This window comes from Amia ocellicauda, chromosome 3 (assembly GCF_036373705.1).
Source record: "Amia ocellicauda isolate fAmiCal2 chromosome 3, fAmiCal2.hap1, whole genome shotgun sequence".
Taxonomy (NCBI): domain Eukaryota; kingdom Metazoa; phylum Chordata; class Actinopteri; order Amiiformes; family Amiidae; genus Amia; species Amia ocellicauda.
Genome location: NC_089852.1, coordinates 51,619,015 through 51,722,470, shown reverse-complemented (window position 1 = coordinate 51,722,470; position 103,456 = coordinate 51,619,015). Strand labels below are relative to the sequence as shown.

Here is a 103,456-nt window from a genome sequence, read left to right as displayed (position 1 = left end):
GGAGAAACAGCGCTGCACTTGGGGGGACTGCTGCCGATCATTAGCATAATGGCGACTGGTGCATGTCAGGAGTGGTCCATGCCCTCTTAGACAAATGGTGGATGTATGGGCAAAGGGGAGGGGAATGACCACCTGTACATAGTTTATGGTTTAATGGAGGGTCTGTGTCAAGGGAATAGGGGTAATCTAGTGTCCCCTATTCCCTTATGTGCTAACCCTTGTCTGTCCCCCCCAGGCTATGTCAGAAAGAGTCTGATACAGCCTTCCTGCCTTTACCCTCTGTCTGCGTTTTAGAATATAGCCCCCTTAGTTTGTGGAAGTGCAGTATCTGAATAAGAGACAATTCCTGATTCACACCAGAAAGTGGTAAGTGCCTTTTTCTGATAACCCCACAAAGTCAAACTGTTACAATATTGAACTACATATGACTTCTTTATGTATTTCATCAGGTTAGCATATCTGTACCCTTCTTCTTCTAGTGGTTACATATGGGACAGATAAGCCTCTTCTGAGAAGTAACAAAAGCAATTGTATGCGCTAAGAACAAAAAGGAGGTGTTCTCCACAGGATGAAGTGTCTTGTTTCTCATTTCCACCTACAGGAGGAAGTTTAAACTCAGCATCATGACATCATGTCCTACTCTTTCTCAAGGCAAAATGGTGACCAGCGTTCTCTCCCATAGTGAGGAATGGTCAGGAATGTGCTGCTTTTCCAATTTTTGGTCTGTGGTGTCCTTTGGTCACTGCATGGGATATGGATCTGTCACTCTCACACCAACTGAAAGAAATCTGAGTCCATCTTGATGGGGCCTTTGTGGTTGTCTATCATGTATACACTATATATATTTAATATTTAGTTTTTTTACTGTAAGGGCTTCAATCACTACTTAATTAAAACCAAAGTAAACTTTAAGTTTATGCAGTAAAAATATTAAGGTTAATATATTAATATTAACTGCTAAAGGGAAAAATAAATGGTTAAAGAGCAAAAAATATAGGGCCTGGTATTCAAACTTCACACAATTTCCAAGCAAAATGTCTTTTTTTTTCTACAAAAAAGGAGAGCTACACAAATCCTTGCGTGACAATGGAATATAGTATAGTATATAGCAAATCTGTTTGCACCTGGCAAATCCGCCAGCATACGCCACACTGCACTGTTCTTCCCACTTTTTGAACCAGCTTTGCGCAGTTATTGGATGAATGTGCCCCACAAATATTGCGCAAATATTTGTATATTCAATCGAATTAGGGCCTTCACACAATTCAAATTCGATTGTGCTATGTGCATGTTTAATTTCAGCCCCAGAGTACATTTGCATCTCATGTTTGTGTCACAGTGACAGCAGGTTTATTACATTTGTTAAATTTTGATTTTATTTTAATCTTATTTACAGGTTGATATTTTTATAGGCATATTTTGTTTCCTTATGTATTTATTTAATTAATCACTTTCCACATTATTGTTGTTTTTCAATAATTGCTTAATTGTTTTATTACCATGTGTTCTTTGCTTGTGGCAACACGTGCAGGAGATGGGCAGCCCCAGGGCTCAGGAATCCATGACCATCCGCTTGGGGAGCCAGGGCGGGCAGGGGAAGGAGTCATGGACCCTGGGGTCACACGTCCCTGCCCTCTGTGCCTATACATACCCCCAGCCGAGAGAGCGCCGCCTCCAGCGATAGTTAATATATTAATTAATATTAATATATATATGAGAGAATGGCTTTAGCAATTACATGTGTGCTTCCCATCACAGTCACACACACACACACACACACACACACACACACAGAGACACACACACATCAAGGGTTTGCCTCAAGGATTTAAGTCACCTCCACATACCTGTACTGTGTATCATTCACATCCCTCTGTGTTCTGAAATGAATAGATCTAATGGAATATCCATCTCCCTCCTCAACACTGCTCTCTGACAGGAGGCACAATATCAATGTCAAAATACAAACTCAGCTTTAACACTTGGAAGTACACACATTTTCTTGTACAGTATCCTTGTTTTACTGCATACATTTTTATTTTCATTTTTAACTTTAGTTTTTGTTTAGTTTTTTAAGGTTCAGTCACGGCCAGCAGAGAAAAGAGCAGTTGAGACCAAGATATCCGCCCAACTGAGATTTGAGCAGGGAACGATTACAGACTGAAAAAGTAATTTTCTATCATTTGCCTGATGCAATCTTATTAAAGATAATTATGCTTTGCAGCTAAACGATTGCCCTGATTCCAGAATGTGGCTCCTTCAAAGCCTCTCAGGGTTTATTTACTCAGTGTGCTGGAGGACTCGTCACTGGTTTCGGCAGATACACTTTCCTCTCTCTTCCAAAAGCTAGGCGGCATCCTTTAATTTCCTCTCTGCACAGACTATTTTTATTTTGAATGTACTTCTCGCCTTAGCTAAAATGGAACGATCTAAGTGAGGACTTGTTTTAAGTGAACATATTCACGTGAGTCGTCGTTCATATAAAGGCCTACGCAGCTGCACAGATGGAGAAATAAAAAAATAATTTGTTCTTTGGTCTGAAAGGGATATGTTAGGTGATACCCAAGGTCTATAGACGATACCCAAGTACAGAAGCATCAAGAATTTGGGATTAGCACTGCTGCCTCACAGCTCTGGAGTCCCGGGTTAGAGTCCCGGCTATGTGTGTAGTTTGTCTGTGTGGAGTTTGCGTGTTCTCCCTGTGTCCGCATGGGTTTTCTCTGGGCACTCTGGTTTCCTCCAGATCTACAAGTTGCCACAGAGAGAGACAGGAGAGTACAGGTGAGAGGTAGCCATCTTGTTGTTTGACTAGTTTCAGAATAGTCTTAGCATTGCTCATTTTGTTTTAAGTTTGCCTTAAATTGACGTTAGCATTGTCTGTAGTTTGCCTAAATTGAAGTCAATTCAGTTCAGCTGCTGAGTTGGTGAAAGTAAACAGGTTGTAGAAGGGAGTTTCTGTCTAGGACTAGCAGGAATTCTGTTGCAGGAGGAGTCAGGTGGGGCCAGTTAGGTGTGAATTGGGGGTAGGTAGACAAAAGCTACTTAAAGCAGCTGTTGAGAAAGAGCTGCGCTGTTTCTCGCTGACAAAAGTTAGGCAGTTGACTAGCAGCAGGAACCAAGAGAAGTATAAAGAAACAAAACAAAAAAAAGTAACATTTAGAAGCATGTGACCACTACAGTGTCAGGTTTGCAGAATGATTGCCTTCCTGGATGAACTCATCCAAGAAGGCTTCATTTGTGAACGTTGTCGGCAGGTTGAAATCCTAGAGATCAAGGTTCGTGATCTTGAGGCTCAGCTTATCGATCTGCGCTGTATTAGGGATATAGAAGAATTGGTCAATCAGCCCATGAGAGAGGTGGTGTGCACGCCAAAACCTAGGAGAGTTGAGACCTTAGAGCAGGACAGCGTAGAGAACTGCTGGGTTACAGTAGGTCGTAACCGCAGAAAACGGCATGCACAACCCCTAGAGACACTTCAAGAGCTTGACTTGCCCAACAGGTTCCAACTGCTGGACACCGAGTTGGACAGTGATAGCTCAGAGGGTGATGGGGGGGCAGTTGAGCACCAGAGCACCCACTCCCCCCCAGAAGAAGGAGGTAGTTATAGTAGGAGACTCAATTCTTAGAGGTGTAGATCACACAGTGTGTTCTATTGACAAGGAGACCCGCATGGTATCTTGCCTGCCTGGTGCTCAGGTTGCAGATCTCCCTAAACTAGTAGACGGGCTACTGGCCAAAGCTGGGGGGAATCCACTGGTCATGGTCCACATTGGAACCAATGACATAGGAAAAGGTAGGACAGAGGTTCTGCAAGACAAATTTAAAGAGTTAGGAACAAAACTAAAGAGCAGAACCTTCACGGTAGTTTTCTCTGAAATACTTCCGGTACCACGTGCCAGGCCAGGGAGACAGGCAGAGATTAAAAAGTTTAACACGTGGTTGAAGGCTTGGTGTAGGGAAGAGGGGTTTAGGTTTCTGGAGCATTGGTCTTTCTTCTGGGATAGATGGGACCTGTACAAACTGGACGGTCTACATCTAAACAGCAGGGGGGCTAATGCATTGGGAGAGCGTATGTGCAGTGAAATTGAGAATCATTTAAACTAGGAACCAGGGGGGCAGGGAGCTCTGACAATGGGAGATGTTCCACTAAAGAACGAAAACCAAGGGAAACTGCCAGTAGGAAAGTCCTGAAATGTTTGTACCTCAATGCCAGGAGTATAAGGAACAAGATGTTAGACTTGGAAGCCACAGTGCTGGCGTGTGACTATGATGTTGTAGAAGTGACAGAAACATGGCTTACAGAAAATGATGGGGATGAATACAAGTTGGAAGGATACACACAGTTTAGGAGAGACAGGCAAAATCGAAGAGGGGGTGGGGTAGCATTATATGTGAAAAATGACATTGAGGCAGAAGAACTTGTATTAGATCCCAGTAACGGAACAGAATCTTTGTTGGTGAAACTTTTGAACAAGAGATCTGGAGGATTAGCGGTAGGAGTGTGTTACAGGCCACCAAACTCAGATATTCAGAAAGATGCTGCATTGTACAGTGTAATCAGGACTCCATGTAGCAAGGATGTGGCTGTTATAATGGGGGATTTCAATTTCCCAAACTTAGACTGGGAAAGCCCAGAAATGGTTGAGATGGAAAATGACTGCTTTATAACTCAATTTGTCAGGGAACCAACCAGAGAGAGCGCATGTATTGACTTGATCCTTTCAAATGACCAAGATAGAGTCAGGGGGACGGTAGTTAGAGAACCAATGGCAAACTGTGATCACAATATGGTTAGCTTTGAGACATTCTTTCAAAAAACAAGGTCCAAGTCTAAAACAATGGTCTACAATTTTATAAAAGCTAACCTTGAAGGTATGAGACTTAGAAGAGGTAGACTGGAGCACACTGGATTCAGAGTTATTTGAAAATGGATGGGTATATTTTAAGAATATACTACTTGAGGCTCAGGAGCAATTTGTACCAAAACTTAGCAAATTGAGGAACAAAAAACACTGGCCAAAATGGTTTAATAGAGGTATGCAAAAAATATAAAGAGGAAGAAAATGTTGTATAGCGCATACAAAAGGGATGGTGATGAAACAAAATACATAGAATATGTTGAGCTGCAAAGAGATCTTAAGAAAGGGATCAGGAAAGCAAAGAGGGAAATAGAAAGAAACATAGCCCTTGGAGCTAAAACCAATGCAAAGAGCTTTTTTGAATATTACAACAGCAAGCGGTCAAAAAAGGAGGAGGTGAAACAGATAAAGGGCAAAAATGGAGGTATCTTGGAAAACGAACAAGATGTGGCAAATATTCTAAATGAGTATTTAACAGAGGTTTTTACAAAAGAAAAAACAGATGACATGCCACAGGTTGACAATCAGTCCAGTCAAACCCTAAGAGAGATCAGGATAAATGAGGAGGAGGTACTAAAGGGACTAGCAGAATTAAAAACAAACAAATCACCTGGGCCAGATGGAATATTTCCAACAGTACTTAAAGAAATGAGGGAAATTATTTATAGGCCGCTAACACGATAATTCCAAATGACACTTAGAACAGGGGATGTGCCAACTGACTGGAAGACAGCAAATGTCATACCAATCCACAAGAAAGGGGACAAAACTGAGCCAGGAAATTACAGACCAATCAGTCTCACCTGCATCACCTGTAAAATGTTGGAAAAAATGATTAGACAGAAAATAGAGGAGCATCTCAATGAAAACCATATTCTTGGAGATAGTCAACATGGGTTTAGACGGGGCAGATCATGTCTTACTAATTTATTAAAAAAATTTGAACATGCAACTGCAGCTGTAGATCACGTGAAAGCATATGATATGATATACTTAGATTTCCAAAAAGCTTTTGATAAGGTTCCACACCAAAGACTGATCCTCAAATTGGAAGATGTAGGCATTCAGGGTAATGTAAGTAGATGGATTATGAACTGGTTGATGTATAGGAAACAGAGAGTGTCGATTAAAGGAGTCACTTCTAACTGGAGTGAGGTTGTTAGTGGAGTTCCACATGGATCAGTACTAGGGCCTTTGCTATTTCTAATCTATATTAATGACCTGGACTCTGGGATAGTTAGCAAACTTGTCAAATTTGCAGATGATACTAAAATAGGTGGCTCAGCAGATACAATCTTGGCAGCACAAGCTATTCAGAGGGACTTAGATAATATTCAGTTGTGGGCTGACACCTGGCAAATGAAATTCAATGTGGACAAGTGCAAGGTAATACATGCAGGTAACAAAAATATCCACTATAATTACACTATGGGAGGTACAGATCTAGATGAAGTAACGCATGAGAAAGACCTAGGAGTCTATGTGGACTCCTCACTTTCTCCATCCAAGCAATGTGGGAAGCAATAAAAAAGGCAAATAGAATGCTAGGTTATATTGTCAAAAGTGTAGAATTTAAAACAAGGGAAGTAATGTTAAGACTGTACAATGCGCTAGTTAGACCTCATCTGGAATACTGTGTACAGTTCTGGGCTCCACACTTCAAGAAGGATATTGCTGCTTTAGAGGCAGTTCAGAGGAGAGCAACCAGACTTATTCCAGGTCTGAAGGGAAAGTCCTACTCGAAGAGACTGAGGGAACTGAACCTTTTCACCCTGGAACAGAGGAGACTATGTGGGGAATTGATCCAAGTCTTCAAAATCATGAAAGGCATCGACCACATCAAACCAGAGGAGCTTTTCCAGATCAGCAGGGACATACGCACCCGGGGAACAAATGGAAATTGGGCTTCAAGGCATTCAAAACGGAAAACAGGAGACACTTCTTTACACAGAGAGTAGTCACAATCTGGAATAAACTACCCAGCGATGTGGTTGAAGCTGAAAGTTTGGGAACATTTAAAAATAGTCTGGATAGGATCCTTGGATCACTTAGATATTAATGAACACCAAACGAGCATGGGTCGAATGGCTCGTTTGTAAACTTTCTTATGTTCTCCCACTGTCTAAAGACATGCGGGTTTAGGTTGATTGCTCATTCTAAATTGCCCTGTGTGTGTGTGTGTGTGTGTGTGTTGCCCAGCGATGGACTGGCGTCACCATCCTGGGTGTATTCCTGCGCCCTATGCCTGCCAGGATTGGCTCCAGCTTCTCCGTGACCCTCACCAGGATAAGCAGTTTCGAACATGGATGGATGGATGGATCATAAGTTTAATGCTATAATAGTCCAAGCACCCCAATCATGAACTTTGACCTCTCCTTCAAGGTCAATCAATTTTTTAAATTGTTTATATTGATGGTAGACAGGCTAATGATTGCTGTAGAACTCATATAGGAACTCCTATTTGGTCTGTTCAAAAATGTCCTCCACTGTGACCTTTGACCTTTCCTTAAGGTCACATTGAGCACTGACTCATAACTCCTTACATAGTGCAGTCAGGATTATACTTACTATAGAACACATATAGAAACCCATGTATGATCTATCTGAAAATGCCCTTTCTCATGACCTTTGACTGTCCTGTAAGGTCAAGTGCAATATGCTCTCATAAATCCTTCCATAGAAAAGCTATCAAGCTGCTTTCAAGCTACACTTCCTTAAAAGGTGTTTAACATGCTGAACTGCTTATATTCATCAGATACTCTTTTAAATGGTCTTAAAACATCCATTTTACAATGCAGATTAAGTTTCTAGAAACTTCTTAATCTGGTTTTAATTAACATTGTAAATGGTGTTAATTGCTAAAAAGTGTTAAATGCTTGTTCAACTGTGAGAACCCTGGTCACCGTCAGCTATAAAATAGCCTAGCAATATGCAATATGGAGCTCACATGCCACAGCCTAAAAAAATATATTTAAAAAATATATTGAAATATTATGATTTTTTCAATCTAGAAAAATACAACTATTTGTATTAAAATACGTTTTTTTTCCCCCTTTATATTTAAATATAATTCAGGCACAGAGCTATTGATATATATATATATATATATATATATATATATATACATACACTCACCTAAAGGATTATTAGGAACACCATAAGAACTGCCTTAATTCTACGTGGCATTGATTCAACCAGGTGCTGAAAGCATTCTTTAGAAATGTTGGCCCATTATGATAGGATGGCATCTTGCAGTTGATGGAGATTTGTGGGATGCACATCCAGGGCACGAAGCTCCCGTTCCACCACATCCCAAAGATGCTCTATTGGGTTGAGATCTGGTGACTGTGGGGGCCAGTTTAGTACAGTGAACTCATAGTCATGTTCAAGAAACCAATTTGAAATGATTCGACCTTTGTGACATGGTGCATTATCCTGCTGGAAGTAGCCATCAGAGGATGGGTACATGGTGGTCATAAAGGGATGGACATGGTCAGAAACAATGCTCAGGTAGGCCGTGACATTTAAACGATGCCCAATTGGCACTAAGGGGCCTAAAGTGTGCCAAGAAAACATCCCCCACACCATTACACCACCACCACCAGCCTGCACAGTGGTAACAAGGCATGATGGATCCATGTTCTCATTCTGTTTACGCCAAATTCTGACTCTACCATCTGAATGTCTCAACAGAAATCGAGACTCATCAGACCAGGCAACATTTTTCCAGTCTTCAACTGTCCAATTTTGGTGAGCTTGTGCAAATTGTAGCCTCTTTTTCCTATTTGTAGTGGAGATGAGTGGTACCCGGTGGGGTCTTCTGCTGTTGTTGCCCATCCGCCTCAAGGTTGTACGTGTTGTGGCTTCACAAATGCTTTGCTGCATACCTCGGTTGTAACGAGTGGTTATTTCAGTCAAAGTTGCTCTTCTATCAGCTTGAATCAGTCGGCTCATTCTCCTCTGACCTCTAGCATCAACAAGGCATTTTCGCCCACAGGACTGCTGCATACTGGATGTTTTTCCCTTTTCACACCATTCTTTGTAAACCCTAGAAATGGTTGTGCGTGAAAATCCCAGTAACTGAGCAGATTGTGAAATACTCAGACTGGCCCGTCTAGCACCAACAACCATGCCACGCTCAAAATTGCTTAAATCACCTTTCTTTCCCATTCAGACATTCAGTTTGGAGTTCAGGAGATTGTCTTGACCAGGACCACACCCCTAAATGCATTGAAGCAACTGCCATGTGATTGGTTGATTAGATAATTGCATTAATGAGAAATTGAACAGGTGTTCCTAATAATCCTTTAGGTGAGTGTATATATATACACACACACATTAACAAATCACTTATTACAATTTATTACAAAAAATAACATATATGTCTCAATGTATCTATCATCATTTCAGGCTACACTGATTAACTTGCCCAGTAGAAGAGGACTTATAGCAGTGATTCTCAAAGTGGGGGTTCTGATATGCAATTGGGATCGCGAGAGAATACCCGGAATTAACTTTAAAATATCTGCAAAAACAATTATGTAAAATATGTCCTGTAGCGCCCCCGAGCAGTCTGTTTATGGGTTTAATGCTACAAAGGGCAGCATTAAATTAAAAATGCAGAAGCATTAGCAGTGTTACATCAGCTCTCCACATTTCCCCAGTTCGCCTACAGCGGTCATCATCACCAGAATTGTAACCCTGTCTCTCTCTTTCCCCAGCACAGTGATCAATCACCCAATTAACATTCCTCAGCACCATGTGCACATTTCACCATCAACACTCAACTCCCATTGGATCAGCATCACACATCCGGTTACCTGCTTTCCCCTGTTCTGTATTTAAACCCTCAGTTAGTTTCATTCTATGCTAAGTCTGGTCAGTTCTCCTGCATTTCTAAGTGTCCCTCTCGTTTACCTGACCTTTGTTTACGCTCCGTGTTTGACTCCTGGATTGCCCTCTGACTGTTTGTATGCCTGATCGATCGACCTATTGCCTGTGACCTCTACCACTGCTTTGCCTTGCTCCTATTGCCTTGTTTGCCGGCCCTGGCCCTGACCTGGACTGTTACGCAATTGCTTCTTCCCGCACTTGAGTCCATCTCTACTTTGGCTGTGTGCAGACTGCCGTGACAAGCGGCATGTCTGCGAATGGATATCGCGCTGCTAAACTTTTGTGGTATTAAATCTATCCCAATTTGCGCTGCAATAAACGATCTTCTAGAACTGTTTTCTCCCTAGCGAAAAATTCCTATAGGATTTTTAAATTTTCCATTATAATTCTACAAGATTTTTAAAAATCATCATCACTGCTGGATGGCAGGCTTCAAATTTTAAAACATCATGAGAGCACTATGGTTAAATTTTTTTTTAACAATCAACACCCCTTCTCCACATCTAAAAATGGGTTTGGTCCAGGATCTACTGTCACTACATACACAGTAGCCAATCTGTGTTGTATTTTATTGCAAGTCCAAAGTAAAGAAACTATTTAAAAGTACATCCTGTAAAACTTGCACCACTAGCACTGAACTGTACTGACTTCAGTGGTAAATGACAAGTTGAAACAGTTGCTCAGATGTGTTGCAGGATGGTAATAGTATGGCTGTCACAGCGGGGGAGGGGGCTTTTACATGAAGACTTGCCTGAAGAAATGTATTCAACTCCTGTTTTTGCACCGCCTAATGCTGAGTTCGCTCCTGTGTGCAGAAACTGAAATAATGAGCCTGTCTTCAACTCCAGCATTGCTTCAAACTTGGCAAGAAGTAGCACGAACACAGTGATGGTGTTGTGGAGAGAACAGCTCTGATTTTTCTCATCAAATTGGCAATAAAACACTCATGAGAGGATGCTTCCCATACCAGATGTCATGATATTGTTTTTTGTGAAGTTAAAAAGCCTTGGCTGTTCTGGGTGAAGTTTGTAAACAACATTTACTACATTTTAAGAATCAATTTTCAAAATCTGTCTGTGAGTGCATTTGTACATTAGTGGCATTGGGGCTATTCAGGCTACTTTGGTGATTTGTGGTCTGTAATGCTGATGTTTGTGTGGCATATACAGAGCCAGTGCCATCGATAAGTACAACAAAGTCATATTTTAATTTTCTCTTCTACAGACAAAAAAAAAAATCTCAAATCATACCTTAGAATAACTTTATAGTCTTTTTTTTACTCAAGGTTATATATAGTTTCTTCAGATATTTTTGAAATCGGCTATTTACATAATTTAAGCCACTACAAGCTGCATGTGTAGCTTGTAGATGTAGGTGTTTGTTTGCCTCACAGAAATCACGTTGCTGAAGATAATGCTTAATGCCACTTCTAATATTTATGAGACTGCCCAGCTTGTTTTTCTCAAAACATTAATCTTTTTAAAATTTAACAGCCCTCGTTTGTTGAAATTTTGTCATTTATTATTGTTATCAGGCCCTCTAGTAATGCCATATTTTCTTCAGAAAAGCAGAATTTATGCTGGCTGTATTTGTATTCTGAAGGGAACAGGTCAATTGCTTTTTTTTTTAAGAAATGGAGGACATGGAGAGAAAATACAGAGAGAGAGTAAATACAAACAATGATGTGTGTGGTCGTGGATATAGGGTAAAGCTCCTAAAAGCACATATTTCACATGTAACAGAATCTGAAAATGAGGAGAATAAGGTAGGTTTAAAAAGTTATAATTGTACATTTTTATTGGTAATTGTTGTAGATACTTTCTTGGGCCTGAAGTCCATTTTGAACATTGACCTTTTCAAATGCACTGGACCTGTTGCTAGTATGTCATGGGCCAAGATGAGCACTGGCTTAGATGTAATAAGAATGGGTTGAAAGCAGATATGCTGTTAGTGTTTTCATGTGGGCATCATCCAATTTAATTATTTTGTGGATTTTATTACATAGAATATGTTGAAGACTCAACAGTGAATTCTGGCATACAAAAATCACCCCCTTTATTCTTTTCCTGCACGTTTATCATATTACTACAAATTGGTACAACATCTGTAATCACCCTCTATTAGGACAACTGTTTTGATGGCCTGCGTAACAGTTCACAGACCCTAAAGATTACACATCTCTGAGGTCACAGAATGTAACATTGTGACTTTTTGCACTTGTATAATTTGTCTCACAGGAGGAATTTATGCTAAAATTGAAGCCCCCAAAAATAACCAAATCACAAAAGATGCATTGAAGTCCATTCTGACTGAATACAAAATAAATTGTTTTTTTAAACATGAATTATATTATTTTCAACACAGATGGTAATCATCATAAAGCACTGCTTCTCATTATTGATTTAATGACAAGCATATAGAAATATATATTTTTTCTGTTACAGAATTCATCCCAGGTCCACACAGATGACGCTTTGTCTAAACAATTGGTGGAAATGAAAAAGAAAATGGACAACATCAAGAGAAAGGTGTCAGTAGGAAGAAGAGGGTAATGGTCCGTATTATAAAATAGTCAGTTAGTCAGTCTTGTTAAGTTTAGTGTACCAGTCTCATAATTATTTAACTATGACTTTGACATTTTAATTGGTAATCAAATTAATGAATATAATTGAAATTGACATGGTAGTTAGTCAAATACTACATTATGTCACAGATCCAGCACCAGTAACAGCAGAGCGTGTGGAAAGATCACCAGTGCAAGGGGTTGCAAAGGAGGCACAAAGCAACTCATCACCCACCCAGGTAACAAGCTATCAACTTACTCATTCAATCCAAATGTTTAATGTGTGTGCAGTTACATTTAAACCAATGCTCCACCATGAAGAAGAATTGTAGAAACCATTGTCCATATAGGAGAATATAGTGTTCAAATCTTTTTAATTAATATGAAAATAATAATAGAAAGAACGAGTTGTTGATGAGAATGAGTTGTTTATTTCAAACTAACGCATTTTGGTTTTGTGTGGAATGCTATTGTAAAGTGCATCTTTTAATGTGCATTAATGAAATGAAAGATGACAGTGTTTACTGATATCTAATACTAATTTGTTTGAGTTAATACTGTCCAAATACTTGCTTTGTATTTTGGATATTCACTGCATCTCATTGTGTGTTGTGATGACATTTTATAATACTGGGTAAAGTTGAGGGTACAGTGTAGGTAGGAGTGTCAAACAAAGGTGCATGGTCAAGCAGCATACCATAACTAATTTTTCCTTTACTGTATTAGGTGAAAATTGGACTTAACACCTCAGTCACAGCTGAGCAATATGCTCATGTCAAATGAACAGAGCCCACGAAGGCTACAAAAGATGTCCTCCTAGCAGTTTTTGGCAAAAGGACATTGGCATCACACGGCTACACTGGGAAATGTTCAAATGCTTTCAAGGGAAGAGAGGCCAACCCCAATTAGAGCCTGAGTGACTCTTTGGTAGGTTGCAGGTGATGTCATTGAGGGTGATGATGTATTGCATTGTAGATTCTGATGTTGGTGATGTTTCTGTTGCTCTGTGGTGCTTTTAATGTATAGGTTAATGTTGGTTGTTGCCTATATTGTTTTTGGATATGGAGAGGTGCTTCATCGTTGTGGGACTTAGTGCTGGTAGGGACATCATTCTTTTGTTAATGTCTGTTGGTAATCTATACTATGTATACTATGTTTATTATTCCTGCTGTGTGACAACCACATTTCCCCTTGGGGATTAATAAAGTGCATATCTATACAAGAATGACTGGGGGTGTTGTAGACACAAAGCAAAGCTATTTTACCACATTTCTTGATAACAAACAAATGTGTTAATGTTTGTTCTTCATTGTTTCTACATCTCACAGACTACATCAGAAATGAATTCAATGCAGACGCAAGCATAATCAGCCAAGCCATCTTCCAAAAGTGTTCTGATGAATGCAAAAATGGAGGTAAAGATTAGAATGTTCAACTCAAGTATCTACTGAATATATGTATGTGTGTGTATTTATTTGAACCAAAATTAATGTTTGTTTGTAATAAATTTTAGTGTATTTAATCACATTCTGGTCTGTTTTTTGCTGCAGCATGATTTTCTCAAGTAGTTAGAGCCTGGGCAAAGTATTGAAATACAGAAACAGTTGTTATATACACTCACCTAAAGGATTATTAGGAACACCATACTAATACTGTGTTTGACCCCCTTTCGCCTTCAGAACTGAATTAATTCTACGTGGCATTGATTCAACAAGGTGCTGAAAGCATTCTTTAGAAATGTTGGCCCATATTGATAGGATAGCATCTTGCAGTTGATGGAAATTTGTGGGATGCACATCCAGGGCACGAAGCTCCCGTTCCACCACATCCCAAAGATGCTCTATTGGGTTGAGATCTGGTGACTGTGGGGGCCAGTTTAGTACAGTGAACTCATTGTCATGTTCAAGAAACCAATTTGAAATGATTCGACCTTTGTGACATGGTGCATTATCCTGCTGGAAGTAGCCATCAGAGGATGGGTACATGGTGGTCATAAAGGGATGGACATGGTCAGAAACAATGCTCAGGTAGGCCGTGGCATTTAAACGATGCCCAATTGGCACTAAGGGGCCTAAAGTGTGCCAAGAAAACATCCCCCACACCATTACACCACCACCACCAGCCTGCACAGTGGTAACAAGGCATGATGGATCCATGTTCTCATTCTGTTTACGCCAAATTCTGACTCTACCATCTGAATGTCTCAACAGAAATCGAGACTCATCAGACCAGGCAACATTTTTCCAGTCTTCAACTGTCCAATTTTGGTGAGCTTGTACAAATTGTAGCCTCTTTTTCCTATTTGTAGTGGAGATGAGTGGTACCCGGTGGGGTCTTCTGCTGTTGTTGCCCATCCGCCTCAAGGTTGTACGTGTTGTGGCTTCACAAATGCTTTGCTGCATACCTCGGTTGTAACGAGTGGTTATTTCAGTCAAAGTTGCTCTTCTATCAGCTTGAATCAGTCGGCCCATTCTCCTCTGACCTCTAGCATCAACAAGGCATTTTCGCCCACAGGACTGCCGCATACTGGATGTTTTTCCCTTTTCACACCATTCTTTGTAAACCCTAGAAATGGTTGTGCGTGAAAATCCCAGTAACTGAGCAGATTGTGAAATACTCAGACCGGCCCGTCTGGCACCAACAACCATGCCACGCTCAAAATTGCTTAAATCACCTTTCTTTCCCATTCAGACATTCAGTTTGGAGTTCAGGAGATTGTCTTGACCAGGACCACACCCCTAAATGCATTGAAGCAACTGCCATGTGATTGGTTGATTAGATAATTGCATTAATGAGAAATTGAACAGGTGTTCCTAATAATCCTTTAGGTGAGTGTATGAAGTAGTTATATTATATACATATAGTTACATATTATATACAATGTATATAAATATTATATTTCGAAGTTGTCTAAAGACCCTCTCGGTTAATGCAAAGTGTAAAGAAAGCCCGTTCTCAGGTTTGCACAGGCACTGCCCAAGGGGAAGGGGTTTCTGCGCACTTCCATAGGAACCTGATTGAAAACGTCACTCTATCAAAGCTGCCATTGGCCCCTGCGCATGTCACTCAAAACAGGTCCCTTTCACTTCCTTTTCTATAAAACGTGACATCAGCGCAGGTTCGTCCTCTTTTGCCGGGAGCAGGACTCCTGTGCGACCTTGCAACCCTTGGGCAGTGCTTCCTTTTTCGGATAACCGGGGTTACATTCACAACCTATCATTATCTTTCAAGTCAGAAGCACTGCCCAAGGGGGAGGGGTTACTGTATAATAAAACCATCGCAAGGGAGGAGGCAGCGAGCTGATAAGGGAGCCTGCCCTGAGGCAACCGCTAGGGGGCCTCGGTAACACAACTCTAGACAGGAGCCACAGACATCCCTTGGGGTCAACCTGGGCTGCCTAGGAGCAAGGACCGCAGTCACGCTCTACCAGGAACTGTCTGCAATCAGCATATACAAAGCGGGGCTACAGAGGTAAACTCTTATGCCCTGCACTTATAATAGCAAGGCCGGCTGCATAACATAAGAACATAAAGATTTACAAACGAGAGGAGGCCATTCGACCCATCGTGCATTGTTTGCTGGGAGGTGTATGGGTGGGTCAGAGACTGCTGTAATGTCACAGGGCCGAAGCATAGGAGGGGAAAGGGACGAAGATCCACCAGCCGTCCTCCGATGCATGCCATGTCGGACTGCCAGGGGTCAGGATGTAATGCCTAGCTCCAGACTGCTGTGGGGTGGTGTCTGCCTGCCAGTTCGAAGATCGGCAGGGAAGCAAGACTGCTGCCAAGGAGCATCCAGTTGCCAATGCGCCATGACACATCACATTGACCAGTAGATTGGCTGCCACCACTTTCTCTCTGATAGGGGGTGGGGCCTGTGGTGTACTGTAGTGGCTGGGTCCGGGGCCTCAGCCATCCGAACCTGGGCGGGGGCCCTTGCCGGATGGTCCCAGGTGGCTCTCAGTTCATCCAGGAGGTCCGGCAGCAGCGGGAGGGCCCTTGTGGGCTGCTGCGGCTGGTGCGGCTGGTGCTCCCTGTTGAACCTGGAATGTGTGGAGGTGGGGTCAGAGGGCCAGGGGATCTGCAAGCAGTCCACGGCCCTCTGGATCACGTCCCAAAACCCCCAGTCCTGACTTACAGTTGCTCAATGGAGTGGGGGTGGGGGGTGATACCGGTTCCCCCTCCAATGAACTCTGACATCAAGCCTGCATGCAGGCTGAGTCAGGGCCAGCCCATGGCATAGGCGGAATAGGCCAATTCCAAGGGTACCGTCCACTCAAATGAGTGAAGATTTTTTTTTATTTTACTAATTTTTACTAATACTATTTTAATACTATTAATTCGAAATATTACAAAAAAGCGAAAGCCCCCACAACAAAATAACTACATAGATTATTAGGCCAGACTTAACTGATTAAGGGGGATGGGCGAGTTCAGTTATCTGAAGTAGTGAGTGATACAGAACACGAAACATAATAAATTAGCATCAGTAGCCTACTTCAAACGATGTCAAAAAGACTGAAGCCCTCTGGTGCTCAGGGAAGAAAAAAGAAGAAGAGGAGGGAAAATGGGCTAAGGACAGAGGTAATGTGATGTGATGAATGAATAGTTTATCTAATTGCATAGTTAGCATTGGAGCAGTGTTACTACTAGCCAGCTTACTTTGGGCAATACTAGTAATGATAGCTAATTTAAAGAGCTAGCTAGCTAGAGTCAATGTCAGTTAATGTCATTAGGGAATGTTGGAAAGACTATTCAGGTGTTTGGGGAATAACCTAACCTATAACATAATTTTGAGAAAAACACTTTTTCTTTCAAGTGTGCTGCATGAACCATATACTTATTTATAATTTATTTTATGTCACTTGTTTGCTGCAAGAAAGGCAAGGCGAGTAAGGCTGTAGAACAATGCTACATTATGCATATTGCACTAAGGTTACTGTAATATAGTTTTTTCGTGCAATACTCTTATTTATATTTTATTTATAATTCATATTATGTAACTTGTTTCTTTAATACTGTTTTTATTTTGTGGGGGGGTTTTGTTTCTAAAATAAAGAAAATCTTAAAGATCTGTGGTGGAATTGGCTGCAATGCAAGGGGCACCAGCTAAAATTTTGCCTAAGGCCGGCCCTGGGCTGAGTAATAGGCGGTCTTCCTCCCAGATTACCTGTCTGCTGCCCTTGTCCATAGACAGGGCAGCGAGGCTCCCCTCAGATTCCAGCGGCACATGGGTTGGCGGTCGAGACTTGAGATGTGGGAGGGTCAGGGCCTGGGCTGCTGTTGCGCTGCCTGCACAGACAGGAGGGCGCAGATGTGGTCCATCCTGCTATTCAAGGCAAGGCAAGGGTGGCCTCATCTCGCTTTCTGTCCGTGAAGCTGGACCTCCGTTGCCAACGGCGCGGTGGGGAGGGGGTAGCGATGACTCTGAAGAGGTGGGGGCCCATGGGTGTCACTCCACCACTCTTCCTTGTCGCTCATGTGCTTGCACGGGGACACGTGCTGCCGTAGCGGCGCGCACGGCAGGCAAGTCAGGCAGGGGGGCATGGCTGCTGCAGGGGGAACAGCTGGCGTGGCAGGTGCGGTCGCGGCAGCAGGTGTAGAGGTGGAGGTCCAGAGCCACCAAACCCCTACTGTCACTCACCAAAGTGGGAGAGCGCTGCAGCAGACAGGGAAGTCACGGCCAATTTGTACCCGCTGTGGGTACCCAGACAGACGGGGCAGAGGACCTCACCACTCCAGGCGGGCAAGGTGCGTCAGCCACAAGCGGGGCAATAGCGGGGGGGCGAGAGGAGCTCATCGCCAAGCATACACGCCAGGGAAACATGCAGCGGGGGCGCCGATCAGTGTTTGCACCAGGGGGCACACAACAACTGAAACGCTGCCGCAACAAGTTGAGCACCTAGCGGGCTCGCCGCTGTAAGTACGTCTCCGCTCAGCAATGTTTATGTACACAGGGGCACTGCAAACCAACCAGATGCAACCTTGTTGTTGCCGGACAGAACACTGTATATTCCAAACACCAGGTGCAGGATACAAGTGTCGCGTAGGCCCTTAGGCTTAACCACACCGTGTGTACCGGTGTTTCCGGGGACACCAGGTGACGCGGGGTCTGGGATCCGGGAGGCCGAGAGTAGTAGGCCACCAGCCAAAGCGGGGCCTAGAATTGAGGCCACACCTGTGGACAGTGGAGCGCAACAGAGCTCAATCCCAGCAAGCTGAGGAAGCAAGATCTCCTACAGCTGCAGTTGCGTGTTGTAGTGCGGGCGCAAGCCAGCGGAGGAGCAACTCTTGCGGGCGAGATCTCTTATGACAGACCGAGGCTTAGGGCGGCCGGGCCTCAGATTTTACTGCCGCTGTTAGCGCTCCTGCTGTGGCGGAAAAAACCCTGTGGACAAAAACCCAACACAGCAAGCAATCAGATAATATATGGCACTATATTAACACGATTATTATTTTTAAATGCTATATTTGTGAACCAAAACTGAAACCGAAAACACAGCCGGAGCTCCAGTGCGCGGATGGACAGGATCGAAATTAGCTAGAAATATTTATAATAAGACACACAATAGAGACAGAGATGTAGCGAAATAGTGGTGAATAACACTATTAGTGAAGCCAGCCAGCCGAAATACACAGTTTTTTAGGTCTAATGCAACACACAGACACAGGAAGCTCATGTTCTTGGGTCCAGCGAAATGGCAAAGGATGAACCTGCGCTGACGTCACGTTTTATAGAACAGGAAGTGGGAAGGGACCTGTTCTGAGTGACGAGCACAGGGGCCAATGGCAGCTTTGCTAGTGTGGGCACAAGCCGGCGAAGGAGCACCTCCACACCAAGGCTCAGGCCGGGCAGCTAGGCCTCGGATTTTATTGCTGCTGCTAGCGCTCCTTGCGTTCCAGTTTTGTTCCAACTGAGGTTTTAATTGCTTAATTGAATCCTTAATTGATCTAACAAAGCAATATTCCATTAAATTAAGTAATTAAGACCTAGGTTGGAACAAAAACCAGTAAGGCAGGGCATAACTAATCAATTTTAAAATGAGAAAATGCACTCACCAGTGAGAAACAGCTTATTCCAGACAGGTATATCCAAATTTCTGGACAGTATCTGTTTATATTAGGTTAGCGTACATATTCTAGTTTTTTGTAACTCGTTAATAAATAAATAAATAAAAATAATAGTTATAAATAGCTCTAGCTTTATCCCAGGCACATTATACAAAGTGGAACTGATAACTATGTTTTCCACTGTACTGTTGTGCACTGTTACATTTGACAAACACACAATACACGAAGCAGGCATGGGCTGTCGGATCGCCACCACCCCAACCCAGACATATTACAAGGGCACTGTAAAGTGTATTTATGTATGGATATGCAATTCAGACAATGGTACAAGTGTAAATATAGTTGTGTAACACAATCATATATTTAACATGTATGTTTAAACATTTAACACACTACCCAGCTAACACACAACATTGCAACAACATTGTAGCAACATAATTTACGTTGCCATAACGTTATATAACGTTGGGTCAACGTTGTATGATTTCTACATTACATCTTTTGTCAGTGTAGTAAGTACACACATTCTTTGCAGAAATATGATGAGTGTGCAGTGCTGCACCACAGGGCCTACTGTAAGGATATACTCTCCCTTGAGACAACGCGCAAAACGTTTATTGCTTTTACAGTACATGGCGAGTGATGTACATATCAATGTTCAATTACAAACGATGATAATAGAAAATCACACTACAATAAATGCGTTTATATCACAGCACCATGTCCACGGCCCGGACACTTCAGACTCAGACCTAATCAATACTTCCGACACGCAATAGAAAATTACACAATTCCCTGCTAAAACACAACGTTGACACACCATGGCAACGTTGTGTGTTAGCAGGGCACAGTTGCGGCTTCTGGATGTAACCACTATGATGTAGTTTTGTAGCCGGTGGATCAGTTTTTTATTTAATCTGCACCGCTACATATAAGTGGATACGGAATAAAATATTTACATTTATGTTATTCACCTAACACATCACATAAAACACATTTTATTATATCTACCCGCTAGATAACGCCTAGATAAGGGCGTCTGCCAATAAATAAATAAATGATATAAACAATAACAATAATAAGAATAACTACACAGCTGTCATCAATGGCGGCTTCGGTTCTTCTGTTACTCATATTTGTAACCGCTGCAAAGTACAAGCTTGTAGTTTTGTATAAGCGAAGAAATTAATGTTGTAGATTTACAGCACAGAGCGCCAGCTTGCTGTGTTTATGCTTTAAAAAACGATCGCTGGCTCTCCCAGGAGGGTGGTCATTTGCCGCTTCCGCTTCCGCCTCCGGTTTCTCTTTAGTTTCAGACACTGTGATTGGCTCCGGTGCCTCTTGCGCTGCCCGCCCATCCCGGAAGCCACGCAGGTACACACGTCTCCTCCCGCTCGCAGCTGCTCATATTTCAGATTTAATTCAGCGAGGAGCTGAGCTGCGAGATTTCCTCCAGCGACTCTTCCTCAATTTTTCGCGCTCGCACTTTGTGAACATTTTTTATTTAATCCTGCCCAAAGACTGAATCCAGATTCTGACCATAGATGCTGCACCGGCTGTACACACACCACTTGTTTTGAAGTGTGGGCATCCCCTCACACATGACCAGAGCATACTATTTTGACACAGCTAGTTAACTATCCCAAAATCCTCTGTGTTTTAAGAACCCCAGCATAACCTCATAGAAAGCAAAATCATCAGTCCTGACGAATTCCCCCCAGCCACCCCCACCCACCCCCACCCCTCCTGAAGTTGAGAATATTTCAGTGGTTTTACTTTGAAAAGGTATGAAAACACACAGTCCTCTAATGACCCTGGCAGTCCTCCATTCAGCTGGTGATTAAGGGGCAGCTTTCATTAATGCGCATTGTGGAGCGGCTTGCCCAACCCAATCATGCAGGCTCCCAAAACAAAGCTCTTAGTGTGTGCATTCCCTCAGCCAAGCCCGTTTACTGAGAAAACTGGAGGACTGGGAGCAAAGCTGATCTGCAGAACTGACCCCTGCACAATGCCGCACTGCTGCATGACTCAAAAGAGACAACCCCGAATCAGAGAAATAATCCCTTTTCATGGTGTCACTGGAGTATGTGAATGAGGTATGCGATCTCTGGCAACACTGCTCATCCTCACGGTGGATTATGGGGAACGAGGGGATCCTGATGCCAAAGGAGTCCATTGAGACATTGTTCTTTATTACTTTGCAGTCAACAGGCAATTGATAGTACTCCATTGATGCACTGTATTTATTCTCATCACATAAAACGATATTTATTTAAAATGTGTTTAGCCCTTTTTCAGTCTAATTTGGAATTGCCTCTTTTTGTCTTCAGAAGGGGAGAGGCAAAGCAAGCATCCTCCAACCTGCACATCATAAAAGCCATCTGCTAGATTATTTTTTTGGGGCACTGTAAACCCAAATTACTTCCGGTCTTCCCATGACATCCATTGTCGGAGAGCTTGATGGACATAGAACAGCTAACACTCTGAACCTGCAGGTGTGTGAGAAGCCACAGACAACCAAGTCATTCTGAGCAGCGGGTGTGGAGGGCTGTGGTGGAGTCCTCTGGACTCCTGGGGTTGTGCGTTCAACAAGGTACTTCATCTAGATTGCTCTAGTAAAAAAGAAAAAATCTCAGCTGTATAAATGGGTAATTTTATGCAAAAAATTATATAACAATTGTAAATCGCACTGGAAAAGGGCATCTGATAAGAAATAATAAAATAATAACCTTCTTCCTCACATTTTTACACTTTTTTTTTTACACTTGGATTTTATGGATGCTTTCCTGTCCTGTGATTGTACAGCAGTGAATCCATTAAACCATTTACATGCTGCTTTCAAATTCTGCATTGAAGCAAACTGCGGTAAAACACATCGTCCAATGTTCCCAGTGAGCCCTGAAAGTAATACCATACCAAGACCAATATTTAAACTATCCTGTTGTTTCTCTGGGCGTTAATTAAATGGGTTAATATGATACTTAATACATGCATATTCTTTGTGGAAAAATACAAAGCAAAATTGATTTGGCCGATATATATTTACTGTGCACGAGAAATTACTGACAAAAGGCCATGTAATTACATTATTAAGTGTGATTGATTATGCTCTGCTGAGCAATTTTCTGAAATAACACAGTGACATTCTGTTGCAAAAATACTTAAACAAAAAAAAAAACATTATTGGTGTTTGAATGGCTGGGCTCAACCACCAAAACATGTTGGCAAACCAATGCCCAGACTTGGTCAAGAACACTCTTAATTGTTTTCATGATTACACACACACACAGGATGTGTGAAATCACAGCTAACCAAAGGCACTAAAAAGAAAACACAGACACCAGACATTTTAACTGTAATATTATTTATGTACATGTATGGCTTCATTACAGCGACTGCCAAGAGTGTTCTTGTCCATATTCATGTTCATAGTACAACATCATCAGGCACTTGTTCTCTGAGAAGCATGCAAGAAAGCACTATGGTTCATGTATTTATTTACTAAATTGTTTGTGTGTGTGTCTGTGTTTGTGTGTGTGTGTGTGTGTGTATTTTCAGTCAATATAAAGCAGAGGCATTTTCTAATTATGCTTGATGCCAACCAGCCCACTGCAAGAAATATTTATTTATATTTAAGCCAATAATCCCTTAAACAAAGGGCACGCTCCTGCTTTCAAACATATAGATTTTATTTCTTTATATAAACCAACACATTGCAGTCTGTTTTTGTTTTTGATTGCAAATCACATAAAATTCATATCAATTACTGTTCATGAGTTCAGAAATGTAACAGATTTAAAATAATAAGTAACATGTTTTTGTTTGTTTTCTTTTGTTTTAATTCCATCAGTGAGGAGCACTGATTATAAAATGTTACAGAAGTGCAAAATTCTTTTTTTTCTGCCTTTATAAAAATTGGTCCAAATATCTCCTTTCCAGCAAACTGCTAAAACTTTTTATTTTGTTTTTATTTTTTCATTAACACAACTTTTTTTTCTACATTTTAAAGTTTTCTTATGAACTTCAACTAAGTACAAGAATAACAGTGTCAGTTTACCAAAAAAGCAGAGCAAATCATTTTGTCTAATAACTAAATATACTTCATATTGTTTTTCTCATATAACTATCTGAAACAAATACATCTGTGACATAAAATATCTCCAACAGCTCTATAATACAATATAACATTTTTTTTTCCATAAGTACAAATCACAAAAAACTAAAACAAAAATAAAGTACAAGTATGCATAGGTGAGATCATTAGCAAAGCATTTCACAAAGCAATTTTTTTTTTTTTTTAGTTTTTTTGTAATTATTTCTTAACCGTTTACATAAAGGACCCATAATGTTTATGTTAATGGAGATAATTAAACTGTAACTGATCAGAGTGTGTACAATAATTTACATGTACATAAGACATACAAGCAGAGCTCCATCTAATAATTACAATTCACAGGAATTCGCTGTACACCTCCCCGCATTGTAATATTTGGAAACTTGGATGAATGGAACTTGACCTCCTTTTCAGATTGTTACAGCAAATGGATTTCAAATCCAGTTTTATCAGCTAGCACAGGCACTGGCTCCTTCAGACATTCACCAGCATGTTCGGGTTTTCACTTTACCTGAGCTGCTACTAAGTAATCTGAACTCATTACCTGCTTTAACTGGTTCAATTTCAGTTCCCCCTTGCCTTTCAGTGATTTAAAAAGACCCATAATTGTCCTAGACCCCGGCCTAGTATACCGAACTTAACTTGGGAGTTCCATCAATCGGAGAAACGGAGACAGCACTAATGTAAATGGGCACTGTATCTGTATGAGGCGTGGGGTATCCTTTTTTGATTGTTTCCATCGGTGTTTCTGATACCTTTTGACGCAAAGACGATCATAGCTGTGAGAGGTGCTGATACCAGAAAAAATTAAATTAAATAAAAACACAAACACATATATACATTACAAATCAATATATAAGTAACACCTAAATATCTGACATACTTCCTTTTGAGATGTGGTATTGCTTGCATATAAAACATTTTACATCAGGGTTGGGCTTTGGCTGAGTGTGACTCACAGTCAGATTCCCCTCCTGAAGCAGGGTCCTTTATGATGTTGTTGAGCATTCATTGAGGTGTTTTAGTGGTTGCCTTCCAAAACTTTCCAAAAATGCTGCTTCCTTCTCCTCCAGGAAAGGCACGTGTTTCTTGCCAGCTGTGAAACCCGATTTCTAACATCTGTCCCCTCTCTCAATGGCAGTGTTGAGTATACTCGACTCTAGGGTGCTGACATGAAATGGGAGGAAAGGACTGTGCTCACTATGATCAGGTCTTTACAAAATGGAACAATGATCCAAAGTAAAAATGAGGTATACTTTCCAAAGCCCAAACAACTCATGTTACACCATGCCATTTTATTGCTGTTTCTTTTCTTTTTACTACAAACTGCAACTTTTCTGAGCAGTTTCTCTGGTCTGCTGCAGTTGGACTGTACAAAAAAAGTCCATGTATTTATCAGATTTTGCTGAGTTGATACGCTCAATCAAGATTACAGAGAAAGGAATGATAAAACAAAACGATTATTTTTTCACAATTCACTAATGGATACATTTTCTAGCTCTTCATATAAAACATTTGTTTTATATATATATATATATATATATATATATATATATATATATATATATATATATATATATATATATATATAAATGTGTGTGATTTCATCAATAAACATTATGAGTTCTTTAAAAAATAAAATAAACACAAACGCATTATACAAGCTTCTATAAGGATAAGTAACACTTTCTGGTACTTAACAAGGCTAGACAATAGGTGCTGCTTCTATTCAATGCAACAAGTCAAATCATAAAAAGTTCATTACTTCGGCATGACTGGCCATTGCCTAATGTACGGAGACCCCCTGATGCCCATGACGCAGTAGCAAGAAGTTGTGTAAACTGGAAAAGGAAAACAGCTAGTGCTAGCTAGAAAGACAGTGTGTGTGAGGTTGAGGTTGAGTGTGGTACTATGTTCCTTGCATGGCTTCAGTGACCTCAGTCTAAAGCTAAAGCCTAAGGGCCAGATTAAATCAAAAACTGCAAACCTGTTCATTACAGCGGTTACATCTCTGATTAGAAGAAAGTGGCATCTTACTAAAAATGAGTACAGTTCTGTAGTTTTCTATTAGCAGGTGGGTCAAAGTTTTGATTTAATCCGGCCCTAAGAAACTGCAGATCTAAACTGGATATGCTGGGATAAACTGGAATCTGTGTGGCATGACTGGTTGACAGACTCAGCAAGCCTTTTTTTTTAAAAAAACACATCCATACACTAAGAAAAGATACAAAAAAAAGATCCATTCTTTAGGCTGTCTTGTGTTGTAATAAATCGCAACTACGAAATCAGATCCTGAGGCCTAAAGCATCCGTAACTCAGTCATTGTGCTGATCGGGTCATTGGTGACATAATCAATAGCAGGGAGATAACATGACCCATAATTTTTCCACTGGAATCTGGCCTTCCAGACTAGAATCTGCTTCCAGACTCCTACCGCCCTCAGCACTGTAACTCATCTTTGAAGGGGGCTGGGTGGAGAGAGCCCTATGCTTTAAATTTTTACAAAGTACACTTAAGAATATAGGTGGTTGTGTAGAAAAAAGTACATAAAAAACAGCCGAGTAACTAAAATGTTTTTGTTTTTTAAAACCTTTCCTAAATATCATTGTAAACTCTGTGTGCATGTTAATGAGATCTAATCATGTCTTCCCCTGTTATTTTCAGACTTTCTTTGCAGAATTTAGAAGACCATTACAGTACAAAAGCTTAGAGAAACGATTAATAATGCATGCACTCCCCAACCTTCGGTGTCTGTAATGCAATAGGAACTTGAATGAAGCATGAAACTAAATAATAGGTGACAACATCTGCTATTTTCCACCATTCTTTTTGTTTTTGTTTGTTTCGTTTTCATTTCAAGGTATTTACAAAAAAAAGCCTTTTTGACAGCCTCGATATGAAGCACCCTCAAGTGTTCAAACCAATTTGCACACCAGTAAAACAAAACGTCGGATCAGATCCAGTTAAACGAGGTCCAAAACGTGACTGCTGCCCTGAATTATGATGTGATTCTGTAAACGTTCTGTACATGAGAGAAATTTCAAATAAGAAGAAAAACAAAACAAAACAATACCCTCTGTAATATAGTACACCTACATGATTTCAAGGAAAAAACCGAATGAAACATTCTGTCCAGGAGTCAGTATAGACTCACATGTACTTCAGGCCTTGCATCTACTGAGTTAGGCCTGCCTATTTACATACTATTTTCAAAGGCCAACAATAGATTCTGCTTGATTTCCAACCACTCGAATAACTCGTATTCTTATTGTACTGTATAAATAGATTAAGACATTTCCGTATCACCGTTAATGATACCTTCAGTGTTGACTCACCGAAGGGAAAAAAAATAAACCTTTACAAAAGAAATGGAAAAACACAGGGACCCCCAAAATGGTAGGCTGACAATGGTAAGCATTGTGAAAAACATTTTTCTGATGTGTGCGTGTGTGTACAATGTTGTCATAGCTTGAATCCAGAATTTTAATAGGCACATTTAAAAGTACGTATCGCTCATTGTGAACGGTGAAAAACAACATAATGTAAATAAACTCAGCTCTAACATTATGTAGTGAGTTTGGCACTTGGTTGCTATATAACTTCCAATGGCCGAGGCCTTATCTGGAGCAGCATATAACCTGCACACACTATGCAAACTTCCTGTATGGGAAAATGTCCACCGCTGCCAAGTCTGATGAGAAAAGAGCAAGAGAAAAAAAAATATATTTTTTTCTTTCGTTGTTTTTAAATTAATCAAGAAAATGAGGAATGACAGACTCTTTGGATTGCTTTTTCCATTTTCTTGTTGTGCTGTAGGTCCAGTCCATTCTTTTGTGATATAACCTACAGAAAAACAAACAAACAAACAAACAAACACATCAGTAACTGTTCCCAAGTTGTTTCCCATTAACAATATGGAGCTACAATGATAGGTAAAGGAAAACAACAACAGGCAAAAACAATTATTGTTAAAAATAGTGGTACAGTAGGCTGGACTTCTGCATTGAACTAACTGGTTGAGTTTAAACAGTTGTTCTTATGGCACAGTCAAATAGTAACAACACTGCTTGTAAATCTTGGTGAGAACAAATTTGTTTTTTTTTGTTTGCATAGCATATGATATGAATGAGTGCATATCCACTCATCACTGCATTGGGTTTCAGGAACTGTATGTAGTCAACTTTTATGACCATCTAAGATAATTTCCTTCTCTAATACAGGACACAGCACACATCAGTGAAGAGTGAGGAGTTTAGGTCACACTTACCTGGTTTTACCCTGACACCCAGCTGTGTGTGGTGGTCTTCACGCTGTGGGGAAAGCCCTGCGTGGTCACCATGGGGTCAAAGTTAAAGTCCAATGAGTCTCCATCCATCAGTGTGTCGTGGAGGATAGACTCCATGTCACACTCGAAGCGCTCAATGGACATGTCATCCAGGTCGCTGGGCAGTTTCTCGTGGTGGGCAGTGGGGTGGCCCATGCGGCTGTAACCATTACTGCTGTTGACCGCGCAGTAAGGGGGCAGGGTGTTCATGTGCAGGGGGTGGCCCAGAGGCACTTGGGGAGTCCTTACGGTGGAGAGGCGGCTGAGGCCCGCACTGTGGTTCATTGAGGTCATCGGGTGGGGCAACACACGACCATTGATAGAAGCCGTGGTCTGGCAGTGCACTGCATGTGGGTGTGTGTGCGTGTGGCCACTGCTGGGGCTCATTAACTTCCCATGGCTGGTCTGCCCACCACTATAGGAGGACAACACCGAGTTGGTGGGCATCACCGAGCTGGCGGGCATCATGACATTGGGAACCCTGGCGCTGGATTGTGACACCACAGTGTCCACCGAGGGCATGATTTCTGCATGAGGGTCTGAGTCCGAGGTGAGGAGCTCTTTGAGGAGTCCCGTGGGGCAGCCATACTGGGTCATTGACGACCCAAAACCTGGCTTGCTTTCTGGCAGGGTTTGCATAGGCATGGGGGACAGGGAGTTCATCCCGCCCTGTCCATACAGGCACTTGCGGTAGTCCTGCTGGGACTGGGAGCCCAAGGTGGCGGCACTGGGGGAGCTGTATGAAGGGTAACCTGGGCTGGGCTGCATCATGGAGGAGGGAGAGGATTGAGATGGGCTGCTGGCCACCACCTGGGGGTTCTTAGGGGAGAGAAGATTGAGGTTGTCCAGAAGATTCTCCATGACGTTCTCAGAGCTGTGGTGGCTGATGGAGCCTGTCATCTCTGAGAGGCTGGGCAAGGTTGCTGTCATTTTGCTGGAGGCACTGGAGTAGACCAGGTGCACATCAGGCTCGCTCAGGTCGTCCTGCTCAGGCATGAAGGGGGAGAGGCGACCGCTGACGGTACTGGCATTGGAACTGGTGCGTGGGCGGAAGGTCGTCCAGGCATCAAAATCATCGTTGCTGTGGGAGCTGGGGCTGCCGGGCCACTTGGAGTACTGGGAACCAGGACTGTCCGCACTGCCGTCCTGCCCACTCTGATGAGCCATCTGGAATCAAACAAGGTCCGCAAATAAGAGGATAGGACAGGAAGGGCTACCTACCAGAGGGGGCCATACAGCAATAGCAGAGCAACAACCACTTGCTATAAAAGCTTGGTCCTAACTTTTTCTTAAAGATGCATGCTTCAAGTGTGCCACCCCCCCTCCCCACAATAACACATAGCTCCTAACTCAGTCTGTGACCTGCAGACACAAATCCCGGTAATGGAGTAAATGTAAACATACTTTTTTCTTGGCTGCGCGACCGCGGCTCTTGGCAAACTTGCTGTTGTTGTCCATAGACGCGGCCCTGCGCCGGGGGGACTTGCCGCTCTTACCCCCCTCTGGGTTTAGCATCCACCATGAGCTCTTCCCGGTGCCCTCATTCTGCACACGCACAAAGCGGCTATGCAGGGAAAGGTTGTGTCTGATGGAGTTCTGAAAACACAGAGAGGAGAGAAAGAGATGAGAAGGTGGTTGAATCCAGGGATGAAGAGAAGATGCCATTCATTTCAGACTTTATGAGACACACACCCATTTAAAGTGACACTGATGAAACAAAAGTACATTTAAATGGTACTGTTTTAACTCAACATGTGCATAGGTGAAGTTTTTCTCCATGAAAGGTAACATATCCAGCACCATAAAGTGGAAGATATACAGAAGCTTCTATTTAATGTGAATCCATGTTCCAGTTCTGTGGCTGAATACCATGTCCTTTTAAAACACAGCGAGAAGAGTTGTTTTTGAATGGCCAATATTCATTCTCTCCCTCCATTGGGCGATGGTTGTTTTTAAAATACACTGACCATTACAAGGAGCCCTCTCCCCCCAGCATAGAGATCTGGTGATCAAATCCTGCTGTGTTTGTGTGAGCTCCCCTTAAAAGGTCAGTGGTGTGTCAGCACTGCAGGATTGTATATTGTTGTCAAGAAAGTGTAAAGTCAGTGGGAAGCATATAGTTAATTGTACTAAAAGTAAAAGTACCATGACTCCAGACCAGATAGAGCTTGTGTTTTTTCAAAGACATTTTAAATTCAGCACAGGAACAGAAATATCTACCCATTTCTCTGTCTATATAGACATATAGCAATTTATTTGAAATAAAAGTGTTCATCTTATGGTGTGCACATCTATTGGAAAATAGATGTGCACACCATAAGAGGAACACTTTTATTTCAAATAATAATAACAAATATATGTATATACACACACACACACACATATACATATATATATATATATATACATACACACACATATAATTGCACAAAAGCTGGCTTGACTCAGGTCTAACAAAAATCTTAAAAAAAATAATAATCCCAAAACCAGGGTCTGCACATTAAAGTACAATACTCTTTACAGCAGCTGGGTACTAATCCTGTATAACCACACATCATTATAGAACTAAATGCTAACAGTTGTGTATAATCCCACGAGTACACTGTGAAGGCCGGAGGCTCTTAACTGCCTGCTGAATGGCACTCTAGCACAGTGAGGTGTAAACGTGGCAGGGACCCTGCCTGGAAAACACCCAATCTAGTGACATTGCAGTGCTACCTGAATTTATACTCCGCTAAGTGCCTGTACTGTATTTAGAGTAGAAAACGTCACAGTAGTTGACGCTTTCCCTGTGCTTTTTGTAAACCATTGTACCTACACTTAAATGATGCCATCTTCCTATTGCAAGAAAGACACAAAAGCTGCAACTACAATTATCTTTGGGATATTTTTATTTTAAGGCCCATTTCAGAAATCTCAAAGATGGCTCTGTTTTGGCATCTTTAAACCGCACCAGCCACCTGGCCCATTCCATTTAGCTACCTGTATCTTTCACATGTCCCTTTCATTGTGGATTTGATGGATTTGTTGAAATGAAAAAGCTGCTGCTACCATTTTCTTATTTCTGCATTTACTGGGGGATAATAAATTGTGGTCCAATAACTGACACTTAAAGCTTTTGTAAATTATTCCAGATTCTGTTGGGACATAATTTAAGTGGAACCTTAAATTAAATATGTAACCTATATATTTCTACTTTGCCTGAGGAAACAAGTTCTTTAAAATCATTAAAACTCTTTGTGTACTTAAAAAATAATGTATTATTTTTCAATCGAATACTTCTCGAATACCTCTCAAATGTATCATATATCATAGGCTATATCATAAACAGAAAAAATTAAGAGACCACTCCAAGTTCAGAAATCAATGTTAAGTGGTCTCTTCATTTCTTCCAGAGCTGTATATACATACAAACACTAGACAACAGATTAGTGTTCATTCAAGCACACAGTTTCATTGTAGTTTTCTAATACAAGAACATCAAAAACCAAGTTCCCACATTAACTTTAAAAGGTAGTGATTCCATTCTACTCCTCCTCTACTTCTATTTTCAAAATGATCTGAATTTCCCCAAGAGGAGGGCGCTTAAGGTCATCCACATTGATCGAGTGCCGTCTCTGTATGCTGCCAACAATAAAACCCAATTTTCCCTAACAGGAAAAGGTCTGTGGAGCTTGTTACATAAATTCCTGTTTTTCACACACTGTGGGGGGAGGAAGGTGGGGGCGGTACACTCAAGCAAGTGGCATTTCAGGTTAATAACTTGGAAAAAATAATCTGTCTGGTTTACGAGTTCCAAAGTAAAATTACACAAAAACACACGTTGTATGTATACACACCTCCCCTGCTGCTTATTTTGTTTACAAAGCTTTTTTTTCAAACACACATTGGCAAACATTCTCTTGGCCGCAGAATGGGGAGGGGGGGTTGGTTTTTCAACTGGTCATAATAGTATTGTGGTTGTGAGGTGTTGTTTTTCCCTTTTTTGTTCTCTTTCTTTTTTTTGGTTTTTAAGCAATGCCTCTAATTGTCGCCCGCTCGGCCCTCTCTTGCTCATTCCACACAATGCTGCACACTTAGTCACATGTGTAAACATCTAATTTCCACTACAGTGCATCGGAGTGGTGCCAAGACAACAACAGCCCAGGCCAGCAGGCGGTCAGAGCTTGTCAGAGAAAATCGCTGGTTCAGAGAGAGGTTTTTCTGGCCTGGTACAGACAAGCGCTGCGTGGTAACAGACAGACACACGTTTTTTTTTTTTTTCTCCTGCAAGTTTCCTGCTGCCCAGTAGAAGGCCTGAGGAATGCCTTGGCAGGAGAAGCCCGCATCCACAGGATATTCCAGGACAGACAATGAACCTCCTGTTTACTCCAGTTCTCACAGGCCAGCTCAGAACTCGCCATGCCCTGATCTTGTGAACTCCAGAAGGGGGCATTGCCCACACCGAAAATCTACAGCAACAATCCGCCAGACACGACTAAAGCATTTGATCTGCAAAAACAGAAGTGCTGGCTTCTTATGTTTTTTGGGGGGTGGTGGGGTGGGTTCAATTATTGTTTTTGAATCTCCTTGATTTTTTTCTAGTTGGAAGCGACCTTGAGAAGTCTGGTATTTATGTATTTGGAATTTGTGTCCACACAAATGTAAGGAATAACATGGACTCTACATTTTCTTTGTTCGCTTTTTGGAACCGTAAGAATTAGTTTCTGCGTTAAGAGTGATAACTTTTGGTTACAAACAGATTTGAAAATATTGTTGTTTTTTCTTGGGGGGGGGGGGCTTTAACGGGGAATTTTACTTTTGCGAAAATACTTTAACTCTAGGCCTAGATACAGGTGTTTAGATTAAAGTATTTGGAATACGTTCAAATTTTGGATAACTGGCAGGTTGATGTGCTTTGGGAGTCTTTCTGACATGCTCCATTACAAAAGGGAGAAAGTTATTCCACCTGGGCCTTGTATTTTCAGAATATATTTAATTTGCAGGGGTCTTCACCTCATTAGAGCAGTACATTCCATTAGGGGAACAAAAACCAGTAAACTGTCAGTTCATAAGTTATGGACAGTTACTGGGTTTTGAATTACCAACTGAAGAGAAAAACTTTTTCTAAGTTTTACTACAGTAATTTGTGCGTAACTAAAAAGAAAATAATATAATCAGCTTGTAATTAATATAATAATTGTGATCTATTACTAGCTGGACCCTGTATAATTGGTAAGCACGAGGGGCACAATTCAAGATTGGTAAGTCATCATGGTCACACAGGCCTGTCTCTGGTTTGTCCGACATGATACGGAGGGGTTCTGCTGATCTGGAGATTTCAACAGTCCTTTGCTGACTCTTGCCACAAATGCTCTGCAAATGTCAGATTGAAATCTCAGAACTGAATTTCACAGCATTCTTGAGGAATCTGGATTCCTTCAATGGGCATTTCATTCACAACGTGATTGACGTCAGCCAATGCCTCGCTGTCTATGCATGTCTGAAAAACAGTGATTGAACTTCATCCCTAGTTTCGCCTGAACAACCAAGGGGGGGTGGTGGGAGCAGGCAAATTCTGCTGTCCTTCACTGCTACCAGATGTGAGCCGAAATAAAAGTGCAACTCAGCAAGACTGCATTCATTTCCGCTGCGCACACATCGTCACTGACTAGCACTTAAAACACTGCAATCTCTGCTGGCTCCAAGTATGAGGGATGTATTAGACAAATGTGCAGACTGTTTTTAACATACAGTATCTATGAATCAGTACAAAATGTGTCACCATGGAAAGATTTATCTTCAAATGATAAATTAAGAAAATGGGTGAGGGGGTGGGGGGTGGTGTACAAGACCTTTTTTCAAGCCAAACCCTTGTCACTATTACCATATTCACAGGTCTAATTTCTCTTCAAAGCACAAGGATGAGACTGCAGACAACTCAAAAATAGGTGGTAGTACCACACAGTCTGTGCCCGTATTACTGTAGTCAGGGTGGATGAGTTTGTGCTCACCCTTACATAACAGTTTGAACTCACACAAGCAGACTGCGGAACAAAAACAAGCAAGTTGTCGACAGGAAAGATTTTCTACTGGGCTTACTAGAAAGTCCCCCAGACAGTTACAGGGCAACACCCTCTTTTCTTTAAATCTGCTGTGGTAAGGTGTGGCTGTTTTTGTGTGTGTGTTTAGTTTTTTTTCTCTGATTTTCTTGGGTACAGCCATCAGTTACTATAATGCCTCTCTGAATAACATTCAATCACTCACTTCCTGTTGAACACCCTCTTTCACCTTTGCTACCCTTTCCACCCCAAGAGTGATCCACCCAAACCCTCAGCATCAAAAGACCCTGTCGAAGAGAAAGAAAAAAAGCACACCAACGCTACGTCGCTTGGAGGAGCTGCGGTGGAAATATTTTCCTCCTTCAATCAAACAGAAACAGAAGACAAAATATATATACACATTTCTATACCATTCTATACCATGTTTCCGTTCAGACCGTCATGGCAACATAACGCCTCAAGCCAGTAATTTCCCTCCAAAATACTTTAACAAAAACAACAATGATCACTAGACTCTGCCTCTCTGTCATGTGTAACTCCTCCACACAAGTTGTTGAAATCAAAAATGAAAAATACATGCTGTGGCTCCAGTATTTTTTCAATTTCCCCCAAAACAGAGAAACCTCAATAAGTTCCACAGAAGAGGGCTAGCAGGCTACACTCTGCAGTCTTTCTCTTAATCTTTACTACTGACTACTAAGTCACCAATCTGCATGTCTGAGTGTACTAAGACAATGTTTTCCTGTTGGGAGGGGATTTTACTGCACACCTACTTTGCCCTACTGTAGCCTAATATATCTTGACTAATTTCACATTTAATATTATCCTGGCTAATTCTGCTATTTGATTCTAAAAATGTTTTCATAAGGCCTATTATGAAGTCTATCAGTTAGCTTCCTAATTAATAAATGATCCTAATTGGATCATTACCATTAACTGCATAGCTACTGCAAAGAAACAGTTACAGCAGTTGATGGGCTAAAAACCCTCATCCACTCTAGCCTTTGCAGTTTCACTATTAATTACGTTATCTTTCTTAATAGTTTAACTGAATATGACATAGGCAGATAAGGACTTTTAGAGCCACTCAGTGCTAGATGAGTGAATAAAGGACTTTGAAATATGGTGTCTAGGTGTCTTCTAGTGTAAAACTGAGAACAGGCCCACTATACTCAAGGATAATTTACTCTACTTAACATCTATATGTAAAAGGGAACTCAACTATCCCCCAGGTACTACATATAATATGCCTTTGGGAGACTGACAAGCACTTACTGCAAATTAGCTTTCAGTATATAGAATTTATAGTATATTAAATCAATATTTTTTCTGATCAATTTCTCCAATTTTTGCCTCCTACCTCCTCTCTGTACATATCCTGTAGCTACAGCAACCACAACATTTGCAGCTAATGCCATCCCACCCATCATGCTTTCATTAAGAGGCTAATGCTGGCATTTTAGGGTCCAGATGTACATAAACAAGCAGATTGTGTTTGGCAGGCAGTGGGGTTGAAAAACACAGTGCATCGCAGAGCTGTCTGAGAGTCACAGACACTACGAAAGCTATGCCTTTTCATTAGAAGCTTGTTCTGTGTGGGAAATCTTTATCTAGCCTGTAGTCTCTGTACAGCCTGCAAGATGAAAATCCTGCTGTCTGTGTAACAATGGGTGCAGTCTCTGCACGCTTAATAAAGGCTAAGAAAATGGGCAATGCACAGATTTTATTCAGAAAATCGACACAAAACCTCACCTAATGTCTAATGTCTAAGTGCTACTCCAGTATAGAATTTTCTTCAGATTTTTAAAGGGCAGAATATTTGTCACTTGTTAGCAATGAACAAAAGCTGTAGAGCACAATACAAAAATGCACACTGAAAAAGCATGCATGATATCTAAGTACGTAATGAAAGATACAATCTGGCATGCAGCACAATATAAAAATATACTTTTTTATACTTACAAAACTCGTTAAGTAAGGCACTCATTATTGTTTTAGCGTTGTGTTTATTTGAAATAGTTTTAAATGAAATTCACAAAATACTATAATAGAAATAGATTTGTATTTGGTTTTCATTAAAATAGTATTCCAGCAAAGCATGTTACACGCGTTCAGTTTGTTACTTGATTAAAAATAAATATGATCTCAAAGCCTTTGAAAACTTCTAACCACCCCATGCCCAACACAAGGGATGCAAAACAAAATGAACAGTATAGACGGAAACAGACTACAGCCAGGGTACCATAAGAAGGGTTAGTTTGCTGTTTTATGAAAAAAATGCTTTCTGATCCATTATTTATAGGCACAGCATCAGTCCATGCTTGCAAATAAATTTTGCTCTAAACAATATTGATTAATTCACACCAAAATCAGAGGTGTGTTTTTAAAATTCCCTAAAAGAGGGGTAACAGTCCTCACCCCCCACCCTTCTCTTGAGAAAATCTCAATCCGACATCATATGTATGTGGCTTCAGGCATTTTCCCCTCTCCTTGTGAAAACTGAAACTTCGTAACATACCAATAAAACTGCTTACTGGCTTCTGGGATGACAGAATCTGCAAACAGAATAAATAGCAAATAGTTTGCTTGTTTTTGACATCTGCACCCAAAAGTGGATGTCCTCCTTTTATTACCATCTCACTCTGTCTCGCTCTCTTTCTCCTAGGAAGGAATCACTTTAAAAGTTTCCTTGCTCTTGCAGTATTGAAAAAAAGTTAGAGAGAGAGAGAGAAACAGTAAAACCGTCTCCAATTCGCACACCAAGGGGCTTCACTATTTCCTGCACAAACACAGGCCTAATTAGGGGCGGTCAGCTGGGCAGAGTGAGTAAGAGCCCCTAACTGTGACTCACTTCCCCACATCTGGTGTGCAAAGTCCCAGCAAGTCGAACACTCCCTTGGCCCGGGTGGCAGTGTGGTGTCATCCGCCCTGGAGCTGCCAGAGATAGAGCCACTACACCACATTGGCACAGAGCTAGGGTGTGTGTGTCTGTGTGTGTTTATGGGAGACTCCTGTCATCACACAGCGGACCTGCTCGTGCACATCAACCCCTTCAACCAGCTTCAATATCCTGCCCTTGTCTCACCTCTGGATCATTTGGGACAGGAGGCAGTCACATGTCACATGAAAGGGGAAAGCTATCCAGTCAATAATCCTCGGATGATACTCAGAACAGTTTTTCTTGGTTTTCTTCTATTTTGAACGGAATTCCAGTTAAGGGAAGTACAGGATTAATTGTAATGCACTTCTATTTCCCTCAATATAACTTTTTTTTTCTTTGTGAAGCTGTCATTATAGATTGTAATTATCTCATATATACTGCAATAGAAAACACAGCATAAATACACCTGAAGACCCCCATTTATCGGTAAAGGAGGAGGTTGGTTAAACTTTACACAAAGAGCACTGTTTATTTTGTTTGTTGTTGTATAGTCTTCATATTATTCATATTATTATTATTGTCATTTAGCTGACGCTCTTATCCAGGGCAACTTACATTTGTACCCATTTATACAGCTGGGCATTTTACTGGAGCAATCTAAGTGAAGTACCTTGCTCAGGGGTACAACAGCACTACTCCACCCGGGATTCAAACCCACAACCCTCCAGTTATGAGTCCAGAGTCCTAACCAATACTCCACAGTGCTGCCATTTCATATGTGTGAGAGATGCCAATAGATATTGAGAAAAATATCTGGCACTTCATAAAAAGGGAGAAAAACTAAAAGATTGGGATGAGAATGTAATTATTCATTATGAAATATTTGTAGATCTCTGCCACCTATAAACCCCAAACACTCACAGCTCTAAAACTGCATATGGTTTTGACCTGTTCAGCACTCACAATCCCTCCACACAGTCTCCATAATATAGAAAAAACACAGTTAGAAGTGGCCTATTTTTGGTTTTGTTCTGTATTTTCATGTATTTCACCCTTGCAGTCCTAAGAAATGAAGGATAACACCAACTGGGGAAATACTGAGTGTTAAATACTGTCTGTCCGCTTCTGTCAGTTGTCTGGGACACTTATTAAAGGTGGATGCAAACAAAATTGCAGTTCCAATCCCAATGCTTAAAAAAAGATTTATGATTACTCAATTCATTTATGTACAATTGGTCTGTAAATGACTAGACTGAAGGAGAAATGTGAAAGATAGTGCTGTCAAAATAAATTAAAAATATATGTACATACATCAAAGAAAAATACAAAGCCTTAAAAAAAAAAAAAAAAGGAAAAGTCATTAAGAGCTTCAAAGCTGCTATGGGAAGTGTGAATTCCTTCTTGTTGTCACCAACTGTTGCACATGGGGAGGTGGGGGCAAGAGAGGTTTAAATGTACAAAACAAAACAATACTGGAAAAAGTGTTCCTTAGATGAAGACAGCAAGAAAAAAAAGAGGAACGGAAAGAAAGTCTTTTGTTTCTGAAAAGCCTCTAATTAAAAAAGAAAAAGAACACATACACACAGACTTCCTTCAGGGTGAGGGCTCCGAGAGGCTTCCCAGAGGAAGCAACCAGGAGAGAGGGAGGAAGTGGCCCTCCTGCCAAAGGAAGGGCAAAACCCTGGATTGACAGGAGTCTTAGCAGTCTTGCACAATGCAAACAACTTCTCCCTTTACCATGCTAAGGGCTGGCTTTCTATAAACAGAGCACTGTACTTGGTAATACACTGATTGATATTGGTATGGAAAGCCCACAGGTAAGTTTGGTTTTGAGGCCTTCATGGGTTTTAAAGTAAGAGGGGTCTTCACCAATAGCAATCAATGTTATGAGACACAAAAACAACACCCACAGTTCAGCACCTTACAGACATAAAGAGGGTGGAGGATTGATGGGTATGCATTCTTTTCCAATATGGGTGGCTGGGGACAGCACAGACCAGATAAAGAGATGGATGCTTTGAGGATACTTACCAACCATGATAACAATTAATAAAATGGGAACTGTGAATGTAGACTTTTCCAAGTGGTTCTGACCCTTGCTGAACTAAAAGGTAGGCTCTCTTGGGTAGAAACAGAAATCAAAGCAAAATGTACATTGGTGCAAATCAGGGAATTTCCCAGCACAGGAGAAGAGGTTAAAGCTTAAACTTCCCCTGCTTGTGCTCATCCAGTAAATATAAACCACACATATAATTCCTGAAGACAAAGTTGTTATTTCCAGTTAAATATGGATTGCATTTAAGTTAAGCTCCAAATAGGCTAGCTTACAATTAATTAAAGTCTAGGGCCAGTCTTAGAGAGATTATGTATTCTATAAAGCTTGCAAACTGAAGATCAATAAAATGAGAAATGAAAAAGAAATGAATAGATAAACACTTCCATAAAAAATAATAGGCCTAATCTTAGAATACAATTTTAAAAGTACAAAAGAAATACTATGGCAGGACTCCTCATGCTGTGTGGAAAGACTCTGGCACAGACTTCCCTGGCTGCCCGGGCACACTGACAGGCCTTCGTTGTTGTTAAGGACTCAAATAAAATATAATAAAAAAACAACAACATATGCCTCATCCATACATTAAAAACCTAGTCACTGTATCAGAAACCAACAGTACACAGAGCTGGTAATGGAGTCAAAAAGTTTACCAATTTATTTTGCTTTTATTTGGATTTTTTTTACATTCTCTTGAAAAGCTAATGCCTTCAGCAGAATATGATACCATGGAAGAGCGGGGAATGTGGTTTCCTCATGAAATAGGGGAGTGAGAACCCAGGCATGAGTGACACTACTGTTTTGGGCAGATCTCATTTTAAAATGAAGGATCTGTTTGTTTGTTTTTTAACTAGTCAAAACAGGTTTGGTCCAAAATGATCTAATTTGTGGATTGTAGCAGATCACTACGAGATAATAAAGGAGCAGTTGGAATAACAAAATGCCCAAAGGTCAGTATGCTCACAACTATTTCCAACATTTCTACACATAACAGGTTGAAAGAAAAAATGGGTAAAGGAGAACAACATCTGGTACTGGGAACAAGATGACAGCAACACTAAAGTGATGGGAAATTGCTCTGTGGTCAGGTCCAGACAGGAAAAAAAATCAAATTATTATTTGAGGGAGGAGGCGTGTTAAAAAGTAATGGCCAGTTTGAGGAAAACAAAACACGATTCTGAGCTCTTGAGGTTGTAGCTGCATCTACAAATTTCACATTAGCTTAAAACTTGCTTTTGGTGCACTGATGCACTTTAGTTATTCCTTTGTTTTTCAAAAAGAAACCAAACATCTATATTGTTAGAATCTGTGTACTATGCCCAACAGTAAGTAAAAAACAACCACACAAACAAAAAATCTTGCTTACGACTCACTAGAAAATGTCAAAGCCATCATTTTTTTATCATGAGAAAATGCCACAACCAAAAAAAAGGTGGTAAATAATGAATGAGTCGGTCTTATGGAGAAATTTATTTCCATCTTTGTTTAATAAATATAAATCCTTTTTTCTTAAGACCAATATATATATATATATATATATATATATATATATATATATATATATATATATATATATATATATATATATATATATAATTATATATTATTATTATTATATAATTGTTGTTGTTATTATTAATAAAGTAAAATATATTTTGGAGGTAATGGCATACTGAATCCCACTCGTTGGTTTGTAAGCTCCATGGATAGTGAGATTCCTAGTGCTTATAGGACAGAGGTGGCAATGATGCTAACTCAACAGCCACAAAGTCTACAGCATGTATATAATATGAGTTGCTGGCCACATGAAAGTGGATACCTCACAAAATAGTACCTTGTTCCTGTAAGGCAGGAAAGTCATGAAGGGAAAAATGTCTACCAAGGCATGAAGCAGCTGCAGCGTTTACAGTAGGGCCAAAATTGAACCCGTGCCGGACTTAGTACTAGCCACCTCGGACCTGTTAATAAGCAGAGGGGGGCCCGTTTTCAACAGCTCACTTCACAGCACAGAAGAGACCGCTCTAGGTAGAATAAAAATGTCAACAGACCATTAAATATTCTGAGTGTGGGAATCACTACAGCAGGACTGCCAGCAGAGAAAACCCGTTTCTTTATTTTTTTAAATCAAGGTAGTGATTCACCTCCACACAAACTGAAAGAAAGAACCTGAATTACACTTGAATGCACATGTAAAAAAGGTGCTGTAGCTTTATACAGTGTGTAATGAAATAATCAATAAAATAAATTAAAAATAAATACATAAACACTACATTGAAATCTAAACAGGCACTTGTAATTTTGAAAACACAGCATATTTAAATGTTGTATATATTTTTTCTTTTTGTAATATATACTAATTTGAAATGACAGCTAATGCACAGGTTAGGAGTCTAGTGAACAGGCTGCAGTGTCTCACTAGGCCAGGGCTGAGGCCCCCTGGGTGTCAAACAAAGAGACAGTCTACACACCACAGCCCATCTGCTCCACACACTGACTGCGTGTGATTCCAGCGAGACTGGGTCAACGGGTTTGTGTGACGAACCCCCTAGATTCCACACAAACAGCGGCAGCAGATCACTCTCAGACATGACGTGTTCATAGTCTGGTATCTGCCTTTGCCTGCAGCGGAGATCTCACTATTCCCTTTCAGCTGACAGCATTAATAAAAGTCTTGCACTGCAAGTGAGGACTTGTTTAGCGGAGCTGGCTGTAATGAAACAGGCCTAGCCCACAAACAGCCTAACCCACTGAGACACTCTCTCCACCACCACCACCTGACACTCCTCTCTCCCCTATCTCACACTGCACCCCCCCAGTGTTATTATGATACCTAGTGCAGAAATTCACTCTTGGACAGATGCATGTAAAATCTTTTTTTTTGGGGGGACAGAGCAGAGCAACCGCATGAAAAACTCTTTTCCAATGTACATTCCAGCTTGAAAACCTGAAAGTCGATACAAATAAAATACAATAAATAAAGTTTTTGGTTTCAATGCAAGGGGTTTTCTAACAAGCTGATGTAATTCCCAATCCACCTTGCTTCTACCTGGCTCATTGCAGCTATTGCTGTATTTTACTCTACTATTTTACAGACTCAGTGCAGTGCATAAATTTGAGCGTGCACCTCCAGCTACTGCGATTTCCCCATTTCTCCAACAGCTCCATCAAGTGAGTGACAGGCCCAAGTGTGTGTGACCTGGGCAGGCAGCCGTCATGCGATCAGGCGACAAGCCCACAGCCAAGAACACACTGTGCCGTTTCATACCTGCTTCCTTTCTGGGCGCTCAAAGGCTGTACTGTTCGCTATTTTCACTCGCTGCTGGGCTGTGGTGCCTAAGAGCAGTCGGACTGAAAGGAGCAAAGGGAAAGGAGGGACAGAGAGAGGAGCGGGTGTAACTCAAGATCTGGTCAGTTTTGTCTCACTATAGAGCACTCGCTCTTAAATTATTATTCTTTATATGCTTTTAATTGGCTGAGGGCTGCATCCAACGAGACTCATTATTCAACTAAAGAATTGCATTCTACAGAAAGTTCCATCGTGTACAGTGGTTTAACCACACATGTAAGATGAAGCACAATGATGAGGCCTGCAACCTTGACCCTAGGGAGCCTCACTCAGGTTCCCAAAAGCAAGGTTTGATAGGCCTCCATTAAAACACTGATTTATAAAGACAAGGAAACTTTTCATTCTGAATGATGAAAACAATGTAGTTTGCTAAATTAATTTATACATAATTTGGAACAAACATGACTACGCATTAGCCCTCAATGACTGAATGAATGAACTGCCTAAAAGATACAAAATTGAGACGTGTCCCCAGTCTTTAGAAATGAGGGATTCAGGGGTTTACCTATAAGAATGACTAGATTGGGGTGCTCCAGGTCAAAGTAGAAGCCCACTGGCACAAAGAAGAAAATTATATAAGAAGTAGGCTAAGCAATATATGTGTTCATACAAGTTGCTTCTGATGCTCTCTCCCTTTTTTCGTTAACAATTTATGAAAGAGAAATACATCATTTTCCGGCCAAGGCCTCATGTGTGAAACTGAAGGCAAGCTATAAGGAGAGGAGTGTTCAAAAAGAACAATGGAGTCACAGTTCTTATCTACAGTATCAGAAATTCCCCTACCACGCTCTCTGCCCTCCCCGCCATAGGATTCAAAGAGATAGAGGTTTAAAACTGAAACTAGCTTTGTAATAACTGAACTAAGAGAGAAGAAAAAAGAAGATGCCTTTCCCTGCAAAAGGGTTTAATCTTCTAGTGAGTCATTCTGGTTGAACTTAATAAAAACACCTCCCAATTTGCTGTACTGCAATTAATGAGATGATGTTCGGTGACACCTGCAAACTGTTTTGACATCTTCAAACTGCTCCATCCGGTCTTGAAAGTATGTGTCTGGTACCTTAAACAAATGCAATGACTAAGATGCACAGGTGAGTCCAAAACACAAATTGGTAAAATGTGTCCCTACTCCCTAGCATTCAATCCCTCTTGAATATATATATATATATATATATATATATATATATATATATATATATAATTATTTATTTACCATACCCCATTCCATGCTTACATTATGATATTTTAGATTGATGTTTAAGTCTGAAAAGGAGCCTGTGTATAGAAGCATTGACTAAAAGTATATGGCTATTCCAAATGTTATTCCGCAAATGGGACCCTCATCCCATTCTGAATAGCCCAGGCTTTAAATACATCATTAAGACTGAAGTGTATGTTTATCAGGGGAAATAAAAACAATTAATAAAAAAAGAATTAACACCCTGTAAGATCCCTGACATTTTACAACACCAGAAAATGCAGTGTGTTTCAAAGACTTAAGTATAGCCATTGTTTTATTAGAAGAAAAGTCAATTAAGCAAGCAGGCACCCTGGCTTAAGGGCCCTAACCGGGAAAATAGAAATGCCCTGAATGCAGAATCTTTTAACCAAAATACACACTGTAGTATACCATAGTGCATGATATGTCCTCTGTGCATAGGTATAGTTTTAGGGGGGGGAAAGGGGAGACTTGTTCCCCGCAATCCCCCCCACTTTATGAAAGTACCCCCCACACACATAAACTCAACAGCCCCCACTTGATGAAACAAAAGTTATACTACTGCCTCCATGTGACTCTTTGTTACTGCAAAAATGTCATATATGTCATTTCACACAAATAAATACAAATATACAAATACTTCTCCAAAAGCCCTGTGATATAAGAGTGAATCACTGAAATACTTCCCCAGTATAATTTCCTTCCACTGATTTCTGGGCAACAATAATGGCAAAAACCCAAGTCCTCTCAACTTCATAACAAATGTTCTGGAAGCCATTTTGAGAGCGAAACCTACACAACGGGATTGGTAAAGAAACAGGGAAAGCTGAGAAATACTTAATGACACTGAATATATGTTTTTATTTTTATGCTGGGGTGTTGTAAGTGAGAGTTGTACTGTAACAAAAGATACTTCATTCAGGAAGCTGTCCTGCTCAAACAGGTGCACAACCCCCTCAGTGGTATTTTTCAAAAGTTTGTTTATTCCTGCGAAGTGCCACATGTAAGGACGACACGGTTAAAATTAGGAGAGCAGCTGGCCCGCGTCTAGCCACCCTGTCATTGTCAACATGCCTTTAATTTGAGCCCATCTGCATCCTGTTTCAGGCTACAGCAACCAGTCTCTGACAGCTTTCACTCGGTGAAGCACAACAAGCCTGACACCTACCTCAAGACTAGAGGGGGCTGCCAATGTACCCCTGAAAAGCAAACCATCTCAAGAATCCTCCACCAGCAAAAAGTCAAAAGGACTTCTCTCATGACAGTGAGTAAGGATAATTATCTTCCACAATACAAACTCACATCATCGTTATGGCCAGACTGACTGCACAGGGTTCGAAATGTTATTTCATTACCAAATGCATTCAATGTTGTTTTCTATCACAGGTCAATGCAAGGTAAGAGGTCAGTGAGCCAGTGCACCAGCCAAGCTTATACCTTACTCATCACACTTTCAGCAAAGAAATCTCCTTTTCTCTAGTGGCCCGGAAAAAAGGGAGATTCCACTTTTTTCAAAGTTGGCGTCAGCATAAACAGTCAATCACTGCCAATTTTGCTTTCTTCTTCTTTTTTTCTATTTGCTCCTGTGGTTTAAACCAAGCGATTGCTTTTCACGCTTCAGCACTTGGAAAGGAATACAGTGAAAAAACAGCCAGAAGCGTGGCCACAATAAAAATAAAATCCTTGCTACCCCTTTTATGCAGAGATGTCATGAGGCCCCCCAAAACAGCCAGATTTTAGCCACTTTCTGGATCTGGTGACATCCTGAGACAATGCTATAAAACTATGGCACCCCAGGCTGTTTTCTACCTGCCCTTGGCTGAAAATCATCCACACAGGCTCTTACAAATGTACTGGGGGGTTTTAAAAGCTTTCAAGACCATAGCTACCCATCTGCTGCAGGTCCAAGTGAACATATCAAGGAGCAAATTGAGCTAGAAACAATGGTAGGTATTTCCAAAAAAACATGCAATTAATATTATACATTTAACTGAAATAAGAAAAAAAAAAGGTGAATTTTTTGATTCTCACGATTGTCCAATTGTGAGCCTTAATTACCCATTGACATTTCAATGCTACAGTTTATTTTGTGCTTCCTGTGACAACTTTGTCAACTCCTCTTTTCTGGTTTGTCGCATACCAGAATGGTCCGTGATCAGCACTGATTTAAGATCGGGCATTGGGAAACAACCAATGGAGCACCCTTGGCTTGACAGAATAGGGTTCCCTGCAGCACATGTTTGAGAGTACATCCACTGTGTTCTTCAGGCGGCTGCCCAGACTGTTGAAAATATTTACTTCTCAGCGTGTCTTTGCAGCTGTTGTGACACAGTGTGACAAGTGAAGCATGGAGCAGTGCAAACTGCCAAGAGCCAAGCCCCCCGGACAAGACAGAACACAGCTGGGAACAGGTGCTGTCTGTTCAGGGCTGTCTAACAACACCAGGGCATGGACACGATTTCAAAACAGTCAGCTTCCTGTGACCTTTTAGAAGTGTACTTAGTAGTCAAAAAGGGATTTTCCACTGCTCCAATAAGTTAGACTTAAACTATTACAGACCCATCTGCACAAAACCACATTCATATCACACCAGCTCGAGTGTGGCAACTTCATTCTACAGAGTGCTGTATAAGAAAGGCCATATATAGGTTGGATGCTGTATGGTGCCCTAAACTCGCCGACTCCTTAGTATACCATTGATGAGTTCTACAAGCACTTTCATCACCTTTCCTAGGTAAACAAGTCCTACAACTTGAGTAAATCAATGTCTCCTTAACCACCTACCTCTCCATCTCTATCTCTGTCTGTCATGAACTGCATGTGTCCAGATGCTGAGAAAGCACTCGAGGATTCTCAATCTCCCAGGAATTCATACCCCCAGTGATGCAAATGTTACATGAACAAGCGATGGCTAGAGAGATGCACAATTCACCAAACACAGAAAACAATGCCTGTGGAAATGTAGTACTTAAAGGCAAACTCTTCTGTCACACTGCAAGACACTTAGCAGTCCCTGGACCTTGAAGCACCCAGATTGTAATCCAAAACACTGCATTCCTGATTTACATCACCTATCCTACTGTGACTGGTTGGTAGAATGTCAAGGGGTGCATGTCATGTGCAGATCACAGTGAGCTCAGATTTATAAAAGCAGGAAGGAAATGCAATTCTCAGTGAGGTACAGCTGCAGGCAGGTTTTTACCAAACCTCATATTATTGTATTGTATTGAGATGGCCTAGCTATGTGTGTGTTTAGCAATATTTGATTTGTCTCAACAAAATAAATCCCAGTTCCCGGGGGTTGGCCAGGGGCCAGGAGAGGTGCAAACCTGCCCTTTGTGATGGAGGCTGCGCAGCTGAGCGCACGGATTAACTTACAATGACTGCTTCAATAGGCTTACCACTTCCCGCGTTTCTCTCTTTCTTTAAAGAGAGTGATGAATGAAGGAAAAAAAGAGAGACATGTTTTACTGTAGATAATGCTTGCAACGTTGCAATAAACACACACACCAAAAAGAAAAAAACATCACTCTCAGAGACACAGGCTGAAGAAGACGTGGCTTGAGAAGTGTGCTGATTAGGTGCTTATGGGCTGATGCGCTGTCTGTCATGTGCCTCTGGGCTATGAGCCTCTTTGAAGGTGTGTACTCAACTTAAATGACAAGTTTGATGCAAAAACAAAATCAATGGATAATGGTAATTATTGCACTTGTAATTAGAAATTATTGATTTGTCTAATGACCCTTAACTCTCATAAAACCATTTAATGTTTGGCTTTCTCCTGTGAATGAATTGTCCATTACCCAGGTGCCTGTGGACTTGACCTGTGGCTCCACATCGATGGTGTTCACTGTCACAATGCAGGAGACATTTGTGCAGATGGAATTTTACTGGATTGATTTTTACTAAGCCAAGCAATATTATTATGTAAAGTTGAATGCCAAACAAGGTCTGAAAAAGTTTATCCCAGGTTTCAAGGGACTGTCATTAACAAACAGGCTCAACTATAGTGTAAATGAATATCTTTAGGCACTTTAGGAGTGAAGGGATTAGCTACAGGTATTAAAAACATCAAAATGTGGAGCCTGGGGGCAAAATTAGAAATTCAGCACAGAGTATTAAGTTAAATTCAATTCTAAGGGTCTTGCAAAATTTACTTCACCATTTTTCTCAAAGCAGACTCACTGAGAGCCTTCCAGAAAAAGCAGGATGAGATTCATAGCTAACTGAATGATCAAGATTGACCTCCTGTTGTTTCCAACATAAGAACAGAAGAACATAAGAAAGTTTACAAACGAGGAGGCCATTCGACCAATCATGCTCGTTTGGTGTCCATTAATAACTAAGTGATCCAAGGATCCTATCTAGTCTATTTTTGAATGTTCCCAAATTGTCAGCTTTAACCACATCGCTGGGGAGTTTGTTCCAGATTGTGACGCCTCTCTGTCTGAAGAAGTGTCTCCTGTTTTCTGTCTTGAATGCCTTGAAGCCTAATTTCCATTTGTGTCCCCCGGTCCGTGTGTCCCTGCAGATCTGAAACAAGTTTCAAGGAGGATGCTCCCCAAGTGTCCCTGTAATTAAAAAAACTGACGAACTAGCGGGATGCTTTACCAGCACTTGACGACCCAACAGGATGTGGTATCACACCGAGTGTGGATCTGTTATTCTTGAGTGCCCTTGACACTATAACCAACAAGATAAGCTATAGTATATAGAAGAAAGCTTAAGCTGAATTGACCAATCCACAACAGCAATGGTGAGCAGCAATACTCACCATTGATAAACTTCAGGAATTTTCTGTAGGCAAAACAAAAAGCCCTCATATTCTTCTCAATCCTCACCATGCCACACCTTCCACCACCTTGTGACTGAGAGGATTAATGTCCTCCAGCAAGGGCCATGGCAAGGCAGTAAAGATACAGCACCACAAACACACCAGACGTCCTGTCCTAAGATAGCATACAGTTTGAACACTGGTGTTCAAACTGTATGCTATCTTAGGACAGGACGTCTGGTGTGTTTGTGGTGCTGTATCTTTACTGCCTTGCCATGGCCCTTGCTGGAGGACATTAATCCTCTCAGTCACAAGGTGGTGGAAGGTGTGGCATGGTGAGGATTGAGAAGAATATGAGGGCTTTTTGTTTTGGCCTACAGAAAATTCCTGAAGTTTATCAATGGTGAGTATTGCTGCTCACCATTGCTGTTGTGGATTGGTCAATTCAGCTTAAGCTTTCTTCTATATACTATAGCTTATCTTGTTGGTTATAGTGTCAAGGGCACTCAAGAATAACAGATCCACACTCGGTGTGATACCACATCCTGTTGGGTCGTCAAGTGCTGGTAAAGCATCCCGCTAGTTCGTCAGTTTTTTTAATTACAGGGACACTTGGGGAGCATCCTCTTGAAACTTGTTTCAGATCTGCAGGACCCGGAACAAACATATACTTTTCATATATGTTAGAAATGTGGGATCCTTATATTTTGCTTGGGAAAAAATCTAACCCATTTTTGTATATTTAAAAAAATATGAGACATATTTTAAACATGCCTTAGTCTATAATCCATAGATTTATTTTATGTTTAAAATATATAGTAGACTTAAACTTCACCATACAATAAATATATGGATCACAGACTAAAATATATTCAAAATACATCCCATATATTTTAAATATACAAAAAGTGTGGAATTTTGCCATATGAAAAATATAAGAATCCCACATTTGTACCTTTATATATATATATATATATACACACTCACCTAAAGGATTATTAGGAACACCTGTTCAATTTCTCATTAATGCAATTATCTAACCAACCAATCACATGGCAGTTGCTTCAATGCATTTAGGGGTGTGGTCCTGGTCAAGACAATCTCCTGAACTCCAAACTGAATGTCTGAATGGGAAAGAAAGGTGATTTAAGCAATTTTGAGCGTGGCATGGTTGTTGGTGCCAGACGGGCTGGTCTGAGTATTTCACAATCTGCTCAGTTACTGGGATTTTCACGCACAACGATTTCTAGGGTTTACAAAGAATGGTGTGAAAAGGGAAAAACATCCAGTATGCGGCAGTCCTGTGGGCAAAAATGCCTTGTTGATTCTAGAGGTCAGAGGAGAATGGGCCGACTGATTCAAGCTGATAGAAGAGCAACTTTGACTGAAATAACCACTCGTTACAACCGAGGTATGCAGCAAAGCATTTGTGAAGCCACAACACGTACAACCTTGAGGCGGATGGGCTACAACAGCAGAAGACCCCACCGGGTACCACTCATCTCCACTACAAATAGGAAAAAGAGGCTACAATTTGCACAAGCTCACCAAAATTGGACAGTTGAAGACTGGAAAAATGTTGCCTGATCTGATGAGTCTTGATTTCTGTCAGAATTTGGCGTAAACAGAATGAGAACATGGATCCATCATGCCTTGTTACCACTGTGCAGGCTGGTGGTGGTGGTGTAATGGTGTGGGGGATTTTTTCTTGGGCATCGTTTAAATGCCACGGCCTACCTGAGCATTGTTTCTGACCATGTCCATCCCTTTATGACCACCATGTACCCATCCTCTGATGGCTACTTCCAGCAGGATAATGCACCATGTCACAAAGGTCGAATCATTTCAATGCCACGTAGAATTAAGGCAGTTCTGAAGGCGAAAGGGGGTCAAACACAGTATTAGTATGGTGTTCCTAATAATCCTTTAGGTGAGTATATATATATATATATATATATATATATATACATATACATATATATATATACATATATACACTCACCTAAAGGATTATTAGGAACACCATACTGTGTTTGACCCCCTTTCGCCTTCAGAACTGCCTTAATTCTACGTGGCATTGATTCAACAAGGTGCTGAAAGCATTCTTTAGAAATGTTGGCCCATATTGATAGGATAGCATCTTGCAGTTGATGGAGATTTGTGGGATGCACATCCAGGGCACGAAGCTCCCGTTCCACCACATCCCAAAGATGCTCTATTGGGTTGAGATCTGGTGACTGTGGGGGCCAGTTTAGTACAGTGAACTCATTGTCATGTTCAAGAAACCAATTTGAAATGATTCGACCTTTGTGACATGGTGCATTATCCTGCTGGAAGTAGCCATCAGAGGATGGGTACATGGTGGTCATAAAGGGATGGACATGGTCAGAAACAATGCTCAGGTAGGCTGTGGCATTTAAACGATGCCCAATTGGCACTAAGGGGACTAAAGTGTGCCAAGAAAACATCCCCCACACCATTACACCACCACCACCAGCCTGCACAGTGGTAACAAGGCATGATGGATCCATGTCCTCATTCTGTTTATGCCAAATTCTGACTCTACCATCTGAATGTCTCAACAGAAATCGAGACTCATCAGACCAGGCAACATTTTTCCAGTCTTCAACTGTCCAATTTTGGCGAGCTTGTGCAAATTGTAGCCTCTTTTTCCTATTTGTAGTGGAGATGAGTGGTACCCGGTGGGGTCTTCTGCTGTTGTAGCCCATCCGCCTCAAGGTTGTACGTGTTGTGGCTTCACAAATGCTTTGCTGCATACCTCGGTTGTAACGAGTGGTTATTTCAGTCAAAGTTGCTCTTCTATCAGCTTGAATCAGTCGGCCCATTCTCCTCTGACCTCTAGCATCAACAAGGCATTTTCGCCCACAGGACTGCCGCATACTGGATGTTTTTCCCTTTTCACACCATTCTTTGTAAACCCTAGAAATGGTTGTGCGTGAAAATCCCAGTAACTGAGCAGATTGTGAAATACTCAGACCGGCACGTCTGGCACCAACAACCATGCCACGCTCAAAATTGCTTAAATCACCTTTCTTTCCCATTCAGACATTCAGTTTGGAGTTCAGGAGATTGTCTTGACCAGGACCACACCCCTAAATGCATTGAAGCAACTGCCATGTGATTGGTTGGTTAGATAATTGCATTAATGAGAAATTGAACAGGTGTTCCTAATAATCCTTTAGGTGAGTGTATATATACACATATATATATACACATATATATATATACACATATATATATACATATATATATATACACATATATATATATATATATATATATATATACACATATATATATATATATATATACACACATATATATATATACACATATATATATATATATATATATAAAGTTCCAGAAGGGTAGGAGAAGGGAAGATAGAAAAAGAGAAGGCAAGACATAAGAAAAAGTAGCTTGGTTACCAATATCAAGTTCAATTATAAACATCACTTAAACAAGACAACTTGCTTTACTGAGCTACTGTATGAAATTAAAGCAGATACAGATAGTTTTAAAAGCCAACAGTGACTATTTTGATGATATCCATGTACCAAGACAAGCAAATACTAGGAAAGATTGTTCTTTGTTTACACAATAACTTTCCATAATAAAATATTATACTGCTGAGCTTTATGTGCATTTGTATTTACTCGTGAGTAAAAAAAAAAAAACTGTTGATTGCAAGAACAGAGCACAAATGCTGATCTTCACCATGTACAGTGAGTATTATTACATAATTCACTTAGAAGAATCCTCTTTGTGTGGACAGAAAAATTAGGTTGTTAATTTTACTATTTCTACATATTCTGTGTTTGTGAATTCATTAGCAATCAAACTAACTGACATTTGTTCCCTTAATTTTCTCCCATATGCAACTACGGCAAATTTTCTGTAAAAGCCAGTCAGAGGTGAAATTAGATCAATTAGTTGAATGAGAAAAGAAGCAGCATAAGTATGAAAACCTTATGTTGTACGAGTCTAAACAATTTGCTCCAAAAGTGTTGACACAAAAGTTATGGGCCAAGTCATTAGTTACTCCTCCAGCTCGAAATAGGAACACCAAGCAAGAAACTAAGAATATCACTGAGTGGGCACAGAAATGACTTCTGTATCGGGGAGAAAGATCAAGGTAGGCCATGAGGGGGATGTGGGTAATCAACTTGAGCCAGAAAGACGCTCTGTCTCTCTTCTGAGTACATTATACACATCAGCAACTATGATGCTCCCAGCAGTGTGCACAAAAGAAAGTCTTTGTCACTTATTGACGTCACCACAAATAATTAAATTCAGGAGCATTTGCTCGCTGTCTGAAAATGAACAGGGGGTCGGGATACAGACTGTGCGGACTGTAGCCTATGCTCACAATCCAATTTTCAGGTATTTATGGAGGACTTGCCTCCTGAGCGGCCATATGAGTTGCAGGAAGGCCCAACACTCTCTCTCTCTGACGTTGTAGAGCACACAGAGGGCTTTGAAATGAAAGACGGTCTTTGACAAGAGCCGCAGTCCTGGGATTAACGGTTTCCATGATAGTCTGTTAAAGGAAAAGCAGCAGAGTTCTATGCAATGCTCCTTTTTTGTTAAAAAGTACCAGCAGTCTGGACTTCAATATATCTTGTTTTGATCTGATGGAGAGCTGGACAGGGGTAGGTATTGTTTAGAGTACAACTGAAACATTGACCTGGACCAAATCAAAATTTTGACCTATCCACGAATCATAAATTACCCCAATGTTTTCTTTTTAAATTATTATTATTGTCAAAGGACACTTTCTACTACTTAAAAATAAAAATGTCATAAAAATGTAATTTGCAATTCTTCGGTAGGTTTTTATTTGATTTGCAGTCCACCCATAGTGGACAGAATTCCTGTAGAATCCTGTAGTACTGCCATCTTAATTTTAACTTAACTTTTGTTTCCCATGGAATTAGCACAGCTATAGTATAACTCCCTGAAAACTAAAACAAAATAGGAAAGAAAATAGGAATTATTAGTCAGTTGTTATATAAAATTCAAAATTGTTGAAAGTCAGTCAGTGTTACCAGGAACATAGATGCATCTGTGCCTTTTACAATATCTCTACTCTTGAGCTTCCAAAATCTGCACACTACTAGTAATAGTATCCATCAAACAATGTTGCACCAATCTCACCTAAATTCTACAATTAATCTGGCATATTCGACCAATGTTCTCAATGAGACAGAACTAAAGACGCCAACACATATCTATTTATAGTGGGGTTTTGGTGGAGGAGAGAATAAAATTACCTTGAATGTAAGAGAGACAAAAAAAAAGTTACTTTAATATGTTTTGGTCCAAATCTCTGAATGGATGCAAATACAATAGTTTACATAGGAGTTATTAAAGATTTCATAATAGAGGACCCAAGAGTGGGATCAGTTAGAAATTGAGGGCCAGAAAAGCATGATTTTTTAAAAGCCTCTCTTGTTTTCAGCATGTAAAAATACATACATGTAAAGGCACAGGAGCTTGTTTAAGTGACTAGGAGGGAAACATAATAAGGGGTAGTCCTGATTCAATATTCTGAAGCAGTGTAGCAGTTTGTCTGGAGACAGAAGTTGTCTTGTTTGATCGATGAGGAAGGTAGCCCTTCAAAAGCAGGAGCTATAGCCTTGTAAACATCATGGAACATAGAGTGAGTGTGTAAGAGGAGAATCTACAAATTGTATGACTTGGAAAGATAAAATGATCTCATATAAGAAGACACAAAAAAAAGTCTAGAGCAGCTCCATCAGCTAAACAAGTAACAGAGATGTTATTTCAAGACTGACAATGCTGAGGATATTGTCATCAGATGAGAAATGGCTACCTGAGGAGGTGATCCCCGATTGGATTTCTAAGGACATTATTACTTCTTTCATTATAATATTTGTAAATTGTGGAATATCGACAGGACTTCTCTTTTTTGATGATTGGGACTTTGCATTCTGAGTTTAAAGGGTTAAAGAAAGCCACTTTAGAATATCCTTAGTTTAAAATGACCTTTGAGATTGGTTGACTATTTAGGTTCCTCTTTTCTGGCGAGACATGACTCAGTATACTTGAGAAACTAAGGCCATGGGCCACAAGAAAGAAAGAACGGACGGACCACTGTGCTGAATATGAATGGAAGTGAAGTTAAGAGGTCGTAAAAGTTTTCCCCTCCCTTAACAAAGAAGGCTTTGGAGGTATTATTATAGAGATCTTTAACATATTAAAGCAGTCAGATAGAAGCACAGGAGCACTTAAGCGCAGCAGATGCTCAATAAACTCATGCTGATCCAATGCTAACCCATTACTGAACAGATTAACCCCGTTCACATTTGAGATTTAGGCCTAAATCTTTTGAGGGGCCTAAAGGCGGCCTAAATATAAATATGAAGGCACCGGGCCCTGTGCCGGGTGACAAGCGCCAGTGCGTGACACAACTCAAGCCACGCCCCCAGAGACTCGAGTGTCTGATGCAAATGAGACGCTGCTTCTCGACAACGCAGAAGTAAATACAGACACCAAAAAGCTTACACAACTTCACAAGAGAAACTATTTTCTCTATATTGTTTGAATGTCATATCGATCTATAGCCTTAAATGTACTGATACATTTTGCTAGCTCCCACCTTTATATATTTTAAAAAGTATAGGCTAAATAATAAGTTATAAAGTAAACAGTTCAAACTACTCAGTGAATGAAAATAAAAGTGTGTGTAGCTGGTAAACTTGCTATTGTTTTTTCTTCCTCTACTAAGTATGACTGAAGTCTGAAATTTAACAATTCAATTTCCAGGTGTAAAATGCATTGCGAAATTGTGAAGTGGACCAGGTAACTTTATTCACTTAACCGAATGTTGCATTAAAACTATATACATTTAACCGAAGCAGGTTTCCATTCAAATCAATGCATTTTAAAATGAGACCAGCTGTTTACTATGCAATCCGACATGCATTTATATTGAGCTGAGCAGTACAAGCAGCGGCTTTGGAGGTAACAACTGGGATGATGCAGAAATTAAAGCACTGTTTACAATGTGGATGGAAGATAAAGTTAAAAAAGAAACCGAAGGAAGTGTACGAGCGCTGCTGTATATAGGATATAACTATAGAAGCGATCACAGAGGTTTCTTTCGATGGGTATCAATCACTCACCCGACCAAGTTAAAAGGAAAATAAAAATGCAAAGTTCAGACTTTAAAAATGACAACAAACACAGTAGAGTCCAGAGAAAAGGTTGCACGTTTTTCCAAGGAACTCATAAGAAATACTGAGCAGCAGCTTGGATTGCATGGGACACATCGACCTGCAGCAAACAGCACCGAAGAGACAGACACTTCTGAAGTACTACTACTATAATATATTATATGTACTGTATGTGTGTATGTATGTATGTATGTATGTATGTAATGCACATTGTCAAATTATAAATCTCAATAGGTTATTGATAACTAATGCATACGATTTCTTATGATTTAATGTAGATGTCCTACTAAATGTGCTTCGCTTTCGGGTGAAATGTATAACAGCACTTTTAGACTTGCAGAACTAAAGACATACATTTGAAAACGGAAATACACTAGGCCTAATTCGATTCCTCATTGAACCAGCAATTTTGTAAATGATATTAGAAAGTTTTGGCTGCAAAGGGTTAAGATTTCTTTCAAGGAAAATATAGAACTGATCAATAGCATATATATATATATATATATATATATATATATATATTTATATATATATCAATATTAATAAGTTGTGATTATAAATACATGGCATACACCTGTAAGCATTCCTAATGTCATGCGTAACTGGTTTGTTTGAGCAGATTTGTTTAATTCCCGACATGCATTTCGTTTAGGCCTCCTTTTCAGCTGCATATGTGAACGCACTTAGGCCTCCTAAAACCTCAACTGTGAACGGAGTCAGAAAAAAATCCGGACTGAATTTGAGGTGTCCCAGGGCCTGTATAACTGTATTCTGGATAACACTGTAACACTTTCTTCCCCCTGGTGTATCTTCTGGGACCTATTAAGTTTCGCTAAGCCTCACAAGCCACGTTTGTAATCTTTTTCTTTCTGGAGGGGGCCCTCATAGTTATGCAAAAATGATTACTACTACTACTACTACTACTAATAATAATAATAATAATAATAATAATAATAATAACAACATCAACAATAATAATACAGAAGGAAGAATCCTCTTTCAAGATTGACAGGTACTTCAAAGCTTTGTTTTGGTTTAGGCCTTAGCGTAACAGCCAAATGGATGAGACTCACTCTTACTAAGCTACAAATATTGGGAGGAAATAAGTGGAGCCAGCTTTGTTCCAGCTTTTCATGGTTTACTATTAAATTCACAATTGAGATTAACCTAACTTCAAAAGAAAATGTATGGTTTTGTCCAATGTGCGATTCCTCTCATTGTCTGGATCCTGTTGTCACAGACCCTGATCTGTTTAAACTCTCTTGACAGCTAAGCACCATATCGAATGCAGCAGCACTCGCTCAGGTTCAAAGTGCACAGCTATTAGCAGACTTCCTCCACTATTGTATCTGGAAAGGAAGTCCTGCTTTTCACTGATACTAACCTACTCAAAAACTGTGTGCAAACACATGGGCCCCAGTAGGCTAACAAGCAAAAAAAAAAAAAAAAATGAACAGACACATACACCGATCAGCCATAACATTATGACCACCTGCCTAATATTGTGTAGGTCCCCCTTTTGCCGCCAAAACAGCCCTGACCCGTTGAGGCATGGACTCAACTAGACCTCTGAAGGTGTGCTGTGGTATCTGGCACCAAGACATTAGCAGCAGATCCTTTAAGTCCTGTAGGTTGCAAAGTGGGGCCTCCATTTATCGGACTTGTTTGTCCAGCACATCCCACAGATGCTCAATTGGATTGAGATCTGGGGAATTTGGAGGCCAAGTCAACATCTTGAACTCGTGATTCACCAGACCAGGCCGCCTTCTTCCATTGCTCCGTGGTCCAGTTCTGATGCTCACATGCCCATTGTAGGCGCTTTCGGCAGTGGACAGGGGTCAGCATGGGCACCCTGACTGGTCTGTGGCTACGCAGCCCCATACACAACAAACTGCAATGCACTGTGTGTTCTGGCACCTTTCTATCAGAACCAGTATTAACTTTTTCAGCAATTTGAGCTACAGTAGCTCGTCTGTTGGATCGGACCACGCGGGCCAGCCTTCGCTCCCCACGTGCATCAATGAGTCTTGGCTGCCCATGACCCTGTCGCCGGGTCACCACTTTTCCTTCCTTGGACCACTTTTGATAGATACTGGTCACTGCAGACCAGGAACACCCCACCAGAGCTGCAGTTTTGGAGATGCTCTGACCCAGTCGTCTAGCCATCACAATTTGGCCCTTGTCAAAGTCGCTCACATCCTTACGCTTGCCCATTTTTCCTGCTTCTATCAACTTTGAGGACAAAATGTTCACTTGCTGCCTAATATATCCCACCCACTGACAGGTGCCATGATAAGATTATCAGTGTTATTCACTTCACCTGTCAGTGGTCATAATGTTATGTCTGATCGGTGTATATAGGTGTATAGATGGATAAAAGAATATTAATGTACATAAAAAATATACATACACACACACATATATATATGTATAGATAGATGGATAGATATTGATATACATACAAAAAATATATAACTCTCCTTTCTCTCCACAGATTTGCAAAAACATCCAAGCTTTCCTTAAATGGAAACAAAATCACATTATTGTTATACAGTTTCAAAAAACAACTAAATTAAGATTTTTGTATATTTTATTACTAAATGGCTGCCTCACAAAGAGCGCGGATTCCACTTCAAGAGCAAAAGAGCTGACTCACTCTGAAACGAGCTCTAGCCCAGATTTAGAGCCGTGTCCCAGTTAACTTTTAAAACCGTCTCCACTGACACACAGAAGAGGTGCAAGCTTTACAGGCAGAATACACTAACAGCATGGCAACACTTTGACCCTGATATAAGAAAAAAGGAAACAGTCTGCTATTTTTTTTCTTCTAAAATAGACATTCGTGCTGCAATATTTGCCAGGAAATGTCTCTAGTCTAACCTTTTCTTTCTCTGAACTCTTACTCAGCAGAGACGCACTCGGTTTGCCTCATCACAGTTGACTTCACCAGTGCAGAGGACAGTGCAGATGAAGCTATGTGGCCTGTACATTGAATCCTTCAAGCACCAGTCATCAGGGGTACCCTGATCAAATATAAGCCAGTCATGACCAATATTGCTCTTCGTTACAAGCCCAAAGTTAACTTAAACTCTCAGTTTGTCACCTTTTTACAAACTGAAACAGAACACAAGCTGGTTAACAGCTCAACTTTCCTCCAAATGGCCAATACCTGCAGGTGTGTGTGAGCCGAGGCGCAAACCAAATGACACTTAAAACCAGAATGACAGCAAAGATTCCCCCACCCTAGGGAAATCCTTACAAGAGAGAATGGACAGTCTTATGCAGCACCGTTGCACTGAAACAGACAGAGGGTGCACACATTGCAAACTAAGTATCGGAAAAGGGTGAAAATTCCAGTCCCTTAGAAGCGGTGGGGCTTGAGGTAGCTGTATCAGCACAGCCCCCCCAGCCCTATCCCTGTGACTTCTAATACTCTCGTCGATTCTAGGGTTTGACCTTTGCCATTCCAAAGGTCAGGGTTCCATGAGTTTTGTAACACAAACCCTGATTAGCTCCAACATGTACTGAAACTGTCCACTGCAAAACACACATCATGAAGGAACAGCAAGATACTGGAAGAAAATTGGAACTGCAGTCTCTCTTATGATTTTATTATTTAATTAACAGTCTACTATGAAGTACTGCTTGTGGTTACAGATTAGCAATAGCAATATTAACAGCCCTTTAATTCCACATGCAGACTTGATTATGTTACTGGAGATGCACCCCAAGTCCGTGATTACTGATGATCCTTTGTCATGATGCTTTTCTCAAGTGAATGGATGCAATACCTATCTGAAAGTGCTAATGAGCCACAGGTGGGTAGTTAATAGGTCATATTGCTGAATTCATATGGAAAGGTAGATATAATGAAAACCAGTCCCTTCTAACATTCATTGTTTCTGCCTTTATCCTTACTACACATCCAAAGAAAACACCCCACCAAATTCATGGTAAACTAGCTCCAAGCAAACTGTGCTCTGTGGTTTGATTGTGCAGGGCAAAGGAAGGTGGTGATGTTTGTGATATTATGTCACACAATAAACCTCCTGAAGCCATTGCTGAATGACATATCTCAGAGGAGCTGCCAAAGATGATTACTGGGCAAATACATCCAAAAATAGGACACTATGCGTGTTAACAGCAACTGGTTGAACATAGTATGGGAAAATGGGGTATGTTTTTTTGCTAAGTCCAAATTGCCCCTCTGAGAGCTACTGCAATGTGATACAAAGGGGTGCAAATACCCCGCATAACACTTGAGGTCTAAATACACACACAAATGACAAGAACTTGTGAATATTAAAATTGGGAATATCACACTTCACTATCAGTCAGGTAGGCACTGTCATAACTAAAAATACAGATTTTAAAATAACAGATTTTCTTCTTTGCTTTTAGGTAGCTTAACAAACTTGACTTCCTTATGGAATACCAAGCAACTATTCATCTGGTGTATGAGACCTTTCATAGGTTTTCTGCACATACCATTCTTAAACTGACACAGGAAGATGAGGTAAATGTACAATAAAGCACACATGCAGAGAGCTGTGCATTTTTATTTTTTAATTTTTTTTACATGCAGGGTATTTATCTTGGGAGTGTGGAGTAAAACATCCTTTATTAATACTTTCCATATAAAAGCTCAGTGTTTTCCAGGCTGGGGTCCTGGTCTGGGTGTGAATGGGCAAGTTTAGTCCCCATAGTACAAGGCTGTATAGGAAAGGGGAGATTGATAGCTCTTGTATTTGTGACTCTCAATCTATGGCATATATCTGGCCCCCAGCTGTTATGGGACGTATCACCTGCTAAGAGAGGCAAATTAATAGGTTTTGTTTTCCATTTTTCAACCATCAGCCATCAAGATCTAACCTCTGCAACACACACAGGCCATTTTGATGTTACACTAGATTTTTTGAATTGTTGACCTGGAGCTCTGGTTGTAGTGACGCTGTTCCCTTTGTAAGATGAATGTCAGAATTCTATTAAATACAGAAGTTGTGTTATTTGTTATTTTCCTGCTCTCGCACTTAGGGTTTTTGTAACCAGGCCAAGCTATTATACTCGCACAGTGGGGGTATTTTACAAGCAAGACTAAGGGCTACACCAAAACAAAACTCTGACCTTCCTGTAAAGTACACATCTGCTCTCTGTCGCAGTTTAATTTATTGTTCGATGCCACTTTACACTATTTATAAATCAAAACTTCATAATTTGTGATTTGCAGGTGGGACAAAGTTTTTATTTGGTCTAGCCCTATATATATATATATATATATATATGTGTGTGTATGAATAACCCAAAGCCCAATTATTATTCTTCTTAGTATTCACTTTCTTACTGGAGACTTAATCAAGAATGTGTGATGAAAGTTACAAAACGCTAGCAGTGATGTCACTTGCAAGATCATTTCCAAAGCTTCTTCCTTGACTGCTTATTTTGCTAACATTAAATGAACTTGTGCAAATTTCTCAGGAACATATTCCAGTGAAGAACTAAAAGGAGACTCCATTTAGACCTCTTTTCTATAGCTAAGTTGTCTACTGCCAGACTTGCACTTTTGAAACATTGAAATTTACTTTCAGGAAAATGCCGGAGTAAAGTTTGCCACTGGAGAAAAATACATATTGTCAGTTAAGGCAACATCACCCTGTTAGTTAATTTCTCTGTTCGGAAACTGTAGCCAGAGCACATTTCTCCATCACAGAGCAGCTAAACAAGAAGGAACAGCTAACCCCCTCCAGGGTGTGAAAATATGAATCGAGGAATGAAAATACATCTGTACTGTAAAAGCTCTGAGGGTTGCAAGGGTGTGTTTGCGTGTGTGTGTGTGTGTGTTTTAACCTCAGATGCACTTGACTGTGTTCCCTGTGTTTCCTCTGGCCTGCAGTCAAAATGCTAGGCCCCTGAGAAGCATTCTTCAGAGCGTAGTATCTCAGCTCTGCTGGCTGCCTCTCAAACATCGAATGGAAGCCCCCCACACACACAGACTCCTCCCCAAGCCCAGTTTAATCAATTCTCCTTAATTTGGTCCAATGAACTGTCTCATTATCATGCCTGCCAGGAGTCCTGGGCCAGTCCAGCTGATAATTCCAAGCCTTCCCCCAGATTACTTTTATGGGCTTCTGGTCAAAGGCGGCGACAATGGAGCAAACTGGAATGCCAGGGATTCCAAACTCACAGACAGTTACTGTACTCTGACCCGCTGAGCTTGGAAAACATCTGCCAGCTGACCACTCAGCTTGCAACTCATTCTCGCAGTCTCACTCCCCTCTCTTTTGTGACTTCTCCTCTCCCTATCTGCTTTCTGTCTTCCTCTCTCTCTTTCCTGAAATAAATGTTTTAAAGTTAAGTCAGTTTTGTAAACAGCATTGCAGATCTCATTGCAAGGGCTTTCATATTGATTTAATTATTATTATTTGCAGGTTCATTCAGGAATAATACTCAAACGATGTGTAATGACAGATCCATTCAGGCGCATTTCAATTTTCCTGTCAAGAAAATATAATTTAACTTCTAACACAACATCCATAATACATTGAATACATGAAGGGCTGCATAAGCTTGGCAGTGGTTCAGACAGTCTTGCTCCACTGTATCACAACCATGATATGCTGATTAAGGCCCCAGCACTTTCTGTGCCAGTGTGGTTAAGATGACTGTGCAAATGATACTCACTTTGAAAAATCATAGTGACACCTGGCATTTTCCTGTAGATTCTTAACCTCTTGACAAAATGCACTAAGATGTTTTACTGTTATTCATCATATTTTGTTTCTTGTTTTTCTATTTAGTATCAGTACAGGAGGGGCATGCCCTTAACTTCTGGGGGCGCCCATGGATCCGTTTCCAAAAAAAACGCAAAGGATGAAGAATAAATTGACTGGATTATGGTTTAGTGGCACAGGATTTAAACTGCATCCTAACGGGGGCGATTACAATGTTTTCCAATCAAAATGTTTAAGGTAAATTGGTTTGGCTGGGACACAGTATTTTATTGCACGTCACCACCAGAATGTCATTAATGAAGCATGCGCGAGAAATGTGGACTGCCCTAAAGCACAATCCTATTATGTCGCAGAGAAGTTCACCTCTCCGAAGTAAATGAGTCTTGGGATAAATGGGATCTTTTTTTTTTTTTTTGCATGTGAGGCGTTTAAATCCCCAGTCTGATGATTAAAGCAGTGTTTGAAGAGAATGCGAGTGTTTCTGTACACAGAAAGTAAGGGGAGCAGAACTGCATTCCTGTCAGCCAAAGACGAGTAGACTGTGTGCCTCACTGTACAATAACCACAGGCACTTCAGCATGTTCCTATGGCAACTAAATGCAAGGATAAGACAGAGGAAGCCTCAGTACGAGACCCCAGCACAGCCCCGGCTACATTTCCAAACCATTTAATTAATTTAAAGCCTCCAGGAAGATGTTAAAGGGCCCCTGTGTCCCACTGGTGCATCTCAATTATTTTGCTCCTTATGCACTGTAAGTAATATTTGTTCTGTGAATAAGGGTTTGGCACAAGGCATTAATTCCTGGATTTAAAACAGATTCAGTGTACATCTGTAAGGGGAAGTGGAGTGGGCTTGTGACATACCAGCTAAAGGGCATTTCTCCTTCTTAATGGACATCTCAACCTCAGGCAACATCAGCCAGCTTCCCCTGTGGACTATTAGGCAATCAGAGTGGAGATCTCTTCTTAGAAGTCACTTCTGCTGAAACAGTGAGTGAGCAACACACAAGAAACTCCAAGCATGAGGCCTAGAATCTTGCACTAGTGAGAGCGTGTGCAGAAAACATGCATATGAATAAGAGGAAAGAACGTATGATATGATTTAATGAGGGAATACAAAGATTCTCATCAACTTTGTTTCTGTTTTCACTTTAAGCATTTAATCACATGATCAGACTGATGATGGGATGTCACCAGTTCTGTTCAATCCAAAAGTTCTTAACAAAGTGGCCACAGATACCTTCCGCCTCACACTCACACAAAACAGCAGGAAAGCAAATCTGGTTTGGCTTCTTAGCAACTTGTAAACAACCCAACAGTATTTCTCACAAAACATGAGTGTGAAAGGTGAAAAACAAAGCAAAGGAAGAGACTTTAAGGTATCCTCCAACGCTACACCAGTGGAACCAGGAAATGACAGCAGGAAGTGAGGTCAGAGCCCCACTTGGGTGCTAAATATAAATGCACACTAACATAAGCACGGCAAAAACGCAATGGGTACTGCATGCAGGGTCATCGTACGGGCATTTGCTGAATAGCTGATCTGAATACTAATCTGAATAAGTTAACTTTCTGTTAATTAGTGACCACAGAGAACACTTATCTACATTTTTCTTTCTTTCTTTTTTATGTGTACCAGATTAAAAAATATACTTAAGTGTCACACTTAAATCAGGATAGCATCTTTTGCTGACAAACCAAGAAAAGGTGAGGGATCCAATTAAAGATAATATCTACCTTGAATTTGGTGGCTTATTTCATATCTTCCATTTAACTTCTGCTTACAGTAGTGCAGTCACTGCTGTCCTACTGCAGACTAAAATACATCTAATTTGCAGCAGATATACTACATCTGCCTTGATAAGTGTGAAAAATTGTAAGTATGGGCCTAGGCCTATAATATAAACTTTTTTAATTTTGTATTATTCTATACATACACACAGCAGGTTGAAAGTATTTACCCCCTTCATTTAAAGCTATGCTACTCAGTGGTTCATTAAGTTTAATAAAAATGGTTTATTATTTTTTTGTTTTTCATTTTCATTACAATATAACTATTTATTTATCAGTTCTATCTGAAAACAGAATAAAGTGTAGAGATTCCAGTTGACTAGACTGTGTAAAGACAGGGGGTCTGTCAACTATTAAGACACTTTTTTCTAAGGACATGATTTCAACATTCATACATATATGTATATGCACTCACACATATTTTGACTACATTGTGAAGCAAGTTAATATTCTCAGAGTCCGTCACTGGACTGCCATATGACTGCACACTGCACCGCCAGAAGCATTCTGCTCTTTCTTAAACAATTAACAAAGCTGTTTCTTTTTTTTTGTGTGTGTTGCCTCAACTCACAGAAGATGGCTGATGTAGAAGCAGAGCGTTTGTGGGCGCTCTCCCTTGAGACTGTTTAGCTGGCGGAGTGTAAAGACCAGATGAAGAGCACAGCGGGAGCAACTGGCTGAGACGCACAGCTGGGGCGCTGGTGTGAATAAATAAACTGAATGTGGCTCCTCAAGGAAATTACATGGTTTGGAGGGCAAATAACAACAACCTGAGAAACTGTTTCAAGGCTTTACAGTGAAACTCAAAATGTTTCAGTCATGGTTCAAAAAAGGCAGTGCCCCCTCCCCCTCTCCTGTACCTCTGTACCAACTGTCTCCAGGGCCTTCCACCTTGCAGCGATAGCCTCTGCTCCACTCTAGGGCCCCGTCTCTCGTAAGATGAGAGGCTGCTGGTTCTCTTGACAACTTTCTCTCACCTACAACGTCCCATGTGTTTCATCCCCTGCCTGCCCCACAGGTATCAAGATGGTGAGAACAAAACTCTTATGTGGTGGAAAACAGTGGAAGTGAATTGACTCATTGTCTCAATTTTGTATATTATTCTAGCATTCTTGACTTTGCAAGGACACAACAGATGGTGGCTAAAAAGCAGACTACTCTAGATAATTTATTTAGGAAATGATAACCAAGTTAAAGTTTTAGTATATTAGTACTGTACATATTATTATTTTATTAGTATTATATTTGTCACGTGCACGTTTTGTTAGTAATAATCAGTCTATTTCCTATACGTCTGATAATGAAAACAAATACATTAAAATATTTATTTCCTTTTTTTTCAGACAGTAACTGAAAAACCGACTGAAAAATATTGTTTTTCACTAACCTCGCAATAAAGTGACCCCCCTTATCGCGGTTTGGGGGGGGGTGTTTTACTGTAATAATGTACATGACATATCTGGGCTGCCCATCCGTCCCCCACTCTCCGCCCCCTCCCTCCCCTTGCTGCATCGCACATATCTCTCTCTCCATCGGCTCTCACTCTATCTTGCATCTCGAGCATGGGCTGATGGCTGCCAGTTGACTGGAAATTATACCTTCAGATGAAGATCAAATGTCAGATTAGGCCCTTATTCTTACCTAAGTCTCCTGCTCTTCGGAGTTGTGACTCAAACCACAGAGCAGACACCTCTGCTGAGACAGTGGCACACAGAGATGTGCACACAGAGGAGATTGAAGAAAAAAAAAAAAGAAAAAAAGGTACTAGAACAAGGCTCCACGCCATAACGTGCAAACTGCTTTTGCAAAAAGAAAAACCTCAGAAAGCACAGTTCTGATCATCACGCTAACGGCTGGCTGACCGAGATCTCTGCTGCACACCAAGATCACAGTGAACACTTTTTTCTAACTTTTCACTATGTGATACAATGTGCATGGGATTGCTGTGTGTTCTATCAACTTAGATATCTGGAACGACACAAGTTACCCCCCAAAAAACAAACAAACTTGAAAGCAGACTGCATGTGTTTGCAATACATTTTAAATCCTTGCTGCAGGTTTTTCCGCTACAATCTCAGATGTCTGTCAGAGAGGGCTAACAGCAGTCTGCAATCCCATGAGCTCCATAAAAAGGTGGGTTCAATTAGTTACTCTATGGGTGGCATCAAAACGTACTTTCCCTGGAATTCAAATTAGGAATTGCCTCTGACTCTATTTATACAATGTAGAGACACTGGGGGATGCTGGAGAATCAGTATCTTGCGTAAGACTTTCCTGTCACCCACACAGTCAATCAACTATTTAGCAACGGCATAAACTTTGGCCTAAACTGCTAGCTAACCACTGCATAAATAAACTATGCAGTTTTCTTGTCTGGCAGCCTTTTTCCACATAAACAATGTCCCATCCCCTTCTCTGATGCTGAATACCAGCCCAACAGATCATGCTCTGCAATAACATGATGCAAAAAACCCAAACTAAACAAAAATACCCCCCAAAAATGATAAAATACTAAAACACCCATACATCTCATTTTATGTTTTTACCACTGTAAATCCCACAGAATATTAGACAGAAACATAAAGGCTTCACTTGCATGATTACTAACCTCAAAGCACACCACCATGTCTCTGAAAAGAAAACAACTGAAAGGGATACACCATGGAAGGGGGGTGGAGTGGGATGGTGCATGTCTAAAATCATCTGGTCAAAATTGACAAAGTAGAAGCAATGCAGCTCACTCCATGCTGTGTGAAATTGCCCTCGTCTGATAAAATAAATGTTTTGACTTCTGTGTCCTGTGCTGTGGTTACTGTAGTGTCACTCTCTCGCACACACAAAACAAAAAGGAGAAGAAACATCATCGAGCAGAGAGATCTGTGAATGATGTCGATGGAATTCCCACACAGCTTGCCAATTAAAAAACACAGAAACATTTTTGTAATTATTTTGTAACGTCATTTTTTTTTTTTTTTCATAATTTTATATTCTTTCAAAGCCCACCGTGGTTTTGAAATCCCCTCTGCATTGCACATTTTGTACTTTTCAACAGGCTAGTCAGGGGCCAGCCTGAGAGGCACCACCTATAATCACTACAGAGCACTGGCTGCACAACTATGAGAGAATCACAATGCTCATGCATGTGGGGGTATAGAAAGCAGTGCCAAAGGCCTATTCAACTGGTCCTCAACATCTGATTACATTTCACATAAAAAAGGTCCTACTACCACGGTGAACCAGACCCAGAGACATCCAATGTTATGTCCTAAACTGCCCAATTCAAGTGGGGTGACTGAATGCCCTATTACCCCCTTATGTCAATGTTGGTGTGACTCAGGACTGCAAAAACAACTGGCTTATTTTCCAACCTCGCTGGAGGAAGTGCATCACAGCTCATTGTGGCTGACTGGCTGCTGTTTTTACAGGAAAATGTAAAAATAACCATGTTCTGCCGCTGCCAGGCTAACATAGGTGGTGTACTTTATTTTCTTTATTTTTTTTCTCTCACTTTGTGATTATCAGGAAGATCTTTGTCAGTTCAGTCTAAAGGCAAGAAATATATATATTTTTATGGGGGGGTTGATTCATTTAATTTTTCATATGGAAGCACAAGCAACTACAGCATGAAAAGGAAATAAGAAGGTCTCGCATGCCCACCACAGCATGCTCATAACTAGCTCACACTGCACAAATTGCACAAACAATCTCAGATTGCCTGTCAACTGTTTGGAAAACAGAAGATGTCAGGCCATAGAGTCCTGGCTTATACAGAAGACACCTATGACAGAAGAAAATGTCCTGAGTGGACATTAAACATGCTTTGGCAGTAGTTTGGTGATTCAAAATGCAGGGGGGGAACTTTTCTCAAGAAAACATTTAAACAGTCACAACAATGGAAATGTGACAGGAAGCACTGCAGTGTTTGCAGAGTGCCTGTCTGACCACAATGCAGCACTACGGGCAGCCACAATGTGATTTTCCCACAGAGTGTGCCCTATCAAGGGGCTCCAGGCCTACGCTATAAGCCATTCTTCCCTAGCTGAAACTCATTCTCCTTCTCCGTCTCCTAACACTGTTGCACTGTATTTTTCTGTTTGATCCACACCACACACTAAAACAGTTCTGTTTGACAATTCCACCACCAGGACTGCCAGACAGTCTCCATGATACAGAGGGATAATCTCCCTGGAGTTATTTGAATCCTTTAGTTCTAGGCCTCCCAGTGACTCCTTTTGAAACTGGAGGCACCAGCCCAAAATGGCACAACATTCAGAAAAGGTCTTGTGCAAGCCTCTGTGTCCTATCCACTTTCTCACTAGCTGTTCTCAGTGGAGGCCTAACTCAGAGAGAACCCACACCCCTTGTCCCAAAAAACACAATGTCTATGTAGCTTTCCATGACCCGAAACAAAGGCCAGCATTGGCCCCTCGTAAGAAATCCAGTGGCCCCTGTTCTCCTCCGATCCTCGCCACGTTCCAAACCGGAAGCGCAAAGGAACTGAAGGCAGGGAAGTGATTTCATCAGAATGGAATGGAGGATGTTTGCTACCCAGTACCCCTTGATTGAGGTTTTTGTGCTGCCTCCTGTTATTGTACAGTAAGTGAGGAACAATCCATGGACAGCTAGTCAGTGGAATTTCCTTCAGAAGCACACAAAAAAAATATCATAACAATAGCATAACAATGTATGAGGTGACATGAAAGGTCCCGTTTCATTGAGCAGAACTATTAACACTGAAAACTATGGAAGCTCTCAATGACTTTGGTTTCTTGCTTTCTGCCTTTTCTTTCTTTAACTTGACGAGAGTAGGGATATCATTTTCTGAGCTACTGCGGATAAGAGTACTAGTTTTGTTTTAGTTTTTTTTATGTACTGTAAAAAACAGGTGTAATAGGATTATTCTGAAGAGTGATTGTTTTGGGTTAGGGTCAAGCTGATGTCATAGAAGCTCAAGTTCAAGGTAGGGACACTGGAAAAATGCCCTAGAGTTTCTGGAGGATATTTTTTTCTTGTATAGCAGAACTTGACTACCCCACATCCCAGCACATTTCCCACACTCATTTCCTTCTAATGCAACTTTTCTAGAATCTGGCACACTCAATTAGTGTGGGAAATGCCAATCACAAAAGGAACTTAGGCAGGGAACCTATAACAGGAACCAAGTAAGAACCTAAAACATCAGAAAGAAGGAAATAACATGACAGGCCTTCAGTGTCACTGTTGTAACTTTGATTGAAGGGGAAGACAAATGATCTTGACATTGTTAGCACTCTTGAAACTGAAACAGACCATTCCAAATCTTTATACACCTCAACAGTGTTGCAGATTCTCTCTTTTTTTTTAAAGTCATGCTAAATAACGCTGAGTTAAATAAAGGGGAGGCTTGTTTTCCCTTTCAAATCCATTACTGAGTTTTCCTCAAAGCTAGATGAGTACACTTTGTGTACATGTGCTAATATTGACCCACAGGTCTTCTTGTCATTTTCTTTCCTATCTCTCTCTCTCTCTCTTATTCTCTCGATGTGTTCCTGTGGTCTTGTAGACAGGAACACCTAGTTCATACCCACAGCAAATTCCACAGTCAAGCCAAACCTAGACATCACAATAAGCCCATTTCAATGAGTGACAGACAAAAAGAAAGAGTGAAGAGCAAAGGGCAAATCTGCCCAGCCAAGCCAAGAACAAACAATAACAACCACAAGCAAACCCAAGTTAAAACAAATATTTCAAAATTGTATGTAAAAACATAATGCAGAAATGGTGAACTGATACACTGCCCTGGGATTTCACCACCATTACAGCTATAGACTGGATATGATCCTTGGATCACTTAGTTATTAATGGACACCAAACTATGGGTCAAATGGCCTCCTCTCATTTGTACATGTTGTTATGTTCTATGGGACCACAGACACAAAGTCAATGTCAACTGTGTCATTTTTCCTTATTTCATGGTAGAAGCTTGTAGGAGATAGCATGGAAACCCCCACTACAGCACCTCTCGTCTGTGGAGAGATGCAAAACACCAAAACAAAACAAAACAAAGGGAAATTGTGTTGACAGTAAATTCCCGAAACATGCATGTTTAAGTATTAGTTTCTTGCCTTCGTGGTTTTCTGTCTTGTGATTGTTGGTTCAGTTTAGGGTGTTTTATTTGTGTATTTACCTACTTAGTTATTGTTAATGTTATTTATTTATTTATGGGGGGTAACAAAATCAGCTCTTAAGTTGACTTCTAGGATTCTGACTGTGGGAGTTACATCTTAAATCGACTCAACATGTTTGTCCATTAAACTACTTGTCCCACTTCAAATTCTCAACTGAGAAATCCAGTGCATCAACTGGGAGAATTAAAACTACTCACGTTACAATACAGCCTTCAGAATTAATGTTAACACACTGGAAAACAGTGCCGCTGACTAACAAATGACTGCAGACTCTGGCCTCTGGCGTTCTGATTCCAGTAAATGTTTTGATTACGTAACTCCTTAATAATCTTCAACTTATCTGAACGCACATAGTGTGTCATGCAGAGAGGACTGCCAAACAAGCCTGAACAGCCAGTTGCCTGGTTCAGTGAGAGGTTTGTATTTATTTGTTGTTCAAAATTATGGGAAAAAGGTGTTTCTTGAATGCTTGTATGCAGCTACTGCTTTGACTTACTGCTTTTCCAGGATCCACTGAGAGATGCAGCTTCTGTAGCCTGAGCTGAAATCTTGAAGTCTGTATGCCAGTGCATGCGCATGTCATGACTTTTCCTGCAACGTCAATCCTTGTTGGGTCTGTACTACAACAATCACTTAATCAACCCAACAAATAAAGTCTTGAAGGAAACATATTTCAGTGTGACACAGAATTTGTTTTCAACAGACACTTCCTGACAATGAGCTTTCACTCACTTTGGAATAGCTATTTTTACTAGAATGGAAGTAGAGAATGATGAATTCATAACACTCAAAATCTTGCACCCAGCATGACAATGCATATAACTAGTAAGATTTTAATTTAAAGCAAAATGCTAGTAAAGAAAACCTGCTTAAACAGATTATATTGTACAGTGATGCACAAAAAAAATAAAAAATAAAATTAGCTTCCTGCAGACTGATTCATTTTTTTACTGAATTTTTTTCTGAAATTCAGTTCTCATTTGTACAATACAGATCATGTTTTAGTTGATACATAACATATATACACACACACATACATACATACATAGGCTACATACATATACTATACAGGCTATATACAAATTATTTTCAAATAGCACAACTGTCCTTATAATGTGAAAAATACTGAAAAATACTATTGTAAAATACAGAAAATACTCTATTATCACAGACAATATTTCCAGTACTGTAAAGTACAAAAGGACAAAGTGTGCTTTAATTGTAATGGGGTGCTAGTGGAAGCAGAGCATGTATGATGCCTTCTACTTAACTGTATTTTTGCACTTTGTTTTACACTTATGTTGTAAGTCGCCCTGGATAAGGGCATCTACCAAGAAATAAAAATAATAATAATAATAATAATAATAATAATAATAATAATAATAATAATAATAATAATGTACACACCAAAAAATGGGAACTAGGAAGATATTGCTAAGTCATGTATTCACTCAGGCGTCTGTTTGATCGACTGCAATCACAGACCGTGAGAGCTGCATCTCAGGTAGACTGTGCCGTGCACTATGCACACTTGTCTACTTTAAATGGAGAAATCATTATGTGGATGATGGTATAATGCTCACTGAACTGTAACTCATGAGAATGTGCATTAAAAGACTATCCCAGGGCCTAGCTTATCTTTGCTGATGTGTTAAAAATATTTGCATGCAACTTGACTTTCTTGCCACAAAACACCACATGATGAAGCTTACCTTAAGCGACCCCATGTCAATATGTGTTATCTTGTGGAATGTTACAATTGATGTGTACTTTTGCCTACTACTCATTCATCAGTACTATTCATCAGTACAGCTAATGCCTTCAGTGTATTACACATTTTTGTAGTTTCAGTGGCACCTCGGTCTTTCTTTCTTCATGCCTCTTATTGAGACTTGATTCTCAGTTGTTACAGTTGCTCTGCTGTACTGTATCTGCTCTGTGTGATGCGAACTATACTTCCACCACACGTTTCCTGACAATCAGATTGGAGGAGACTTCGCAGCAACTGTCAGACTAGCTAACTAGTACGGAAAATAACATATCAGGCAGACAAGAGAGTATATTAAGAATCAAAAGTAACTCCTATCGATTATATGACTATACGTGAAACAAAATTAAATTGGTGGAAAATGTATGAACAGAAAGCTGCTACCTTGGACCCATTTTAAGACAACACTGTCTGTTTACATTGCCACGCTGAAAGGAAACCATTAGGAAAGAAGAGAGCTAACAGTATAATATCTCTTTTCATCATCTCGAGCCTCTGAATCCCTTGGTCAGCAAGGAAGTCTGAATGTGAAATGTTTGTGATCTTAGAAAGGCCATGGCTGTTTTTTTACAGATTGTGCGATTAAGTCTTTCGGTGACCTAGACTAAGCCCCAGAGCAAATCCAAACATGGCTCCATTTCTCTAGACCAACACTAAAAATACAGGTTTAGCTTTGAGGCCAGAGCAGAGTCATTGAGTTTTTATGGATGGCAATAACCTAGATGTCACTGGCTCTATGACCACAGTGCTTGTGCTAACGGTACATAAAAAACGGTTTGCCCGCTTCTTGGTTTTCTTTGGATCCACCGGCTAAGTCATCTGAAGTTGCCCAACTATGTCATTTTCAGAACACAAGTGGTGTGCGTACTGGATCATGCAAGAATTCTTCCAAGACTTCAAGACTGTGCTGGCGGGGGTGTGCAAACAAAGCCTTATCATTGAATATTTGTATTAACCCAGAAAATGTAGGCTAACTGTTGTGCAGGAATGCAGAGGCACACAGTATAAGAAACAAACAGACACAGTTCTCCAGCATAACACATGAACACATGGCATGACTATGCACAGCTGAAGAAGGAGGTCGAAAGTTAAATGTGCACTTGGAACCTGGAAAGATAGTAATGTAATGCACAGTGCGTCATGGCTGGAATAGGTTGCAAGCACCCATCTTGAGTGACCGAGTGAGTATATTTTGAGTGTACACAAATGTACCCAGGTACACAATATAAATACCTCACCTGACCATGAGCTTTGAACAAAGGATGAGATTTTCTTTCACAAGGTTCCAGTTGCTCATAGTCATGCCAAAGAACTAGTTTTCAAAGGTGAATTTAAAAAAAGCTAACTTTTTTGGAAACTTTTTATTATGCAAACCATGAGAACAACACCACCCACCCACTCCTTGCAGTTGAAAGCATGTCCTTCTGAATGACTAACAGATTCCGGATTATTACGGTGAGGGATAATAAATTAAAGGCATTTTAAGTAGGGAGAGACAAAAAAGATGGTAATATGAGGAATCTACCAAAATCGGTGTTAAGGAAGAGGAATTAGCTATCTCCTCAGCCTGTGCAGCCATTGTGGGTGGCTATGGTGCTGCAGACAGGACACTTATTGCTCCTATATTTTGTAAGTCGCCCTGGACAAGGGTGTCTGCTAAGAAATAAATTATAATTATAATAATAGGTTTGCTGTCAGGCTGAACTGGAGGAGGGAGTAGAGGAATTTGGATGCCAATTAGGCCAGGACTCACAAGAAAGAAAAGAAAGTAAATTAAGAAAGTCACCTTTTCACTATTTTTCTCGTTTCTTTTAATGTATTCCAACAATCTGGAGGTGATTGACATAAACATGCATTCTCTGTCTTGGAATGTAATTTTTAAAGACAATGATGTCTTATGTCAGCAAATAACTGCATTTGGCTGTGTAGAGGGACTCTACAGTGCCCTGTTTTCTGCTTCTTATTGGTCTTCACTTTATTTGAGGGGGTTGGAGGTTTCATGTTAGTTTAGTGTTAACAATTGCCTTTTATTATTTTCAACTCTCTTCATAGAAGTCACTATGTATGTGTCTCTGATGGGGACTGCTCAACACACTACACTGCTATGAACTGATCATTAACTTTGCATTTTGCAATGCTTATACATTCTTACAGACCTTCATATCAACCGAGGTATTTTTACTTGGTGTCATTTCGACAGAAAATGACTGCGCTGATCTTTTTATGGTTTGGGGGCACAGGTCCTGTGATGATTTTTCAGAAAAAATAAATCTGCTGAAACAATGATTTACGAAGAAAAAGCAGGGGACTTTGCAGGCCACATCCAGAAGACCTTTCATTTAGTAACATGTGAAACAATATTAAAATGCATGTTAAATTCTCTAATCCTATACATGGAAATTCAGGAGCTTTGGCCAAACCCTAATAAGACTTTGATAGATGGAGAATAATAATGTATTTAAATTTGCTTGGGCTATGGGAACCATGGCCATGGGGACAAGATGGAGGGAAGTGAAGCAAGGAATGCTGGGAATGTAGAGTTTGAGCACCGGATTATACATGCTGTGGATGGGATCAGGGTCCAAATCCATAAACAAAATTTTGATTTATAACTCCCTGAAAAATGAAGCCAACATTCAAACTGCTTCTTGAAGTACATGTCAGTGTAAGATATCTTTAAATTTTCACAAAACGTTGATGGTACATTTGTCCTTTTGTGTGTGTATTTCTGAGCAGAGCTAAAGAATTAGGCTCCCAGTTCCAAGTGGGCACCTCTTTTCTGGGTGCTTGAGGAGACCCTTTTGCCAAAGCAAACAAGATACCAACGGCTTCTGTTACAATAACTCGTGACTCACAGCCCATGTCGGAGCATGTTCCATTGTCCCCTAGCCCTCACAATGGGAATATTGTTCTGAAATCATACACTGCCTTCTCTATTTGAAATGGCTCTACAATAGGGGGAACAGAACCCACTTGTTTGGAGATGGACTAAGAATAACCCTGTTTTGGGAGCCATGAATGGCATTTTAATTTCCCACAGGCCCCCTCGCCTTGTCCCCTGCCACCAGTGTGGGCGCAATGCCCATTAAGAGACTGAGTGTAACTGTGCCAGGAAACTGACTTTCTGGACCGCATTGCACATTTTCCACACTTCACTGCTTGCCAGCACACGGGACCATACAACACAAAGAAAAAATTGAGCAGCCACCAAAAGAGAAGTTGTAACTCTTAAATGTCTGTTGCTTAAGGGGATCAAAAACCTGAGAGATTTTATGCAGAGCTCTCCCAGCCTAGTCCCGGGGAGCAAAATATTGTTCTAGTGATGATTAAAACCAAGACCTCAGATACATAACTCAAAACCAATTAGCAGCTACAGTATTCAAGATTAACAGGAATGTGTTTGAAGGCCCCTACAAAACCTGATGACTGTGGGCCTCCAGGACCAGGATGGAAGACTTTGCTACAGATTGCAAGGTACAGTCTTAAAGTACCATAACATGCTGGCAAAACAAAGCAGAGCAGTTTATGGTAAAACATCGGCATCAAGGTTCTACATTAAGATGAAGGTCATTCATTAAAAGAAGACAATATTCTCTAAACAGGAACACAACTAGAAGCATATGAAATTCTGTACCATGGTTAATTGCTGGAAAACCCAGAATTAAAATCAGTAAATGTCTCCATGTCTGGCTGTACTGGATGAGGAGTGCATTTAGGGGAAGATGTATGGTTACTGATTTTTATTTAAGCATACTGTCTTCAGTAGTACAGACTGAAAAGCATGTGGAAACAGCACATTAACAAACAGAAATGGACAAAACCACAGGTACAATATTGTAAACATGCATTGCTGTAGTAAGTGAATGCACGCCACATACACATACAAATAAACCTGAACTGGCTAAGGCCTAGGCCTAATGCACAAGCATTTGGCCTGGCTTAGCGTACCACTCACTGCCCACGCAACAGTTAAAAAATGCAATTATATAACCCCAAGGCTTTTCTTCAGCTCAACACGAGAGCCCGCCCTCACAGTCACTAAGAAAGATGTGTCATGGTGCGTGACTGAAACCCAGAATTCTCCCCACGCTCTCCCTTGCACAGTCGCTTTCCCAAAGAGTGTCAGCCTCTCTTCATCAGAGTTTCTACAATTGTCCAATGTGACAAAAGCAGCCTAGGACTGCAAAGAATGTGGACACTTCTCAACGAAGAGCATAAGGCCATAGCACATGGCCCCTGCAAAATGCATACAGTGTAGAGGGTCATAAGCATTTCCATTCTCATCTGCTGAGGACCAATCTTCTTAGCATTGCTGAAGTATGTTTTTTTTATTTTCTCCTTAAGTATCAATACTTTCATTGACTGCTTTCACATTACTAAACTCAAAATCCCTTAAAACGAAAAATGCACAATTATGCAAATGTTGACAGTTGCTGCTGAGGATGTGTACCTGTATGGGACCAGGGTTTTCAGGGTAAGGATTTTTAATTTAATTTTATTGTTTGCTTCAGTGAATATGATGTGCCTCAATTGAAACCTTATACACTAGCATCAAAAAGCCTAAGAATGAAGACCTGTCTTCCTTTTATGCTGGGCCACAGATAGATACTCTAGAGAAAATGAAAACAAAAACAGACACACAAAAAAAACATGCCTATTCTACGTGCATGCCAACTGCTGCAAGATAAGAATCCACTCACTAAATCTCCAGTTTTTAATGAACAGTTCTTCAAAAGACTACAAAGCCAAGATGCAAATGATAAGAAAGTAGTCCCTCTGGTGAGAATCTTTTGCTTTGAGTCACCAGACCACTAACAGTCTTGCAGGTTTTATGGCTATCTTTAAATCATGATGTGCTTAAGACTCAGAAGAAAGACAAATGCTTAACTATGGTCTACATAAGCAAATTACTAGTTCAACTCATGGAACAAATGCCTGGCATTAACCTCCCCACCCCTTCTCCTGGCCAGGGAAACTGAGGAAGGTAGCATAAAGAATGAAACTTGGGGCACAGGGACAAATCTGCAGCGACTGGGCACACAATTTAATTACTTAAGAGACAGATGGTATTCTTTATTTGCATTTGTTTTGGGGGCAATCTGTGCTTTGAGTTACTATACTTCCATGCTCATATTATATGCTTGAAACAAAAACATTACATATATATATATATATATATATATATATATATATATATATATATATATATATATATACACTTACCTAAAGGATTATTAGGAACACCATACTAATACTGTGTTTGACCCCCTTTCGCCTTCAGAACTGCCTTAATTCTACGTGGCATTGATTCAACCAGGTGCTGAAAGCATTCTTTAGAAATGTTGGCCCATATTGATAGGATAGCATCTTGCAGTTGATGGAGATTTGTGGGATGCACATCCAGGGCACGAAGCTCCCGTTCCACCACATCCCAAAGATGCTCTATTGGGTTGAGATCTGGTGACTGTGGGGGCCAGTTTAGTACAGTGAACTCATTGTCATGTTCAAGAAACCAATTTGAAATGATTCGACCTTTGTGACATGGTGCATTATCCTGCTGGAAGTAGCCATCAGAGGATGGGTACATGGTGGTCATAAAGGGATGGACATGGTCAGAAACAATGTTCAGGTAGGCCGTGGCATTTAAACGATGCCCAATTGGCATTAAGGGGCCTAAAGTGTGCCAAGAAAACATCCCCCACACCATTACACAAGGCATGATGGATCCATGTTCTCATTCTGTTTACGCCAAATTCTGACTCTACCATCTGAATGTCTCAACAGAAATCGAGACTCATCAGACCAGGCAACATTTTTCCAGTCTTCAACTGTCCAATTTTGGTGAGCTTGTGCAAATTGTAGCCTCTTTTTCCTATTTGTAGTGGAGATGAGTGGTACCCGGTGGGGTCTTCTGCTGTTGCAGCCCATCCGCCTCAAGGTTGTACGTGTTGTGGCTTCACAAATGCTTTGCTGCATACCTCGGTTGTAACGAGTGGTTATTTCAGTCAAAGTTGCTCTTCTATCAGCTTGAATCAGTCGGCCCGTTCTCCTCTGACCTCTAGCATCAACAAGGCATTTTCGCCCACAGGACTGCCGCATACTGGATGTTTTTCCCTTTTCACACCATTCTTTGTAAACCCTAGAAATGGTTGTGCGTGAAAATCCCAGTAACTGAGCAGATTGTGAAATACTCAGACCGGCCCGTCTGGCACCAACAACCATGCCACGCTCAAAATGGCTTAAATCACCTTTCTTTCCCATTCAGACATTCAGTTTGGAGTTCAGGAGATTGTCTTGACCAGGACCACACCCCTAAATGCATTGAAGCAACTGCCATGTGATTGGTTGGTTAGATAATTGCATTAATGAGAAATTGAACAGGTGTTCCTAATAATCCTTTAGGTGAGTGTATATATATATATATATATATATATATATATATATATATGGAAAAACATACCAGGATATTCAATTCATAATGATCCAATCCCACACACCACTCAAATGATAAGAAAATAAATTGCGCCAATTTAATGCACAGATTACAGTCAAATTAACCCTGAGTTTCATGGCCATAACCAGGATGATCAAAGAACCAAAAAAAGGATAACGCATCTGCAGAACAGTAGTGAGCGTGGAGGTGGGAGAGGCGTGCTCTCCTGTGGGAGTTACCGCCTTCTGTCTATCAATGTGAAGTGTTACTAAAACTGAGATGACCTACATCACTACACAGCGCCCACAGACGACACGCATACATCAAAGCACTCCAGTTCGATAATGCAGTTTTCAATGGGATATGGCTACATCACTTTCCTTCACAGCTCGCCATTCAAACTCGGCAGCATTTAGGTGGCCGTTCAGGGAGATTAGAAACAGTGCGCAGACCTGCAGCTCCACTGCGCGCATCTATCGCTGCGGAAAGGCTGCGCTGGGGCCCGACTGAGACCAGCGCTGCGAGGTTTCACTGCTTCTCACAGAGGAGCCGAGCTCTTACACTGCGCTAGGTGAGAGGCATGCATTTAATCAGGTACTCTAGCTAGCTCACCTCGCAAGTTACACTCCGCAAAAACAAAAAACAAAAAAACACTGCAGTCAGCACAATGTGAATATGGTTGTCGTATCAAATGCAGTTTTTTTTTAGGTTTTTTTCTGGAACCAATGTATTGAATAAGAATAACGGTGGCTTTTTAAAGTTGTTGTTTTTCCCTGCCATGCGGAATGCGCTCCAGATGTTCCTGCTTGTCAGTCTATTTGTGAAGTACATAAACTGTAGGCTGTATCAAGACAACGCACACATGCAACACAGATCTGTATTTACACACAAGGGCTCTGTGAACTGATATAATACATGCCATGCGTGCAGCCGCTTCTGCTCGCTGGGGTGAACAGGCTCAATCGTGTCATGGCTAACAGAAGCAAACTCCGTTCACTTCATGCAAATTTCCTTAAAGAAACAAAGAGCCTCTCACCTCATTCAACCCTAGTCGAGGAAAGCAGTGCCTGGAGTTAACTTACATTTGCCAACGATTTGTTCCGCTTCAAATACCTACCGATAGAGGCCAGCCAAAGTACATTTTGTGTGTGTGTGTGTGTGAGAGAGAGAGAGAGAGAGAGAGACAGAGTATGCAAAAAAAAAAAGCAAGGGGAATAAAAGCCGAATTATACTTGCAACACACGTCACATCAGTTTTATGTATTAGTTATTTTAATATCTAATGTCCATTTTAATATGCTTTCTTAAAAAGTTTACCTCCAATATATTAGTAGCTTCAAATCGTATCAATACTGTTATTAACTGTCAAAAATATATAGGGTTAAACATAATTTAAATCCTGCTTATATACAGTATATGAAATGCACCATAACCGTAAATGTTACTTATAATAAGCGTAGTATTTTGCAGCATACACCAAATCACTTTTTGTTTCCATGATAATGACAATATATTTACCATCCTCAAACCAGGAACCAAAAGCAGGATGGGAAACACTATATGTGACTTTTTCAAGTGTCCGTACCAACGTGATCATTTGACAAACTATCCGATCAGTGTTTCAATAGCTACTGTATTGTCTGCGGAGACCTCACCTGCGCCCTGGTGTGTCATTGTCTCCTCTGTGTATCAGGAATTAACTGCAACTAGTAACAGTAAACGAGCTGGATCAGAGCTGCATTCACACGTAATCGCGATCGATTAACTATAACAAAATACAAAAACAATGAAAAACTAGCAAATTAACGGACACGGTGTCAACAAGGCTTGCTTCGTGGGGACTTGGTTTTCATTACTTTGCAGTTGTCATTGATTTAAAACTGACATTTGACGCATTCAGGCTGTAGACGAATTGTATGAGGATTCGTTAGTTAGCAGTAGAAGTTGCATGTAATAAAAACACGAATTCGTACATTGACAATCATCAGTCTTAACTGTCGAAAACCTCCTAAACTGAAAATCGTAACTAAAGTCCAAATTCCTATCAACATCTCCGGATTTATTTTAATTAAAAGGCACCAGTATGTTTTCAAAGAAGCAATACCTCCGTGTTTGTGTTTACTTTTGATGTCCAATAACCCGTGATGCTGGCCTGGCACACACAACCTCGCAAAACAAACGCACTTGTTCACCGGCGAGCAGTTACCACCGCGCCGCACAGCCGGGCCAGTGAGCGGCACAGATTTGACGTTGGCCTCGGGTACGGCGTGTACGTTGACTACTGCAACACCCCCTCACTCCAGCTTTCTAACTAACAACCACCATTCGCAAAAAGCCTGCCTGTTGCTTTATTCCTTAGGAAATCAAGTGTCCCTTCAGCACTTCTAAGGCTGGAGTGTCCAAAACCAAGACATCCAGTATTAAACATGACTGTAATAATACGATAACAATATTAAATATTCACAAAATATTTGGGTCTGAAATAAAATACACGAGGATTTTTGTATAACCAATTATATAATAATAATAATAATAATAATAATAATAATAATAATAATAATAATAATAATAATAATTGTATTGCGATTCTAAAGTCACGCATGGTGTGCCTACTGATTTCGGTCCCACAGCCGGCGGAGGAGTGAGTGAACCCTCGCCCTCTCGCCCGCTCTCCTGGGCCGGCTCCGAACTCACCTTCCAGCCGGCGGAGCTGTTGCTGTCGCCCTTGTCCTTGAAGTAGGGGACGCTCTTGACCATCCAGTCGTAGATCTGCGACAAGGTGAGGCGCTTCTCGGGAGAGCTCTCGATGGCTTTGGTGATCAGGTCGGCGTAAGACATATTTCCCCAGGCATTGCGTCGAGAGGAGCTGCTCTTCCGCTGGGCAGCAGCAGCCACCGAGGCGGCCGAGCCGGCCGGGGAGGACAGGGGCGGCACCTGCTGCTGGTGCGGGAGCTGGGGGCTCGGGTGCTGATGCTGCTGCTGTGACGGCTGGTGGACACAGGTCTCCCGGCACTGGAAATCATTGCACAGCACAAGCGGCTTCTGGTCGGGGTAGTCTTCACTCTCCTCCAGCAAACTGAGATTGTTAATGAAGTCGACATTGCCGCCGGGCTCCTGCTGCACGGAAGGGGCTGGTGACGAGGTGTTGGAGTTGGCAGGGTTAATAAACTCGGGTCGCGGCAGCGGCCAGGTGCAAGACCGGGGCCGTGACAGCGGCTCAAAATCCGGGTCGATCTCCACCACTTGTTGCTGCGGAGCTTCAGCCATAATACTAGTACTAGTACTACCCAACTTTCACATAGACCTACGCAAAGGCACAACCAGCAGGAAAAAAAAACTTCGTCACTTCATAAACTTCTACTTATAAAAGTCACGGAACGGGAGCCAAAGCGGATCATAGAGATGAACAATCGCCGGGAAATGTGTTTTTAAGGTCTGTTAGCGGCTCCTTTGGGTTTTGTTTACCTTGACAGGTTGTTTCGTCTGTTTTTTAAATCCAGGTTTAAGAAGATCGTATTCGTACCATGTCTGTCACCCCCAGTTGTTGCTTGTTGAGTGTTGATCTGCTAGACTGGCGCAGCGGACTTACTGGAACTGCCCAGGGAGTCAGCTGATGCCGCCCACCGCTGACTGACACCCACAGCAGCCAATGGGGGCTAAGCATCAACAAGTGAAACCCTTTTTTTTTTTGGCAGCCAAATATTTCCTCCTTTTTTCCAATAACTTTGTTTTGGTTTATGACTTGTAGCCGTAAAAAGAAAAAAAAAAACGGAAAATTGCGGGGTACGTTTCGCTGGTATACTTTGTTATTCTGCGTTGCCTCTCATTTCCAGCACTTCGCAAAAGCTTCAGAAAGTCACTGGTTAAAAGATTGTAAATTGCGAGGTGGGGGCTTTTTGACAGCTGTCATTTTATTTTTTTGTGTACTATGAATTAGCTATAACGACCTACTTGTTATTGATATATAGACCTACTTACTCTATAGGTACTACTCCTTCGTTATTATTTTTTTTAATCTAATATAGGCTAGCTCAATAACGCTTGTCATTTCACTTATTTAAACATTTGTGTATTTTCTATGGCTATTTAAAATCTATGTAGGCGTGATTTGGAAAGAGTGTCATCTGGATTTTAGATTATTTTAAACGAATTGCTTTCTCGTTGCCTGTTGTATTGCAATAGACATAACATGAAAGCAACCTGTTGATAAGTGCCAAACTGAACCATCCCAGTTTTGTTGCACAGGGAAAGCATTAGACAAACCGGCAAATGGGATACGTCTCTACAAGTTTAACAACTGGTTATTTAAACAGCACTGGATTTATATATTTTTATTCGCACGTCGGGTACAGTAGTTGTTTGGACCAGGACTGGAGACACTGAATAATAAATATGACATAATAGTTCTATTCTTAGCGCCGACATGTGTTACTAGTTGGGGCGGCCAAACATTCATTTTGTGTTCTGGCCAGCGTCTTCCGCTTGTTTTTGAGTTTGTTCTTTGCATAATATTCTGAGCAGACTAATAATAATAGTAATAAATAGCACACATCAAACGTCTAACAGGCTGGAACACTATCGCGAAGTTCCACGCTGTACCATTCTAGATGACACACAACGTTCTCACAACGTTGAAGCAACACAACCCATTCTGTTGCCACAACGTTGTAGCAACGTACTATTGTAAACTGGAAATTAAACTAATTAATGTCTCCGAAGGCAAATTAGGCAACACAACACCAAAACTGATAATAAAGCATTGTGTTATATTTTGCATGTATGTAATTGCTGTAGATTGCTGCTAACACAAACGCCCGAAAACAATTATATGCAATTGCAATAGTATGCACCCTACAAATGTTCTGTATTATGTTATGGGGATATTATTATTATTATTATTATTATTATTATTATTATTATTATTATTATTATTATTATTATTATTATATCGATGTCAATATCCAAGGCACACCTGCAGACATTCAACAGGTGCAGCAGACTACTCGACTACAACTTGTGATGCTGGTATAGCCTACTTGCTTTTCAGACAAACTTGGCGCTTCCAGTGTCAGATATATACACGTTCACTAATTTCCGCGCGTAAGATAACAACCTGAAGGCAAAGGTTACATCTCTCCCACATGACTCAGTGTCATACTGTGTCATAATCCAGGAATGCACCTGTTTTTGCCCATATGGCTTTAGGCCAAGAGCTAATTACCACGTTGTTCTGATGGGGAAAAGGGAAAACAAAGAAGGAAAAACAAACAAAAAAACTTGTTCAAAAATACAGACACATCTGCCACCTAACGCCAGGGCAAGAGTATATTTTAAAATGTAAAATTAACAAGTCACTGTTGGTAAAAGTTTGTGGAAAAAATATAAATCCTGTCTGCTCAGCTCAGCTCTGGGTGGTGGGCAGAATTAAAACATGCTCACAATTTAAATGAGTATATTTCCTGTCTGGCGCCAGGCACCGTTCACTCGCTTGTCATGCAATAAAAGCATTAGCCTGTTATTATTTCCATAGTTGCGATTCACTGTAGTTCATAGCTGTCCCTCAACAAATACGACGGAGAGTTTTGCGTACGCTGCAGTTTGGGTGGACAAAATAAAATTGCATCTTATGTCATACTGAGTCGGTAATGTGCTTCTTAGACTAGTCAGTGATGTTAACTCACTAATTATTTTTTTCTCAGGGAAAAAAATATATATATATATTGGTGGCTGACAACACAATATCTTCACAGACAGTCTGGCCCGATGTAAAGGGATACTTATAAGGTTTAAGCATTATTTATGTACATCTGTGGATGGGTTTGACTGGGTGTGACAAAACCAGGGTGGCCCATTGTAGTTTAGAAATACCACATTGTTCATCACTTTAACGTGTCTGTTTTCAAAATGTTATTTCAAAATTCTGATCCTAATCGTTGTGAGTTACATTTGGAAAACTGGAATATCTTGACAATCACTGAAATTGAATTTCAAGTGGGGTCGTACAACCAAATAAACTATGTTCCCTATATCTATACAGGAATTCCCTTGCCCGGTTTTATGCAAAGCCATGCTGCAATGTACACATTATTAAGAGGTAAGGTCAAATTGCTGCGTGAGAAAAGGTGTCTTAACTTTGTTTGGGTGTGGGAAACCAACACACCTCATTGTGACATATAAGTATGTCCTGCTCCTTGTTTTTTATGATCTCATGATAGTGGTGTCTGCAGCATTGTGATTTGTCTATGAGGATAAACATGTAAAAGTATTTTCCTTGAATGTATTTAATATTCTTATTCAACAAAAGCACATGGTGTATTTTTGTTCTACTCAGATCCTTCAGTGCTTAATTGCAAAAAACTACACAGCTTTACAGCTGTGCTCCAGAACCTGGTTCTGTATGACTGTGAATATTGAGCTCTGGGTAGCAAATGTGAATAAATCTGACAATGAGATAATAGTTTTGACTGCTTCGTGTGCTTAGTGTGAAGGTGAATAAACTGAATCCTTAGCCATACAGTGTATTACAAAACACATAGGAGAAAAGAAACATGCCAAAGGACAGCTGTTCACAAAGAATGTTATAGGTTGTAGGCCCAGCCTATTAAATACTAATGACTGCTAACCACAGTGTTATACTCCCATCTTTGTGACAAAGTGTCATTTCACCAGCAGACTTACTCTCTTTCTCTTTATGAATTCATCAATGTTGGCAGTGCTCTGCTCTCAAAAATATTACCTGTACATAGTAAATGTATTCTGGTAAAACCATTTAATAGCATAGGGAGGCTTATAATTCTACTTCTAGTTATATGACGTGTATACAATACTACAGTACAAGAATAATTTGGAATTACATTGTGATTGACAATGAATTACACATACAGTATATATGCACACATACACTTCATATATAATGAAGAATAACATCATAGAATTTCCCTGCACTTCTGACAGAGTAGCAAGAACAGCTGTCCAAGCATATGCACATAACTACTCCGATGAGGAAATAGAAGCTTTTTATGAAGGAATAAGACAGCTAATCCAGCAATTTAATGTGTTACACTGAATACATCACAAGAAGGTAAAACTATCTTTATAGAAACAATACAACTTATGAAGAAAAGAAGATGAATAAAATAATAAAATCCAAAATCCCAAATTAATTACATTGAACCATACAGCACAGTAAGGAAACATATTACTGAAGGTATAAGAAAGTTTACCAATAACCCCATTACAGAATCAATTGAAAATAATTGGAACATCAAACAAGCAAAGCAATGTCTCCCAATAGGAAATAATAATTACCATCTCCATTAAAAAGCATGGAACAACAATCAAAAAGAGATATAAGATTATCAAGACACTGGAAGAATTATACAGAATTAGTGGATATAACATGATCTATCTTATTCAAGTAGTCCAAGAAGTATTACAAAGTTGTAGTGAATATTGTTCCTGGGCTTTATTGACTACATGAAAGCATTTGATGCAATATGCACAAACTCAGTCGTCAGGTTCTTAGAAAACAAAACATTGAGATAACATACATAAACCTAGTGTAATATCTACAACTGTGCCACATCAACTTAAGATATTGACAAGATGAAGACCTGCAGATGAGTATGTCAAGGAGATACAATATGTCCAAAGATCTTCATGGCAAGACTTTGGACTGGGAAGGAAAAGGAATATATATACAGCCATGTGAAACAGAACTAAGATGCCTCAATGCAAACATAATCATGGGGACCAAGGGGCAAATCAAGTAAATGGAGCTTACTTGGACAGCCTACAATTTGCAGGTGACATCGTCATCTTTGCAAAAACACACGAAGAGCTGCAGCTTCAAATTTTACAACTCTTGAATGCAAGTTTGAATACTGGACTCAAAATTAACTTGACTAAGACCAAAAGTCATGTTCAACAACTAAGAAAATGTAAGTAGATCAAAAGATAGTTGAAGAAGTAAAAATATACAAGTTTTAGAACACCCCCATTTTCCCAGTTTTTACTGAAATTTTAGCAGTTCAAGTCCAGTGAATAACCTGGAATGGTACAAAGGTAAGCGGTAAACTGCCAGAGGTTAAAAAACGGAAAAGTAATGTACATTTCAGAGTTAAATACACTGTAAAACATTACTATGGGGCTTAGTAAATATGAATTTTAAAATGCAATGAAATGTTATTATAATCAAAATTATTTATTTTGGCGAAAAAATATTTAAATTTAAATCAAAATATGAAGACTAAATCCAACACAATTCGGTTGATGTAATTAAACATTTTAAAAGCCTTGACATCCTCCCTCCTCCCCGCTCTCACAACGTTTTACCATCTCAACCACCCCCCGTCATCCTTCGGTAGGTGGGGGTCCTCTGCCATAATCTGGGCGCCAAAGCGGTCCCTGGGTCAAAAGAGATTGAGAACCACTGATTTAAACTATTTTAACGCCATCTGGCCGGAAGACGGCGCTGTGCCGAGGAGGGGGGCAACTCTATAATTTGCATAGAAGGACAGAGGCATGCTGGGAACAGCCCCCCCTACCCCCCTTAGGACATTGACTGTGGTTGACAGGTCCAGGGGGTGGAGTTTGGTTACCTGTAAATAATGTGTGAGTTGTCCTGTGAACCCAAACCCCTCCTGTGTGCACCCTTGTTTGTCCACACTGGACCTGTTGAAACGAGTCCGGGATGGCACCCCTGCCTTTCCGCTTTGTCTTTGTATCTTTAAGTGGGAGTACATGTTGTTCCTTGTAGCATGTGAACACATCAAATTAAATGGAGTTACTTTCCCCCTTTAAAATACCCACTGCGCTCGAAAGTGCAACAGTATTATGTTATACTGTATTGTCGAGTAACAACTATTTTCGAGTTTAGAAGTACTAGAGGCTGTGTCTCGAAACACTGTAAACAATCATGTGAAATCTACTCAACTTGTGGCAACAATTTTAATAAGTATGTTTTACTGTTTTAAATGTTTTGATGTTTTTTTAATTTAAGTTTAAATAAACAGTTTAGATATTAGTTCAATAATTAAGTACATTTAAAATATTTTCACCAATTGAGTTGTGTTCATCAACTTAATATTATTGTGTAGTCTTTAATATATTTATGGGTTGTCTATAATCTGGATGCATTTGAGTTGGGTATATCTAAACAATTTATTTAAGATTATCTTCTCAAAAAACAAGTAAAATATTCACAATAAAAATGCTTGTAAAATGTTGCCACAATTTATTTGAGTAGATTTCACATATCATTTTTTTACAGTGTACTGTGTTACTACGCCCTCTTAAGCATTATTTGGCAGTGTTACACACAGCTCATGTGCATAGAAGTTACACTGTATTCCTACAATGTGCACATCGCTTGAAACCTTATTCTCTTGGCTACCAGCGCGTTTCATTCTCAAACACATCCGATTTACAGTTTCCATGTCGCCCGCCATCATTCAGAGCCCGGGGGGTAAACGCGCAGTCTGCTCCGGGGGTCAGATCACTCAATCGTATTTCTTTGCAAATAGGCTTGTTTTATTCAGAACAACTTAACGATTAATACAGTATATATTATTTGATGTTCTATCAAACCCAGAGAAGTTCAGATCCAATTATGTAAAATCGTTGTGTATTAGTACACTGTAAACAGAGTTTTCCATCTCGACATTTTTAGCTCGCTACGGGTGTGTGTTGAATCTACCAAAACGTGGAAAAACCAGCATTTTCACATCAGAGAATGCTTCACATTGTTAGAAAGCTGAGGGTCTCAGCTTTCATGGGATACCAAACACTTGGCAAGCAACACAACAGTGAAGAGTAGACATGGGATTAAAGAGAAGCACACAGATTTGGTGCCTTTTTAAGGGTACCAGAGGGGTTTTCAGTTGTTAAACAAAACGATTCCATTATTTATTTTTTATCTCCAATTATTTGTTGATTTGTTCTATGCTTTAATTTCAGAGTACATTGAGACATTCAACTGTGTAAATTTCAATAAAAACTGGGAAAATTGAGGTGTTCTAAAACTTTTTGACCGGTAGTATATGTCTAAGTTGGACAACAAATCAATGCAGATGAAGATCTCATGGAAGAAATCAAAAGAAAGTAAAGGAAATCAACCCCATTTACTTGAAAAAAGAACAACTCCTTTTCCTTTCCCTCCCCAAATCCCTGGTTATTGTCTGTCCGGGTCAGCAGTCTCTGTATCAGATTGCGTAGAGCTGGTTGTATGAACTGTTGCTGGGTGGTATGGGTATGGGTATGGGTGGTAGACACTGTTTTCGTCACAAAATGAGAAAAATGAGATGGTGACACCGATAACAAAACAGTAGAAAAATAGATGGAAAACAGATGGAAAATAGATTGAATCTATCAGTGAACATGGATTTAAAGCCACAGGACACATCTAATGTGATACATTGTAGGGAAGTAGTAGTGCAATCATTTCAGTTTTAAGTTGATGGCAGATTACTTGATTGAGCTGTCTAAAGACAAAAGGCAGTTTTGCAATAGGAATTGTTGTAACACATATTGGGGAGTGCTTGGCTTTTTTTTTAAAGGGAGCTGACAATAGAAAATTACAGCATAACGAGTAACCAACACACACATGACGTAGCTGATGTCAATGGGCTTTGTCATAACATGCTTCACTTGCTGTGTGTGCCAATCACCAACGAGGTGGGTCATCTATGGGCCATAACTGAACTTGGCTGGGCTCCACATTCCTCCAAGGTGTAAGGATGCCTAATTCAACTGGGCCTGATTCTCACTACTGTAATGCACAACAATGAGCTTGGATGAGGCGTGATCAAGCAAAACCAAGATACCTGCCAAGCTGGGCTCCAGCCCCTTGGCTTCATCCCAGCATCTTGTACTGTACTGGGAGTCAAACATGGAGATCTGCCAAGAATCTGCATCAGCTCATCCAGGAAGTGATGCATTAAATCTGATCTCCAATCTGGTAAAAGTCAAACCCAGTAAATTTTTTGTCGACAGTCTTTGATACAAACTAGTATTGTATTTTGTTATTTTGGCTGTGACTATGCCCAGAATGTACTGCACTTAATGTAAAACCCATCTTAGCAATGCAAATAAATTTTGGAATGCAAACAAATATAAAGAAAAAACTCGGGGAGCTCTTCATCTAGCAGTGGATCGATAAAAGCTGCTGCTGATGATGATATATATGAAATACATCTTGGCCTATGCTCTATATTTTATTTCCCTTCATGTGTGTTGAACAGCAGCTTTGTGACCAGTCTTTTGTTTTACTATAAATCTGTTATTTTTTATGTATAAACAATATAACTCTAAAAACATGCATCACCATAAAGTTGAGCCAATTAGCAACTCCAGAGCAATGCCTTTTCACACCTTCATATCATTGCTTTATTAAGGGATCAGCTTGTTCTTCATTCAGCAACAACAGAAAAATACACAGAAAATTGAAGTTAGGCAGTGATAATTTGATCCTACGCCCCATTCTTGTCTTACATATCTAACACTGAATTCTGGCATACTAGTTTATGGGAAACTGTTACATTTTTATATATTTTGATGGAAGATTGATATTTAATCAAGTCATCCTAAGCAGGGGTAAAAATACACCCACATTCTTTACTGTTCCTGTCAGATAATAGTAGTCCAACAAATTAAATGGAAATGTACACTATCAAGGCGTTAGCTGCTCAAAGACAGTTGAGAAAACTTTTCAAACCATGCATTGTAGTGGCCAGTATAATGATGTCCTCGCCAGAGCTTCAAATACTCATTATGTTCCTTAAAAATAAGAAAAAAACATTTGAAAGACAAATGTAGAAGGTTTATGAAGAGCGCTTGACACATTTTATTGGACCAACATGTAGGTCACACACAGGAGCTTTCATTCCATGAGACCACACAGCAGGACCTTTTCATCTGGGCAAAAGTGAGTTTGAGGAGACGCAGTGTTTTCATTTTTGCCCTCATGAAAATAAGGTCTGTCTGGAATGCTTTGTACCACTAACACCCCGCTGCCAAACAATAAGGCTCACTTCTTGTGCCAAAGCCTCTGCTGCTGAGCTGAAAGAAGTTTTTTTCTCTCTCGAAATGACACTTAACTGGACCTCATAGGAATGATCCTTTAAAACACAGAGAGCGAGAGAGACATCAAATGAAAGGTGTAGTACTTCAAAGAGCCTGCATCACGGTAAAGTGTTTCAAGATTAGCAGGCACTGTTGAGTATGCCAAGGTAATTTTAAAGCAAAAGTAAATGCTGTCATTTATTCCCTAACTCACCCCTACCTTGTCTTTGAAAAGCTGCACACTTTCAGTCAGGTTTACAGTTAGCAGGGCTCGATATGAAACCAAGATCCTTTTCATATATCTGAAAACACATAGTAGCCGAACACTTCCATATAATGCTCCAAAATAAAAACTTTTTATTTAACCAAAGGTCAATGTTTCAATCTACAAGAGATTCATTTAGTTCTCTCTTTGCTTACAGACAGCTGCCTTATGCGTTTCTAGGAGTCTGTCTAGGTCTAATCAATATTCTGCACTTAACTTTTAACACCTTTTAACAGGAGTTGGTACTAAATTCAACTGTTATTCTATAGGACAAGTTGTAATGGAAACATCTGATGTCATGTTCATTTTCCTGGTACACCATCTCTCACACTGGAATGAGAGAAAATAGTGAAGGGAGGCATATCAGTGTTGCACACTACATGAAGGCTATCATGATTCATAGACAGCCCAGCTCAAACCCCTGCCTTTAAATAATACTGTACTGGAGTGGTTGATCTGCAGTCATCAGAATTACATTGATAAAAAACAGTTTTGCACCATGAAATATCCATAAATATATGCTGCAACAGAAATATAGTAATCAATTTATAAGATTATAAGATAATATACTGTGCAAAAGTATTCAGACCCCTGACTAATTCTCTCATATTACCGAATTACAAATGGCACATTGACATTTCTTGCTGTTTTAAATTTTATTTTAAAGCACTGAAACTCAAAATCAATTATTGAAAGGTGAAAATAAAAAAATGAAATATGGTGCTTGCATATGTATTCAACCCCTGTGCAGTTTACACAGATGAAAGAAATTGCCCTATCGAGGGCAAAATTACCTTACCGTTGGCCTCGACCTGTGAACCATAGAAGTTGCTGTCACATTTTCTGGATAAAAACCCCACTGTTGAAGGATCATTGGTCAGGCTGTGAATCTGAAGAACAAAGAGCATTCTACAGAAGTTAAAGATAAAATAATAGTAATGCATAATCAGGAAGTGGAAGCTGCATCACACCACCCAGGCACTGCCAAGAAAAGGCCATCCCTCAAAACTCCAACAGAAGGAGACTTGTGAGAGAAGCCACAGATAGGCCAACCATCAATATGGTTGACTGGTGCATCATTACTCTACTCCCAGCGACTGAACTCTGTAGCTCCTTCAAAGTGATAGTTGGCCTCTCTGTGGCTTATCTCACACATCTCCTTGTTTGAGAAGGGATGGCCAATGGTAAGGTCATTGTCTCCGGTAGGGCAATTTCTTTCATCTGTGTAAACTGGGAGCTTCCACAGCACAGGGGTTGAATACTTATGCAAGCAACATATTTCAGTTTTATTTTTCTTACAAATATTGTCCAACATAAAACCAATGTCACCTTATGACACTAAGTTTCAGTTTTTTTTTAATAATACATACAAAAAACACATTTTAAACATATGTGTTATCATTGAATACAGCTCCATGCTTCTGAAGTAATTCACCATTCTTGGCCAGCAGATGCAGCATGGGATAATAATGCCTGAGATGAGCATGCTGCAAATTAGATAACCTCTATAAGACAGTGTATGGGGAAACATGTTCAAATCACAGTGCCAATAATGTTCTTTCTCCTAAAACAAGCACCCTAGAGAAATAGTCTGTAGAGGTTATAAAAAATTAAAACATTTAAAAAGCACTTTAGTGTGTTTTCCCCTTTCACAAAAGAGCAGCGCTTAAAAAAAAAAAAAAACTTAGGTTAAGGGAATTCCCCTGATTGCTTTTTTTTAAAAACTGAAAAAGAAACCATTCTACAAATCAGGCTGTAAAATTCACCCTGTTGTGTTTCAGCCTAGGTTTTCCACCAAAACAAGTTGTTTTTCAAGGCAATGGTACATATTCTAAGCAGGGGGTTTAGACTTAAATTCCAACATGCTTGGGAGCAAAAAACAGAACCACCATAGAGAAAACAGTAAAAGGTGCTGGTAAATTAAGCCTAAAATTCTCACAATTAATTTAGTGTCAGTCACTCATCTCTTATTTAGCTGTAGTTATAATTAGGAGAAGATTGCTCCAACAAATCTGTGTGAGACTGAGTGCTCAATTTTTGCAAAAGGCGTCTAGACTTTTCTGACAGATTTTTTCTTCTTCTCTTTTTCACTGTGGTAAATGCCCTCATGTGTGTAATTATCTGGGAGCTCTTAATTTTAGCCTGTGAACACCAGAGCTTGTATTTTTTTGATGACACACATCTTATAACCTCTATCTGCCATGTAATGTCTCATGCTTTACAGAGGCCTTACTGGAGGGTTTAATGCACCTCTGTGGCATAGGGGACATGTTGTGAACATATAATGAACATACAGTGAACTCTTAGCATGCTTTCCCAATATTTTTTGAAATCACAGTTCATTCCAAATTTGAAAATATCATAGGATACACTGACACCTTGTGCTAGGCTGTTGATTAGCCTGGACTTTGTGATACTATATTCCACCTCCTCCACCATGATGTCATGGCATAACCCAATAATCTAGTGATATGTTTCCAAAGCAAGATAAGAATCACATAGTATAGTATATATTTAGTTAGAGGAGTAAAGGGCAATGTCAAACAGTAAGGTTATAGTTTCTTTCACATACTTTATGCCGTGACAGTCATTTAAAGCAAAGGAAGTGGCCTCGCAAGTGTGAAATTGGAGCACGATATAAGCAGCAACTATTTTCTTAGTCTGCAAAATGTAAATTTGGCCATATTTTCTGCATAGGGTGTTGATCTGAGTGTCAGCACCACTTGAATAATGAGAGTTTGCATCTTCTCTTGAATAAAATAGTAGAACAGGGATGATTGATCTCAAACACACAGGACAATGCATGCAGGACCCTTTTCACCAGATTTTCAGGAGTTAAAATATAATAAATAAACAAAATCAGTGTGTTAGTATGACGTAGATTTGATCTGAATACTACCACAAGGAGTATACATTTGTGGAAGATTTCATTTGGTACAAACATCTAGAGCAATAGCAATACTGGAAAATTCAATCTAAACCACGGACCTCAGTGGCCCTTGATCTTAATGAGTTAGTGACAATCATTAAACATTGAAAATCATGGATTTATCTGTAAAACCTGGAAGGTCTTGGCTCTCCCAATCTAGGAGTGAGCTTTATGGAGCTAAACTGAGGGTCTCGGGTAAATTAAACCATGTATGTCTGTATAAACTTTTAGAAGTGAAAAGTCATTTAACTTCACCTCTTCTACTGCAAAGTTAAGAGGAAACACCCGCCCCCTCGTCTGTATTAGTTGTGTTATATGTTCCATCTACATTTTATAGAGTACTATTAGTTTTGCTTGGTTGTGAATTGCTAATAATATTTTTTAATTGTATTATTATTATGTTTTTATCGACAGACAGCCTTCTCCAGTGCATATTAATCCAATAATCCCATCAAGACATATTTTAAGGATCCCAGGGTCCACAATACCTTTTTCCAGAATACTTTTTCCACACAGCAATGACTCCAGTGACTTTCAGCGATAAAGGAACATGTACTGAATTCCTACTTGTTTCTTCAGTTCCTTAATTTTGAGGATTACTTTTTTTCTTTACTTTTCAAGACTCTGCAGACTTCAATTAGATCCCATATATAGTTTTCTCTAATCAAGGACTAAGACTACTAGGTTCTTTGTGTGACATACATATCGAACCTGTAATTATTCCGATTACACTTATTTGCACGGTCAGAAAAAGCGGCAGTGCAGTGACCAAAGCTGAACATAGAATTCTCAATGAGGCCTTCCCAGCACAGAGTGATGAGACAAAAATAACCTTCAGCCACTAGAAATTAATGCATTTGCTCTACTGAAATTCTCACACTCCGGCACCGACACCAGCGCTTCAGAATATTTGGATCCTCTCAGGCGCAATGTTCTCTGGGTTGATCAGTCGACGCAAAACTTCTCGTAATGGTGCTCAAGCATTCTCCAGAAAAACGAGTTCAGGCTAATGGCATGATGCAGTCTTCTACGCAAATGTCTCACCGGGAGAGAACAAAACAACTGGCTTTGATGAAGCAACACTTAAAGAGAGGCAGCCCACATTACATCCTCTACAAACTGGAGGCAAAGATAGGAAGAGGAGCTATTTCGGTCCATCTCTCTTTTCATTACACAGTGATAAATCACGAAAGCAGGGTTCTCTAATACACGATGTACTCTCGGCTAAAGTGTTTTCAGAAAACATTCGAGAGGGAAGGGGCTCCTTTGGTTTTCATAAGTGAACACATTCCCAGAAATGTGCATTAAGGGCAATAAATAGAGCAGGTGACCAGGTAGTTCTGCTCTATTCATTCGTGCTCCAATCCTCGTAGTGGTGAAATTAGCATCTCTAATAGGTTTTCCCATTTTCCCATCTGGAAGAAAAACATTCATAGACCTGTTACAAAACTAGTGCCACCCCCCCCGACCCCTTTCTCCTCTTAAGGAAGATATTCAGTTCATTCTAAGTTAAAACTGCTTGGTGTCCTTTTTGTGTATTAGGCCCTCTCATTATTTCCCCATTGTAAACAATCACGATTTTTGTTTAGCAACCTCAAGCATAAAGGAATAAAAGAAGGAGGAAAGTGGACATTTGTATAAATAAAAAAATGTCTTGGACTACTCAGTTGATAAAAGGGCCTGAATTATTTCCCCCTGATTAACCATTCAGTTAGACAAAAGGGAAAAATCAAATGTGCTTTACAAGAATCGTTTACTGAGCAAGAGTTGTGAAGCTCCAGTTTTTCAAGTTGGTGTTTCCTGTATGGATTTGTGACAACACTAAGCTCCATCTCCTTGGCTGTGAACACATCTACCTAAAAGTGCCAGCATCAAGGATTTATACACTGCACATTCTGAATGTGACGGCTGCTACAAAGAATACAGTGGAGTAGGCAGTATTGGACAAAACAGTTATTCTACTGAAAACCTCAGAACAAAGCCACATCCTATATAAAATGAAATAATAAACTAAACAAAATTTTGTCTATCACAATAGGACACTTTTTTATTTTCCATTTAACACCTTTCCTCTCTAGATTTGTCACCAAAACAGGACATGTCTCTTGTATAAACCACCACCAATTTGTCTCTGACAACTCAGGGGGATAGCAGTAAAACCCCTATGACATGGCAATCTGATCCAGTCAGGGTTATAGAGGAGTTCCAGGCTCTTACACAAATCCTCCTCACAAAAAACAAAGCACTCTAGGGTTGCACAAAAAGATTATTCAACTATTGAACTCATCTATACTATATACAGTAAAACAGGTAAACAGACATCTGCAAGGGTGTGGGTTTTTACTTACACCTTTCCATTACAGGGTGAACACAGATTGAAGCAGCCTACAGCTCTAACCCACTAACAGACAGATTCTGATTTCGGACGCCAACCAGCTATAACAATGATCAGTCCAGATCTGGATTCGCACATATGATATACACTTGTCTAACAAATTTAGCAACTGGAGACCCCAATAGAACTGCACACACACCTTGTTATTCAGCCTGCTTATAGTTACTATGAGTAGAGATGTTTTTGGCTGTGCATTCTGAGCTGAACAATACCCAAATCTCTTTGAGGAAACGCAGTGGCAGAATAACTCTCAAGATCTGTATTGAGATGTCCAGGGACACAGCCCATTTAGCTTCAGTTCACCCACCTGCTTGGAAAGGATTGTTGACGACTGCTCAGACGTATAATGGGTGGACATATGTGCATTAATTTAAGGGGCTTTGCTGGATCAAATTCGATTGATTTTAGATGGTCTTTTAGCGTGATTTGGGAGGGATACAAGGTGTTAGGCTATTCTTCCATGCAAACCCAAAGAGAGTTGGAAAGTTGAGAAGACTAGGTTGGCTTAAGTGTCCTCGTCAATGCAGGCCAGCCTCTGCCTCAGTTAGCAGCTCTTCCTTCTGCTGGAAATAGTCCCGAAACCAAGCAATGTGCTCCTTCTTCTGATGCACAGTAAGGTGCGGGTTCTTGGACAATCCGGTGATCACCAGCTCCATGAAGTGGCGGATGGGGCCTTGCTTGGGAAAATCCTCCAGGTGCTTGTCAAGAAACACATGTTCATGGAATGGGACTTCCGCTTCCTCCTCCAGCCCTGGGAAAAGAGATAAGAGAGACTTTAAAACAAGACAAAAACATAAGGGAATACCAAGAGATTCTGAGAAGCAGAACTTTTTGATTGTAAACTCCATTCCACCAAAACACTAAACCTGTTCACTAAAATGATAGACAATCTTTGTATTGGAAGGCCCCAGTCTTAATTTTTTTTTTTTTCATAAATTCTTTGATGTTATTGTTTATTTGACTTTTTTAAAGATTTATTTACAGTGCCTTCTGCGTATAAGCTGCAAACAATGCTTATGACAATTCAATTAATTCATTATAGATCTCTGAATGCAGATTGTATACTAGGGTACAGTAAGAAACAGCCAGAGTCTGCACTCACCCTGCTCATTGTTGATGGGATAAAGCCAGAGTTTGCCTTCGCGAGTCCACTGGATCATCTCCTCAAAGCCATTACGGGGCAGGTGTCTGGTCGCTGTTGCAATCTGATTGGCCATCTCCATGTCCCAGAGTGTGGGAGAGGAGACTGCACATTCAAAAGCACAACACATTCACATTTGTCACTGGGTAAAGATGAAGGTTCAGAATCTTTCATTGTTGTACTGGGTTAAACAAGGGGGGAATGATTATGGGATATTTTCAGCTCAGTACCACATAAAGAAATATATGCAGACATAGTTGTACATAATGAATTATGTTAGAAGAAATGGGTGGGGGTTGGTAAAGGATGTTTATTTCTGTGAATATAAAAAAAAGATTAGCCATGACCGGCAAATTACCTCTTTAAAAAAAGCTATGTTTAAGTGTCTAAAAGGAATTGTGACATGCTTTTTCCAGCGTACCTGCTTTGGTTTCTGTTTCGGTTGTCTCGGAGACAGCAGGAAAGATGTTCAGTCTCTTACCAACAAACAAGCCCCTCCTGGAGGAAGAACAAGACAAGCTTGTGAGTTGCATCTTAACTAATTTAAAGTAATTAGCTAGCTAATTAATACATACATACACACACAAACATAGATAACTCAATCACATTATCCTTCTTATACAAAGAATTGAAGAAAATATATTAACATCTCCGTAAAGAAATAACTTGTATTAAACATATATACAACAGTGTGACTCCACCAAGACACTGGCTGTATTCGAAACTGCATACTAGCATACTACATTACAACATTTCAGTAGATGCAGTATGCATACTGGACAAAGTATATGAATTTGTAGTATGGTAAAAGTACTGAGATGGCTTGCTACACTCACCAAAATATGTAGAATACAACCAGAGCTCACTACAACGAATATCATATCCCATCATGCTTCACCTTCAGCTGACGGCCCATGTCACGTGAGGTCACATGACATATGTAGTACACTAAATAATGTCTTCATATTGCATACTGTACTACTTACTAGTCAGAAAATCAGTATGTAGTAGGGTAGAATGCGGTTTCGAATACAGCCACTGACAAGATCTGCAAAGGAGTACATCAAGGAGACAATGGCTGTATTCGAAAGGTTCATAAATGTTTCAAGCAGCCTACACAATGAAATAAATAACTGAAAGAAAAGGCTGAAAACACCAATAGAAAAAAACAATTGTGTGGTTGAGTGTTTAAGGCTGGAGAATGACTCCCCCTAGTGACAGAAACCAATTTCTACATTAGTTACAGTAATGTCATCGTCTTTTGAATTTTTCTTTTGTTTAAATGTAATTTGATCATTGTGTGGGGGTGTTTCTACATGAGGTTATTGTTACCATTTAATCTAGCTTTCCTGAGGATTTCCCTGAATTCAGAACTCAATTACTTTTGCAAATAAATTAAAAAGAGCAATGAGAGAAATACAATCCACCTTCATGGCCCATAGCACTGCCATCAACATTAATTCAGGCTCAGATCACTTACAGGGTAAGGTGGAAAAAAGTACCACAATCCACTGTGTATGCTGATAACAAATCAACTCCTACTATGTACAAGTCAATGCCCACCAGTTGAAAGAGTTCTGCACAACAGAACAGTACATTTGTATTTATATATTTTATATAACAATATATAGTTTTAGGACAGAATTTCATTACAACCTGCATTATTCTATATTACTGTGCTCTTTATGTAGACTGTCAAGGGCTAAGTTGGAATTGATAAGTGTTGAAATTTAGTTAATCAACAGCAAATGGGATTGGAATTATAAAAGGGGTAGTATAGAGAGCGGAGAAGAGAAAATGTTTAAGAGGCAACAGGTAAGTGTGGCGTTATCAATATGGGCAACAATTAACTTGATTTATATAGTGCATACATAACTCAATTTCTCCCAGTTTTTTAAAGAAACAGAAACACAGCAATTACCAGATAGTCGAAGACTAAAAAATAAATAGAGGGAAAAGCTAAATTAAGAATTTGTATTTGTTTGGTAAGTACAAATAATCTCTAATCAAAATAATAATCTCCAGTTAGCCACGACCCAAGCGTTTTCACTCTGATGTGGAATGATCTGAATACTGACTCACAGCTACAACTTTGGTGCTGCTTCCAGAATGAAGCCATCTATGCAATGTATCGATCACACAAATTAGAGGATTTGATGCAGATGGAATAGTTAACACCTTGAACCTGCAGGCTGCCTACACAACCTCAGGAGGTGTGACTCTTCAGCCAAGTACATATTCTCCAGGCAGCATCCACCTCACACACCCCCGGCAGTACTCCCTAGGGTGGATTTGATTGGAATGTGTCCAACCCATAGGACACACCTAGGACTCCAGTGGAGTGTTTTTTACAAGATGTGCCACTTTGCAACCCCCAAGACAGTGAGTTTTTAGAAAAAGAGGTTCTATCAGAAACTCAGTTGATGAGTTGAGGGAAGGGTAAAGTGAGAAAACTATTATGGATTCTGCAATAGAGAGACCATTTTTCAAAAAGGCAATTCTTTGCTTTGTGAGCAGGGATCTTTACCTGCGTCGCACTCCCTCTAGTTCGCTGGCCAACCCCCTGTCAGGAATGAAGCCCCGCCCATCATCGTCAAAGCGGATCTGATTCGCTGGTCTGCTGCTGGAGCGTGCATTGGGGCGTTTCCCAACCTTCATGTCAGCAATGATGTTTCTGAAGAGGCAGGATTAGAGATTTTACTTCAGTGTAGAAAAACCTACAGGCCGTATACCCCACCTGTGCTGCAGCCCCAAAATTTGTATGACCCTTGTAAAATATTTATTTATTCCACATTCCTGTTAAAACTTGTTACCTATTGTACGTTTGAATAACAATCAAGAATTTACTCATATATCAATAGTGACATATAGAGGTTAAGCAGTTTTACTAGGAACCACATATCCCTGACATTTGAAATGGAACTGAAATAGAACATTGTACATTTTATTGTAAACAGAGAAAACAGCACTGAGTAAACAGTGTAAAATGAATACATAAATTAATGACAAAAATAAAAAAGTGAGCAACATAATCTAAGATACTGGTTACAGAATGTCAACACTGTTTGTGACTTTTTCCAGAACATAATAGAATAAAAATCAGAAACAAACATTTATTCAACTCTGTAAATGTTACTGTGTGTTTGTACACAAGTAATCTATAACTGATAGCTGTGACTGATAAATGTTCTAAGTATGTAGTTCTCTACATTATGAAATCATTTTTTTCTGGTAATATGTATGAGAAGCTGAGAAGGTACATAAAATGCACACCTTAAATAGGCGTACTTGTACAAAAGACAAAGATATATAAATAAATTGCACTTTTGTATACCCAAACGTATGCATTTGTAAAACAGTTTGAACTTAAGTGAATTCAAAGTGAGTTGTGCCTTGTTCTGTCATTTCCAAGTATGCGTTCTCTCGGGAAACCGATCATTAACACTGCTGGATTCCTAAACAATGCCAGAACATCCATGGTCTTAATTACTTACAATAACAATTGCGTGAACAAAAACTATTTAAGCATTAAGACTGAAAGGAACTCTGCAATAATGGTAAGCTCTAAAGGTATAGTTACATAGCAGGAGAAAACCATATTGAAAAGTGAGAGAGCATCATTAGGTCTCACAGGGTCACTTCTGCTCTGGTCTGTATTGTCTGGGAAAGGCTACTTGTAAGTACAGGAGGAATTTTTCTTCAAACATTGTCTGTATAGGACACCCTTGCAGCAGCTTTTATGATGGCATTTGCAGTTAGGTGCACCTGTGTTTCCATGACCCCCAATACAGAATCGGAGAGGGTCAGACATCAGTGCAGTGATGCTTACCCAATGTTGTTGTTGTCCGTTTTCTTCTGGTCCTCCACAATGGTCTCGTGTTTCCTCAGCTGCTGAAGGAGCTCCGATTCCGTCTGGCTCTTATTGAGCATGGAGGAGGCCACGGCTGAGGCAGCAGCCACCAACTCTGGACTCAGAGGGACACTAGAACAAAGCCACGCAGACGTGTAGGTTTTTTAAATGTTTGTTACTGTAGCAAGGCTTACCGCACAGGTATATTCTTAATGGGTTCAAAAACTTAGCTTCTGTTCTGAAAATTCTGTCTGGAATAATCTTGGTAAAAACCACCAAGATTGTGATGATGAAATACCAACACAGGGCTTTTAACTAACTAATGTGAAGGTGGTCACTACTACTATTATTATTATTATTATTATTATTATTATTTACTACTAGTAATTTAGCAGATTTGTTTATTCAACAAACTAATAACAGGCTTCTATATCAAAACCTGGAATTGTAATTTAAACTTATTTCCAATGGAGCTTGGTATCTTCATCAGTTGGAAATGAGACCATTTCTTACACACACACGCATAACCACTGACACAGCACTGTTTAAACATGTTCATCAAATGAACAAAAAGTGTTTACAGGTGGTCCCTAAATTGCTTATTCGGTCAAGGGGTGCCAGTGCACGTGAAAGGTAACATGTGGATGTCACCTCCCCTCCTCACCTAATCAGGATCCCTTGGAGAAGTCTGATTTGGGACACTGGCAGTACAATGACATGGACTATAATAATTAAATACAATCAGAACAACAAGGTCTGTAAGCAGGTGGAATTATCTTGACATACCCTTTAATGGCCCTCGGCTGAGGTCCTTTATTCCCATTTGTATTGTTATTTGTCATTGAATCTAACTATTTTAAGATACATCACTAGTGAAATGATTCTCCAGGGCTAAGTATGAGAAAGGAAGGAGATGTGGTATATTGGTTAGTAGTACTAACAGACAGACCTATGATGTATATCGATGAGTGTAATAATAATAATAATGTATTGCATATAGTTTATGAATATTGGGTTGAATAATAATTGTATGGTTATAGTCAGTAGCTATGATGGATGGCTAACATAGTTATACTTGTGGGCAAAGGTAAAACACAATTTTAATACATAGGTTAGAAACGCAGTATGTACAGACTTCAAAATAAAAACATGTAGCTGTAGCCACTGCAATACTACCTCTGGGACTGTCGCTCTGGGCTGGCTTTCTGGAACATACTGCTAGCACTCTCCATGGACCGAGGCACAACTCTGGGCAACTCTTGTCTTTTCTGAACATTCACAGCCTGAAACTTCTTCTTCGTGGTCACCTCCACTTTCATGGCTCCAAGGAGATCTAGCAGGTTTTCTTTCCCTGATTTTGCTGGTCCCTTCTCCTTTTCCTTGGACTTCTTGTCTCCCTCCTCAGGAATAGAAGACTCATCCCTACTAGTGCTGAAGAACTTGTGAGGGGAAGCAGCGACTCTGGAAAAAGTGGTCAGACGGACAGACAGTTTTTCCCTTTGTAATCCACATAACCATGATTGAATACATGCTTTAGCTGCCTTACAATAATGACTTCTACATCAAGATTTGGAATTTTGTAGCTCAATATTAGTTTTTTTTTCTTCATTCAGTATAGCACGCATTTTATCCTAATCTTTACCAGAAGGTGAATCCTTGAAATACACTTATATAAAAGGTGTTTCTATTACAGACTAACGTTGTGTCTCTACTGACACCAACATATAAACAGTCTTCGACTAATCAATACCAAAACAAAACAAAACATATTAGTTGAAATAAATAAAACGTCTATATAATTGATCATATGGTAGTAGAGTCATATTCTACTCTTTAGCAGACATAAGAAAGTCAATTTATACGTACCTCGGAATAGCCCTCTCTGCGATGCAATTGTTTTTAAAAATGATACAATTCCCTTCTTCATAAGAACCGCTACCCATTTTCCCTTTAGATACAAACAAGATAAGTCTCCGGTACATCGCTGATTGGGCTTTCCAAAATGCTGCTCTCTGAAATCCACAAACCTACAATGTCAAACAGGCATGGTACCCAGTCATGACCTCTCACCGTTGCAACACTGAAAATCTGCCCGCCAGGGAAACACGGTCTTACAGCTGGGGTTCCGCTGTTGCATGGATTGAGACCCAAGTCTTAATTCACATGCATTTATGCAAGGAAACAAGCAAAAATACGTCTATTGACGTCTACAGACTACAGCCTACTTTAATCGCAAACATTAATCTACTCAACATAAAAAAGGATGGTCATGGGAATAGAAAAGATAAGTTTGCTAATGTTTGTGTTACAGTACAACCCATCCGTGTATCTCCGCAGTCCTGTAGATGGCGTAAGAGATTAATATAAAAACAAGCATTGAAGTAAAAATATAACAATATTGGCAAGTGTAATGCTCTGGTGCAATTGTATTTTGATCCTGTTAGGTATGATACATGGTGCCTAATTAAAGTGCTGCCCATAGATTGCATTTGTTATGTTGTTAATCTGTAATCATTACTGTTTCCATACTCATACATCTGTAACATAGCGAATACACCTGGCTAAAAATAAAACTA

At 40.1% G+C, this 103,456-nt stretch overlaps 2 protein-coding genes across 2 annotated transcripts; both read right to left on the bottom strand.

Moving 5' to 3' along the window:
* Positions 1–22,728: 22,728 nt before the first annotated feature.
* On the bottom strand, positions 22,729–81,798 carry LOC136746974 (forkhead box protein O1-A). Its single transcript, XM_066699902.1, has 4 exons — positions 80,935–81,798; positions 29,228–29,419; positions 27,767–28,990; positions 22,729–27,342 (listed from the first exon to the last, which is right to left on the bottom strand). The coding sequence occupies exons 1-3, from the start codon at positions 81,505–81,507 to the stop codon at positions 27,773–27,775; spliced, it is 1,983 nt and encodes a 660-aa protein (XP_066555999.1). The 5' UTR covers positions 81,508–81,798; the 3' UTR covers positions 22,729–27,342; positions 27,767–27,772.
* A 14,008-nt stretch (positions 81,799–95,806) lies between these two features.
* On the bottom strand, positions 95,807–103,011 carry mrps31 (mitochondrial ribosomal protein S31). Its single transcript, XM_066699901.1, has 7 exons — positions 102,747–103,011; positions 102,057–102,341; positions 100,860–101,012; positions 99,558–99,704; positions 97,452–97,528; positions 96,992–97,135; positions 95,807–96,640 (listed from the first exon to the last, which is right to left on the bottom strand). The coding sequence occupies exons 1-7, from the start codon at positions 102,860–102,862 to the stop codon at positions 96,408–96,410; spliced, it is 1,155 nt and encodes a 384-aa protein (XP_066555998.1). The 5' UTR covers positions 102,863–103,011; the 3' UTR covers positions 95,807–96,407.
* Between the last annotated feature and the right edge of the window lie 445 nt (positions 103,012–103,456).

What these genes read in the sequence shown, in the direction of transcription:
- mrps31 (XM_066699901.1), bottom strand. Translation starts at nt 102,862, where the DNA reads ATGTACCGGAGACTTATCTTGTTTGTATCTAAAGGGAAAATGGGTAGC. An exon ending in GCAGAGAGGGCTATTCCGAG is followed by an intron (nt 102,342 to 102,746) that starts GTACGTATAAAT and finishes CACTTTTTCCAG; the next exon opens with AGTCGCTGCTTCCCCTCACA. An exon ending in TCCCATCAACAATGAGCAGG is followed by an intron (nt 96,641 to 96,991) that starts GTGAGTGCAGAC and finishes CTCTTTTCCCAG; the next exon opens with GGCTGGAGGAGGAAGCGGAA.
- LOC136746974 (XM_066699902.1), bottom strand. Translation starts at nt 81,507, where the DNA reads ATGGCTGAAGCTCCGCAGCAACAAGTGGTGGAGATCGACCCGGATTTT. An exon ending in ACAGCTCCGCCGGCTGGAAG is followed by an intron (nt 29,420 to 80,934) that starts GTGAGTTCGGAG and finishes CTGTGTTTTCAG; the next exon opens with AACTCCATCAGACACAACCT. An exon ending in GTCGCGCAGCCAAGAAAAAA is followed by an intron (nt 28,991 to 29,227) that starts GTATGTTTACAT and finishes GTTTGATTCCAG; the next exon opens with ATGGCTCATCAGAGTGGGCA.